The sequence below is a fragment of the Eublepharis macularius genome, chromosome 2 (assembly GCF_028583425.1).
Source record: "Eublepharis macularius isolate TG4126 chromosome 2, MPM_Emac_v1.0, whole genome shotgun sequence".
NCBI classification, from domain to species: domain Eukaryota; kingdom Metazoa; phylum Chordata; class Lepidosauria; order Squamata; family Eublepharidae; genus Eublepharis; species Eublepharis macularius.
In genome coordinates, this window is record NC_072791.1 from 68,817,387 (window position 1) to 68,961,565 (window position 144,179).

Here is a 144,179-nt window from a genome sequence, read left to right on the forward strand (position 1 = left end):
GATGCAAGGGCAGGGGGGGTCAGTATATTATTTCAAGCCTGAAAGCCATCTTCCTTCATTCAGCCTACACAAGGGGTAGGGGAGGGGCTGTAGATTCCCTGCATGTTTGCCATTAGGGCTGCCAGGTCCCCCAGTGGGGGCATGGATCCCCTGTCCCCACCCTCCACCCCCTGCCACCACTCACCTGGCTGGCAGGTTGGAAAGTCAGGGGAACAGGCAACCCAGGCACGCTCCCAGGGCAGCATGATGACATCAGTCCCAGGAGTGACGCCAGCATGCCAACCCAGGGGTGCCCCTGTGCTTCGCAGCACGCAAAAGTTCAGGTGTGCACCTGGGCCCTGCATGGTGACATCATTTCCCAGAAGTGATGTCATTACACTGCTCCCAGGTGTGTGTGTGAGGACATCAAATAGGTAAGTGCCAGGTTCCCTCACTCCCGCTGGGAAGCTAAAGGAATATGGCAACCCATTTGCTCAATTCCTCAAAAGAGGCTATCAGTCCAGTGGCGGGGGGAGGTAGGAGTGACATTGAATGCCATATTTCCTTTCACCCCTATGATTGTATTGTACACAGGACTATCCCCTGGTGGTATCAGCTTCTCTATGGTATCTCTTATCTGGCTTCAGTTTTTTAAAAATGCCTTACCAAATGGAGGCTGTGACAATTGGAACACAGAACATCATGACCTGCAGGAGATTTTCTGGTTCTGGTGGAAAGAATGTGCAACATGGTGGAGGCAGATCTGGCAGAGGAAGAGGTGATTTTGAAAAATTAGCAGCAGCCAGCAGTAGTAGCAGTCTAACTGGCACTGAAAGTCCCCTCAACATGATCAAGCTACTAGAGATGGGCACGATCTGCATTACAAATGAAAAAAACCCACAATAATGGCAATCACGCGATCATGACCCGGCAGATCGTGATCGGCCATGGCCAACAATCCAGTGGTCAGGAGAGGCCTGGATCGGGGCATTTGGGCTCAGTTCAAGGATCCAGACACTCAGGCGCCAGCAATCTATTCCCCTGGCAATGGAGCCAGGGGAATGCCTGAGCTCTGTTTGCCCTCCTTCTGTCGCCCTGGAAACCCGAATGGAAGCCCAGCTTTCCTTGATCAGCAGGGCTTCCTTCCAACCACGGAGCAGCAAAGCAGTCACAAGTTGGGAGAAGACACCCAGGGGAGGGAGGGGGAAGGGGGTGTTCTGTAGCCATGGGCACTCCAATCTCATCCCTGCAAACCCTGATAGGCAGCTCTGACAGCCAAACACAGACCTCCTGTGTTGCTGAATGGGACCCATGCTTATAAATAGCCGTGGTCTCCCAGGCTGGGTTTCACTTTCTGCTAGCAGTGGAGTGGGACAGAGCTCTTGCTTGCCACTTGCTAGCCTTTGGGGAGAGAGACTGAGAGTACAATTGAGCTTGGCATCAGCCACCATTCCTGTATCGCTGGGAACAGCAGGGTGCCCCTCCGCTGTGGCCTCCACGATCCATGATCCACGATCTGGTTCGAGAATGGGAGATGATCGTTGCGGATCGTTTATTCGGGATCGTGGTCTGCACCGAACCATGATCCTCTGGATCAGTAATTTTTTTTGGTTCATGCCCATGTCTACAAGCTACTATTTTTCAAGTGGCTATAGTGCCAATTCCTCAAACTGCTTTACGTGTTACCTATGTTTCCTATCGCTTCCCCCATTGACTTTAATGTTAAACATAGGCTCCTCTCATTGCCTCAAAAAAGGGGACCCCATTAGAGGGGACCCCTCTATGATATTTGGCAGTTTAGAGGCCATAGTGGACTACACACCCAAGAATGGCGGGCAGTTTTCCACTGAAACCAATGGGAAAATATAATGAAATGGAATTATGAAAAAGAAATAATAGTAACAAAATGAATAATAACAATACAAAACAACTCCATAATGAAACAATCCATTTCAGAATTAATAATAAAAACAGAAGAAACAAAACTAACTCCCATGCACAAGTTGACTGTCTACTAAATACTACCCAAGTTTTCCAGCAAATTGAAAAACTGTTTTTTCCAGGATTTATACTTTCAGAAGAAAACCCCGCAAAGGGGGGAGGAGACAGTAACTCTCTGTAGTTTGGGATTGGTTGGGAGTGCTCGGTGCTCCCTCCCTTGCAAGGATCTAATTGGGAAAAAATACCATCATCCAGGAAATTAGTAGCATTAAAGAAAAAAACATGCTCATACTGCATGGCTGGTAAGCACTTTTAAAAAAAAAAAGACTTTTTCAGGAAGGGGGTTTCATAATGACCAATCATCTTGGATTTGCCTTCCCATTCTAGAAAATCAAGATGATTCAGAACAGCAATTTTTATGTGTAGTTCAGCTCAGGAATTTCATTATGCAAGCCCCTATTAGCCACTTCTAGTTCCTGGTTACCTGTTTCTACTCATGAGTAGACCCTTTCTCTCAAGAAAGTGTTTACACCACATGAATTCTTTGCGCCATAGAAAGCTAGTACTACTGGGCCTTCTCTTTTGTCTACTCCCACATTCTTCTAGTAGGCCCAAATGGCTCTGAACTCTGCAAATGGGATACTGCCTTCCTTAGGGCTGTTCCCCTGCTGTATCCCTTCTCCTTCAGGTGTTACCTGAAATGGTCTCCTTGCATTAAAATATGATTTATGAGGGGAAATTAGCTCGCAAGGATGACGGCTATACAAGAGGCAGTAACTGGAATCGAATCACCTGTGTCTACAGGGTCCCAATCCCAATAAGCCAAGCAAGTCTCGTGCTTCAAATCAATCAGTAACTTTTATTAAAGAACAGAACTTCATGCACATACACACCAATTACTGGGGGGAAATATTCAAACACACACACACAGAGTCCTAAGAAATAAAGTCAGAGAGTTGGAATATAGCAAATATAGCTACTGATCTTGGAGAGCAGTTCAGTCCGTAGAAGGGAAGCTTCAAACATCCCGCGTCATCAGCCCAGAGAGAGAGAGAGATGTGAAACAGCGCTTGTGGGTCCCGGAAAGTAAGCAAAGTGAACAAAGAGAGACTTAGAGGAGAGACCCTAAGGAAGCAGCGTCTTGGAGGCTGGCACAATGTGTATGAGGCTGGGGCCTACCTTAATAGGTAAAACGTGCCCTGAGGCAGAGGAGCCTGCCTGGCAGCCAACACAAAGGTTCCAACAGTCAGTTCCTGGGTTAGACAAAAGGCTTGATTGCATTAAGTGCTCTCGGCCAGGGGCATGTGAATAGGAATGCAAAACTGACCAGCTAGCTGGAAGAATACACCGGAGCTAAGTTGATGGTTTTAGGTAGGGAGTACAATATCCCAGGAACGGCTGTATATACTTATGAATGCCATTTGATTAACTACTCAATCACAGACAGGAGATCTCATCACGGGAGGAGGGAAAGGAATGTACTAAGCGGGGATGACTCTGTGGGACCTTTATCGCTCTCGAGCTTCCAGAGCTTGGGAGGATAGCAAGACCAGTTGCATCACAATACCTCTGCATTCCAATGCGGCATTCCTTATATGCCTGGTTCTCCAGGGCGGGATCTGGCAACGGCAAGGGCTCTCTGGTGGCTGTGTTGCAGCCATTTTAAACTCCAGAGGCTTGTACACTTTTAATATCATGAGCAGTCATATAAAAACTGCTATTAAAATGGCGGAGGCTGGGCTCACTGCTTACACATGGATAAAGTGACCAGAGCTGTGATAGACATATTAATGGTTGTTAAAATTGTCATACATCACATAGATTTGTGCATAAATGACAGAGGTCCCAGAACTAAGGCATCTCAGAAGAGGACTGTGACTGGGGTTTGGCTAAGGTTTGCACTGATTTAATCTCTGTGAATTTATGATAAAATGTTTATAAATGTACAATATCAATGCTATCTTACCATTTATCTAACATCTATGCCAACTCTTTATATTAATGTTGGGCATGCCAAATTTTAAATGAATCAGAAATTATTGGTATACAGTTGTAGGACTGATTAGTGAGATGACAGGATGTAAATTGACATGATGCTATGATAATATTGTTATCTGAAAGGACTCATTTCTGAATATGATTTAGAAATAATTTTGTCTACTTACAGCCACAATACTTTATACAGCTGCTAAATGGAAAAAGAGAGAGCCAGAGAGCCAGTTTGGTGTAGTGGTTAAGAGCAGTAGGACTCTAAACTGGAGAACCAGGTTTGATTCTCCACTCCTTCACTTGAAGCCAGCTGGGTGACCTTGAGTCAGTCACAGCTAGAGATGGGCACGATCTGAATTACGATTTCAAAAAAACCCCGATTTTGGCGTTTTCGCCATCGTGACTCAGCTAATTGGTTCTGTCCATGGCAACCGATCCAGCGGTCGGGAGTTTGCGCCGTTTGCCTTTCCCCAGGACAAGGGGCGCGTGGGCAAGCCAGCTGCCCCTTGTCCTGGGGAAAGGCAAAAGGCAAAAGGCAGTGCAGGTGGCTGGGAGGCTGCCTGTGCCGTTCACCTTTCCCCAGGACAAGGGGCATGCAGGCAACCCAGCCGCCCCTTGTCTTGCAGGGCAGGTGAATGGCGCGGACAGCCTCCGAGCCACTTGCGCTGCTGCCAGCTGAGCAGTGCACCGGGACAGCCAGCTTGCTGCGTGGGCGGGGGCGACTCAGGAGTGCACGCGCGTGTGCAAGAGCCTGACTACGGTTGCTCTGGGCGCTGGCCTCCCCGATTCCCGATTGCAGACCGGAAACGAGAGTTGATCATTTAGAATCGGTGGCCTGCGTTCGGCAGCAGCCCAGATCCATGAACGGCTGAATCGGAATTTTTTTTTGGATCGGGCCCATGTCTAGTCACAGCTCTTCCAGAGCTCTCTCAGCCCCACCCACCTCATAGGGTGATTGTTGTAGGGATAAACTTTTGTAGGGACATACTTTTTAAATGCTCTGAGTGGGTGTTAAGTTGTCCTGAAGGTCAGTATATCAATCAAATGTTGTTGTTACAATCACTTTAATTCATGGACTGTTTTTAGACAATTTGGAAGATTGTGTTAATAACAAAATTAATGTATGGTGACATCTAACAATGTTGTATTTGTATCAAACCCAACTCTTTTTAAAATAAATCATCAATATTTATTGTGCTGTATAACAGTAAATTCTTGAATAGAAATCTGCTTTATGTTTCTATTGACTGGATATAATTTTATGGGATGTATGTTTTCTTTATTTTTGTATTGTTGTATATTTAAGAGAGACTGATTATAAAACAAGTATTTTATTGTACAATCATCACTATATCAATGTTCATCAAAATATGCATGACCACAAATGCAACTATCAGATATTAACAGAAGAATTTTGCATAAAGACCTGTTGACAACAATTAACCAATTCCCTGCACTTTCTCATCAGGAAGTACTTGCTGGAAAGCAGCTGAACTGCGCCTCTAGAATGCCCTGGTACTGCTGTACTCTTTTGATGTATTTTCTCTTGTATTTTTCCTTGTAGTGATGATAATATAAGGAAAAGGAAGTGCAATCTGTTCCCCACAAAAGCTCGTACCCTACGACAAATTTTGCTCATCTTATAGGTGCTACTGGACTCTTGCTCTTTTCTACTGCTTCATAATAACATTCATGTTCATGGGCAGAATATCTCTGGATTTTTTGTTGCTGGGAGGTAACAGTAGAAAGAGTCCTTGTCAACCAAGCCTGCTTGTAGGCCTTCTAGGGGCACCTTGTTGGCGACTGCATGAAACAGGATTCTGGCTAGATGGACACTGGTCTGATCCAGCACAGCTGCTCTAAAGTTTTAAGAAAGGAACCCAGGTGAGACTCATAGTATCAACTAAATATCATTGTGCTATAGTGACAATGGAAGCCACATCTCCTGATCTTTTCCCAGCTGTACATCTATTCCTGATATGGCTCGCATTTGGGGTATGATTAGTAATCTTACATATAGCATTTATGACTATAAATTGTTCTAGGTTTTACAGCAATTTACCACAGTCCACTGCTTATTGAGGAGTGATTCACACATTCATCACTGGAGGACATCTCATTGGATGAAGACAATTTCAAGTACTGAAAATCAAATTAGCATATCTAGAAGACATTCAGTTGAGTAACACATCAGTATCACCATTCAGTGGCTCATACATGAACTTCCTCCATTGAAAAGGACTGTGTCTAAGGCCTTATGAATTGCCTGGAAAGCTATGTTTTTTTATTGCTGCTTCACACATGCATATTATCACTTGGTGTTGTCATTAGCAAGCAGTATTCATGCATGTAAAAACAAACTCTGTTTTTTGAGCCAATATAAATCAGGCCTGTACATTTGGCTTTATGGTGTTGGACTTGAAACTAGAAAGACCACATTCTAATCCAAACAATTCTTGAATGACACATATATTTTGCAAGCAGAGGACCCCTGGTTCAAATCCTGGCAGCTCGACTTTAAAATAGATCTCAGATAGCAGGACTAGGAAATATCATTTCCCGAGTCCTCAGAGAGCCACAGCCAGTCAAAGTTAAAACTGACCACATCAAAGGCAGTTTCTTATCAGTTGTGCCATTAGGTGATTTTTGACTCTGGAGTTCCCCCTTTAGATGATAATATATACTATAAATACAAATCCACAGTTTGCTTGCCTATGATCCCCTTTCCCTCCACAGTTTGCTTGCCTATGATCCCCTTGCCCTCCATTGAGCCTGTGAGCTAGAGAAGCTCCTGGTGATTTCCCTTCCAGCTAATGGAAGTGTGCTGGCATAGTGCCAATGGGCAGCATCCTGATATCATGAGGAATGCTCTAGGCATCACCCCAAACTCTATGGATTATCCACAGAATTTTGGCTGATACCAAGAGTGTCCCCTTCAACATCATGACATCACTTTTGGTTTCCAATGGAAGCGACTTGTGAGTCAGTGTGATGTTAGTGCACTTCTCCCTGCACCCCAAATCCTCCCAGTGGGGCACAGGACTTTCACCCAAAACCTAGTCCTTTGTGTGCTGGAGATATGTATACATCACAAATAATAAAAACAATAGCTGTATGAAATACTGGCCAACAGCTAAAATGAACCAGCTCTGGTAACTTCCATAGCCAGGAAACAAGGAAAATACATTCTGAGAGGGTTAAGATGATGAAAATAAAGACTCTCTCTTCTGCCGTTTCTTTCGCTCCACAGCCATACGCAGAGCCTGCAGGATCATATGTTCATTATTGAGGACATTGTAGTTGGTCAAATTCATCAGCTTGTTGAAATTCTCCTCTGAATACTCTATTAAGCCAGTGGCATATGGGGAAAATATTGTGCTGGTGACATCAGCTTGGCCCTCCTCCATCTCAGCAGGACTGCGTTCCACACCTGTGGGAAAAACAACCCCCAAAAGGAAGTAAGCAGCTGTTACTGTTTCAGCATAACTACAGTCTTATCTCATTGGAATTTATCTCATTGTAACACTGAAATTATCCACATCTGTTGTGTTAACATCATAATTTAAACACTTTGGAATCAATCATACTTTGCACAAGCTGTGAGGCTTTATGAGTTTTGTGAACAAGAAGAGTTGTGGGGAGGATGCTTGGACTTTAACTGGTCTGTATGTTGGGGCACACTTCATTTTCTAGTGAGAGATATATGCTGACAGTAGGGAAGCAGCATGAAATTCTCCATCTGCCATATTGATCTTGGTTTGGGTAATGGAAGAAGTCTGAAGAGTATGAGGTGGATGGGAGAGGGTGAAAGGAAATGACGGAGAATAGATTGGGGCAATTAGAGATGGTGAGTGGGACAAATAGAAGGGAAAATGAGATCAAGGTGGGGAGAGACTATTCCAGTGAAATCTAGATTTGGAATCTAAAGATCATTGCTCACAGGGAAAGAACTACACACAGCCATTGCTTCACTTCTCCTTTTGATACAGCAGTTGCCACTAAGAGATAAGCTACTTTTTAAATGGGCTTTTCTCTTTGGTCATGAGAATTATTATTGCCAAAATGGGTTATTGCACAAAATTTTCTCCTTTCTTTGCATATTTCTATTTTCTGTTCTATCAAAAAGTCTTGGAGCCAGAACTAATAATCAGTATTCAGGAAAGCCATGCTACTTAACTTACCAGGTGCTTTGTATTTTTGGAAGGTGTCACATACCAGTGGGAAATACAGCAAGATAGGTGCCTTTGGGCTGTCTGCCTCATGAAAGAGATAGCACTCTTTGAGATGCTTCCGTTCTTCTTCACTCAGCACAGTCTTAGGGTATGGGATACCTTGTTTTGCATAGTACTTCGCAGATTGGTCCAATGGCTACAACATCAAAACATGAGCAAAATCAGGACCCTGAGGGATAAGGAGAAGACTTTGATTTCTCAAAGGCTAGAAGTTTTACTAGAAGGGTGAACAGGCCCCAGTCTAGGGAGGACAAATCTCCCGCTTTGGTGCGAGACATTTCACTCCCTCATTGGTTCTGCCACTACCACTCAGCTGGGCAGGGGAGGGTAAATGGAGGTATGCGATCAGCTTCACACTGACTCTATGACATCACTTCTGGCATGACCCAGAAATGACATCATTACGTTTGGCACACTCTAGCATTTGTCCAAAACTCTTTGGTTAAACCATAGGGTTTAGGACAAATGCTAGAACATTGCCCCTATAGGCTGGCAACCCTACCTGTGTCAAATACATTTTGAGCATAAATATTCTGAGCCAAGAACAAAGACTGTTTCATTCATTCCATACCACTTCCTGTGAATGACTGAGGCTGGATCTTTGAGAAAAGAAAAAAATGATGGGCTCTCGGCACACCACTTATGCTTTCTTTGAATTAAGCCCAAATTGATTTCAGAGTCAATTCACATATTATAAAGACCTTGTGTCCCCTGTGTGGCCAGCTGACAGATGTGGTCTGAGACGAGTTCCATGCTTGGAATTTAATTCCCAAGCATAATGAGCCCAGTTCAGTTTGGAACTGGAATACACTGGGAAGAGGGAGCTAATGCCTTCTTCCTGTGGAATTTTCTTGACCTAAAAAGATCATGAGGACCGGTTGTTTGGCTCATTAGGAAAATACTAGGTTTCCCCAATGGAGCAAACAGTCACTCAGCAGGGCCATTTTAGATTGTGAAAAAAACATGGGTACTCTCCACACATCCAATCTGAAAGAGGCCTAGGGTTGCCAGCCTTGAGGTGGTGGGTGGAGAACTCCCAGAATTACAACTGATCACCAGGCCATAGAGATCAGACAACCTGGAGAAAATGGCCGCTTTGGAAGATGGACAGTATGGCATTCTGCTCAGCTGAGGTCCCTCCCCTCCTCAAAGCTTGCCCTCTACAGGCTCTACCCCCCTCCCCAAATCTCCAGGAATTTCCCAACTTAGAGCTGGCAAGTGGCAACCCTACCAGCATGCACCTGAGAATTAAGTTCCCAGCACAAAGTGCCGCGTGTTCATCTGATCAGCAGAACCATAGGGGCCATTTGGGGGACATGGCGACTATATAACTTGTGAATTGACCCTCAGTGTCACATTTTTTATGTGTGGCTACACCAAATGGCAGTATGAAACAGCTCAAGTTATTTTTCAATGTCTTGGAATCACTGGTTCTTAATATTTAAAAGAAGAAAAATGGAGAAGCAAATAGCAATGAAGAATTTGCCAAAGAATCTTCTCACCAATGTTTGTAATCCTCCACTATAATTTAAATGAAAAATAAGATCCACTTTCCTCTCTGGCCTCAGAAGAGGTGGGCAGCTGGTATTGATGAAGAAAGCTGTATCAACAAGTTCCAAGTGGTCTGCTGCATCACTCAATCGATTGGGAGAAGAATCTAGAACAGTATCTGAAAGGCATTTTTTTCACATTTACCACAATGTAATAGTAGCACATTGACAATAGGAAAAAGCAAGAGAATGCCATTAAACTCTGTATTCTTGACATATTTTAAGCCCCTGCACTGCAGCCTTAATATCACACATTTATAGTATATACCTCTTAACTGCTGTAGAGGTATCTGTGAGTGACAGGCAGGTTCCTTTTATGTTTTCATTTTTCATATTTCAACTGCATTTTTAAAATGAAGTGATTCTTCAGAGCAATGATACATCCAGGAATGGCCCAGCCACTAGCCAGATGGTTGCCTAGGGTGCCATATTTTGAGGGGTTCAACAACGGCAAGGCTTGAAGAAAAACTTGGCACTAACTGGAATCTAGACTCTGCATATCTGTTGACTGTGGTCTTCTATAGCTTTCATGACGGAACATGGAAGGCTTTTGAAGAACTTATCTATTTTTATTTTTATTGTTCATTTTGAATGCCTAGTAAAATGTTCATTCTAGACTTCTCGCTTTTTCTCTATTGAATGGGGGGCACTAAAGTTATAGTTGTTAGAGACGAGTGTGCCAAAAAACTTAGTCCGACCCTGGATATATCTTTCAAGAAATGAGCTGCCTCCAGCCACCCTCAAGAAGTTTGTCTTCCAACTACCTCAGCTGCTCAGATCCAGGTGGAAGAGGAGTGGATAAGCTAAATACAGTACTCCCTCAGTACACTTTTTATTTGCTGGTTTCTAATGGTGCTTATTTGAATGATTTTATGGTTTTTTTAAATTATTTTTGTTTTGTTTTGTTTTACTTATTTTTTTAAAAAAATAAATAAATTGATATAATACCATAACCCCCCCCCCTTTTAGACCAGTCCATGCCTTTCCTGCTCTTTATTCTCTTTCATCATCTTGGTAATTGCAAAAAAAAGATACAATCATGCAGTTTTGGAACCTCAGAACAATTGCTTGCTTGCTTGCTTGCTTGCTTGCTTGCTTGCTTGCCTGCCTGCCTGCCTGCCTGCCTTTGTCACTGAGGCTCAGGGCAGATTACATAGTATAAGTCAATACGATCAATAAAATAATTTATTTGGGGTATAAAATGAGCAGGGACAATTGAGGGAAGAAAATAAATAAAGGTCAGGGTTGGACCTGATGAGTCCTCCTAGTAGGATGAGGATGCCACAGTGGCCGACCCACCCCATGGAGGTCAAAACCCTGGCAGACCCAGAGGTTCCTGGGCCCTCTGACTCCCAATGATCATCCGAGGATGTGCTGCCAGCTATTGATGGTCAGGAAGAAGCCCAGATGGCCCAGCAGCACAAGGCTGAGACTTCTGAGGAACCCATGTAGGAGATTCATCTATTGCCAGAGGCTTGAGATTGAGACTTCTGAGGAACCCATGTAGGAGATTCATCTATTGCCAGAGGCTCCCAGAACCCCAGGAGGGATGAAGGCAGAAGGTGCCGGTGGAAGCTCAGTTCAGACACTCTAGAGCATGGTTGGCTGTCTGGAGCCTCTGCTATCATTAGAAGACCAAGCTTCATTGTGAGGCTTCACAGGATGTTGGACAAGTACCTGCCATAAGTGCCTGCAGCCTCCAGACCACTGTTACAGCTACAGGCACAAACTCCTATAAATAGTCTCAGTTCAGCTCTGTCTCAGATGTGGTATCAACAGCTCTGATAATGTGTTTGCTATGATTGGCTGTCCTGATCAGTGCTTTTGAGAACTTCATCTACCCCTGAGCACAAGCAGGACAAACTGAATTAGAAGACCTCAAGGGCCATGGAAGGAGGAAGAGTAGCCACAAAGGCTCCTTTTATCTCCATCTCCTTGGCTTCTGAGCCTGCTCTAATTATTTATACATTTTCTTTGTACCCATAGTCTTATTTCTTAAAAATGGGAGTAATCCTTTGCAGGTCTATTTAGAAGTAAATCCCATTATATTCCATGGGGTTCATGCCCAGGAAACTGTTCTTAAGGCTACAACACACATGAAGCTGTCTCATACTGAATCGGACCATTGGTCCATCAAGGTCAGTATTGTCTACTCAGACTGGCAGCAGCTCTCTAGAGACTTATGTAGAGGTCATTCACATCACCTCCTACCTGTTCCTTTTAACTGAAGATGCAAGGGATTGAAATTGGGGGCTTTCTGCTTGCCAAGCAGAGGCTCTTCCACCGAGCCCCATGAAACCCTGACCCAAAATCAGGTTTAGCACCAGATTCTCCCATGAATGTGCTGTGTGGGCTATGAGCAACTGATGAGCTGTTCAAGATACCAGAGGCCTGTGTGCATTGTACATGTCCAGCATCATCCTGAAGTCTTCATCTCTGGAGGAAATGAATGATCAGGTTGAAGGGGAAGTGAATGAGAGGGAGGTGGAGGTTATGTGGGGAAGATTTGACTGGGTATGGATGCTTGACTCAGGGTTTTCTCTTAAGTTAGTTGTTAAGCCCCGTACTGCAGAGTGGTAAGCTGCAATACTCCAGCCCAAGCTCTGCTCACAACCTGAGTTTGATCCCGGCAGAAGCTGGGTTCAGGTAACCGGCTCAAGGTAACACAGCCTTCTATCCTTCCGAGGTCGGTAAAATGAGTATCCAGTTTCCTGAGAGTAAAGTGTAAATGACTGGGGAAAGCAATGGCTAACAACTCTGTAACAAAAAGTCTGCCAAGAAAACGTCGTGATGCGACATTCCCCTATGGGTCAGTATAATGACTCAGTGCTTGCACATGACTCAGTGCTTGCACCTTTTCCTTTAAGTTGTTGACATGACCTATTGTTAAACAGCGGAAGTGTTGCATACAATCATAGATAAAGATCATGAGAAACATCCCATTATTTAAAAGAGATCTGGATAAATGAAAGCTTAATGTATTACCTTTCCAGGTACAAAAGTCATCATTCTTTAAGTATTTATTATTCATCTGCAGGCCCTTCATGAAATTATGATATTGTGAAACCACTGGGCGCCACGTTATGACCTCTCTAAGTGCTTTTGTCAGGCTGCCACTAGGGATGAAGAGGCGTGTTGATCGCACATGTGGCCTCTTAGGCAGAGGATGACAAATATCATCATCTGTGTAATAAAAAAGGCACCTTTATTTAATTTCATTAGTTAATATGACTGCTGCAGTGATTAATAACATTGAATAATTACAACAACAATATGTTTTTAAAGCACTCCACCAAATAAAATTTCATATGCAAAAGTTGGAAATGTTAGATGTTCAAAAAATAAAATTCAAATTTTGAAAATAAAAATTACAAACTTTTGAATTTGTGCAAATTTTTTCTTTCCACTGAAGCTTTAGTGTTCCTGCAATCTTAGTGGGCCTTATACAGCCTAACCTACCTCTCAGGGTTGTTGTGAGGCTAATATGGAGGTAAGGAAAATGAAGTAAACCGCTTTGAGTCCTGATTGTAGAGAAAGACAGTATATAAATGAAGTAAATTAGAAATATATAGGTGAAGATAATGTGCAGGTAAGGCTTGAAGGAAAGGACATAGGGAAAGGTGAGCATATGAAAGCTGCCAGGAGGAGAGAAAGAAGAAATAGTGTGGGGAAAAGGGTACAGGGAAAAGTTAAGTACCCAAGCAACTCCTTGCAGGGTCCCCACCATACAACTGAGCTTGGTTCAGCTGATAACATGCAACTGAGCCATAGGGAAGAGGTTGCTACTGTGGGGGGGGGGGAGAAAAGGTGAAGACGAGGCAAACAAAGTATTTTTGAATGAGAGAAGGATGCAGGAAAAGGGAGAGGCTATGGAGAGCAAGGAAGGGAAAGAGGATATGGCAGGGGAGGGGAAAATTAGATGCCCTTCACAAGTCCTAGAGGGTCCCCACTTGTTTATTTCTAACACTAAACATATTACTACTAAACATTTGCTTCCAGCACTAGACTGATTCCTCTACAGACATCAGAAGTCATACACTGCAGACTAGATTAAACAGGGATGGAGATTAGGGAGATGAGGAATAGGCAGTGGGAAGGAAGGTTCCAGCAATAAGAGTGGTAAGCATAGGGTTTATAATTTTTTCGTTTTCTGTTTTTGACAGATTAAATTGAAAACAAATTGCCTCCAAAAGTCTCAGCACATGAGAGTCGTACTTAGATAAAGTCATAAAAGGGAAAGTGATATCCTTAAAGTGACTGACCAATATCTATCACTCTGTCCCTCGTCCACGTATGCCAGAAGTCCTCTGAACAGTCTGATAAATATAAGGCATCCAGCAAACTCTGGGAAAATATATTACTCCATGTGCCTGTGAAGCAGAAATATTTTTTTAATATTATACAGTTGTAGAAGCATTTTAAACAAAGTTTATGTAACAGCCAACCTCATGGTAAATACATTTCTTGTTTTGAAATTAAAACCATAGCAAGAAGAATAAAACAGGAGTTGAGTGGCACCTTGGAGGCAAACAACATTTATTCCAGCATAAACTTTCATAAACCAGAAACTGAGTTCTTATTCACAAACACTAATGCTGGAATAAATGTTAGTAGTCAAATGGAATAAATAAAACATTTATGGAATAAATGCTGGTGGTCAGATGTTGGTGCCATTGGACTACAGTTTTATTTTGCTGCTATAGCTAACAGTGCAATCCTAAAAAAAGTTATACTTTTCTAAGCTTTAAAAAGGCCTTAGAAGGGTATAACTCTGTTTAGGATGGCACTGTAGCACAGCTATCCATCTGGAATTATCATCGTAGCAGGAAGATTACCGTGTCTACTACTGTTAAAATTCATGAAAGTTGGGGTATAACAAAATTCTCCTTACTGTAATATGAAGTTCATTTCAAAATGGATAAAAAATATGCAAGATCTAGTCTTCTATTTTGGATGAGCTACCTTGCAAATAACAGATTCGAGATTCTGGGATCTTCTTTATTAAGTGACCCATGAAGAATTCGCTTCCAAAATCTTCAGCCCGAACGAAAGCACCATACTTCAGGAATCCTACTTCATAGGGTGTGAACTCTAGCCACTCTGCAAACAGCCATATAAAAATTAAAAAATGACCATTCAAACAGTGGCTATAAACCTCATACATAATACAAATATTTTCATTTCTGGTCGTGGCTTAGCATTCCACCTTTGATTTGAATACTTGATCTGACCTAAGGAAATTTATGGGCAAAGGAAAAACTTTCATCTGGCTCTTTTGCCCATACTGCACTTTAGTCTGTTACATGGGAAGATTTTAATGCATTTACTCCACGCTGTTCTATACAACCTCGTGTCCATTTTGTGCAGGGTCAGGTATTTTGAATTAATTAGCTATATTGATGGAGTGCTTTGTATAAATATATACCACTGAGGAAGGCCCTTGGGCCGAAACACATCTAATTCTGGTTCTATACATATGGAGATAAAATTTACTAACATACCTGTATATTTGTGAGTTTATTATGTGTATGTACAAGGGTATGGTACTTATATGTTTGACCACACTGTTGATGTTTTTAATCATACTTTTGCACTTTCATTTGTTGAATTAAATTATATACTGATGTTTTATTTACTTATATTGGGTTAATATTTATATTTAATTCGCTCTTTCTGTTCCAACCTCTTCAGTTAGCCTTCTTCTGTAGGGTTGTATTTTTTTCTTCCTCTTTGTTTTGTTGTCCTAATAAACCTCATACATTCAACCTGCTGGTACTGAGCACAAGTTATATACAGGGCTTTTTTTCAGCTGGAACGCGGTGGAACAGAGTTCTGGCACCTCTTGAAAATGGTCACATGGCCGGTGGCCCTGCCCTGATCTCCAGACAGAGGAGAGTTTAGATCACTCTCTGTGCCACTCAGCCATGTGACCATTTTCGCTGAGGGTGATTTAAACTTTTAAAAAACTCCCCCCTTGTTCCAGCTGACCCAAAGTGATGTCATTGCATGGTCCTGGGAATGTGCGCGCACATTACGCACGTGCATGTGGTACCAGGGGCACCACCTCCCACCAGGAGTTGCCCCCCTGTGCTGGCAACCCACTGAGTTCCACCATCTCTTTTCCCAGAAAAAAAGCCCTAGTTATATACATCCATATTATGAAACTATCCAACTATTCCTTTGCACATCAAGGGCCCCTCATAGAAACCATCTACAATAGTGTCCATGAGATAACTGCTTCATGTGTCAACCATAGTACATTTGCTAACTGTGTGGATCATTCCCATTGAAGGGAATCACTAGCAGTTTTTCTGTAGTTGATCCCATATTGGAAACTGCCTGGGCAATTAGGGTGATTTATGTGGCAAGCCACTATATAAAGCTGTACAGTAATTCTTTTTCTCAGCTTCACATTATCATTGCTTGAAGAAACAGCCATTCATGCAAATTACATGTGAGGGCCATAATATGCAAGCCAAGCCTAAAACAGACATTAGATTATCACAAAACTGATAATTCCAGGGACAGTGCAAAGAAGGCCCTAGAATTGAAACAGAATGTTAGGAAATCAGAAGCCCATGAATTTATGAGGTCAGAAGCTCTACACCAATTATAAAACTATAGCCAATCACAAAAAACAAACTCCTTCTATCCCCATCTGCTCGCTCTCACACTGTCTAAGTGGCACATGATTTCTTACAGCAGCATAAAGAAGTTGTTATAACTACCTTATCTCTCTCTGCTAGTGCTAGAAGAAGGTGGGCATCACTGGAGGCTGAGCTCCAGCAGATCATATTGCTAAAAGATGGCTGAAAATGAAACTGTGAATAGCTGAATCAGTAGTTGCTAAACAGATCATCTGTGTTGTTAAATTGGGTAATGGGATTATGGCTCAATGGTGCATCTGTTTTGCATGCAGAAGGTTCAATCCCTTGTATCTCCGGTTAAAAGGATCACATCACAGAAGACATGAAAGACCTCTCCTTGAGATCTTGGAGAGCCACTCCAAGTCAAGAGTAGGCAATACTGACCTTTAAAATCAAGAGTGCTGTAATTTTCTCGGACGTTAAGAGCAAGGTAGATGGGGAGAGGGTTCTGACCTCGATTCACTGCCTGTCGTTGATCAGAGAGTTTGTGAGGATTTGTCTGTTGAGAGAATAAGCCGTTAATGAAAGAGAGAAAGAAATTTTACAAATAGCTTGGTGTATATGCTGTCATTTGTATTTTACTGTTAAATGGTCCAGATGTAATCAAATCACTATTTTCATTAATACCCTCATTTAATGTATTTATAAATGTCTCATACATGCCCTGCTGTTGGCTGTGCTGCCTCACTCAAGTTCCCCATGACCACTGCTGCAACAAATCTTCCTTGCCCTCTCCTCCTAGCCCTCTTTGAAACAGTGCAACAAGCCAGGGCAATCAAAATAAGCATCAAATTCACACAAGAGGAAGAAATCTTGGGAGAGTTTTAGAAGCCTAATGAGACATGCATGGCTTGCCGCACCAGTTTTAAAGAGTAAGGAGGTTTAGCCGCAGAGGTGGAGGAGGCAGTTATAGAGGAGACAGGTAATTCAGGAGGCTGGTGAGCAGGCAGGATGTTGTCTCCTTAAAATCTGCGACCTGTGGCATCTCAGGTGGCCACATTGCAAAGTAGGGTTGCCAACCTCCAGGTGGGGCCTGGAGAGCTCCCAGAATTACAACTGATCTCCAAACAGCAGAGATCTGTTCCCCTGGAAGAAATGGCTGCTTTAAAGGGTGGACTCTATTGCATTATACCCTACTGAGGTACTTTCAAACCATCCTTCCCCAGGATCCACCCCCAAATCTCCAGGAATTTCCCAATCTGGAGTTGGCAAGCCTATTGCAGAGCCAGTCCTGGCTGTTGGAAAGTACATTGTCATAAGAAGCAAATGAATGGTTCCAGACTAAATCTTTCAGTGGCAGAATGGAACTTTCCTGCCTCTCCTCTCTTACTGCAGCACTCTGATCTCCAAGAAATGTTGGGATACAGGATGCTGAGGACCAATGAGGGGGGTCTGCAATGGGATGGGGGAATAGGTGGAAACTGCCAATTAGTTTGGATCCAACCCTGGGTTAACATGAGTCTGAAATGCCTGTCCAAGCTCCTTCAGAAAGGAATCATAATGTACAATCAAACAAAAGACTGTTGAATTGTATTTTAACCATTACTTGTTTCTGTTCCAGTACTTCATAAGGTAGTATACTATACATTTAAATCACTAAATAGTAACAATGACCATTTCCTCCATCATATCCTTTCCTAAAGGATCAAGACACATTTTTTTTAAAAGTGTTTATAGTACCTCATCACATAACATGGTTTCAAGAAGCAGCCCCCAGAGATCTGAAAAAGTGATCTTATGACCGTCTTGCTCTCTTTTGTCTAATTCCTTTTCATAGTATTTTAACCGTTCTGGACAAAAGCAGCACAATTTAGTTTTCACTGCATGTTTCCGCATATTATTGATGTATCCTTCCAAATCCTTGCTGGACCAGTCTGGGTCTTGATACAAATTTACCATAGTCCTAGGAAAACAATTTTTTAAAGAATATAAATATAGAATATATATTGGGTAGTAAACTTTGGGTGAATAATACAGACAACCATTACCGAGTGGCAAATTGACAGAGGAGGAAACTAGATGTGATTGTGGGAGGTACATGAGCAGATCCCCTGCTATTTCAAAGAACTTTAAATTGAAGCTATGTGGGAAACCATCTGAACTGGGGCTGTGGCACGGGGGGGGGGCAGGTTAATCCCCCCATGTCATTTTCATGATCTGAATTTCCACGCTGGGAGCCTGGGACTGCTATTTGCCCTGCAGGGGGAATATACCAGTATATTTTGGGGATATACAAGAATCCTAATTGATATCAGGATTGTGGAATATACTAGTATTGCTTGTCCCAATTAATCCTGAAAATGTTTGGATTAACTGGGACCAGCATTTTAAAGATTGGAGATTTCCCCCCCCCGTCCCCCCCCACACACACTTAATTCTGGAAGTTTCCCAGGCAAAAAAAAACATGGGGGGAGAAAGGCAACTCACAGAGGAGAATGGCATTACACTTTAGGGAGAGGTCAACTGTTTGTCATATCACAACAATTCTCTCCTGTGGTCTGTGAGAGAATCGACAGGATTGAACAGACAATGTCATTTGCCTCTGAAAGTTGCATTCTCCCCCTTCCCTCCTTTTGTTCAGTAAAGCTGTGTGGAATACCAAAATGTATGGCATTCCCAATAGCTAGATCCAAAAAATACCATTTTTTCCAGTGTACATCCCTAGGGGGGAAATACAAATACCTGTATGGCAACTGTCTTTGGGAAATAATTAAGATGGTGAAGATTATGCGTATTCTATCCCTGCCTGTTCAATAAAGTTGTTGTTACTCACCCTCAAGTGCCATTTCATACAAATAAGAGGGCTCTTGCTTTTCCCTTATCAAATTTCTGGGCTGTGCTAAAAAGCCAAAAATATAACTGCCTAACTGGGTGGGACAAAAATATAACTGTTTATCAGGGTGGGACAATAAAAACTTTACACCATAAACAGACACGCTACTTGAAGCTGCTCAGCTACAGTGAGCAAACTTGGATTTTGGTAGGAAAATCTGCCTCCGAGTGGGGGAGTAAAGAGGGGAGGTCCATCATACCCTGCCTTACAGAAGCATTGTGCTGGGCACTGTGTGAATCAGGATGCTGGACTGTTTGTCCATTTACCTGATCTAACATGGCTGTTCTTGTGATTATTGGTAAAAACAGGGTTTCTCACCTGTAACTGTTGATCGTCGAGTCTCTTCTGTGCAGTCACACATTGGGACTGCGCAGGCGCAGGCCAGCCGCGGAAAAGATTTTTCTAGCTTATAGAGATGTGAAGGGGACGTTCGGATCCACCGCGCATGCGCGCCGGTGTTCCCGCCAATTTTGAATGTATATATATCCAAACGTCCCCGGCATTCCCTCAGTTCCTTTTTCGCCGCCGTCGAAAAGGTTCTTGTTCTAGCGTTACTTGTCTTCTCTCTCTGCGTCTCTTCGGAGTTTATTCATCGTTTCTTGTACTGTACGTTATTTTCCTGTGTCCATCTTGAGGAAAATATCATCCCGAGATGTCTCAGACAGCTTTATTTAAAAAGTGTCTGAAGTGCAGCACGAAGATGACCCACTCGGATGGCCATGAGCTCTGTCTCATCTGCCTGGGCAAGGGGCATGTTGTGGAGCGTTGTGCAGTGTGTATGTCCTTCACCCCGAAAGCGAGGAGCGATCGAAAGGCCAGACTTCGTGCCTTCTTGTGGGATGCCAACCTTCTTCCCCCCAAGCCATCGGGGTCGTCGGGAGATAGGCCATGCTCCGCCGCTCCTTCGCCGGCACTGTCTCGAAAATCGCCGGAGCCGCTCCCCTCGGAACCGACGGGGCAACCCGTTCTGGAGGGCTGATCTGACTCCGGTTCCATGGATCGCTCTTCTAGCCGGAAGGCTAAGAAGCATTCCTCATCAAAGCCATCATCGAAGCCCTCGTCTAAAGCTTCGGCCGCAGAGGCTTCTTCGGAGCCCCCGCCTAAAAAGGCCAAGGCCAAGTCGAAAGCTAAGGGCCGTGCACCATCCCTGGCCCCAACAGTGCGGCCCAGTACGCCATCCAGACCGGTTCTGATTGACGACGATGTGGTGAATCTTCATACCCCGTCACCTCCTTGTACGCCTCCTCCAACAACATCGGAGGATTACATACCATTCCCGCCTCTCTCGGAACCGTATCAGTCGTTTGAGCGTTCCCTGCCATCTGCCCCGGCGCCTTCTGAGGACTCCGTTCCAATGCAGCCTACCCCATCGGTTCCGGCGCCATACCACTGGCCTGCTCAGATGCCCGCTCCTCTACCTCCTTGGCAGCCTGTCCCGGGAATAGGGAACATGACCTCCTGGCAGGATTTTGTGGCTTGGTTCCAGCAGTCCATGCCCTTCCTTCAACATACTTCGGTTCCCCTGTCTTCCGTTCCGGTTCAACCAGTCATGCAACCTGCGCCTGCTCCTCCAGCGGCTCTTCCGTTCCGGTTCAACCAGTCATGCAACCTGCACCTGATCCTCCGGCGGCTCCGGTGCAACTGCATCCCTCGGTTCCCGGGCCTTGTCCATTGGCTCCGGTGGGACATCCGGCTTCGGTTCCGACACAGACCCCGGCGGAATTTTCGGATTCCGAGGATGAAAAGGGCCTGGCTTCTCCATCCAATTACTCCTCGGATGTGGCTTCTGACCCTTCCCCGGATGACACCGTGGGTGAGCTCCGTTCGTCATCCTCAAATGACGACTACAGAATGTTCGCCGAACAGATGGTCAGGATGGCTGCTGCGCTGGAGATAGATGTTGCCTTCACGACCTCCAAGCCTAAAAGCAAGCTGCTGGAGGCATTGTATTCAGGGTCCCCCGCCTTGGTGGCATTCCCTCCTGTGGAGGACTTTGTCGATAATGCTCTTGCGCTCTGGCAGACACCGGCATCCCTGCCGCCAACGGCAAAGAAGGTCGAAAGGTACTATCGCCTGAAACAGGAGGACTGCCCGTACCTTTTCACCTACCCTAAGCCCTCTTCCATCGTGGCGGAGGAAGGTCAGGCTCGGTTCCGATACGGTTCCTCTTCAGCTCCGGCAGACCAGGAAGCAGGAAACTGGATGGCATGGGCAGGAAGCTTTATTTGTCCGCTTCCTTAGGATTCCGTATAGCAAATTTCCAAGCTATAATGGGGTCCTACAATTTATTCTTGTGGAAAAGGCTGTCCTCTTACCTCTCCGACCTCCTGGAGGATCGACGCCACCTGGTTAAGGCCCTTCAAGCCGAGGCCATGAAGCTGTCGAAACAGCAGATGACAGCTGGCAGGGATGCCGCCGACTCTGCAGCGCGGCAATGGCGACTTCGGTGGTCTTGCGTCGGCACGCCTGGCTCCGGTCCACGGCCCTGCCACCAGAGAAGAAGGCGAAGGTGGAGGATTTTCCGTTTGAGGGGCCCCAGCTCTTTTCAGAGAAAACAGATGAATCGCTCTCGCTGATGAAAAAGAACCAGCAAACGGCCAAGTCCCTGGGAGTCGCTTCTTCGGCTCAGCCGTCGGGTCCAAGGTATCGTTACAGTCGGTTCCGATCCTACCCGACCCCTTATCAGCCTTACCAGCAGCGTCAAGGGCGATTCTTCTCGGGCCAGTCCTATGGCCACCGGTCCTACTCGACCCAGCAGTGCCATTCTTCCAGGAGCTCCGGCCGGTCCAAGGGGAGGCAGCAGCCCCCCTCACCTAAACCCTCGACCTCCGTGCAGAAGCCTTCTGTCTTCTGACTAAGCCTGGACGCTCCCCAGTCGGCCTCCAAGGACACTGTCGTTGCTGCCCATTTCTTGGACAGGCTTCGGCCTTTTTTGCCCTGTTGGCAACTTGTTACCTCTGACACTTGGGTCCTCTCTATTGTGGCCCATGGTTACAAATTGTTGTTTTCTGATGCACCTCCCCTTTCTCTCCCTCCCCATTGTTCTCCATGTTGGAATGTTGTATTACACAATAATGTTATGGAGTTGGTGAACAAAGGTGCTGTCCGGGTGGTCAATGTCGCTACTTCCCTTTGGGGATTCTATTCAAGATACTTTCTCGTAGATAAGAAGGATGGTGGGTCTCGACCCATCTTAGACCTTAGGGGCCTGAACAGCTTTTTAAAGGTTGAGAAATTTCGGATGCTGACCCTGACAAGGGTCATAGAGCTCTTGGAAGCAGGCGTCTGGCTAGCTATTCTAGACTTGAAAGACGCTTACTTCCACATCTCCACCTTTGAGGGCCACAGAAAGTATCTGCGGTTTGTCTGTGGGGGTTCTGTATATGAATATACAGTATTGCCCTTTGGGCTGGCCTCGGCACCCAGGGTTTTCACAAAGTGTATGGCCACTGTGGTGGCGTATCTTAGGTCCCTAGGATGCTTTATCTACCCCTACCTGGATGACTGGCTCCTGGTGGGACCCTCAGCTGACTCTCTCCAGGGACATATTGCCCTCACCTTGTCTGTTCTGGCTAAGTTGGGCTTGGTAGTGAATTGGGACAAGTCTGTCTTATCTCCGGGCACAGCCATTAGATTTATAGGGGTCCACTTTGACTCGCCACGGGGCAGGGCATTCTTACCCCCAGATCGGTTGACCAGGCTTTCCTCCCTAGCCCATCATTTCCTGCACAACCGTTTCCAAACTGCCCTCTTGATTCAAACATTACGAGGCCTCCTCCTCCACAGGGGTGGTTTTTTTCGCAAGCCTGCGCATGAGGCCTCTGCAAAACTGGTTCATCCGGAGGTACAACCCCCTCACTATGGGCCAGCATCAAAAGTTTTCCATCCCCAGGGTGATACAGCATTCCTTGGCCTGGTGGGCTGTCCCTGAGAATCTGTCCGAAGGTTGTCCTTTTTGTCCTTTCCTGGCAGAGGTCACCGTCTTTACTGATGCCTCCAACTTGGGATGGGGAGGGCGCTGAGGGCAGCTCTCAGCCCAAGGCATCTGGTCCCCGACGGAGGCAAACATGGACATTAACCTCTTAGAGCTTAGAGCGATCCGTTACTCCCTTGCTTCTTTTGCAGATGCCATTCGGAACAGGAGGGTTCAGGTCCTGTCGGACAATACCACAGCCTGCTATTACCTCAACAAGCAGGGAGGAACGGTCTCACTCAAGCTCTGCAGGGAAGCAATGACTCTCTGGAAATGGGCCATTGTCAATAACGTCCTTCCCAGGGCCGTTCACATTGCCGGGGAGCTCAACACCGCAGCAGACACACTGAGCAGGGTGTTTCTGCCTCAACACGAGTGGTCCCTCAACAGGGCTTACCTCCGCCTAGTCTTCCACACCTGGGGTACACCACTCATCGACCTCTTTGCCACGGCCCACAACAAGCAGGCCCCGCTGTTCTGCTCCTGGGCCGGAATTGGCCGTCACTCGCTAGGGGATGCCTTTCAAATACCCTGGTCCCCAGGGCTCTTTTATGCCTTCCCGCCCTTTCCACTCATGCACAAGGTCCTCTCCAGGGTCAGGGCCTTCAACACCCACTGTATCCTAATTGCCCCTCGGTGGCCTCGCCAAGATTGGTTCCCTCTCTTACTCTCCCTTTCACAGGGGTAATGCCTAGTGCTGCCACCTGCCCCGGACCTATTAATCAGGGACGGGGTCAGACACCACAATGTGGCAGTTCTGAGCCTGGCTGCCTGGCTCCTGTGCGCTCTGGAGTAGGCCTCTCCTCAGAGGTTCTTAAGGTCATTCTGAATGCCCGGAAGCTATCAACCAGGCTATCCTACCAGAGGAAGTGGTCACGTTTTTCCAGGTGGTTGGCCCCCAGGGGGGCTTCTCCCTTTGATTGTCCCTTACCTATCATTCTGGACTACCTCCTGGGCTTGTGCTCGCAGGGTCTTGCCTTCTCGAGCATTAAGGTACACATGGCTGCGATCTCTGCTTTCCATGAGCAGATTAATGGGAAGACCGTTTTTACGCACTGGCTTTCCAAGCAGTTCCTAAAGGGCCTGTTCAAGACCTTCCCTCCTAGGGCCCCGCTGATTCCTCAGTGGAGTCTGTCCCTGGTACTCTCCCAACTGATGCTCCGGCCCTTTGAGCCCCTGTCCACCTGTCCCTTGCCTTTGCTCACACAGAAGGTAGCCTTTCTGGTGGCAGTCATGTCCTCTAGGCGTGTTGGGGAGCTGTCTGCTCTGAGGTGTGACCCTCCCTTCCTGCAGTTTTTCCCTGGTACGGTCATGCTCCACACTAGCATGGAATTTCTGCCCAAATGGTCTCCAAATTTCACCTGCAGCAAAAGGTGGTCCTCCCTTCCTTTTTTCCGACCCCCTCATCCCCAGGGGAACGGGCGCTACACACATTGGATGTGAAACGTGCTTTATTGTTTTATTTACATCGCACAAAATGTTTCAGGAAATCTCCTGCTCTGTTTTTGTGTTACTCTGGCCCTCGCAAGGGCTCACCTGCTTCTGCCCAATCCATCTCTCGCTGGATTGTGTCTACAATTAAACTTTGTTATCAGCAAGCTAGAGTCCAGTGCCCCTTGTTGGTTATTGCTCATTCTACTCAAGCACAAGCTGCTTCTGCTGCCTTCCTGTGAGGAGTGCCGCTCTGGGACGTCTGCCAAGCTGCGACGTGGTCCACTGCAGACACTTTCATCAAACATTATTCTGTGGACGTGAATGCATGGCATGAATCAGCTGTTGGCACGGCTGTCCTGCATTCTTTGTTCAAGTAGACACTCACACCCGCCCCCATTGGTGAGATGCTAGTTATTCTCCCAATGTGGGGCTGCACAGAAGGACGACGACGATAAACAGGGTTTCTCACCTGTAACTGTTGATCGTTGAGTCTCTTCTGTGCAGACACACATTCTCTCCCACCTACCCCGCTGTGAGTGCTTGGTTAACTGAGTTGGTTCTCCGGCGGCTCAGGTGAACTGAGGGAATGCCGGGGACGTTCGGATATATATACATTCAAAATTGGCGGGAACACCGGCGCGCATGCACGGTGGATCCGAATGTCCCCTTCACATCTCTATAAGCTAGAAAAATCTTTTCCGCGGCTGGCCTGCGCCTGCGCAGTCCCAATGTGGGGCTGCACAGAAGGACGACGACGATCAGATGGCAAACAAACAGCCTACGGGTCTATATACACCCTAGCAGTTTTGCTCATGTTCTTCTTACCACGTTGTACCAGATAAACCAGTAATATATGAAATGCAGTCTAGGACATTCAGCTTCTGGAGAGCTCGGACACTACCACACATTGCTGTCATTGATCTCATACCACCGGCTGTTGTCATTGCAGCCACTATTGGAACCTGATCATACAAACAAAAATAGTAATAATCAAGCTCAATTATTCATACTTTGAAAGAAAAGGGATACTTAAAACATACATGACTCTACTCAATTATTACATGCTTATTAAAAAGGACAGCTATTAAAAGGGACCATAAGACAATGTGCTGTACCAAGTAGAAGTTTGGTGAATTTCTACTTTTTATTTCTTAACTGTTTTGGCTCATATACTGTATTTATGTAATTGTGCAAAGTAGAGGATATAAAATAATTTAAAACCGCAGCCCATAAAGGAATGGATATTCAGCTGTTCTGGAGGAGGTTGTACTCTGCACCAAAAATGATCAGGTGCTAAGTCTGAGGGTTCTACTAGACTGTTCTGTCCCTAGATGACAAGTGGTAAAGGGGGACTAGGGATACTTTTTTCCAGGTGTATATCCAGGACCCCAGGGTGGAATCACCCCAGGAGCTACAGGACAAGAAGTCCCCCACACACTGTTCTTCAGGCTATTCTTGGCCCCATTGGCAACACCAACACCACATCTTGCCTCACCAATAACTCCAGGGGCATGGTGCTGCCCCCTTAAATTCACTAACATCAGCCTGTTAGCCTTGGGCCATTTTCACACGCCTGTAACCCTCCAGAAAATTGTGCAAAACTCACAACATGACAGTGTCTTCATAGCACAATTTCCCATCATGATCCCGTTTAATGGTGTGAAGATGTCAGAAATTGCTCCATTAAACAGGATGGAACTCACACTATGAAGACACCATTGTGCCATGAGTTTTGTGTGATTTTCCGGAAGGTTACAGGTGTGTGAAAACTGGCCCAAATTCACAGTGCCTATTCTGACTTTTAAATGGCTTGGTTAGAAATACCTGAAGGACATCCTTCATCTCTACAAACCATGGATTCTACAATTGTCCAGGGGAGTCGTCCTGCAGCAACCTGCTCTTGCAAGAGTTTGACTGGTAGAGACCTTCTCAGCTGCTGCCCCTAGAAAGTGAAACTTCATCCCTTGGGAGGTCCTTTTGTTTGTTTATTCGCAGGCCTTCCAGAAAAATATGAAGACACGGTATTCAAGAAGGCTTCTGACTGTGTTTAAAAATGTTTTCTTTTGCCTTGGGTTTTAAATTAGATTGTATTTTTTACTTTAATGTTATCAATCTTTTAAATTGTTGTATTTTGTTGTGTGTATTGTAAGCCACTTTATGCATCCTAAACAAAAAAGCAGGATATATATAGAATAAAATAAAATGTATAAAAGTACTGATGCACATGGAGGCACAATCAGTAATGGATTAACTTCCCCAGGGAATGGTCCAGGAAATTATGAATGACATTGGAGAACTGGAGGGGGTGGGAACTCTTCATTTCTACTGAACAATCTTTGGGAGTCCTCATGTGCTTCCTCAAGAAGAAATAGGAAAAAAACCTCAAGGGCTTTCATACCAAATGGGCATTCTAAGCAGTCCAAGGTTCCTTTTTTGAGCTTAAAGAATATGAATGTCATCAGCATCTCTAAGCACAATCATTATCATTTAATACAAAACTGCAGAATTCTCCTAAGAGATTTTTAAAAGGTAAAATGGCCTAGAAAGTTTATGGAAACCTATATTCAGAATAACCCGATTTATATAGCAGGATTTTCATCCAGTGGTACCTTAGAGACCAACAAGATTTTCAGAGTGTAAGCTTTTGAGAGTCAGAGTTCCTTTCGTTAGACATGAATAGGAATGAATATCCCTGAGCCTTTATAACCCAAAGGTGGGTGTGGTGTTACAAGAGAGGGCATCAGGATGTAAAGGTACAATATAGCTGATTTCAGCAATTTCACATTGAAATCTCCCCTTGAAATCTGTTTGAGGACAGCCACTTTTAGGTCAGCAATGGAATGGAATTTAGAAATTACTACACTCATAAACCAGTGAGAAAACATTTTAATCTTCCAGGGCATTCCATTGCTGACTTAGCTATCCACCTAACTATCCAATCTATATAGTTGTTGGTTAGGATTTGGTTATGAAATAAGAATATTGGCAAGAATGTATGGTCTGACATCAATACAGCAGAAACTTTTCTCTATGAGGTAAACAAGGCCGAAACCTTAGAAATGAGACACAGGGACGTTTATCAGGCCTATTTTGAGGTTCCCAATATGGTCTGCAGCATACTCACTACACCATGAAAATCTTCAGAGCTACTGCTTAAGTTGGATAGGTCCTTGCATATACGGTTTTGATTGCTGAGTGTTGGGGAGTCAGAGACAGCAAGGCAAATACATCTATGAATAATGCCTTTATTTTAACCTATCCATGCAACACAAGTTTAATACAAACAACACCACAGGGGTGCAGGAAACCTTTCTTTTCAAAATTTCCGTGTCTGATGTAGAACAGCTTGATGTCAAGTAGAAGTGGCGATCAAATTTTTTAAATTAAAAATGTTTGTGGGGCTTCTGAGCATGTCCTGAATGGGGTGACTGACCCTACAACTCATGATGACCTAAGATTATAGCTCTGTACACACATAGTGTACACACATCCATCCATTTGTAAGGAAGAGCCAATGCACATTCACATTAAACATTACTCTGGGGACCAGCATCTAGAGTTTAAACTCAAATGTCATTCATAATTTCCATAAACATGTTGAAAGTAACATAAGAATTAATTAATGCACAAAGAAAAATAATGTGTACATTGTACATGGATTGTACAGCCATACGCTATCCCTGATCACACAATACAGTGAACACATGTATGTTCTGCATGTACATCTGTTTTTAAGAAAGAGTGAATGCATATTCACTTTATGAATGAATCCAGAAATCAGAGCCAGGATAAATGTGGTTTTTAAATCATACATTCAGGTGTAAATGTGTTGAATATGACATGAAATTTACTCAGCACACCCCTATAACAAACAGTTGTACACTGTACCCAGACAGTACATGTGTTCATTGTAAGCTGTGAACAGGGCTACTGTTATGTCCATACACATCTGTGTCCCTGATCAATATAAAACTTTATGGTGGTCTTACATTGTCCTAGATGTCCTACCTCATCATCATGTAGATCTTCTTTAAGATGTAGAAGTTTTTTCAGTGCAGCAGCAACATGTCTCTTCCGCTTACAGATGAAATCCTGCTCCTGTGCACATAGATCATATCCCAAGCGCACATCTAGATTCTTCTGACTGCATGACAAAGACTTTTATCATAAACCTGAACATCTGAATACACGTTGCATCAGCGTTGTGAGTTAAATAATTTCCAAAAAGAGTAAAATATATTGCAAAACAGTTTGCAGATATGAATACATGACAATAATAAAATGTGAGCACATCCACAAAAAGATGCCAGAGTTGTGCAGTGGGTACGGATATTGTTTTTGAATTTAAATGATCTGGGTTAGAGGTCTTTTGCCAAGGATCTATATGTGAATATGGAAATTGGGAATTTTACCAAATCTAGAATATATATAAATATTTGCTTTTGACTGAAGCCAAGTCTGTTTCTCCCCCACTTCCCCTAGTGCTTTGGTACCATATGAGCTTCTGGTCAAGGCCAGGGCTGCAAGAAAAAGGGATGAGAGTGAAAGGTCCTCTCCCGCCTGCAAGAGGAGGAAATGCATCATGCTTGCTAACCATTTGCTATTTTTTAAATCATTGCTAAGAAATACACATTTTCTCAAGCAAAATAAATAGATAAGGTGAAGTTGAGCAGCAAAAACATCAGGATGAGGAAACATCTATAAGGAAAAATGCTTACTAGTTTTCTGGCGTCACAAATATATCATATGCTTTGTCCTTAAAAAAAAAAAAGAATTGTCATGATTATTTATGAAATCCAACCCATATCTAACAGTACATCAATATAAAAGAATTTTGTTTCCTCTCTCCTCTTATTTGTTCAAGAGCTGGTTTACAAGATGCAAATTCCCCACGGCTGCCACAAGTACTTTGTATTAGACAAGTGATGAGTGTTCTGGGCTACATTCAAATTGCAGCTGCGATGTGTGACTAGAAGTGGCTTCAGCCGCCCCCAACGGTGCTTTTTTAGAATCCTGAAACGGCCTCAGGGGACACTATTTGCCCCAGTAGGGAAACTTTCCCCACCAAAGCAAATATCAGTTCCCCAATGTCATTTCAGAACACAAAGACAATGTGCAAGGAGGGGGAAGCTGAAGCTGGTTTTACCTGTGCACTGTGGTCACAATTTGAAATGTACGCTCATGGGCCTTGGAGGCACAGAATGCCCATTGCTTCTCTGATTCAAAATCTGTGAGGCAGTGGAACTACCCCCAGTTTGAGAACAGCTATCGTGAGTTGAATTTTCTCAGAGGGATGATCTGTTTATCAGACTCATATTCCCTCTACTGGGCTTACAAAAAGGAGGCCTGATTTAAAAACTGTGGCATTCAATATCTTAATATAACTGTGCAAGAGACCAGATATCACGTTAATAGCAAATTATTAAGGATAGCTCAACACATAAAGGGTTGGATCTGATCATCCTTCACTGAGGGCGCTTATGGTCACAAATCTTTTCACATTCCCCTCCCTCTACCAGCCACTTCTGATACTGGGGAAGCTGAACTAAGAGCCAGCCACACAGGTTGAAGGGCTGCAGTGAGGAAGGGAAAGGTGCCTTATCAGATTTTGTCTGATGAAGTGAGATTTGACTCACAAAAGCTTATACCTTGAAAAATGGTGTTGACCTCTAAGGTATTACTGGACTCATTTTTTAAAATCAGTTTTCAGAAATTATTTTCATTTACTATTATGGCAATTTCAATTATTTTTAATGCTGTGCATGCTATTTTGAGTGCTGATCTTTGGCAGCAGAAGAGGGGTAGAGAAATACTAAGTATATGGGGGGAGGGGTTGGCATCCACTCACACGTGCAATTTTTACTCTCTGTCCTATGGGTAGTCGATTCAAAGGTACAGTCAGACAGTCCTTTATCCCTTTATTTGAGGAACACTGAAGAAGGAAAAACAAATAGTTACAACAGAACATTTTTTTAAACCGAAGGTAGATTTACTTATATTGAATGCTCATTCACCCTCTCCACAATACTAGTGGGCAGAAATGATTGCCAGCAGCAGAGGTACAGTATACCGCAACCAAATGATGTCATCCTGTGCAAAACTTCCCAATTTGAATCATGTAATATAATTACAGGTAACAGGTCCTCCTGGTCCAGTTAAAGATAGCTGTGATTACAATCTGTTGAAAGCAATGTAATTTAAGTTAGTTCAGACTAATGTTTTCATTCCATTGGTTTCTCCAAGACTGAGACATGATAAGGTGGAGCCTTATCATGAGTTTTACATTGCCTGATAGGTAATCGATGAGTAGCACATAATTCTTTGATGGGACGGGTAGAGTGCATTCTGTGCATCTGTAGGTTTGCTGCCACCACATGGAGTCTCTTAACTACAACGAAACATGCCATTCTGAGAATGCCAGCTTATATTAAAATGAAAGCAAAACCCCACAAACCATTCCAACTATCAAATCCCTACACCTTTGATGGAAAAATGCATTTTATTTCAGGACTGGATTTGGGTTGGACACAATCCCTACGTTCAATGTTTAAAAGTGTTTCTCTTGCCTGGTGAAAGTCAGGCAGGAAGGGGAAGTCAATTACTTCTGAGTATTATCCATGTATTATCCAAGGTTTAGAAATGCTAATGGCCTTCCTGACCAGAGACAATGAAATGGTCAGCTCACATCAGATACCTAGGAGAGAAACAAAGATTTAGGGGTACTATCATTCTGGAAATTTCAGGAAAGAATTATTTGACCCACAAAGAGGTGGGGAAATAGAGGAGATAAAATCTCTTGGCACAGAGAGAGAGAAGGGTCCATTTTGGCATCTCTGTTCTGGCTGAATGCATCAGGAGAAAGGAATCCTCACACCTGAGCTACCATATCCATGTGGAGCAGACAAAGGGCTTGCTGCCTGAACAAAGATACCAAGGTAATGGGAATCTTTTAGAACACTGGAACTACTAAATTAAAGAGCCTGCCTTAGAATAAGGGCCAAGCTACACATGACGAATGACACTTGAACGGCAAGTGTATTTCTCCCTGTTCACTTGCCCTCCACTCAATCCACTTGCCGTTCAAGTGTCATTCGTCATGTGTAGCTTGGCCCTCTGATCAGCTAGGGTATGCCCAGAATGAGGGATGAGAAACTGTGTGTTTGCATCTTACTTTTGTATTCCTTCTTCCATCTGTTGCTGCGCAGAAAGTATGTGTCTGGATATTTACTTCTATTAAATTCTTTACTACATTAAATGCTGGTTCATACTACATAGAGTTCCTCTATTCGAATACACTATTTAAAATGGGCACCAGGAGAAAGGAGGTAATGAGTTGCTAAACTGCTATTTCCCCAGAAGTGTACAAGTACAGTAATCCATCCCCATGGTAACCAGTCACTGAGTACCAGGAAATGTAGGTGCCAGGCAGAACCTTAGAATAGCAATGCAGGGAGGGAGCTGGAAGCACTAGCAGGTAATTTCTAAAACAGCCAGTTAGTAGCAGTGTACCAAAGGAGAAGGAAACCCCTCTGAAATTTGGGAGAGCCAGGATAGCATCACATTGCTGGCAGACTCAGAATGGTTGCTGGGCACCTGGATGCCTTACAAGACCAAATGGAAATGAATCAGCAGACCTTGAGAATGTGTGACCAAAACAGAAAGTTTGCAGCAGAAAGGGCATGGAATGATAAAGGGGAGCTTCAGGGGCTTTCAATCTCCCATGTCCCCTCCCTGCTTTATTGCAGCCCAGCAACCTTCCATCTTTGATCTTCATTGCTTTTTCCATCTTCTGCTTCTCTAGTCCTTATAGAGAAATTCCAAATTCCTTGGAAACCTGAATATTGGAGCAGAAATAGTTCTCCCAAACAAACAATTGGTCTCCTAAGAAAGCACATGGCCTGGAATATGGGTGACAAGATACTCACGCAGGAAGAAATACTATTCTTTGGCAGCTGAACTTCCATTTGGGGATGACAGTACTTGGCATAGTGGAACACAGTGGAAACTGGGGATCGTGAATCTAGTACAACCATCCGAGTGTCTTCTCTAGACCCTTTCACTTTAAATGTGAAGCTTCGCTCTGAGTACATAAAAAAACATAAATAGGTCTTTAATATTGATCTCTCCCAAAGTGGATCTATGTATACTTGTCATTCAAAGAAAGTTTAAAGATATATTAGTATATAAATGTAGTATATGTTATGTTATCCCTTTCCATTATCACAAAAATCCTGTGAGGTAGGTTTGGCCAAAAAAAGAGAGCTACTTGCCCAAGGCCACCCCATGTGCTTCAGGTTCGAGTGAGAATTTGAACCTAGATATTGGCAATCCAGCTCTGCCCAACTCTATCCACTAGGCCACATTAGCTGATTATACTCTAAGCCAAAGAAGACAAACAGACAATGACCATGGAAGTGATATTGTTGAAGTTTAAAATAATGAACGTAAGAACTTTCCTAGCTCATAATATTCAATTGTACTATGAGCTGAGTTCCTTTGTTCTGAAATTCTTCCTTCATTCATAATTAAATATTGAGATACATTGGGAGAATATGTGCCTATTTTGCACAGTTAGCATTGCATGCTCAGAAGCTAATTATTTGGCTGGAAATTTGGTGATCAATTCAGCAGGAAATTTTTAAGTTGAAAAAATCTAACTTGGGCAAGTCATGTATAAAGTGGCATAATGTATTTTCTAAAATTGTGCCCTCATTTAGAAAAAGCATCCTAACACACCAGAGTGAATAACTCTTCTGAGAGATATCTGCTACAATCTATCAGTCGCATTATACAGTTACTCAACTAAGGTTCCTTTAATGTGCCCAAATTATTGGCTTAGGCCCTGAGTCTTCTTTTCACTTGCACTCCTTGAAGGCAGTCATCTACCGAGGACCACATTCCTGTAATGTTAGGCACTGTTCAGCTCCTTGGAAGATACTGGTTTCCATGAGTGGAAGTGCCTAGCACTGGAGAAGCAAGCTCCACACTGAATGACCATGGCAATGGAAAACTATCACATCTGTACTTCATCTTTCCTCCAAGGAACTCAGTGTGCAGTTTGTTATGTTATCTCCTTATATCCTCATAAAGCCATATAAAGTGGGTCAGGCTGGAAGATGGAGGCTTGACCAGAGGCAACCCAATGAGCTTCAGGAATGAACTGGGATGTGAATTGAGATTTTTCCAGGTAAAATATTCTTTAAACAATACTTCCCTAAGTGGGTGTGAGTTCATACGAACTATGTACTCACACATTAACTCAAAAATAATATTGTGACATCACAAAAAGACCAGGAGCAGGTAAGAGTCATTTTATACCACATGCTGGCAGCATCTGAATCTTGATAAAAGATAACCCGGTCAAGAATTTTAAAAAATGCAGGGGGGGATTAGGATGCACCCACTGGCCCCGCCTCTGACCTCATGGTGCTGTCTGTTTAGAGGCTAATGCACATACATGTGAATGCATAAAGGTTTCCTGTGTATGATCCATAACTTTCATTTTTTGGCAGGTATGGATTATGCATGGGCACTATGGAAAAGTTCGCTCCTCAAAGGGTTTGTTCATTTCCTTTTCAAATCCTTAAAGTCTCTGTCAATTTCCCCTCAGCTTAGGGGAGATGAAGCAAAAATAAACAAACCCTCTGAGGAGCGAGCTTTGCTGTGCCAGCTCTAGAGAGGTGAAAATGACAGAGCCTTCAAATCTGTCTTTTTTCACTATGATTCCCAGCTAACAGTGCGTCCCCCTTCACTTGAGCATCCTCGAGTAATGTGTCTCATTTAGAGAGACTCTTGAAAGTTTACACTCTGAAAATCTTGTTGGTCTCTAAGGTGCCACTGGACTCAAATCATGCCATCTTGAGCACATTGATGAAGAAAAGGGAAGAAGCCCCCAACACAAGAAAAAAGGTAATTAAATTATTTCTAGATTCTGCGGCTCCAAGAAAGAGGAGCCTATCCTAAATTTACCATCATTAAGGTCTTTAAATAAAAAGTAATCTTACTTCGGCTTGTTTTCCACCTTTGTCTTCCATATACTTCTACTTTTAAGCAGCAAATTTCCCGAGACTGCAAAAACAAGCAAACAAAAAAACCCCTGAGTGCCCTCCAGCTTTTCACAGAGGAAAATAGGTTACATTTGTGTGCCTGAAACTAAGCTACATCTCTATTCTCACACAAGGTTCTCCAGCATTAACAAACTGCTGAGAGCATTTCTCTAAGAACACAATCTATTTATTTAGTTTTCAACAGCAAGTTCTGCAGTGATATAAAAGCATAGTTTATTCATTTGGATAAAAAATACCAGAAAAAGCATAGTTGTCCTCAACTCCAAAAGTTCAAAATAAACTTTTCCAGTGAAGTGGCAGACTCTGTGATACATGGTGCATTAGGGTCAAGCTAAAGATGCCAGTTTTTAAAGAGTTGGTCCAGGTTCCCTAAACCCAACTCAAGTTCCATGCAGTCACATAGCAGCTTTGGGGAATAGCTATTAAAAAATAAAGGAGAGCCCAAACGGCTGTAGTGTGCCTCTGTGGAGGGAGAAGGGGCTCGTCTATCTCCTCCTCAAGCCATTTCCTCATGCCACAAGAGCACAAGTGGATTCCCCTGTTTTTACTGTTCCACCTGTACAGAATACTACATCTGGAGCAGCAAAAACATGGGAAAAGCCTCCCTCCGTGGTATTTTGACACAGGGAAACAGCTTGAGGGGGGAAGGAGGATCCCCCTTCAACTACTACAGAGGCATTCTGAGGCCATTTGGGCTCTTTTATTTTTTAACAGCTATTCTATAACTTCTATTCAAAGATTTAACCTGGCGATGGAGCTAAAGGCTCCCTAGCACCTCTAGCAATTCAGACTAGTACAAAAATTTAAAGTGCCAGAAAATATTAGTGGCAGTCACCAGTAAATAAGGACCATTGGAGCATCTGCAACTGATAACAGTAATAGATTGGGAGGCCCAATGCAATCCAATCGCATTCTACCACGTTTTTTCCACTGCTACAAGAAACAACAAAATGTCATTGCAAATAATACAGAAATCACAGGTAAGGGTAAAGAACCAAAAAACACATACCACCACTACTCCATTTGTAGCAAGGCATTCAAGAATATTTGGCCTGTGGATAAATAAATAGAAAATACAACTATTGTAACTTGTATGTAGGTTTTGCTTAATTCATATTTTTCAAAATATTTTGAACCATTTCATAAGACATGTTACAGTTTTCCATTGCACACAGACCCATAAATACAGTAGAAAACTTCTAATCCTAAAAATACTGTGTAATCTTAAATGGATGTACTCAGAGATAAGCCCCTCCCCTTTGTCCGAGATATCAATGGACTGTACTTCTATATAACAGTGTTGAGAGAGATAGCTGCCTTACTTAGAGAATTCATATTGAAACAATTGGACTTAATTCTCAGTAAGCTTAGTTAGCATTGGGCTATAAATGAGAAAATTCAGATGATGACAGTTTACTCCTCTGCCATCCTACAACTGTCAGTTATTTTGGAACAACCCCTTAACAAATTTTAGGGAATAAAGGAGTTAGCAAATTCCTCCTAGACAGTGGTGAAAGAGACCCAAGTTTTATACGAAGAAACATTGGCTTGTAAACTAAAAAAAGATTTGTCTTTCTGTGTCCAGGATGTAAAAAACTCCAAAGTGAATAATTTTCTAGCAGCTGGAAAATTTTGAAATACATGTTTTTACCCGAAAAGACCTTCTACCATACTGAACTGAGGCTAAATCAGATGGGCATCTAAATATGAGCAGTTAGCACAGCAAAAAAGGGGAATGCAGTCTTGGAGTATATCAATCAAGGCATAACATCCAAATCACAGGAAATCATTGTCGCACTATATACTGCATTGGTCAGGCCCCACCTAGAGTACTGTGTGCAGTTCTTTAGGCCTCACTTCAAAAAGAATGTGGACAAATTGGAACAGATGCAGAGGAGAATAACCAGGATGATCAGGGGCCTGGAGAACAAGCCCTAGAAGGAAAGACTGAGGGACCTGGGAATGTTCAGTTTGGAGAAGAGGAGATTGAAGGGGGATATGATTGCTCTCTTTAAGTATTAAAAAAGCTGTCAGAGGAAGGATAGGACTCACAATAATGGGTTTAAACTACAAGAGGGAAGGTACCAGCTGGTTATTAGGAAAAACTTCTTCACATTAAGAGTAAACAACAGAATCAGCTGTGTAGGGAGGTGGTGGGTTCTCCCTCAACGGTAGTCTTTAAGGAGCAGCTGGGCAAATACTTGTTGGGGATGCTTTAGGCTGTTTGTGCATTGGCAGGAGGTTGAAGTAGATGGTCTGTAAAGCCCTTTCCAATGCTATGATTCTATGAATTAAACCATAACTCAAGTCCCTACTCTAGCCTGTGTGACCGCTGGAATTTTACTCACATGTATTCCATGGTGAACTCCACTTCTAGCTGCTCATCTTTCTGAAATTGAAAAATTAGATAAACATAAAATGAAATATGCAAATTTTTTATCTGGCAAAGTGAGTTTTGACTCACAAAAGCTTATACACTGAAAAATTTTGTTGGTCTTTAAGGTGCTATTGGACTCAAATTTTGTTCTATCATGACAGACTAACAAACTAACCCACCACAAAATAATCAGTAACTGTAAAAATACGCTTCTTAATTTGTGTGATGCCACTGAGAGCCAGTTTGGTGTAGTGGTTTAGAGTGCAGGACTCTAATCTGGAGAGCCGGGTTTGATTCCCCACTCCACTTGAAGCCAGCTGGGTGACCTTGGGCTAGTCACGGCTCTCTAGAGCTCTCTCAGCCCCACCCACCTCACAGGGTATTTTGTTGTGGGGATAATAATGGCATACTTTGTAAACCACTCTGAGTGGGCATTAAGTTGTCCTGAAGGGTGGTATATAAATCAAATATTATTATTATTTTCTCATTGCTGTTCCACAGATAATTATTTCCTATCCTGTATCTCTTTCAGGCAGGAAAACTACATTGGCTGTCACTGGTTCTTCCAGGTCTCAGGTAGGGATCGTTCACATCACCTTGTACTAGACTCTTTTAACTAAAGATGCCAGGGACCTTCTGCAGGCAAAATAGATGCTCTATCACTAAGCTGTTATGGAACTATAAATTTATTTTTGCTGCAACAGACTAACATGTCTACTGCTCTGAAACTTACCAGGCAAAAACAGGTAAAATATTCTTATTTTGGAGATACAACTCCTTTATATACATCACCAAAAGGAGATAAAACTTGTGTTTAATTGTTGGGAAAAAACCTGATAAAGAGCATTGAAACATATTTGGATATGATATTGATGATATCGCTGTTCCTGCCATTACTGCTGCTGTTGTGCTTTGTTTTTGGCTTTGCCTTCAGCATTTTTCTGAGCGTGCTAGAAACATCTCTTATGGCCACATCTTGAGGTGTTGTAAGGTTTCAACTGGCACTGGCATGCAGGTGATAGAAGCCTCCTTATGGAAAGTTTCACAGCATAGGGGCCGTCACAGCAAAAGCTCTGCTCCATGTTCTAAGTAATTTTGCACCAAGAACAAAGCGTCCTCCTGAGACATATCCCAGGAGACCAGGGGGTAGGGACATTACTCAGATCAGAGAGAAGTATTATAGGGAGGGGGTCTCAAATGCTTCAGTAATGAATTAGGGACCATAGACTTCACCCAATACGTTGTCTTGCAGATTATATGTTTCTCAAATATGTACTCTTATACTATCTGTACTTCATGTTTATCTAATGTCAGTCCTAGAATTGATTGTGTTCTGTTTCAGCAATTCTTCAACTCTGTATTGGATCCTTACTAATGCTATGTCTTTGTAAAATCCTATGACATTGCTGTGGAAATGTCCCGATACTGATTGTACTAATTTCACGCTCTGTAATCCACCTTGAGTCCCAGTGAGAAAGGCGGACTATAAACAAATAAACAAAAGGGGGCAGGCATCAGCATCAGCGTGACATCACTTTCAGGAAACCCCCAGAACTGATGTCATGTTTGTCTAGAAATCACTAGAAAATCTGTGGTATAAACCATGTTTCCCCCATAAGTGATGTTACAGCATAGCTCCAATGGCCTTTCTTTTTTCTCCTGCCACCTCTCTGAGCAGCAACAGGGAAAAGGAGCTGGGGGTAGTGCATCCCTTACCCCCAGCAGGGAGACTTGCAATGCTAAATAGTAAGCTTTAGCAGAAGTAAAAAGTATCTGTTTGTGACACACCTGGGGTCCCACTCCATTCCTACAAACTTATAAAACTATTCTTAGGTGCCCTAGGTGGCTCTCTTACTTAATTAATAGAAAAAGTCACAAAAAGTTCTAAATTTGTTCCATAATTATGATAACAAATGAATTTACTAATCACCTAAGACTGGAAATTTGCAATATGTAAGAGTGTTTTTACTATTATCATAAAAAGTTGTATGTCATGGTCTGATTACATGTGTGCTAAACATGGGGTGGGTTGGGGAAGCCCCACTCAACTTGCATTTCACATGTGACCACAGTCACCTGCAAAACGGTGGGGGTATGGGCTTGTGAATGCCTGCAGAAGCAGGAGCAGCCTCATCAGTCCCTGCTTTCCACGCAACATGCCTTTGTAGATAGAAGGGGCTGTGGGGAGTAGGCCCTCTTGTATCTGCAAAAGCATGCTAGGTGGAAAGCAAGGACCAACAATGCCATTCCTGGCTCTATGCATGCTTGCAAGCCCCATCCCCTCTGCACACACACTATTTTGAAGGTGAGTATGGACATACATTAAACCTGACTTGGGGTTGTGTTTCCCCGAACCCACTTTACGTTTACTGCATGTGTAATCCAACCCCTGTGTGAAGTTCTGAATATGGATCTGACCAGCCAACTGGTTAGGACTGCAGATGTTTATTATTTGCAAATTGGTGATCATTGTCCTACCTTGGGTTGCTGCCAAAATTTCAAGCCAAGCTTTTAAATGACTCAACAATGAGGACAAAGCCACTAAAACACTCTGAGACAATACTTCCTACTATTTAAACACTACATACTGACTCTGTCAAGTACCACTATATGAGTCACAGAGGTGAACAGTCTTACAGAGTTTTCTGACTCCATGAATTTCTTTCTGTAAGTGAACTATACTTCTAAATACCTGTTTCCAAAGACACATCAGTTTGGACCAGCCAGCATATGCAATTGATCTTGTATATTAGAACCTGTACAATCTCCAGCAAACCAGGCTGTTTATTTTGTCACGTGCATTTCTATTCACTTTGTACAATGAAATAGAGTTACTGATATGATGGGATCAGAAGTCAACGGAAATTTATCTCATCTCCTCAAGGCTGGCTATAAGTGATATGTTTAAGAATGGCAAGTAAAATCAAACAGTATCTCTTAGAATTTTAAATATCTTTCCACCTTTGAGTTAGGAAATGCAATAAATAAATGTGGATACATGGTTATGTATGATAATGGGGAGGAGCGATGGAAAAGATCTGTACAAGCCTGTCCACCCATTGTGAACATGTACGCATAGAGAGAAACTCACAGTGCCATCCTATGCAGGAATGCTTAGAATTCGACTCAGGGTACATTCAATGAGGCATAATCCCAAGCAAATGTTTTTAGAATTGCACTGTTATACACATGCTCTCACATATTAACACAAACATATTCCACACACAAGTAACCACATACACACATGCTTGTCTACCATTCATTTTTCACAAACACAATGGCTGATAAAAAGGAAGGAGCTAGAGTGTAGTAAGCCCTCTTTTTGTAACCTATCACATACACATTTCCATAGAGAGAGAGATGTGTATATAACACGTACTAAGGCAGCCCTAAATTTTTTCCATTTGCTTTTAGCAGTATCCAAAGAAGCAGATTTAGCAGAAATGCTTCATGTTCCAGTTACCTGCTTGAAGGAGTGCAATAAATCACCAAGGACACACTTGCATGGGTGAGCAGGTCTAACTGAAGCCAATTACTATTCAGACTTCTAAAAGCTTGAAGAAGAATGAAGATCAGTATTTTTCTCTTAGCCCCATATCTGAAATAGGGAACATTATTTGGAACGTTCATGTCATGGACATTATGAATTGTTTACCACTCCATTCTGTGTGGATCACAGGACCTCTTCCTGTGTTGCACCTCCTTCATAACTTCTGAGACTCAAAGATGGCTACATCTGGGTCACAGATGAAGCAATGTGAAAATAATTAATACACTCCTCAGAAATTTGTTTTTGGCAACTACTGTACCATACCATGTATGGTTTTAGGTTAACTGGACATAAAGAATTTGTACTCTATTCTCTAATTGGTTGTTGCATTTTTAGGACATTTTAGTGCTGAACATAGTCATGAAAGTACAAAACTGTATGTCAAAACTATTAGTTTGCTGACAGCAAGCAAACTGAAATTTCTACCACATAAAAAATACATTGTGAAGCAGCATGTTCTCTTTTGCCACACTGGAATTTAGGGCTAAAACTGCTGTTATTATATATATATATATATATATATATATATATATATATATATATATATATATATATATATATATATTCTGTATGATACTGTAAGAGAAAACTTGCTACATTTTACTTTTCAGCTTCTGTGAGATGAAGCAAATATCTAACTTGCAAAATGATGAAAAGTTCTAGAACTACAGAGAAAGTGTGATTTGTAGCCCTATTCACATGAATACTTATGAAATACCATTTATGGCATCATTTAACATGTTATGTTTAATACTTATGCCTTGCTTCATATTTCTGCTATCCTAGTCCTATTACATTGTTTTATTAGATGTGTCCTCACCCTATTGATTGTACTGAAATTATAACTCGACTTTGAGTCCTAGGCCATTTCCAGACAGCTTACCTGCCTCTGGAATGTCGTGCCATCTTGCGGGGAAAACGCGAAATATCGCGTTTTCTCGTGCGAGTTTTGCACGACGTCGCACGGCGTCGTGCAAAACTTGCGCGAGAAAACGCGATATTTCGCGTTTTCCCCGCAAGATGGCGCGACATTCCAGAGGCAGGTAAGCCATCTGGAAACGGCCCTAGTGAGAAAGGTGGACTATAAATAAATAACATACATACATACATACATACATACATACATACATACATACATACATACATCTAATGGGAGGTGATTTCTGGAGAGGTTCTGTGAGGGGTTGCCAGGCAACAGAAAAGAAAGGGCTGTTTATCTAGAGTAGGATGGACAGAAAAGAATGTCTTTTTATGTGTTTGTTGTTACAAGTTCTGAGTTCAATTTTTCTGAGTATCTATGCAGCCTCAGTCACAGATCAAATCATTAAAATACTAACATACATACACTACTTTAAAAAACAGTGGAAAATAGAAATTTAGATGCCAGCATCTGTGTTTTAAGCAAGGGTCCCCATCTTTGTTGTATCCTTCAACGTTTTTGCCCACCACTGTTCCAAGTAACACCAGGAGAATAATTTTTTAAAACTATAGACATTGCCTGCATCATGACGTAACTTCCTGGGAAAACTTGAAAGTCATGTTCTGTATTTTTAAGGTGGAGGAGTTTGCTGCCCTGCACTTTAAGATATTCCTTTGACGCCTATATTTACTTTCATTTTCAGTCAAGGTTTCTCTGTGGCTTCTCTACTGCTTCTTTTCTGCTTCCCTTTCTCCCCTGATATCTTTCTCAGCCAGAAAGAGACTGGTGGTGGAAAGAGACAAAAAGAGAGCACACAACACCACTATAAGCAGCACCCTATTTTCACCTTGCTTTTATGCTTTTATGCTATATGACTGGTTAGGCTAGAAAGTTGGTTTTTTTAAAAAGATCTTTTTTAAAGATTTTTTTAAAAGAACTGAAAGCAGATATGAGAATAACTGCTGCTAAAAAGCATTTCTAAAACCAATGACCGGGGTGCTTCAGTAATGTTCAGTCTGATAAGTCCAACTGGGTTTAATGAGGCTTACTCACAAGCCTTGAAGATATACTAGGTCAGAACATTGATCTGTCTCGACAACCACTGTCTCCTCTGACTGACAGTGGACTTCAGGGTGTTGCAACAGATCACTCTCAGCCTGCAACCAGAGATCTATATTTCTGGAAATGGCAAGGTCTGAATTTCAGAAGCTTCTACCATTAAATTATTCCCCTCCCAAACTGGAAAAATTGTATCTGAAAAAGTAGAGTTTACTCTATGAACTCTTGCCATAAAAACTTTTAATCTTTAGGTTGCCACGAAACTCCTTGTTCTTGGAAAACTAATCAGAACTAGAGATGGGCATGAACAGCAATACGAATTTTTAAAAAGACGTAAACAGCCAAATCTGCTGTTCATGAACAAGCTGTTCGTGAGGCCCCATTCGTTGCTATAATGATTTTAAGTAAATGTGTGCATGTGTCTTTAAATGCTTGGTGTGCTATAGGTGAAGAGTCAAGAGAAAGCAGGCAAGCTGTATGCAGCCTGAGTAAATTTAAGCAGTTCTGAGAGAAATATTGAATGAGGAAAAGAGAGGCTAGCTGTGTGCTGCCATAGCAAGTTTAAGTATTACTGAGAGAAATATAACCTATGTGGAAACCTGATCTGAGTATGTTTGTGAAAGAACATTCAGTCAGGGAAAAGCAGGCAAACTGTGTGTGAAGCCTTAGAAGAGATCTGTGTGAATGAGTTTAAGTGAAGTAACTTTAAAAATTTAGAACTACTCTTATGAAACCGATACACTTCTTGAAAAAAATAAAAGTTTATTTTGTTTTTGTTATATCCCGGAGTATCTGTCATTGCTATATCCCATTCCTATCCTCAGGGCCACATAGAACCATGAAGGAGCCTGACGCTTGGGCACGTTACTAAAGGGGAAATTTAAATAAAGTATCTTGGACTATAGTATTCCTGGTGGCAGCAATCTACCCAGAGGATGTAAGGGAAAGATTAAAGGCAAAATCTACCCAAGAGAAAGAAGGGGTCGTAACAGTTGCTGTTCGTCAAGCCAGACAGTCAGGCACCTGCAATCAATTCCCTTGGCAACTTAGGCAGGGATTGTCTGAACTATGTCTGAACTCCTGCCCTTGCCCTGGAAACCCCAATTGAAGCCCAATTTAGCTTGATAGGCAGGTCTTCCTTTCAAGTGTGGAGCTCCAAATTTGTTACAAGGGAACAAAGACCAGGGGGGAGGAGGGCTCCCAGCTCTGGTTTTAGAGACGGAGAGACAGCTGCTGTTGACATTTTTATAGAGAGAGTGCACTGGAGCTTGAATTTCCTGTGTGTGTGGTGGGATAGGGATCTACCCCTTCAAGTTCCACGGCTGCTGCAGGCTCTGGGCCAAGCTATTATTTATTATTGGTAACTTTCCTGCTGCCTGCTCAGGTCAGGTTTCTGGGAGCGGTGCAGTAGGGATCTTGACTTGGATAATGGCTGGAGGAGAGCCTGCTGGCCCCCACAAACAGCCAACCACGAACATGTTCGTGAACAGGGCCATGTTCGTGGTTGTTCATGAGTCCCTGTTCATGGATGTCAATGAACAATGAACATCATGTTTGTTTGTTTGTTTTGTTCGTGCCCATCTCTAATCAGAACTCTACATTCCTGTAACACACTATTTTGGACAGTGATTTAAACTAAGCATTGTATTATCCTTTTCAACAGCAAATGCAAATACTATACATCATGTACATTTTATGAAACACACTATGATATGGATTTCATCAAATGTGTTCAGGCTTTGTGAAAGAGATCTTCTTCACCAGAAAATGTGCATCTTGTACTCTGAGCTTCTCATAAATCCTCTGTATTTGCTGAACAAGAAATTATAATTTTTAAAAGGCAAAATAGTAAAAAATATACAAAATGAATCTTAAAAATATTAATTCCAGATGGGTAGCTGTATTAAAGAACAGAATCCTACTCAAATCTATTAAACAGGGCTTATTCCCAGGAAAGTGTTCTTAGGATGGCACTGTTAGTCTATTCTAGCAAAAACAAACATCTGTCTTGCTGATCCTGGACTTCTTGCTGGCTTCTGATACCATTCATGGTATCCTTCTGGACCGCCTTTCAAGGCTGGGACTGGCAGGCACTATTCTGTGGCAGTTTCAGTCCTACCTCAAAGATAAGTTTCAGAGCGTGATGCAGGGGGAGCCTATAGTGATCCACAAGGTTCCATCTTATCCCCCATTGCTTTTTAACATCTACATAAAGCTGCTGGGAGAGGTCAACCAGAAATTTGTGCTGAGTTGTCTCCAACTAAGCAACTAAGAGCCAAGCTACTAGTGGCAAATTACACTTGCCCGGCAAGTGAACAGACTCACGTGTATTACTCCCTGTTCACTTGCCATTCACTTGCTCTCCATTTGATCAAGTGGAGCGCAAGTGAATGGCAAGTGTATACACGTGAGTCTGTTCACTTGCCGGGCAAGTGTAATTCGCCACTTGTAGCTTGGCTCTAAGCAGACAATGCTCAGTTCTATCTTGCACTTCCAGCAGATCCCAGGCAATTACGGAAATTGTGAATGATTGCCTCGAGGCAGTTTGGGGGTGGATGAGAGATAATAAGCTGAAACTTAGTCCTGGCAACCCAAGGAATATCCTTCTCGGTTATAGCACTGTCACTTTTGAACTCCATCCCCAGGTAAATTCATCTGCCTCCCTCTATCATTGTCTTCTGCCAGCAAGTGAAGACTTTCTTTAATTTGGTATACCCCCATTAACAGCTATTGGGCCCCCTCCCTGGTTGTGTTGTTATATATATTTGTGTGTTGTTTTAATAGCTTGATGTTTTAATGTCAAACTTCGTCACCCTTGGAGACCCTATTTGGGTGGAAAGGTGGTAAAGAAATGTTTTAAATAAATAAATAAAATATTAGTTTAAGTTCTTCAAGCTGCAATGTTATTCCTCACCTTTTCATTCAATTCAAAATTGTAGCAAAATGTTTTTCCAGGCCGGAGGTAAGATGTATCAAAAAGAACTGTGCAAAGATGGTCATCACTGAAAGGAATGTCTTCATCATATACTTTTAGTTCAATGATGTTCTGGAGGAAAGGGGAGAGTTAAAAGTTATATTGATAAATCTGTGATGGAGAAAGGATGGATGCCATTTGAAGGCGGTGTTTGTATGCATGGATTCAAACCAACATTTGGCACAGGCATTGATGTGTTCTCAAAACAATACTGATTTCTGGGCACCAACATCATTGTTTCATTGTTAGTTTCTCCCACCTCATTTATTAGTGCAAAGTGGGACATGACACTGTACATTAATTGGCTCTTCAGGTGAAAAGGACAAACATAATGTGTTCCATGTTAGGAATGAGAGGAGTATTCAGCGGCAAAAGGACTCACAAAAATATACAAAACCTACTCAAGTGTCACAAAGTTATACTGAAGATTCATTGTGTTCCCATGTAAGAGGAATCTTCCCATAGCTCTAGTATACCCAAAGGAAAATATAAGACATTATTAGCCTGGGTATCTTTTGCATCTTCTATGTTAACTGGATAGAATCCCAGAAAAATAACAACAAAGAAGACAGAATTATCCACATTTCACATCAAAGCATGTGTGAAAAATCCATGAGAAAAAGTCATCTACCAGAGCAATTATATATTATACAAGATCACCTATCATTCCATTTCTCGAGGTCTTTCCATCATTATATTTGTGCAATGTCAGCACGTTTGTTTTGACTAAATACACTGTGGTCATGTCCAAGCTGAATACTCATTTATATTCCATAAAGATATTTAAGCTGTTCCTGTTATATTTCATGAACACTAAAAAAAAGGGGGTTCCAGATTTATCAGAAGCTTCCATAAAATTATGCCTAGGGTAGAGAAAGTGGAAAGAGTGGGCTTTTTCTCCCTCTCCTGTAAAACTAGAACTCAGGGACACCTAATAAAGTTGATGCTCAATAGATATAGAGCAGACAAAGGGAAATACTTTTTTACTCAGTGACATCTTCGAGACAGGCTTACTGCTGTCATTTGAGTTCCCTTCCTAACTACTTTTTTCAGAGTTTCCTCACAACCTCATTTCATATCCTTTGCTATCCTGGCTGTTTCTGAAACCTGCTTTGCTCTGATGTTTTCCTCTAAAACACCCTGTGTTTTTCTGCCTATCTGTAATGTCTGCCCTTTTTCTCATGGCTCTGCTGCACACTTTCCCATATTTTGTTGTGCATGGTGTGTGACAAGCACAATTTTTTTTAAAAAAATTGCATGCTACTGATACACCAAAACAGTGATCTTACATGCAGGTGCTAATAATTCCTTGGAATGGCTGATCAGCAAGACTGGGAACAAGCAACCAATCATCGCTGCCCCTGGGAACATTTCTTCTGGAAGAGCACACCTGTATACCATGCCTAGGCATCATTTTCAAGTTCTGGGTGTACTGCATGCTAGTAGTTTCCTTTTCGACATGCAATTGGAAGGCAAACCTGTGGGAATAAGTCGGGTTTCCTGCAGAGAACAAGAGACCCTTCACTTGCTGTTGATCTGGGATGAGGTGAAGGTTCAGGAATATCACAGAATCAGCTACACACCCATAACAAAAAACAATGCAAATTGTAAAGTATATAAGGAAGACAGGAAGACACACACACATGGAAGGTCTGCATAAAAATGTGCCATGTGGATTCACCATTTCCAATCCATAGCAATGGGAGCCACCTCAGCTGCAAGTAAAAAATTGAGCACCGATGAGGTCTGGAACATGTCGATGAGTAATTAAATTGTGGAATTCATTTCCAGTGGAAGTAGTGATGGCCCACAAGCATAGATGGCTTTAAAAGGGGATTAGACAGTTTCACAGAACACAAGTCCATTGTTGTGAGCAAAGGGAACCTCCATATTCATAGACAGTAAACCTCTGAAAACCAGTGCTAGGAGGCACTGGGAAAGACCTTGGCCTTTATGGCCTATTTGTTGGTTCTCCAGAGCAACTGGCTGGCTGCTGCATGAAACAGGATGCTGGACTAGATGGACCAATGTTAGATCTAACCAAGTTGTTCTTATGTTCTGTCTTGTCATAAGTAGCATCTATAACTGCTCACTGTTTCAGTCATTTCTGTTTGTTTTCATTACTTCCTTACCACAGCAGTGACTTCAACCCACTTCTCACAGTCTTCTCAGGTACATTTAGCTGAGCTACATGAGCTACATTTAGACTGCTTGTGAGCAAGCAGTCTAAATGTAGCTCAAAACAACACACACACAAAGCCCAAGATGCAGCTCCTCAACAAACCAAATTGACATAACATATAACTAGACCTTAGAGACCTGATTAAGCTCTTGCAGCCAAAATTTAGAATCCTGATTCATGAAAGATTAAGGACCACTGAGAGGACTTATTTAAATCTATGGTTTTTGGGAGCAAAGAGTTCTATACAATGTAGGGAGCTGTTTCTATGAGATGTAATCATATGCCTCAAGAAAAGATGTGTGAATATCATGATCACATGCAGAGCCAACCACGTGAGATTTGCCCTCTTGATTAGCACTTTTTATACTTAGCAGAAAAGAACTATGTGATTGGCTCCACCCACAGAGTCATGCTACTCCTTTGAGCTCCCCTGCATCATGAGGTGGCAAATTAAGGGAGCTATTAACACACTCTTTAGCAGCCACCATAGATGAGCTTTTTTGCTGTAGCATAGTAAGTGAGATCTAGATCACAGCAGACAGATGACCAAACATTGAAAATAAGCCTTAACAGGATCTTAGCAGAGCACTAAGGCTGACATCAGAAAAAGATAGCTCCTCACCTTAACTACATCCTGAATCCTAAAGAAGAAAGTTTCATTCCAGACCGGATTTCTGCAATTTGAGAAAGTTTTGGTCCGGGCATCATTCAAAGAAGCTGTTGGTAGCCGCACTGTCACATAACTATCACTTTGGCTCACTGTATTAATTTAATTAGAAAAAGCAGATATCATTTAATTAGAAAAGGCAGATATCATTTTTTAAAAATTATTTTAGATACTACCCATAGAACGATACAAGATAAGGTCTATTAATGGAAGGGTGTTGCTTTATTACCATACATTTTGTTATTCCCTGTTGCACTATCTGACTACTGTAGCCATGATACTAAGAGCAAGATTTCATATAGGTCACTTCTCCCTCTTTTCTACAATTCAATCATGTCAAATAATATTTTGCCCTCATCACAAAATATTAAATAATTATGGCATCTTTTTTAAAGCAATCCTATAAGTATAGATAATGTGGATAATGAATGTTTGGGCTGGCTACCTACAAGACATGGGCGCGATTCAAAATACAAATCAAATTTCATGACAAATCGGGCTAATTCATATATCACGAAAACATGTTTTATGGAGCCGCATTTTTCATGAAATCCACGACTTTTGGGGCCAATTCGTTCGATTCCTGAATGCTTCGTGATGCCAGATAGACTGGTGCTGATCCATTGATTCCCTAAGCAACATAGGCCAGGAATGTCTGCAGACCTTTTGTTGCCGTGGAAACATCAATCTTAGCCCACATAACCTTGATAGGCAGCTCTCCCTGCCAACCTGAGATCTCCCATTCTCTTCTATGAGAGCAACAAGCGGGGGGGGGGGAGAGATGGGCCGCCTGTAGCCATGGGAACACCAATCTCATCCCTCCAAACCCTGTTAGGCAGGTCTGTCTGCCAACCAGAGAGCTCCTGTTCTGCTCTATGTGAGCATTTCTTATATAAGACACAGCTCTGTGCCTCTTGCTTTTAGTTCCAGTAGACAAAGGGAGAGGGAAGAGCTGTTGCTGGGATTTGGAGTGAGAGAGAGTGGATTTGGGAGTTTTGGGCTGGATTTGCTGCTGCTTCAAAAGAGACTGAAAAGACTCATTTCCTGCTCTTGTCTTTGCTGGGAAGGTTGTTGGGTGAGGGTGCCTCTGAAGTCTCCCTGCAAGTTTGGTATCTCTGGGTACGAAGGAGGCCGTTGTAGGGCCCCAAGATCTGACGAATCGTGAACCTAACAAATAGTTTCGCAGAACGGGACAATTTCTTGAAAGTTTGTGGTTCATGTAACGTGACAAACCACGAAACTCAGGGTTCATTTTTTTCCATTTTGTGCCCATCTCTACTACCTACACATTTTTTAGGGCACTGAGACTGAGCAAGACCTGTTTATGGGATCATTTCTTTCTTAAGTTGCATAGTTTATGTAACACTTGTTCTGTCCCCTACTCCTGCTCTGCCACATGCATGAGTTGACTTCAGGCTACTTGTGTATTACAGTAAAATGCAATAAAATTTTAAAAATCCAATGAAAATAGATTTTTAAATGGCAAATGAACAAGAAGTGGAAACCAACACATGTTCCACCTGAAACATTTTTTAAAAATATATCTTTCGATATTTTCAGTGCTGATAAAAAATTAAGGTAGTCTGTACATTTAGTAAAATGGCATAGTAGAATCCCAGGGTAATAGACAGGCCTACAGGATAGGGTTGCCAGATTCCCCTAGACAACCGCCAAGAGGCTGGGAGGGCAGGGGCGCTGGGGTGCAGAAACTTACCTTACCCCTGTCTCTCTCGTACACCATGCAATGACATCACTTCTGGTTACTCCAGAAGTGTTTGGGGCCAATTCTTAAATAATTGGCCTTTGCAAGATGCCATTGTTACCGGTGTAATTTGAAGCAACATCATCAAACAGCATGCTGGATCACTCACATGCAGCCATTTTCTTGGGCTGCCTGTTGATGGCAGGCAATTTCCAGGTAGGTTGCCTCTTCCCAGTGATCACCAGTGATCAGTAAGCAGACGGGCAAATCACCAGGGCTTTGCCTGCCACCTGCAGGCACCTGGTAAGCCTACCTCAGGTATATGATGCCAATATTTAATGCTTCTCCACCGTGCTGTAAATTTAAAACATCCTAATATATCAAATTCTGCCCACTTTGATGTTAATAGTTTCTGAAGGGTATCATTAACAATGGCATTATCTCATTTGCAATCTCAATTGATAAAGTTCATACCAGTTTTCAAACCTAGGCAATCATCTAGGTCACCATAGCTGAAGGGGGAGCCAAAAGATTCAGAGGACCACAGGCATTCCAGGGGTGCAGGACAGAAAGGGAGCCAAAAGAGCATTCCCCTTACGCATGTTACCCATGTCTACTCAGAAGTGAGTCCCTCTATGTTAAATGGAAAAGAGCAAGAGTCCAGTAGCACCTATAAGACTAACAAAATTAGTGGTCGGGTAAGAGCTCATACCTTACCACTAATTTTGTTAGTAGGTGCTACTGGACTCTTGCTCTTTTCCACTGCTACAGATAGACGAACATGTCTACCCATTTTGATCTATGTTAAATGTGATTTACTCCCAGGTAAGCATGCTTAGGATTGCAGCCCTTGGGATGAGCCGGTTGATATTTCATTATGTTTGTATATGTATGTTGAATGCAGGGTGCAGGGGGAGCCAAAATCTTAGTTTGCCTAGGGTGCCAAAAAACTTAAAGAATCAGCAGGAAAACCCATTCTCACATACATTACTGCCTGTCAGTTTTCTTGTTTTCTTTAGTCTTGCACATACAACACATGGGATAGTTGCTTCTGGATTTCATTAAAATTTCTTTGCGCTTTCATTAACATTTCTTAACAAAGCATGCCCACGTACAAATTATTTCGCCCATGCAAACAGAATATACAGGCTCTGTGCTGAACTTCTGATGAATGCATAACAGTCCGGGTAGGACTAGCAGTTGCAATCACGACTCCCCCTCCACATGTTCATTCTATATGCTATGTTTCTGCGAATAGGGTTTCTGTTATTCTCTTTCCCACGAGTACCCTGAGAGCATAGCTACTGAGAGTGGACATTTATGCGTCAACGCAGCCTATAAATGAAAATATCTGGCATGGTTATAATTTAAACAATAACATAACAATTAAAACAACATTAAACAACTTTATCTAGCTTTTTGGGAACTAGGAGAGTGCTGTAGGGTTAGATACTCACACTCATCAGCTGTTCGGAGGTTTCTCATTCTTATAACTCGCACCGTGAGCAAATTGAAGTAAGGAATCTGCACCTGAGGAACAATATAAGGAAATGAAATAGACATCAGTCTTTATCTATCCTGTACCTTCATAATGCTCATGGCAATTCAATATAAATTCCAATGCAATCCAGAGCAAAGAGCACTTGTGGCAAAATCTCCCAGAGCACATCAAAACAAGTATATAAAATACAATCTTTTTTCTTTTTTTTAAATGACCTGGATGGCCCAGGCTAGCCCAATCTCATCAGATCTTGGAAGCCCAGCAGGGTCAGCCTTGGTTAGTAACTGGATGGGAGACTATCATGGAAGTCCAGGGTTTCTATGCAGAGTCAGGCAATGGAAAACTACCTCTGTTCATCTCTTGCCTTGAAAACCCCTTGCTGGGGTTGCCATAAGGTGGCTGTGAATTGATGTCACATTATGAACACACGTCAATAAAAATACCAGCAGTGAGGAAGGATTATTTTTGTTCCAAAGAAGGACCCTCCTGAGAAGAGACTGCTTAGAAGGGTATACATAAATAATGTGTGCCATAATATTTGATCCAGACAACAAGAGGAACAAGACAGAGCAAGAGAATATTTTATTTACTTCATCTATACTGCACCTTTCTCCCCCATGGGGACCCAAAGTTGCTTGCATAATACGTTTCTCCTCCATCTTATCCCCATAACAATCCTATGGGGCAGGTTAGGCTGAGAGTGTGATGGGGCAAGGTCACCCAGCCGCTTTTCCATGTTAGCGCGGGGATTTGAACTTTGTTCTCCCAGACCCTTGTCCAACACTCTAGTCACTGCACCACACTGGTTTAAAAATAGTAGGATACACATTAAAATTCTGTGAGAGAACATTCCTTTCTCTCCAAGAGCTTCAGCATTTAGATTTACTATGATAATTTTAAAATGCAGTCCCTTGATCTGTCTTTTCGATTAAACAAAAAGAAATCTTTGCTGTTTACATATTGTGTCACATAGAAGAAAAATCATGTAGCAATTTAGCAATTGCACTTATAGAGGCTTGGGTACAAGATTTCTTGTTTATGAAAATCAATTTTAAATCTGGAAACCAAATCATAAGTTTCTTCTAATATTTTAGGAGGAGATGATCCAGGATTTACAACGTGTAGCTACATGGTATACAAAAAGGCTACTTGTGTCATAGATCTCTATCCTCCACTCCCTGTGTATCAGAATTCTTGGCAGCATGGGTGACAATGGATACTCCTGCTTGGGCTCCTTTCTATGGGAAATATGCCAGCCAGTCTATGCAAATCTGCGTTGCTGTCAGAAAATTCCATAGAATCTCTGTATCTATACAGATATTTTGTATAGGGTTGCCAACTCTGGGTTGGGAAATACCTGGAGATTTGAGGAGGTAAAGCTCGGGGACTGCTGGGTTTGTAGACAGGAGGAACCTCAGCAGGGTATAATGCCACCCTCCAAAGCAGCCATTTTTTCCCAGGGGAATTGATCTCTGTTGTCTGGAGATGAGTTGTAAAATTCTGGGGGATCCTCAGGCCCCACCTAGAGCTGAACCTGACTTTACCCTGTGCAGTACCCAGCAACTCAACAACAGCTCCACTGCACTTCAGGTAGCCAAAATGTGGCTGTTCATAGCCCTGCTAATGTGTCAGCATGTCACCTGCCATACTCTGCAAGGCCCTGTGTACTATTTGACTATGATGATAGTGGCTGAAGCTGTTCTCTGACTGGAATGTGAAAGTCTGCAAGGAAGGGAGCTACTCTGTGGTTATCTGTGTGTTTTCTCTTTAGCCTGGGATGCCAGAGAAGCGGTGCCTCACTGCCTTGAAGTTTCCAACACATCAGCTCTGCTTTATCCTGCTGATCATCTCTTGAATTTAGCTAACTGTTTCCTGAAGGGGGTGGGGACTCTGGGGATTAGGCTGTGCTTCGAATCCTATATATGTTATGCGCTTGTAGGGAAACGCCATTCCTGGTAAGCAATGCAGTAGGGGTATGATTCTAGTAGCTTATCAATAAAGTGCTTTAACTCATGCAGTTCCTAGACTCATGCAATGAAGTCTTTTGAGAGTTACTTGGCATCCTCACATAATGGTGCTGCTAGCATGAATTTGTTTGTTTGTTTACATTATTTATTTTCTCAATGAGATTCAAAGTAGATTACACAGTGTAAAATCAATACAATCAACAGCAGGGACATTCAGGAAACAATGCAATTGGGTATGCAAACAAGTAGAAATCCAATACAGAGCTGAAACAAAGTATAAGAAATATGGCATCTCAAACAGCGCAGAAACCACCTGCCAGGAGCATAAAACAACAGACAATTGTACGCAGTAGAATAATCTACAATCCCTATCCCTTACCAGATCATATTTCTGAACCATTTCCTTACAGTATAGCCCTCACCTATGTAAAAAAAAGCCTTCCTGAATAATTCAGTTTTGCCAGTTTGGGCTCTCCTAACTGCATTAGTCAGGGGGGACCACAACAGGGAATGCCTCTGTTTGGGCAGTTGTTGATTTTGCCCATTTAGTTACCAATGGTGCTGGTATCAGCTAAATCCAGCCAAAAGCCAAAATCATGCTCGAACAGACACATGTGTGTCCTGCATCCTTCCCAACTCACCACAAGGCCTGTATTGCATGTAAGAGCCAGGAAGCCAACAGGGCCTGCGTGGCTTGCTGTGCTGGGCTCATAAGGGGACAGATGGCAGGCCAGCGCAGAGAATGTTTTGAGTTGCCAACCTCCAGTTTGCCCTGTATTACTACTGATCTCCACACTACCAAGATCACTTCTCCTGGAGAAAATGGCTACTTTGGAGGGTGGACTCAGCAGGGCATTATACCCTGCTGAGGTCTCTCCCCTTCCCAAACTCCACCTACTCAGACTCCACCACCAAATCTCTAGGAATTTCCCAGCCTAGAGTTGGTAACCTTAAGGATGTCCCAAACATTCCCCAAGCTGCAGCACAAAGGCCTGGTAGAATAGAAGCAGGGGTCATTTCGTAGAAAAAGAACGGCAGGAACTAATTAGCATAACTCATTAACATATGTCACACCCCTTGAATCCTGTCCAAAATGGCCAGGATTCAGCTGCTGCCAGACAGGGGAGTGTTCCCCCACCTGGCAGTGGCCTGATTAGGGCTGTTTTGCCCCAATCCAGACCAAAAGGCCCCAAATGGCTCAAAATGGCCATTTTGGGCACGTTTTGGCCTGGATCAGGCCCAAAATGGCCCAGATTGGGTTGGTGCTGGGCAGGTCAGGGGTCCCCCACCAGGCACCAACCCAATCCTGGTGGTTTGGGGCCTGATCCCAGCTGGAAAGGGCCCCAAATGGCCAAAAATGACTATTTGGGCCCCGTTTGGACCTGGATCATGACTGAAACAGCCTAGACCAGATCAGTGCTGAGCAGGAGAGGGTTGCCCCACCTGGCACTGACCAGATCCTGGCACTTCTGGCCTGGATCCCAGCAGAAAATGGCCCAAATGGCCGAAAGTGGCCATTTGGGGCGTTTTCTGCCAGGATCGGTGCCGAAAGGATTGAATCTGGTCAGAGCCAAGTGGGGGAACCCTCCCCTGCCCAGGAATGACCCGGTCAACACTGTTTTGGCCCTGATCCAGGCCCAAAAGGGCCCCAAAGTGCCAAAAACGGCCATTTTGGGCCCATTTGAGCTTGAATAGGGGCCTAAAAGGCTGGGACTGGGATGGTGTTCAGTGGGGGACACTTCTCCTGCTCAGTACGGACCCAATCCAGGCCCCTTAGGCCCCAATCCGGGCCAAAACGGGCCCAAAATGGTCATTTTCGGCCCATTTCAGCCAGGATGGGGGCCGAAATGGCTGGAATCATGTCTGCGCTAGGTAGGGGAGCCTTCCCCCACCCAGCACCGACCTGATCTGGGCCATTTCAGCCCCAATCCGGGCCAAAACGGGCCCAATCCAGGCCAAAACGACCCAAAATGGCCGACAATGGCCCCAATAGATTGGGGCCGAAATGGCTGGGACCACATCAGCTGGGCGGTCACTCCAAGGGTGGGCAATGGTGCAGCTGGGTTTCTCTTTCAAGGTTGTGCAGCTGGGAGCCTGGCCAAGTGGCCTTGAGTTCTCAAGCCTGAATACCCAAGCCCCAAAAGCGGGGGAGGGGGGACTAGATATATCTGAAGTATATGTGTGACTGGTTTTTGCATGTGCCTTATTCCTGACACTAGGGCTTACAATAAAGCTTCAAAAAACCAACCAGTGGAGTCTTTTGTAATTCCTTAGCAGGATCCTTACAAGTGACAGCTCCGCACAGCCATGGGAGTCTGGGCAGCTGGGCTGGGTGATGGGGGAGAGGGAGGGGCCAGGTCAGGTGTCTGGTATTTAGAGAACAGTTTCCTCAGACCATCTCCCAAAATACTGGACTCTCAGAGTGAAAACGAGACACCAGGCACCCTAACCACATTATATAATTCCCATAGTGACAGTATAATCCTAAACAGAGTTACACCCTTCTAGATCCAGTGAAGTCAATGGCCTTAGAATGGAGTGACCTTGTTTAGGAATGCACCATGAATACTTAAGTCAGATAACAAAAATTAAAATAGAACATACATTATTCACTTTACACAATTCTCTTTTTCATATTCCTAATTTGGATAACAAAGAGAAGAGTATCATGTTTTCATAAAACAACTTTTCTCAACAGAACATATGAATATACCCAGCATAAAAATAATATTTTTTCTAAATTTTCATATGGTTAAATCTGGTTCCACTCCAAAGATACCCATAAATAGCCATTCTGCTACTAGTGTGTGAAATACTCCTTGATATTTATGAACAGTCTGTTCTGGGAGCACTGATAGTTGTGGATCAGGGGACAGATAAATGGATCTGAATTCAGCTGCCCAGCTCTCTCCAGGTTCGTGCCAGTTGTCTGTTTGCATGAGTCCGTTTTTGCTGACAGAAATGGCCACAGGGGGTCCTCTCTGCCCCTTGCTCAGACTTCACATGTCCTACTTTCTGCTGCTTTTCCCCCTGCGGAACTCCAGCTGTCTGTTTATTCTCACAAATATTTAGTTGGAACCAGGGGGAGCAATTAAGAGCTGAGAATAGGTTTGCCAACTCATGCTAGGGAAATTGCTGGAGATTTGGGGGCAATATCTGTGTAGGACAGAATTTGGGGAGGAGAGAGAACTAAGAATGTGACAGCCTAGAGTCCACACTCCAAAGCTGCCATTTCCTCCAGTGGAATTGATCTCTGTAGTCTGGAGTAGACATGGGCATGAACCAAAAAAAAAAATACTGAACCAGAGGATCGTGGTTTGGTGCAGACCACGATCCCAAATTCCCGAACAGCAACGAACATCTCCCGTTCCTGAACCCGAACCTTGGATCGTGGAGGCCACAAAGGAGGGGCGCCCTGCTGTTCCCAGCGATACAGGAACGGTGGGTGATGCCGGCGGCATCTGTGTTTGTGTTTGGCCATCTGTGTTTGGCCATCAGAGCTGCCTATCAGGGTTTGCAGGGATGAGATTGGAGTGCCCATGGCTACAGAACACCCCCTTCCCCCTCCCTCCCCTGTGTGTCTTCTCCCAACTTGTGACTGCTTTGCTGCTCCGTGGTTGGAAGGAAGCCCTGCTGATCAAGGAAAGCTGGGCTTCCATTCGGGTTTCCAGGGCGACAGAAGGAGGGCAAACAGAGCTCATCTATTCCTCTGGCTCCGTCACCAGGGGAATAGATTGCTGGCGCCTGAGTGTCTGGATTCCCGAACCGAGCCCGAATGCCACGATCCAGGCCTCTCCCGACTGCTGGATCGTTGGCCGTGGACGATCATGATCCGCCGGGTCACAATCGCGTGATCGCCATTTTCGTGGGGGTTTTACGTTCATAATGCAGATCGTGCCCATCTCCAGTCTGGAGATTAGTTATAATTCTGCGATATCTCCAGGCCCCAACTGAAAATTGGCAAACCTAGAGAAGCATTAGGGCAGGAAAAGGTTAAGCACTTCTCCCCCATTTCTATGCTCAAAACAATCTTCTTCCTTTCTCTAGAAGCTTTTGTCACAAGCCCAATGTTTGAAATACATAATTCTACCCTTACACTCCTTTTCCCTTTTTCAGTTTTGATTGAAACATCTTCAACATGGGTGACCCAAACTGGTCTCAGAGTTCCAAATAAGCTTCACTGTGCTTGTACAGAATTACGTCCTATTTTAATTCAAACAGAAAAGCTGAATTTAACACATAGAGAATTGTACTGACCTTCTTTGCAGTTGCATTACAATAGTGGTTCATGGTCATGTGATATTCAGCTAAGATACTTCGGTATCTTTCTTCTTCCATTATTTCCACCTGAAGAGTCTCCACTTGAAGATTACCCATGACAAAAAATATTATTTGTTTCCAAATACAAGGCACTGTGCGTTGTATAATTAATTTCATTCATTTGTATTTAGGGTTGCCAGCCCCCTGCTCAGGGATGAGGATCTCCTGCCCTCACCTGCCGCCCGCCCCATTCACTTGGCCAGCGGGAGAGAGATTTTCAGGAGGCGGGCTAGAGCCCCGAAGTATGCAAAATCATGGCATGTGCATGCTCCGGAAGCCTCCACTGATGCCACTTCCTGTTTAAAACAGAAATGATAGGGGCATTAGTGGAGTCAAATCAGTAAAATGGTTACGTTTGGGGTTGATATGGCCCCACTGAACTCCTGTCACTTCTGTTTTAAACTAGAAGTGACATCTGTGGAGACCTCCAGAGTGCCACATGCTCAGAAGAAGAAAAGACACCCCCCCACAAACCCAGCTGGCACCCTCTCCCTCCCGCTTTGACAGTAAGGGGGGTGGCAACCCCACTTGTATTACTTCAGCTCATGAGGTCACTCAGTTTGTCCTGTCTAACTTTGCACTCATTTTTTTTGTTAACTTAGTTAGATAACAATTTCATCACTAGTTCCCAAAGTCATGAATGAACAAATGACTAGGGCTTCAAAAGCTGCAGCTCTCAGTTAGAGTTGCCAAGGCGGTGGCAGGAGGAGTTGGGGCAGGATCATAAGGGACTGGCATCACTGGTGTCATAAATGTGATGATGTCACTTCCAGAGTGAAAATAAAAGCAATGGAGGTATCTCTAGGAATCGCTGGAACTCTATGGTTTTATCTTGAAGAACATTGTGCTCCCAACTTCTAATGGGGTTCAGTTGTTCCTTGCTGACTCAGTTAAGAGCCTAAGGGTTATACTGGATCCAGCATTGCTGCTAGAGAAGCAAGTAAATGCAGCTGCAACAGATGCTTTCTATAAATTCAGTCTAGCCTGGAAGATGGCCCCCTACCTTGATACAGCCAATCTGGCCACCTGGATCCACACCATGGTAACACTGAGACTAGTCTACTGTAATGTAGCCTACGTGGGTCTCCCCTCAAAGTCAACCCGGAAATTCCAGATGTTATAGAATGCTGCTGTTCAATTAGTATTAGGAGGTAGGTGTAAGGATGCCAGGTAACTTTCAAGAGACTTCACTTCATGAGTAAAAGTTCTTTATTGATAAGAAGCCGGTATCATATACTTACACCATCTTTGCTAGGACTGGCTACTACAAACAAGTATCATGCAGATATAGGTTCCCCAAGGCTATTCCTAATTCTCCACACACACCCCTTTCTCCTAACAATTATCAAACTCTGCATTCAGGAAAACAGGCTGTGTGATTCATGGACTGCTCAAGGTCAAGCAGGCTCCCAGGCTTGGGAGAGATTAGAACAGGAACAAACACCTACCATTCCCAGTTTCCCACCCCGGGTCCAAATAACAGAGAAACCCCAGAAACACCCCAACAGCATTAGTTTCAGCTACGGGGGGTTTGAATGTGACAAGTGAGGTGATCCTCAGCACCTGACAGTAGGTGGAGCATGCATATTAATCCTATTCTGCAGTTACTCCATCAGCTATCCATCAGTTATTGGGATTGATTCAAGGTCTTGGCTATCGCATATGAAGAAGCCCTTTGTGGTCTTGGCCCCTCATATCTGCAGGCCCACCTCTCTTCCTATACACCACTACAGCAGCTTCACTTATCTAAACAAAGCATTCTACAGATACCATTCTGCAAACTGGGCAAGATCAACAGCTACTTGTACATGCTCATTCTCTGTGGTGACCCCCCCCCCACCTTGTGGAATGGCCTACCTGAAGAGGTCAGGAAAGCTCACACTCTCTTGGTTTTCAGCAAACCGTGCAAAACTGAGTTATTCAGCAGGGCTTTTTACCCAAGTAAAAGGGCTGTGCTGTAGGAAATGGATTAAGAAAGGAACAGGGACTGTAGACTATACTATGGTATATTGTCTGTCAGTGTAGATATGCCCCTACTGAGAGTTTCTGTGTGATATATGTCATGTCAAATTACTTATATTTTCTTTCAGCAATGTTTCATCTCTGTATTTGATTTCTACTTGTTTTTAAATTTCTGCAATCTATATCCTATTGCATTGTTTATTGATTGTTCCAGCCATCAATCATAGACTTACATTGTGTCATCTGCAGTGAGTCTCAATGAGAAAAGTAGACTATATATAACATAAAAAACTGAAATCATGCTTGCAATGACGTCCCCACCATGTCCTCCCACAGTTTGTTATGATCACTTAATTACAAGTGATCTCCAGAATACAATGGTCTGTCCTCCTGGAGGAAATGGCTGCTTTGGAGGGTGGGCTCTATGTTGTTATACCCTGCTGAGGTCCCACCTTTTCCCAAATTCCAGCCCTCCCCAGGCTCCACCATCACCCCAGAAATCTCCAGGAATTTCCCAACCTGGAGCTAGCGGCAACCCTCTGTTGGAAGGGGTAAGTTAGATCATGGCAGTGAAGGTGTATTACTAAATTTTGTTAACACAGTTCTGATTTGAAAATTCCAGTTCCTGACACTGGCATACTTTCATCAGGATGCCCATCCCCATGGAATTGTATAACATTGCTTTCTAGGGATCCTGCAAGGCTCCAGAGTGGGAAAATTGCCCCATGTCACCCAGCAAGCTTCCATTGCAGAGTGGAGCTTCAAAGCTATGAGGAAATTTTATCATATCTGTTAGATGCTGCCAGATTGAACATTTGAAAGTTTCTCATTTTCAAAAACGCTAGGGTGGTCTTTGACTAAGACCACTTGACAATAAGTATGACTTAAAATGTGTCCAAATATATATTAGCTATAATATTTTGAGAATAGCTATAAGCTTGGATCCTACACTTTAATTTCGTGTGTGCTTGGCCGAATCCACACTTGCTTTTTGTTTCCACGCCTTTTTCGCAACCACAGCGCTGTTCAAGCAGATACTCACACGCTTTCCCATTCTGCGTGTTCCCCGCCATCACCCCGCCACAATTGCGCCTCCTTTCCGTACCATGTGATAATGGCGGAAAACTGTTTTTGCCCGCCCCCCCTTTTTTTTAAGGGCTTTCATAGCGCATTTGCACAATAAAGAAAAATCGGTATACCGGAAAACCTACTTTGTGAGCAACAGGGTTTCCGAAGAATGTTTTAATGTGACAAATTATTTCAAATTTGCCCGCCATAATAACCAGCCAATTGTTAGAACGTGGTCTGTGACGAGTAAAAAATGGGCCAATCAAAGTTGAGGGGGAGGGGACCTTGCCATTTCTTAAAAGTCAGAATACCAGTATAGCACAAAATTAACTTTTTTTAAAAAAAGTGAAGTGATATGCGCCATCAACGCTGATGACAGAGGAGGGAACCGCCCACAATAAAGCTTTACTCAGTGGCGTGGGGAGAACTGATTGCACCACGAAGATGCACTGGGAGGGTGAATGTGATGATGCACAGCATGGTAGCGGAATGAACCCAACTGCCATGACTGCGCAAGATAAGCGGATGGTGAGTGCGTGTGGATTTGGCCCTTGTTGCAGAGATGGTTCTACGCTCTTGTGCTACGCACTTTTGGCTCCTTGGAAAGCATTCATCTTGAACAAGTGCTAGAGGAAATGTGCTCATTGGAGGTCAGCCTCTGCAATGACCAAAGAGAAGTGCAAGCAGAATGAAGGGACAGGATTCAAATGGTATTTGTAATAGATTTCATTAGAGAAGAAATATAGAACTCTGTTATCTTCTTGATGGTACAAGGTTTACCTCTACTATCTAAAATTTCTGATAGATTAAGAGACATTCAAGATTCCATAATTAAAGTTGATTGAGAGCCAGTTTGGTGTAGTGGTTAAGAGCGTGGGACTCTAATCTGGAGAGCTGGGTTTGATTCCCCACTCCTCCACTTGAAGCCAGCTGGGTGACCGTGGGCTAGTCACAGTTCTCTGGAGCTCTCTCAGCCCCACCCACCTCACAGGGTGTTTTGTTGTGGGGATAATAATAACATACTTTGAAAACCACTCTGAGTGGGCGTTAAGTTGTCCTGAAGGGCGGTATATAAAACAAATATTATTTGTTATTTAAATTCTTGTGTTTAACCAATTGTTTCTGCTGAAGTTATTATACATAAGTAAGTAAGCCGTTTGAGACTTCTTTTATTTTGGTGTGCAGTAGTAACTTTTCTTTAAATATATCTTCACTTGATTCCATTCTGGCGTTTCTCTGTGTGCTATTCAATATCACCTAGATGGGAGCATTTTACAACCTATATATGTTTTTCAGTAAAGTGGTGTGAAGGGTTTTGTGTGTTTGTGTGTATGGCTTTAGGATAGTATGTTACTCTCACTCAGGACAGAGACTTGCAGGTTTATGAAACAGGCTGGTGAGGTCCATGAGTTAGAGACTGTAACTTATTGAATGTAGTCAAGGGAGGCTTCAGCTTCGGCTCAAATAATATTTTAGCCTCTACTGTGATCTTAATTTTAGTCTGGAAAATACATCTTTGTGTGATGCATTTATGAGATGAATAGTTTATTCCATTTCCTGATTATGTTGGCTACTGGTATCCAAGAGATGAAAGTTGGGAATTGACATGGAGGTATTTGCTGTGAGTGGTGGACAGGAAACTAGCAAGATCGGAACATATTGATTTTCTGCCTGGACAGTTACTATACACTAGGTAATAGGAAAGCACCATATGTATGTCTGTATTAGTTTCAGTTAGGTAGCCATGTGGGTCTGACTCTGCAGTAGGACAGCAGGATTTGAATCCAGTGGCACTGAGAGACCAACAGGATTTTCAGGGTATAAGCCCAGTTTCCCAGCCTGTCAAGATCGTCTTAACTCTTGATTCTGTCTTCTACTATATTTGCAACTCTTCCCAATTTAATATCACTGGAGTGCATTCTTGATTAATGAGTTGGAAGTAGGTTGTGTTTTTTCTACCAAGTATTACACTAGTAGCCAAAATTGTGGAATCCTCTTGGGAAAAGTGTATTTTTGAGGTTTGATGGCTCATAACACCACTTTTTTTTTTTGGAGTAATACCATAAAAGCATATATCAAAGGAAAGATAATTCAATCAAGAATGTAATTTTATGACAGAATTTTTTTTAGAACAGAAGTTATAAAGAAGAAAATTGAAACACACATTAAAAATGAGTTATACAACAATTCTCACCATGTCAGTTAATACTTAGTTGGGTAACTCTTTGCTTTAATTACGGCCTTACAACGCCTTCCCATGGAGTGAACCAAGTTTTTTAGTTCTGCAGCTGTTATAATGTGAAACCACGATTGAGTTATTGCTTCTATTAATTGCGTTTTATTGCTGGGTTGCTTCTCACTAACCAGTTTCTTTAGTCGGCTCCATAGATTTTCGATGGGGTTAAGGTCTGGGCTATTCCCAGGCCATTGCAACAGTGGAATATGATTATCTTGAAACCACTTTTTGCACACAGCAGCAACATGACATGGAGCTGAATCTTGTTGAAATATAAATGCTTCATTATCTTGGAAAAGATCACGTGTGGAAGTATTCCGTTTGGGCTCAAGTATTTCATTTATGGTTTTTTGGGCATTTATATTGCCATTTATCACGCAAATTCTGCCCACACCTTTTGATGTCATACAACCCCATATCATAACACTAACTGGGTGTTTCACAGTAGGTGTAATGCAATCAGGATGCAAATCTTCTCCGATTCTTTTTCTCACGTATTTTATGCCATCACTGCCAAACAGGGAGATTTTGGTCTCATCACTCCAAATAACACTGTCCCATTGTTCCACTGTCCCGTTAACATGGGTTTTAGCCCAGTTTAATCTTTTCAACCTTTGTTTGAGAGATAACAATGGGTTTTTTTGTGGAATTCTAGCATTAAGACCAAATTCCTCCAGTCTGCACCGAACAGTCCTTGCACTCAACTTCACATTGAATTGCGCCATTTCATTCTGTATACACCCCAATGATCTTCTTCTGTCATCTAGGCTCAGTCTCTCAATTCTTCTATCATCCCTTGCTTGTGTGCACCTTTTCCTGCCTTTACCAGTCTGGTTTTGTAGTGACTGAGTTGCCTTATACCTCTTCAAAAAATTAGAAATGCCACCTTTTGTTAAGTTTCCACCCATTTTTCTTCTAATTTCTTCATAACTGTAGCGTTGTTCACTTAATAGTACTATTTTACATCACTTTCTGGGTGACCAGTCAACTCTTTGTGCCATTTCTTTAATTGTATTACATTGAATGGCTACATTCAAATGAAGGAAAGCTACTTCATATCAACCTAAGCAAATATTCCTTATTATACAGATCATTGTATATTTTTCCAAAAGCAAATTTCTATGATTTCTTTTGACTGTTAACATGCTATAAACATACATAATACCAACAATGATTTATATTTAGCCAGTCTTTTAACCTTTTTACTCTGTTAAATCTACTTTAACCATTTAACTTGTAAATATTTTATTCAGATGTTTATTGATTGAGTTATAATACTAATTATATACTTCCTAAACCACTTACCCACCTCCTCCCTAACCCTCCCCTCCCCTCCCTAACCCATCCAACCCCTTTGCATAAAATTAAACTTTGCATCTTGGTTGATAATTGAATTATATGATCTTAATATATATTGATATCTATTAGCTTTAAGTATAGCTCTACTGAATTAGTGTGACATTACACACACCAATTCTGGGTACCCTACTTAAACCACCCCCCCCAAACAGGTAGAGCTATAAAACAAGGGGAGCTATGCTGAGAGGACTGTAACCTCCCTTCCCCCAAACCTTTATTTGTTTTAAGGCATTCAATGGGTAATACAATGAACTGCATATGTATATAAAAGTATGCTTAAATTCCTTCCTAAAGTTCTTGCAAACATAGAGAGAAACATCAAATAAGTCTGATAGGAATCTTGCTTCCTTTCTGTGGTGAAAGCAGGTCTACTGGTTTCCTTTTCTGATTGGATTTATTCATTTCTCTTTCCATAGGAATTTCCAGCTTAATAGAATTCAAAAGGTTCATTCCAGTGTCTATGTCTGTAGCAACATAATGTTTTCCATGATATATCACCAGAAGCTTAGTGTAATTTAGCCATCGGTAGTGAATATTGGACTTCCGTAGCACTTCAGTTATAGGCTTTAGTTCTTTTCTTTTAATAAGAGCTTCTTTTGGGAGATCCACGTATACATAGATTGGCACGCCTTCATATGGAATTGATCCTTTTAATCTTGCTTCTTCCAATATCTTCCTTCTTATGCTTTGATTTGGAATTTCAATAATGACGTCTTTTGGAGTCATTTTATTTTTAGTTTGTGATACTCTGCCGACTTGGTAAGCGTTAGTTATGAACGGGGCTGTTTCATTTTCCAACTTAAAATATTTTACTAGCCACTTTGAAAGAAGCATTATGAGATCCTCATTATGGGTACTTGATATATTAAGTCCCTTTAGCTTGAGGCAGTTTTTCTTGGCTGCAACCTCGAGCCGAAGAATCCTATCTTTTTGAATTTCAATTACTTTTTGCATAACAATTACCTCCTTCTGAGACTGCAAACTAGAGTCTAAAGCTTTCTCAGCTTTTTGGTTGACAGTCTGCAAGTCAAGCTTTATTTCGGCAAGCTGTTTTGACAGCAGGTTGATTAAATTAGTCATATGCAAAATAATGTCCTGACACAATTTTGCTAGCTGCGGGTTTAAAGCTATTCCGTCTTGATTTACCTTTTCTGTGGCGTCGTTAAAAAGATCGTCAGCCATTTTGGGTGTTTCTCCCCCGCTGCCGTCTGCTAGCACCAGCTCTTTAACTGTCGAAAAGAACGTCTGTAGGTTCCTTGCCACTTTGAAGTTACTTTTCCTCTTCTTTTGTGATGGCTTATGCATAGTTTTTGTAGATTTTGTTTCGCTGTATGCTGTTAATGAAGGTTTAGGAGTCGGGAGGAACGGAGCTCTCTCAGCACGCGTCTGGCCCCGAAGGTGCCCTCGCCACGCCCCCTGTTGCATTACTTTCTTGATTAAATTATCTTTCCATTGATATACAATTTTATGATATTACTCCAAAAAAAAGTGGTGTTATGAGCCATCAAACCTCAAAAATGCACTTTTTCCAAAAAGTTTCCACAATTTTGGCCACTAGTGTGCATGTGTAACTTCTATGCAAATGCTTGCTATGCACACATAGACAAGTACAGTCTGCTCCATGCATTCAGATGAGTGCCTGAATGGGTCTAACATAACTGAGTGCTGGGAAAATGTGATCTGGTTGAAACCGTGGTGTTACCTACAGGAATCATTCCTAGATCCTACAAAACACATGGGACTAATTGTACTGTATATTAATTGCACTGTAAAAAAGATGCTGTAAAGTTCCACAGAGAAAGAACTTCATTGACCAAAAATATTTAGGTTACAAATGCTTATTAAAAATCCTAAAGAAAATTCCAAGTGAAATATAATGAAAAACTTGTCTGCTACATACCTAATAGTCCCCTCCCACATTCATCCCCCTTATACGTGCCTTGTCTACTACCTGCCGTTTTGTCCTGTATGGATTTGCATGGCATCTCCTATTTTCATCTCTTGTTTGACAGATATTTGTTACAGTGATTGGGACCTAGAAGGAAGAAAGACAGAAGCTTAATAGATCTTGTTTCTAAACAAATTATTTGGGAGTTTTTTAAACTTCAGTTATATTGCATTTCACTAGGCAGGAACAAAATTAAAAGGAATATAACAGCTAGAATGCTACAGTGGATTCTGAAGTAGGATACCAATTACCATTCTCATTTGTGTACTGAAGGCTCTAGTACGTCTGGATAAGAATACACTGCAAAAGTACAAATACAGAATCCATATGTACATTACTCCTCTCAACAAAATGCAGAAGACAGAGGAATAAATTGTTAGCTGCCCTTCTTGTTTAGTTCACAGACTGTCATCCAGCACAGACTCACCCATCACAACACACTCCACAATGCATTTTCCCTTACATGCCACTTGGTACTGAGGACTTACCTGATACAAGTAGGCTGAAGAACCCATACAAATGTCTGTTTCATACACACCAGCTGCTGCAAGTGTTGCTTTAATATCAGAGTCCCAAACTGACAATGATCCTTGAAACTAGTTAGGATTCTTTGAACCAGTTTAAGAGGACAAACAGGTGTCAACTCAGAGCTCCACCCCTCTCTGATTTGGAAATTACGGTAAATAACCTGTCATATCCTCTCCAGGCAAATCTACCAGGTAGTTGAAATGTGGGGCATTTCTCTTCTATGCTTTTTGAAGCATCAGGGAACAAGGAGACTGAACATGCTTCAACAAATGTAAAATGCTTATAAGCAGTCAAAGAGAGTGGGCAGCTGTGCTAATTGAAGAAAAACTTCAATACGAAGCAAATGGGCAGAGCCCACTGTAAAGGTGGTATCCACAGGGATAAGACACAAGGAAATTCCAAGGACCATTTTACATCGGGCAAAGGTTTTCTTTCTCAGTTATACAGCTTGGCAAATAATATGTTGTGAATAAAAGTGGCAGCCCAGTCGCAGCCCCACACTCTATGTCCTATCACACAAGCTTCTTGAAACCTTCATTCAAAGGCTGCATGTTTTCTCCTCCTTTTGTAGCAAATGTGTTCTTGTATCTTTAACAATTGCTTAATACTCAAAAATTCAGTAAGAGAATTACCCCTGCATTTTTCTATGATTAAGAAATGAAACTGTGGGCAAGCATGTTGTAATTCATGTTATGCCAGAGTTTTGCTGATACAACTTTAAGCCTGTGTGTCCTATGGGGGACAGAGCAGGTGTGATCCCTTAGGATATAGTACAAAGCACTTCCAGTAGCTCCACTTGTCATTTCAAAAATTGCTTACCTGGCACTCTTGAAGTGGGCTGCACCAGTTCCAAGGACAGAAGCAAGAAGATGAGATTTGTCCTTAGGCTAGTGCCATGTAATTGGCACCCCATCCAATACATAATTGTACAACACAGTATTGTCTCATTCCAGAACTATAACCACAACACTCTCTAGCAGGAATGCTTTCTCTTTCCCCCTTTAAAGAATGCTTGGAACACTCCTTTATTGCCACCAACACAGCTGATGACTAAAGGAATTACTAGGAGATCAGTCATGTAGATTATCTAATGATCAATGTCAGAATATCAGCATATTTTTCTCTATCTTGCAACAGATAACAATTATTCAAAAATTCACAATCAGGCAGCATTTGATTCTACACAGGGTGTGATTAACAGTGCGATCCTAACCCCTCAGGCTGCGCCATCACTCATGCGCTGGTGTAAATGGGGCAGCGCTGGACGGCACCCTAATGACTTTCACAGGATAGTCCCGCCAGCGCCCGAGCGTGGCAATGCAAAATGCAGTGGCCCCCTGGGAGGTCCCACCCACTGTTCCCCTGACAACCCCACTCACACCAGCCAATGGCCACACCCCTCCCCTCACATCCAGGCAAGAGAACACCAGCGGCACAGCCAATGGAGAGGCCGCGATCCCCACCACCACCACTGCCGCCGCTGCCAATAGGCCCCCATCAGAGGGCAGGCATCCCTGCCAGGGAGGGGGCAGAGGTGACAGCGAAGGTCCAGATCGAACACCCCCCCTTGCCAATCCAGCCCCCATTTCTGATGAGGGCCAGGCCAGTAGCCGCAGCTCAGTGCGCCTGCACATACCCACTTCCACTGCCACCACCAAAAGAAAAAGGTTTCCCCCCCCCCCTGAAAAGTAGGGCCAGACAGTAGGGAGCTGATCTCTGTTGCCTGGAGAGCAGTTGTACTTCTGGGAGATCTCCAGCTACCACCTGGAGACCGGCAACCCTAATCAGTCCCCAGGTTTCCGAGAAGCAGGTGAGGGGGAAGCGGGGCCACCAATGAGTGACAGGAACGCCCATTGGGAACCACATGGGAGGCTGGGAGGCCATTTGGAAACGAGGGGACTGATACGCGTGCTCAGACTTGCAGCCGCGCAACGGGAACACATCATTGCATCTCTACAAAGCGAGAGCGGGGGCTGGACCTTGTCAGCCATGTCCCAGTACTGGGGAGATGCCCCCTCAGAGTGAACTGAGAGACCCTCCCCATGCCAAGCCCATCCCTGCCTCTGCAAACACCCACCCCCACCCCCTGGCAGCAGCTTTCCACCTGCACCCCGTCTTCCTGGGTTATCAGATGCCAGCCGCTCAGCCTATCAGAGAATAAGAACATAAGAACATAAGCAAAGCCATGTTGGATCAGGCCAGTGGCCCATCCTGTCCAACATTCTGTCACACACAGTGGCTAGAAATCCAGTGCCATCTAAAGGACTGTCAGTGAGGCCAGGACACCAGAAGCCCTCCCACTGCCTTCCTTCCAGCACCAAGACAACAGAGCACCACCTCCCCACAAAGAGAATACCATCTATCTCCTGTGACTAATAGCCACTGATGGACCTCTGCTCCATATATTTGTCCAGTCCCCTCTTGAAGTTGGCAATGCTTGTAGCTGCCACCACCTCCTGTGGCAACGAATTCCATGTGTTTATCACCCTTTGTGTAAAGTAGTATTTTCTTCTATCTGTTCTAACCCGACTGCTCAATAATTTCATAGAGTGCCCACGAGTTCTTGTATTGTGAGAAAGGGAGAAAAACACATCTTTCTCTACCTTCTCTAACCCGTGCATTTAGAGAATGAAAGTCCTCAGTGCCTCCCCCCTCCCTGCAAACATTTATGGGCCACGGTTCAGTTCCCACCCCTCTGCCTGATGTTACATTGGGGGAGGAAGGGGGCGGGGAGGCTGAACGGGGTCTGCTTGATACATTTGTGGGGATGTGCGAGTGGAAATGTGTGATGGGGGTGTTGGGGCAGGGGCTAAGGACAAAGTCAGGCATGCAAACACAGAAGTTTGTTGTTTTTCAACTCGTTTTATTAAACTGGAAAAAGCTCCCTTGTTTCTAGGCTGGATGTCAGAACTGTGGCTAAATAATAATTGTAATCCAGACTACTTTCTGCAATCAGACAAGAGTCCGTTGTTTTCAAAAGATTTACTGAAAAAAGCAATCATTATAGTCCACTGGCCCAGATGCAATATCTGGGCTGGTACACGTGTATTGTTACGAATGATAGGCAAAGAACAAGGTACAGAGTATCAAACCCCAGCAGGCCCAACCTCCCCCCATAGTTCTCAGAACAAGCCGCTTGAAGCTGAGAAAGTGAAAGTTTCCCAAGGCTGGAAAAGCTGTAGTCAAAACATTCCTCTTCTGTGAGATAGCTGCTAGGGAACGTCTTGGCACCTGTGAAGAAAGCACTCAGAACACTAGAAGAATTAAAATGGAGTCTCTTTGGTTATAACATAAAGGAAAGCTTTCTGAACCTGACACTGGAAAGGGAGCCAAGGCGTTTCGCACAGCCCTCCTTCTTGCTCCCAGGGGCAAGGCTGAGATGCGGACTGTGGTGAGATATTGCTTCCTGGGCTGGATCTGCATGTCACTCGCAGAGGATTGGGGGGGGGGCGGGGAGGAGTGTACATGCTCGGGACATGCCTGCAAGAAAAAGACACACACGTGGGCTTTGCCTCGGTCCACAACCGAGGCAAACCCCACACTCCAACGTCTGAGAAGATGCACATAGTAGAGAGCGGCAGTGGCAGCAACCAGCTGATGCAAGACTGTCTGGAGAGGATGCACTCTGCCTTGGGGTGCTTTTACCTTTAAGGGAGGAAATGAGCTGGTAGTTACAAACACCTGGTCAAGAGTAGTTTTCGGGGCAACTGCCTCTGGGGTGGGCAGGGGCGGCCACCATCGCCCCCTCCCCTGCCGAGCCTCACCTGAAGAGGCTAGTGGTCAGATGGGTTCAGGGGATGGGGCGGTTAACACTAATCAGCGGGATGGGTTCGCCGTTGCCCCATCTCCTCCTTACCTGTCAGCACTCCCTTGCTCCTTACCAAGCTGGAACTTCAGAGTCAGGACACCTGCAAGGAAACAGGAGTGGCTGTTTTTAGTTAGCCAGACATTCTGGACTTTGCCCTTCTTCCCATCAGTGAGTGCAAAGTTCTCCCACTTTTCTCACAAAGTCCCCAAAGTGCACTCAGTGCCTGCCACCATGAGCACCCTCTCCCTCCCCCCTCGTGTTCAAAGTGGCCACGGCACACAGCAAATGTGCAGAGCTTCCCGCCATGTGCTCACTTACCTGAAGAGTGTGGATGGCGCTGGCCGGATGTTTTATAGGATGCTTTTGCAGGTGATTGGGTGCGAGGAGGAGGGCTCGTCCATGCCAGGGGCGCATGCTGATTGGTCCCCAGGATAGTTCCCATCCTATGCTCCTTTGGGCCATGGGGGCAGGGCGGGGTGCTCGGAGAGGGGGCCGAGTTTTCACCGTTCAATGGGTGCCTTTCATGGCATAGCTCTTTTGCACCGCTGTGGGCATTCCTGCTTCTGGAAGGGCTTAGGGAGTGAACTAACTCCAGCCCTGCCCTCCTCCCTGCCCCCTCCTGTAACGACATGGGGCTCTACGCTGCTTCTCCGCCTCCGCCCGGCCGCCTCTTGCTTGCGATGGTGCCAGCCCGCCAGTGGTGCAGCGCCTCATGCCACCGACGACAGAAGGCTACTTACGTGCATGTAAGAGCCAGTTGCGTCGTCACAAGCCTTAGTCTGGTTCCTATTCACTTTCCCCTCCCCCGTTAGGATTGCACTGTAAGTCTGGTAATTTCTGAATGAGTAGCTACTCTTGGAGAGTGAGTTCCTATATGTACACTAGTGGCCAAAATTGTGGAAACCTTTTGGAAAAAGTGCATTTTTGAGGTATGATGGCTCATAACACCACTTTTTTTTTGGAGTAATACCATACAATTATATATCAATGGAAAGATAATTTAATCAAGAATGTAATGCAACAAAGTTTGTTCAATTATCTGTATTCTATCAAATGTTACAGCCAAATAAACAGGAAAAGGAAGTACAACTTGCTTAGGTTGATATGAAGTAGCTTTCCTTCATTTGAATTTAGCCAATGAGCATGAGTCTTTAGAGAGCCAATCAGGTGTCATCTTGTTTTGGCAATGAGCCGATCAGGTCACAGTAGGATTCAGCTATTGATGTCATGTATTGGAGCTGAGAGGACGTCATTTGTCAGTGTGTTATGTGATTGCTATCAAGTTGGTTGGTTTGTTTTGTATTCTTTCATTTAGTGATCTTGTAAAACGTAATAAAATTAAAGAAATGGCACAAAGAGTTGACTGGTCACCCGGAAAGCGATGTAAAATAGTACTATTAAGTGAACAACGCTACAGTTATGAAGAAATTAGAAGAAAAATTGGTGGAAACTTAATGAAAGGTAGCATTTCAAAATTTTTGAAGAGGTATAAGGCAACTCAGTCACTACAAAACCAGACTGCTAAAGGCAGGAAAAGGTGCACAAAAGCAAGGGATGATAGAAGAATTGAGAGACTGAGCCTAGGTGACAGAAGAAAATCATACAGAACTAAATGGTGCAATCATACAGAACGAAAATCATACAGAACGAAATGGCACAATTCAATGTGAAGTTGAGTGCAAGGACTGTTCCGTGCAGACTGGAGGAATTTGGTCTTAATGCTAGAATTCCACAAAAAAAACCATTGTTATCTCTCAAACAAAGGTTGAAAAGATTAAACTGGGCTAAAACCCATGTTAACGGGACAGTGGAACAATGGGACAGTGTTATTTGGAGTGATGAGACCAAAATCTCCCTGTTTGGTAGTGATGGCATAAAATACGTGGGAAAAAGAATCGGAGAAGATTTGCATCCTGATTGCATTACACCTACTGTGAAACACCCAGTTAGTGTTATGATATGGGGTTGTATGACATCAAAAGGTGTGGGCAGAATTTGTGTGATAAATGGCAATATAAATGCCCAAAAATACATACATGAAATACTTGCGCTCAAACTGAAGCCTTCCACACGTGATCTTTTCCAAGATAATGAAGCATTTACAGGGGTCATTTCCTGCCAGAACGTGCCGGAACAGCATTCCAGTAGAGCTACAAATAGATCATGTGACTGTGGCCCCACCCCCTCATTCTCTTTGAAATGAGTGCCCGCCCATGGATTTTTTATTAAGTAAACGTTAATAAAATTAAAATAAAATATTTAAATGGCGGCAGGCTGAGCAGTGATGGGCCGAGTGGTGTCTCCTCCACTCCCAGCTAGAGGCCTCCGTGCCGGGGGGTGGGCGGCAGCAATCACCGCCACTGCCACCACCGCTGCCATTTCTGATTTTTCAGTGTTTTCCTTGTTTATTGATTGTTATGAATTGCTTTGCAACTTCCAGATTTATAATATCTTAATGCAATCTTTAATTGTATGGTTATTGCATTATTTTGAGTTGAAATCCCTCTTGGGTTTATGAAATGACTTCTAAATCATTCCACTAGCTGGCCAAGCCTGGTTTGGGTAATTCCTGGCGATCTAGATCAGAGCCTGGGGGATGTGGAATTTGGGGAGGAAATTTAGTGGGGATGCAATTCCATAGAGTCCACCCCCTAAAACAGCCATTTTCTCCACTGGGACTGATTTCTGTGGCCTGGAAGTCAGTTGTGATTCTGGGAGATCTCCAGTCACCACCTGGAGGCTGACAACTAGAGTTTAGAATCCTGAATTTTGCCTTTAGTAGAGAACAAATAGTACATACAATTTTTTAAAAAGCAAAGGAAAATCAATCCACAGATCTTGAATACAAAGATCCACAGATCTTGAATTCATTTCATCTGACGCTCAGCTCTACTGCTTTAGTTATCTGCCTAGCGTGCCATTTTACTTCTTGATTTCTCTTGATTTTATAATAAAACCATTTAACATCTTGACTATATTCTTTGTGCCTTTGAAGTAATTTTTCTCCAGGTAGGCTTGCCAACTCTGAGTTGGGAAATACCTGGAGATTTTTGGGATGGATCCTGAGGGGTGGGTGCTGCCTTCTGACACACTTCCGGCGATGCCAGGGGGCGTGGCATATGCAAATCAGTTATGCCAATGACACACTTCTGGTGATGTCAAGGGGTGTGGCATATGCTAATGAGTTATGCTAATGAGTTCCTGCAGCTCTTTTTCTACGAAATGACCCCTGAGCATTTATAATTCAACAAGATTCAGCTCCATGTCATGTTGCTGCTGTGTGCAAAAAGTGGTTTCAAGATAATCATATTCCACTGTTGCAATGGCCTGGGAATAGCCCAGACCCTAACCCCATCGAAAATCTATGGAGTCTACTAAAGAAACTGGTTAGTGAGAAGCAACCCAGCAATAAAACGCAATTAATAGAAGCAATAACTCAATCGTGGTTTCACATTATAACAGCTGCAGAACTAAAAAACTTGGTTCACTCCATGGGAAGGCGTTGTAAGGCCGTAATTAAAGCAAAAGGTTACCCAACTAAGTATTAACTGACATGGTGAGAATTGTTGTACAACTCATTTTTTCTGTGTGTTTCAATTTTCTTCTTTATAACTTCTGTTCTAAAAAAAATTCCGTCATAAAATTACATTCTTGATTGAATTATCTTTCCTTTGATATATGCTTTTATGGTATTACTCCAAAAAAAAAAGTGGTGTTATGAGCCATCAAACCTCAAAAATACACTTTTCCCAAAAGGATTCCACAATTTTGGCCACTAGTGTAATACTTGGTAGAAAAAACACAACCTACTTCCAACTCATTAATCAAGAATGCACTCCAGTGATATTAAATTGGGAAGAGTTGCAAATATAGTAGAAGACAGAATCAAGAGTTAAGACGATCTTGACAGGCTGGGAAACTGGGCTTATACCCTGAAAATCCTGTTGGTCTCTCAGTGCCACTGGATTCAAATCCTGCTGTCCTACTGCAGAGTCAGACCCACATGGCTACCTAACTGAAACTAATACAGACATACATATGGTGCTTTCCTATTACCTAGTGTATAGTAACTGTCCAGGCAGAAAATCAATCTGTTCCGATCTTGCTAGTTTCCTGTCCACCACTCACAGCAAATACCTCCATGTCAATTCCCAACTTTCATCTCTTGGATACCAGTAGCCAACATAATCAGGAAATGGAATAAACTATTCATCTCATAAATGCATCACACAAAGATGTATTTTCCAGACTAAAATTAAGATCACAGTAGAGGCTAAAATATTATTTGAGCCGAAGCTGAAGCCTCCCTTGACTACATTCAATAAGTTACAGTCTCAAACTCATGGACCTCACCAGCCTGTTTCATAAACCTGCAAGTCTCTGTCCTGAGTGAGAGTAACATACTATCCTAAAGCCATACACACAAACACACAAAACCCTTCACACCACTTTACTGAAAAACATATATAGGTTGTAAAATGCTCCCATCTAGGTGATATTGAATAGCACACAGAGAAACACCAGAATGGAATCAAGTGAAGATATATTTAAAGAAAAGTTACTACTGCACACCAAAATAAAAGAAGTCTCAAACGGCTTACTTACTTATGTATAATAACTTCAGCAGAAACAATTGGTTAAACACAAGAATTTAAATAACAAATAATATTTGTTTTATATACCGCCCTTCAGGACAACTTAACGCCCACTCAGAGTGGTTTTCAAAGTATGTTATTATTATCCCCACAACAAAACACCCTGTGAGGTGGGTGGGGCTGAGAGAGCTCCAGAGAACTGTGACTAGCCCACGGTCACCCAGCTGGCTTCTAGTGGAGGAGTGGGGAATCAAACCCAGCTCTCCAGATTAGAGTCCCACGCTCTTAACCACTACACCAAACTGGCTCTCAATCAACTTTAATTATGGAATCTTGAATGTCTCTTAATCTATCAGAAATTTTAGATAGTAGAGGTAAACCTTGTACCATCAAGCAGATGGAATCTATTACAAATACCATTTGAATCCTGTCCCTTCATTCTGCTTGCACTTCTCTTTGGCCATTGCAGAGGCTGACCTCCAATGAGCACATTTCCTCTAGCACTTGTTCAAGATGAATGCTTTCCAAGGAGCCAAAAGTGCATAGCACAAGAGCGTAGAACCATCTCTGCAACAAGGGCCAAATCCACACGCACTCACCATCCGCTTATCTTGCGCAGTCATGGCAGTGGGTTCATTCCACTACCATGCTGTGCATGATCACATTCACCCTCCCAGTGCATCTTCGTGGTGCAATCAGTTCTCCCCATGCCACTGAGTGAAGCTTTATTGTGGGCGGTTCCCTCCTTTGTCATCAGCGTTGATGGCGCATATCACTTCACTTTTTTTTTTTAAAGTTAATTTTGCGCTATACTGATATTCTGACTTTTAAGAAATGGCAAGGTCCCCTCCCCCTCAGTTATTATCTGATTGCACCCCTCATCTTCGTGGTGCAATCAGTTCTCCACATGCCACTGAGTAAAGATTTATTGTGAGCGGTTCCCTCCTCCATCGTCAGCGTTGATGGCGCACATCACTTCCCTTTTTTTTAAAAAAAAAGTTAGTTTTCCACTATACTGATATTCCGACTTTTAAGAAATGGCAAGGTCCCCTCCCCCTCAACTTTGATTGGCCCATTTTTTGCTCATCACAGACCACTTTCTAACAATTGGCTGATTGTTATGGCAGGCAAATTTGAAAATAATTTGTCACATTAAAACATTCTCCGGAAACCCTGTTGCTCACAAAGTAGGTTTTCCGGTATACCGATTTTTCTTTATTGTGCAAATGCGCTATGAAAGCCCTTTTTAAAAAAGGGGGGGTGGGCAAAAACAGATTTTTGCCATTATCACGTGGTACGGAACGGAGGCGCAATTGTGGCAGGGTGATGGCGGGAACACACGGAATGGGAAAGTGTGTGAGTATCTGCTTGAACAGCGCCACTGTTGCGAAAAAGGCGTGGAAACAAAAACCAAGTGTGGATTCGGCCAAGCACACACAAAATTAAAGTGTAAGATCCAGGCTTATAGCTATTCTCAAAATATTATAGCTAATATATGTTTGGACACATTTAAGTCATACTTATTGTCAAGTGGTCTCAGTCAAAGACCACCCTAGCGTTTTTGAAAATGAGAAACTTTCAAATGTTCAATCTGGAAGCATCTAACAGATATGATAAAATTTCCTCATAGCTTTGAAGCCCCACTCTGCCATGGAAGCTTGCTGGGTGACATGGGGCAATTTTCACACTCTCAGCCTAACCTATTTCACAGGATTCTTTTGAGGAGAAAATGGAAGAGAGGGAAATGATGTAAATTGTTTTGGATCCCATCAAGGAAAAAGGTAGTGTATAATGAAGTAAATGTCTTGTATCTAATTAAGAGAACTTGATTCTTGAAAGCTTATACAGTGGAAATCTTGTTGGTCTTCAAGGTACTACTGAACGTGAATTGCTCTCTTCTACTGCAGACCAACACAGCTAATGATCTGTAAACAAATAAATAAGCATTATCTGTGTCAGGGCTTGCCGCAGCTGCCGCTGGGCGTGGCACTGGGCGGTCTGCTCCTGACATCACAGGGGGGCCAGGGACTCTGCAGGACCCTGCTCTGTGGAAGGAGGGGTGGTATACCTCACCCAGACTCCCTCTCAGTCCACTCGCTGGCCTGCTCAACCTGGCCTGCTTACCCTCTGTGTCCTCCATCTCCTCCTTCCAGAACTCTCCTCCAAGCCTCCACCCTTGCATCCTACTGCTCTCACTCCACATCATCACTCCTCACTCACACCCACCACCGCAGAGCTCTTCCCAGCCACCCTTTATAGGGTTTCCTTTCTCCACCCCGCCCTCCTTCCAGGCTTGTCCCCTCTCCTGACTGGGCCCAGCTGTGCATTCCTCCAGGTGTTTCCCTCCAACCACTAATCCCTCCTGGGCCCTTTTGCAATGCTGGCAGGGTGGGGTTGAGTGCGAGCCATCCCCAGCTGAGGGCTCCTTGGCCTTGCTCACGAGGAGCTGCCCCAGCCAGCCCTTGTGCTATTGAGCTTGCCTGGCCTTGCTCACGAGGAGCTGCCCCGGCCAGCCTCTGTGCTATCGGGCTTGCCTGGCCTTGCTCCCGAGGAGCTGCCCCAGCCAGCCTCTGAGCTACTGAGCTTGCCTGGCCCTGCTCACGAGGAGCTGCCCCAGCCAGCCCTTGTGCTATTGAGCTTGCCTGGCCTTGCTCACGAGGAGCTGCCTTAGCCAGCTTCTGCGCTGCCTGCTCAGCAATGCTGGGCGGGGTTACCCATCTCCTCCCCCAGAATGCCTGTGGCAGCCCCCCCTGGAGAGGCTTGGCTTCTAGCAACTCCTGAGCCAGGCTGCTGTCTTCTAGCCATGGTGTGGCTCTGGGCTGCAGCGGCGGCGTCCTCTCCCTGCCAGGTAAGGGCTCTGCTTGGGTTGCTGCTGCTGCTGCTGGACCCACCTTCTCCCTGCTGTGTCCCTTTCCCTCCGGCCTGCTTAGCCCCCTCTCTTCCCCCTGGAGGGTGGGGCTGGCTGGTTTCTCCTTGCCCCCTCCACCCCTCTGAGGTACTGGCCTTTTGCCCCTTCCCCATGGAGTAGGTAGGTTCTGGCCCTGGTTGCCGGCTTGGGGGGTGGAGTTGCTGCCACCCTTTTGTCCCCTGCTGTTCCCTCTTGTCAAGTCTGGGGGCTGGGGCTCAGACCCCGGACAATCTGCACTGCAGGTAGCATCCATTTTTTCTAGTGTTACTTGGACTCCTATTACTCAGAGTGTAAATGCAGTCATTGCCACAGTGGCAATGTATCAATAATCATGTTCTTATTGAGAAATAAAGAGGTTGTCAGTACTGAGAAAGTTTTGACATGACATTAAGAGGCAGTCCATTAATTGAGACGTATCCAGTTTTCTCCCATTTTTCATCTGGATTTCTTATAACATTCTAGAGAAGGTTCTAATTGCCCTCCCCTAATAAATAATGCTCTTCATTTCTTAGACAGCAACTCTGCCATTATTATGCTATGTTGGACATGCATACAAGTTTCAAGATTAAAATTGGGTTCCCAGATCAGGATGTGGCGTAATGGATCTCAAGTGGCAGCACTTCTCCATAACTGGTCTTCAGTTATGTTTTCCCTCACATCTTTGTTATTATTTGGAGAAGGGAAATCAGCTCCCTGCTATTAAATCCCTGAAAATATATATTGTTCAAAACCTCCAACACCAAAATGAAAAGTAGCAGTGACGATGGACATCCTTAACATGTTCCTTTTTGAATCTCACTAAAATTAACCCATTTTATAAAATTATCTCACAAATTCATCTTTTCAAATAGGAAGATCCAGTTCAAATTGTCAAAGGCCTTCTCAGCATTCAAGAAAATTAGAGCTGCGTGTTTTTCATTGTGTTTATCCAAATATTCCACTATATCCAATACAGTTCTTTTTTTTTTATAAAAATTTTATTGGATTAGAATATATAATCATTCAATACAAACATTCCCCCTTTGTAAATATCTACTTCTAACCCCCTCCCTTTCCTCCCCCCTTTTGTTTGACTTCCAACAGTTTTCCAACCCTTTGTCTATCTTATTACTTACTTACTTATTACCTCATATAATCTATTAAACATACATTTAGACTCTCTTCTAAGCTTGTTATTTTTTTATAACACAGAGTTACCTTTAACCCCTCCTTTACTAAATCCTATATTCTAAATAACACATTGCTAGCATGTATTACTAATCTTTATATTATCAGTATAACATTTTATCCATTTTCTATTCCCTTACTTAATCTCTTTATTCTCCCCCATATAAGTTAATCAATTTAACTTATATTCTGTATATTTCTTTAAACATTTCTTATTCTCAATCAGTTTTAATTATATGAAATATCTGTTATACTAAAAACTTAACTATATTAAAAATACCTGGCTAGCATGCTCATATATATTCATAATATATATTCATAATAATACATCTATTATTTAATACTGTGAATAATAAAACAAGATTTTCATCTTAACCCTAATAATAGCTTAGAATTTAATAATTAAATCCCCCTTTCCCGATAAAGCCGCTTCTCTCTTCTTTTATAGAGTCTCAGTAATTCTCGAACTGCCACAGTTTCCCTTCCACATCCCATTTTTTCTCCAAATATTGCTTCAGTTTCCCCCAATCCATATTAAACTGTCCTGGATCAAGGTCTCTCAGCTTCCTTGTCATTTTGTCCATCTCAGCCATGTACAGCAATTTGTAAATCCAATCTTCAATAGTTGGTACTTCTTGCAATTTCCACTTCTGCGCGTATAAAAGTCTAGCCGCTGTTGTCATATAGAATAACAATGTTCTATGTTGTGCTGGAATATCTTCCATTCCCAAGTTCAGTAGCAGCAATTCTGGGTTTCTATTAACTTGAAACTGTAAAATTTCATTAAACACTTCTATTATTCCTCCCCAGTATTGCTTAGCTACCTCGCAAGTCCACCACATATGATACAAAGATCCTTCATGCTTTTTACATTTCCAGCATTTATTTGACATATTATATATCCAATACAGTTCTGACATTGTCTTTCAACTATCTTTTGGGCAAGAAACCACTTCGATCTTCATGAATAAAGTCTTTGAGAATATACTTAAGTCTTTCTTCAATATCTCCACCTTCCCAACCAGCCTCACTTCTGCTTCATCTTAGTTCAATTTGTATGCTTTCAGCCAATTGACCACTGCTGTCAGGCAGCAATTTAAGACCTTTACTGCATTATCAGGAGACTTGGATAGTGAGGTATAGAGCTGGGTGTCATCTGCGTATTGATGACATCCAATTTCTTATCTATAAATTATTTCTCCCAAACGCTTTATATAGAGATGATATAGAGAGCTTACAGCCCTCCCAGCCAGCAGTTTCCACTGATAGGGCTGGGATCCGCTCTTTGCCCCCCTGGAAGGAGGAGGCGACAGAGCATCTCCATGGTATCTGGGTCTCAGGCCGGGGGGCAGAGACAGGAGCCTTATGAGGCAGCTCTGCCCAGCCGGCTGGCAGTTGCTTTGCGTGCTCGGCCTGAACATAGCACATCTCAAGCTCTCTCAGCCAAGCTCCTCTGAGGCTGTTTTACCAAAGGCCCTCAGTTATGCAGTGATAGCTGCCTTGGAGAAGCTGTGATATTCCCCTGCTTGCTACCTTCAAACCCCAGGAGGAGAGCCAGGGCCCAGTGCCAAGCTCAGTGGTTTGGCAGAGATTTTTTCTTATTTACATTTGGGACCTGTTGTCTACCTGAGCCTGCTAGTTGGGGAGGGCAGAATAGAAATCAAAAGTAAATAAATAAATAATCAGTCAGGAGGGCTAAAGCAGGATTATATCCCGCCCTTGCAGGCCTCTGACCTACCTAGGCTCTTCTCCCCTCCTCCTCACATTTTACTTTGTTACTTCAAGAGTACTTGAAGTACTCTTGAAGTACTTTGTCACTTCAAGAGTACTTGAAGTGGCAGCAACAGCAGCAATAGGCTTGGCTGTAGGCTACAGGGGTGAGTTGCAGCCATCTGAGGGGTGGATTAATTAATACTTTATTGCTACTGGCCTAGCAGGGTGGATGCTGATAGCCCCCCTCCCTGCCCCCCCCCCCCGTCTAGGCTTTTCCCTCCTCTGCCGTTTACACTTACTTGGGAGGGAGTATTTCCATCAGCAATAGCTTGGCCTAAGGCCTTCAGGCAGCAGCGGCCCAATGGCTTCTAGGTTTACTGCAGGGGCAGTGGTGGGCTGAGCAGTGGCCCATTGACCAGTCTCTACAGGAGTCTTACTATAAACCATATATGATTGGATTTTTCCAATCCTCGAGGCAGTTGGATTGTGGAGGAGGGAACTAGATAACCCCTCAGCCCACTTCATGTGGACAATTAGGCAGTGGTGCCCATACCTAACCCTCTTCCATCCAAGTGGCATAGGATTTTGAGGAGGGTTCTGGAGACTGGTCCTGGCATTCATGTTTTAAGGCAGCACCCGGTCTTGCCCGCAGATGGGAAGGTGCAGCTTGTCGCTCAGATTTCCTCTGAGCTATGCCTCCAGGGAGGACTATTGTTTCTTGGCAACCTGGTGGCATCACCCCCAGCATGCAGTGAACCTATGACCAAGTGGCTGGCAGTCTCTAGGCTGGGGTACCAGTTGGTTTGTAGGAATTCTGGCTGAGCTGGTGGATCTCTCCCAGTTATGGGGGAGTGGACTGTTAAGGGGCTTTCCTCATATCCAGTGGCAGCCATCAGGCAGCTTAGGCACATTTAGTTTCACCAGTAAACCTCCCAGTTTGATGTAAGCCCAGGCAGTTTCCAGAGTCGCACAACATTAATGGTGGGAATGAGAGTTAGATCCGAGTGTTAGTGCAGTGATGACCCAAGCCCTTAAGGAAGGGTCTGGTTGACTCCGCATTAGCCATGGGGAAAGTGATGGCTGAGCTGCTACTTCTGTTTGATGGGATGTGGGGTCCTTTGCCTCACTCCTGGTCATTCACTTGGTGGTAATGAGCTGGGCTTCCCAGGGCACGGCCCTTCCATTACCGGCCCCACAGATGTACAAGCATAGACAAGGTGGCCCAGCATGCTCAAGGGGAGGAGCAGTCCTCCGCCTCATGTACTAGTCATTCACTTGGGCAGTAATGACCTTGGCTGTGGGGCATGGACATTCCAGTACAGGCTTACGCAGATTTACACACATAAGCATGGTGATCGTGAGCTGGAGGGGAAGAGTGGCCTCCATTTCACATTTGGGTCATTCACTTGGGTGGTCTGACCTTGTCTCACAGGGCATGGCCCTTTCCTTACAGTCTCACACAGGCTTGCAGCACCCAGGCAAGTAGTGGCCTGATGGTTTGAGGGAAGGTGCCGACCTCTGCCTCACGTCCTGGTCATTTGCTGCATGGTGTTTACCTTGTCTCACAGGGCATAGCCCTTCCCTTACAGGCTCACACAGGCTTGCAGCGCCCAGGCAAGTAGTGGCCTGATGGTTTGAGGGGAGGTGCGGTCCTCCACCTCACGTTCTGGTCATTCGCCGCGTGGTGTTGACTTTGTCTCACAGGGCATGGCCCTTTCCTTACAGGCTCACACAGGCTTGCAGCACCCAGGCAAGTAGTGACCCGATGGTTTGAGGGGAGCTGTGGACCTCTGCCTCACATCCTGGTCATTTGCCACGTGGTGTTGACCTTGTCTCACAGGGTATGGTCCATTCCTTACAGGCTCACACAGGCTTGCAGCACCTAGGCAAGTAGTGGCCTGACCATTAAGGGGAGGTGCGGTCCTCTGCCTCACATCTTGGTCATTCACTGCGTGGTGTTGACCTTGTCTCACAGGGCATGGCCCTTTCCTTACAGGCTCACACAGGCTTGCAGCGCCCAGACAAGTAGTGGCCTGATGGTTTGAGGGGAGGTGCGGTCCTCCACCTCACGTTCTGGTCATTCACCGCATGGTAATGACCTTGGCTCACTGGGCATGACCTTGGCTGCAGGGCATGGCCCCCTTTCGTTGCAGGCTCACACAGACTTGCAGTGCATAGGCAAGTAGTGGCCTGGTGATGATTGGTCTGCAATGCTTCTGTGTCAGTGCAGCAGGAAGCTTGGGACTCATTAGCCCCTGAGAGAGCTAGGTAAGAGGCTAATAGAGCCATAGAGAAAGCTCTGGGGAGGGTCTGGTCATTTATTTACCACACCCCTACATACTAGGCTGAATTTGCCAACCTCTACCGAGGTAATGGGGGTTCACCTGGCCACTAAAGGCAAAGACATCTTCCTCAATGACCTATGGCAAGGGCTGAGGTTGGCACTAGGCCTCCTGTAGGGCACTAGGGCCTAAGCAGAGGCTTGGCCCTGGCGGTGGCAGGATAGAGTTTAGGGATAGGGAGCAAGCCAGTGAGCACCCTTGGCATTTCCCCATTGGTGGGGAAATGGGGGTCTGCCAGGAGTGGCTGGTACTGCTTGTGATGGCTGCCAGCTGCATAGGTGGACTGCCCTGGGGAACCACGCATGCAAGTCCTTCCCTCACTGCTGTACAGCTGAGGCATTAGGAACTTGAAAGGGGGACTCAGATTTGCCTGGCCGGCCGGGTCCCAGCCATACACATGGATGGCTCGCACTCGGGGCTTTGGGGCTCGCCCAGACAGGTCAAGGAGGAGGTCCAGGGGTGGCCCCATGGCTTGACCTGTACCGCTAGTTGGCCCTTGCCGTATTAATGGTTGATGTTATGTGTAATAAAGTGGCCCTTTAGTTCCAAGCCTTGTGTCTCATTATTCTGACTAGGGTGGCAAATATGCTTCATATAGAGATTAAATAACATGGAGAATAAGATTGCACCCTATGGAACCCCAAAAGATAATTCCCACACTGCAGATAGCTGGTCTCCAATAGCAACCCTTTGAGTCCATTCCATGAGGAACAATTTAAACCAGTCCAAACCACATCTTCTTCTGCTTCCAAACTTCTCAAGAGGATGGCATGGTCTACTGTATCAAAGGTTTCAGGTAAGTCCAGGAAGAGCAACAAAGAAGCATTGCCCTTGTCCATATTCAGACTGAGGTCATCAACTAAAGCTACCAGAGCTCTCTCTATTCCATAACCCAGCCTGAACTCAGACTGAAAAAGGTCCAGAGCACCAAAGTTACCCAAGAAGATCTGGAGCTGGTCTGCTACTGCTGCCTCAATCACTTTGCCTAGAAACACCAGATTACAGACAGGGAGATAATTGGCTGCATCATTTTTTATCTAGGGATTTTTTTAAAAAGTAGAGCTTACTTTGACATTTTTCTGATATGAATGAGAAGCAAGATCAGAAAATTGTCAAAGCACTCTCCAATTGAAAATTCCATCCTTTGGGCTTCCGTGTAGCTCCTTGAACACCACCATCTTGCAGAGAAGCCAGGAAGGTGTGACATCCTGTTTAACAGGTAGCCATTCTACAAGTTATAAATGTATGCAATAAATATATAAACTACTGTGAATCCAGTATTATATAAAGATCATACATACTACGGGAATACCTACAGCTAAATTTCAGTTCATAGTGATCTGACATCAAAGTATGTTCTCATAGTGAGAAAAAATTAATTAAAGTTAAAAACAGTTCTTACATAGTAGCAACTACTACTTAGGGCATAATCCTTTGGAAACTGATGGTTATTATACCCTACTGAGATTAACAGCTGCCATGCAAAAGCTCAGCACAGTTCCTATGGGTTTCAGCAATATTTGCCTAGTAAGCCTTCCCAGTGACTTGTGCCTCTAATTTTGTTTGCTTTCTACAGTTGCTGCTAATACCGTATTCCAGATAAGATGTTTAGATTTTTCCGTACAGACGCTCCCATCTATATAAATCTGGTTCTCTGCACAAGTAACTACTTGGAGGCAGTGCAATGGAGAGCTACCAAGAACACGCCATACTCCCATGATACTGACAACGTTGTCCTTTGGTTGCACATGAGGCTGTCATCCCTGCCTTCTGCTATCCTCCACCACCTTTGTATCTTGCTTGGTGTGACAAAGTACCTCGTACCAGTCCTGAATGCGTAGTTCTATCAACTCAGCAAAACATGCAGATTTCACTAAACAAAGGAGGGAAAGAGCAGAGGACTGGTCCCACACAACAGGGGAAGGTGAGACAGGAAGGCTCCATGAGTACATCTGTGGATGAAGATCCCTTCCTCAAATGCAAGCCAGGTTGCCTGCCTATGCAACCGGTTGTTGCATTTGTGATGCAGTCAATCCAAATCTGTTTCTGCACATGTCATCCTTCATTGGAACTCTAGCAACAAAACTTCAGTGGATGGAATTCTTCTACAGTAAGACAGGTATGCTTGGAAAACAGTATCTAGCCCAATTCTCTGTGTCAGGTTAAGCTGCAGCAACATACGTGGTGTGTTGCTCTGTAACAGAAGCAGTGCTATTCCACTACTCTATTCCTTCCTTTGTTATCTGAAACAATCATCCAGTTTTGCACCTGCCTCCAAAGCCCTCATGGATACTTTGACCCAGTATTCACAGGTTATGGTGTAAGAGCACCTTCCCAAGCCCTTAATCAAAACAGGGCCACAACCAGTGTTTGATTATAGGGTTCCTACCTCTTGTGATGGTCCCTTGGCTGCTGTCTTAGAAGGCTTCGAGGGAGGCATGATTTGCCCTACCATCTCTATCTAAGAACCACCTGCCTGGATCTCTTAATCACGTTTGTTTGCGACTATGCTGAGATGGGCAGTCTGGACTCTAGCTCTATGTATTTTTGTTTACCATGTCTCAATTGGGGCGGGGAGCTATCGCAGGAGACCTCACAAAAATTTCCACTCTTCCCTACTGACATTTCCAAATGACAAAATGATGTTGCATGTGGTCACAGTACCAGCACATCTGTTCCCATCCCCTATCTTCCCTATTCTCAATCCACCAATGTTATGACCCCCCAGGTAGGACCTCTTTTAGGAAACAAGGTTCCTGACTAGCCTTCTCCTACTACATACTGTTGGATTAGTCAGATATTCCCTCCTGTCAATCAAAGAATCTTGCCTCTCCCCAAGATTCCCAGGTGCCTCACAGCAACCCCAGTAGGCATGATTCAAACACAATGATGGTGAGACAAAACATTTACCCATGAGACTTTTGACATGCACAGCATCTCCTTTAAACTGTGCTGATGTCCATGCAAAGAAGCTGCACTAGGATAATATCAGGAACCAAAAGAACACTGGTCATCCCCAGCGTGAGTAGTGCACATTGTTGAACTCCATCAATGAAAGAAACAATCCACTGTGCTTCACTGCCATCCCATAATATCTACCCTATATCTCCAATAACTTTTCCCTGGAAGAGTCTCTATCAGGTAAGTCTATCACTGGGTAATAAGTATTACTCTTTCTGGACCCCACCTACAGTGAGAATAAGGAGGACATGGATTCCTGCAAGACTGGGGAGTTCATTTTTTGTTTTGGTGACAGGAATTCAAAAACTACTCTCAAGACAATGAACTTAAGTTTTTTTCATTTTAATGCAGTTTAGCAGGTCTAAGTGATAGTGATATTGGCATGTTTTGTAGTGTGAACTAAAAGGGAGATAAGATTCCCTAAACACTTTTTTGAATTTTTCACATATATCATCATAAATCGGGCTCACAATTATCCCACAGTGCTATAAATAATTTGCACAACACTTATGGGAACACAGCTGTTATAAGGAGCGCTAGCAACAATTCTTGTATAGGGTGGCTGAGCTGTACCAAATTGAAAGTGAGGACCATTGTATAATAGCAGCAGTTGTCCTACTCATCAGAAAAGATCCAGTTTAGAGCACTTAAAATGTAAGAATTGCCTTACAGACACAGACAATCCCTGGAAATCATGTGAGGACGCTGTTATCGTGCGAGAAGACGCAATAACAGCGTCTTCACGCAAGATTTCGCTGTTTTCCAGAACAAGGTAAGCCATGTGGAAACGGCCTTTGTTCCATCCCTTTTCTAGAAGCAGCAGCCAGGCAGATCTCTCTGTTAGCTCTCAAGAAGGGCATGACAATGATGGCTGTCTCCAGTTACTTATGCTCAGCATCTGATACTCAGAGGTACATTGAAAGGGTCTCTGTAGTGTTTGCCACTGCAGCTCTTTTTGCAGCACAGTGCTACCAGAAGAACATTATAATAGAGAGAGAACCCTGAGCTATTAGATAAATAATCTGAATCCCCCTCAGGCAAATGATCCATGTTTTCCACACAGGGACATGCTTGTGTAGTTTCCCTGTTGCTGCTGCAACTGCTAATACAGTAAAAGGTTTCCACAAAGCAAGTTTCCCCAGAATTTTTTAAACTGGAATTTGAATACCATATCAATATGCTATTATACCAATATATGTATCAGGTTCTCTGAATCAGCAGCTTTTTAAAAAAGTAAGCATCTCCCTTCTTTATTTGTGGAAATGATTTTTTTTCTTTATACCTCCACCACAAAGGGACTTACCTTTTTTTTAATGAAAGCTGAGAGTTCATGGAATATGATACACATAATGGTATCACGATAAAACAATACAATGCTGTTCCACTGACAATTTTTTTAAAAAAGAAAAAAGGCCTCAGTAATATAGAGACGAAATGGCTGCTGCTTGGGAAACGATGTGTAGAAGAAAATCTGAGCTTTCCCACCCACATGCAGCCATCCAGATTTTGCTGCAATCTTTCCAGAAACTTCAGAGAAAAGCTGGGGAAACCCCAGGAGGTCCACAAACACACCAGAATGTTGTGCGGGGGGCGGGGGGAGTTTGTAACAGCTTCAGACTCAGGGCAAATAACCAATGTGGCAACTGTGAGGGAGATATATATAAATATCCCTGTCAATCCTCATTATAGGGCAATATCCCTTCACTCACCAGGTACAGGATATTCCACCTTCTTTGTGGGGAGGGGGGGCAGAGTCAATAGTTGAATCCAGTGAGAAGTAATATTATTCTGCAGATGTATTTGTTCAGATAATATTGAATTTCATTTAATAACTATATACAGTAAAGCAAACAGCAAACTATGAGAGACATGTTCATGACTTGTACATAAGAGAGACAGTTACAGTAACAGACCTTTTTTTAACTGACACAAAAAGGAATGTTCATTCGCAGCAGGGAAGGGCCAGCTCAAAAGCAACAGATAAACAGACACTATACAAAGTATCAAGCCCCCTTTCCATCTGCAAGTACTCTTCATTCTTTCTATTCAAATTAAGCTACAGTGATTTATTCCGACAACAACTTCCAATTTATTTATTTACTTGATTTGGAGCCCACATTCCTCCCCAGTAGGGACCCAAAGTGGCTTACATTGTTTTCCTCTTCTCCATTGTATTCCCTGTGAGGTAGGTTAGGCTGATAACATGTGAGACAGCCCAGGTCACCCAGCAAGCTTCCATGGCAGAGTGGGGATTCAAACCTGGGTCTCCCAAATCCTAGTCCGACACTCTAACCATTATGCAACACTGGCTTACACCAATGAAAACAGCAAAGCCAGGCCACCAACAAATAAGGTAGAAGTCTGTGCATACCTAGGGGTGAGGGGACCTCTGCCCCCCCCCCAGGTATGCAGGAAAATATGACTGTAAATAAACCAGGGGGGGTTAAAAAGTAGTATGATGAGAACTGTGAATGTCCCTGCAGGAAAGAACGTTAAATGCTGCAAAATCGGGTCAAGGGGGAAGAAGAAAAGAAAGCATACTGCTGAAATCGCTGACAGCCAGGGCTCATTTGGGGGCGGGAACGTGCCAGAACGGCATCCTGGGAGATTGAAAAAGAGATCACGTGGGTGGTTGCCATGCCCTCGTGATTCCGCTTCTTCCCCGCTGCCTCCCTGCTGCCCGTGTCTTTAGCAGCAGGTGGCAGTGGAAGCAGAAGCAGCAGGTAGGAAGCCGGGGGGGCATGGGGGGCCGCATGGGAGGACCTCTGGAGCCGGCACTGCAGTCAGTCGGCGCCGCTGCAGCCTGTGCTGCCCAGCCTCCCAGCCTACAGGCCAGTTGAGGCAGCCCATGGCCCGCGGCAGCCTTCAGAGCCAGTGCAGCGGTTAGCCGGCGCCACCTGTCCTCCCAGCCTGCAGGCCAGTCGAGGCAGCGCACAGCCTGCAGCGGCCTCCAGAGCCCATCCTCCTGGCAAGTGGTGAGTATACCTTCCTTCCCTCCCTCCCCCTCCCTGTGTATTTTGCTGGCTTTGTTGTCTGTGTGGAGCTGCTCTAATCTGTCTCGAAATGCATAGAAACACACTGTTCTTGAATGTTGCTGTATGTCCCCCCTCCCCAGATGTGCAGTGTGCACTGGAATTTTTTATTTAAAAATCTGAGCTCTACTGGCTTTGTTGTCTGTGGAGCTACTCTGGTGATGTCAAGGGGCGTGGCATATGCTAATGAGTTATGCTAATATGTTATGCTAATGACTTCCTGCAGCTCTTTTTCTACGAAATGAACCCTGCTGAGAACTAAACAGATGAGATGGTATCTATTCTGGAAGGGGAGATGGAGGGAGGGGATCCCAAGTTGTTCCCCTCGTTTCTGGCAATTCTTCAGAAATAGTAAGAAATTTTGATTTTATATAATGAACAGGTTGGTGTCTAGATGCATTTAGCATGCAGCCCAGTAGTAAAAATCCGGTAATTAAGACTGTGAAATTTTCCTAATTGAAAGACTACTTATGTTGCTTTTCAATTAAAGAAACACACAATATTTATATATAAACACAAAGAGATAAATTAAGGCACAAATACTTGATTGTTCTTTGACATCATGCTTTCTTGTCTATTAGTAATATACAATAGGTGAGGTACCCTTTTGACAAATTCTTGCTTCAAAATTCCTGCATCTTGCAAAAGCATCCAAATGTACGAAGTTCAATGTCACCTTAAATCTCAGAACCATGGATAAGAGGGGGAGAAAATGCCATAGGTCACTCAAGCCAACCCAGTTTGTGAAGCAGGATTCACAATACTGAAACTGCTCTAAGTAGATCAATATCTAGCTTCTTTTAAAATTCCCCAACTTTCATGAACAACATGTTCTGTCACAAAATAGTAAAAAGTCTAGTAGCACCTTTAAGATTAACCAACTTTATTGGGACATAAGCTTTTGAAAATCACAGCTCTCATGCATGCATCTGACAAAGAGAGCTGTGATTCTCGAAAGCTTAGCCTCAATAAAGTTGGTTAGTCTTAAAGGTGCTACTGGACTTTGCACTATTTTGCAACTACAAGCTAACACGGCTAACTCCCCTGGATCTATCACAAAATAGTTTAGGTAATTTCCTTGAATGTAGCATCTTTAAATCCGTTCTGCTTGCAGTTCTGATCAACAGCAACAAATGTCTGTCTTAAATGTCCCAGCCCTTAATCATCTTTGTTCCAGTCTCATTGCTTTCATTCCTTTTGTCCTTTCATCATATGTCTGGAATTTATCTTGTTTTCTACTTGGCCAAACAACCATTTTCTTTGTCAATATCCTTCTTAAATAACCACAACAGTCTAATCCTAACTGATGAGTTCATAATTCTGTGCAGATTTCCTAGTGCCACAATGCATGAATTCATCAAGTTGCTTATGATGAAAACTGGTTTATGGAAGGGTCAGTTCTCATGAGGTTTTTTACATGTGGTGGCTGTGACTTTTAGAAAGGCTAGCACATACTGACCTGACTGAATACTACTGTCACAAGTATAAGCCACTGCAGATCAACTTCATACTGTTCTTTGCATGCACTAAGTGCCAAACTAGATGCGACAACAGCAGACTTGTAATGTGGGTCTGCCAGAGTTATATACCAATTGGGATGGATTTAAAGCTCATAAGAGGCACACAGACGGGATGGTGCTACCCTTCCTATGGCTTATCTCTCCCTAGCATTTTTATCCCAATCATGTGTGTCAAGGTAGACCAGAAAAGAAGCAAATGTTTACACACTTCCCATCCACATGCCTCTTGGATGCTTAAAATTGGATTCCCAATGTCTACTTTATTTGTGACAATGGCAAATTCAGAGTTGTGTAATGGCCACAATGTTGAATAATAGAATCTGGGAGGCCCCGTTTCAAATCCCCACTCTACCACGAAAGCTTGCTGGGTAATCATGGGCCAGTCACAAATTCTCAGCCTAACCTACCTCACAGACAGATGTCTGGATAAAAAGCTGCTCTGGGTCCCCATTGTGGAGAAAGGCAGGATATAAATGAATAAATACATAAATATAGAGAGATGGGTTTGCCTTTATCATATCTAAGGAGTGCAGTCACCCTTCACAAAAAGTATTATGAGAATCTGCCTTGACTTACCAAGGGAAGCTCTTATGCAGAGGGGGCAGTGGGTGGTAGTATACATTTGAGCTATATAGTTGCAAATTCTCCTCAAGCATATGTTCCTGTTATATAATGATCACAAGAGTTTTACTGAATTTATCATACAAAGTAGCGATACAAAGTTCTAGCAACATACTTGACTTTAATATTTGAGTGTATCTTTGATTCGGTTTCGTTTTCTCGGCCATGTCGGACGCTCCTCTCCGCAGGTCCGGGAGGAAGCGCCCAAGCACCCTGACCGGGCGGCTGATCTGCGAAGATTAGCCCCCAGGACTCCCAGTGAGGGAGGCAGGGTCCGGGACGCTGCGGGAAGAGCCCCCCGAAAATCAATGCGGGGGGTAAATTGCCTGTTTGTCCCTATGGAGGCCGGCAGACGTGCGCGGCGCCTCGAGTGCTGCCGGGCCATGGAAAACGGCAAAGAGCAGAACTAGGCGGAAGCCTGTAAGTAAACGAATCCCTTCTGTTATTACAAGCGCACGTGAAGGAGCGGTGGGATCTGAAGCTAAGAAGGCTAGTTCTTCCCCCTCGCTGAGTTTCAGAATCCGGTTGGCGGTCCCCCCCCCCTAAAATGGCAGCAAAAAAACAGAGTCCCGCTCTGGGCAAGTCAATTTCGGCTGCCCTGCAGGGGAAAGGAGAGTCGCTCGAGGAATTGGTGCGGAGGGTGGTTATCGAAGCCATAAAACCCTTTATTGACAAGCTGAACGAAACAGATCAAAGGGTGGGCTTAATTGAGAGCGAAGTGAAAACCATTAAGGAAGCAGCGGGGGGGGCAGAGAAGTCTGCTCGGGAAAGTGCGTCACTCGTGAAGGCTACAAATAAAGAGTTAAAGCTGGTGGAGAACCAGCTAATCGGGCTACAAGTGGAACGAACACAGACAATTTTGCACCTCCAGAACGTGAAAGAGGAGGAAAATGAGGATTTATGGGGTCTGGTCTCGGAACTATTGGCGACACCCACGAAGGCAACTAAAGAAGAGGTTAAAAGCGCCATTTTGGAAGTCCGTCGGGCTTCTTCAAAATATGCAACGAAGCGTCAGCTGCCTCGCGAGATCATCATCGATTTTTCATCTAAAAGGATCCGAGACACTATCCTATACAACTCATATAACACGGATCTGGACTTTTTGGGTAACAAAGTCAAGATACTGAAAGACGTCCCATTTTTAGTTCGGAAAAGACGATTTAAGTATAAAAAGCTCGCAGCTCTTCTGAGGGAACGTGGAATAAAGTACAAATGGCTATTCCCAGAAGGTATCTGGTTCAGTTACAAAGATCAAGCTTACAAGATATTATCAGAAGATCAACTAAGGGATTTTGAGGACTAAAATCCGGAATTTCAGCGAGACACCAAGCAAGAAGAAAAGGAGAAGTCTGAGGGGGAGGGGAGGAAACGAGCACTGCGGCTGCAGTTGCTCAGAGAGAATTGCGTCCGGGACCCAGGAGGGGGAGGAAAACTTAATTTGAATTTGAATTGTAATTTGCATTTTGTAAGGTCAACCACTCCATCAATATTATACAAAGCTTTAATTTTTTAATAATGGTAGTATGAAGGGAAAGCATTCTGTGTAGTGTAGTTGTTATATGTTGTTGTTGGGTTTTTTTTCTTTCCTTCCCTTGTTCCCCTTCCTTTCCTTTGTATTGTTAGTTAATGTAGTTAATAAAAAGAATAAAAAATCTTTAAAAAAAAAATTGAGTGTATCTTTTAATTCTTTTGCTTATTCTCCAAACTGTTTTAAGTGCCTGCAAAAGGCATTGTGTTGTCAGTTCATTGTGGCAAAAAAATGCATTAAGCCAAAGAACAAATGATGGGAAGGAGCATTTCTTATAGTATAAATGCTAAGCATGAGCTGTGTTCACACGTCTTGGCATAGCACTAAACTCATGAAACAAGGATGTCTTCATGGCATGATTTCTGATGTCATCGCACCATGAAAATGCAATCATGGCGTGATGTCAGAAATTGTGCCATGAAGATGCCCTCGTTCCATGAGCTTAGCACTATGCCAAGATGTGTGAAAATGGTCAAGGTTACTCAGAAGTGATTCTGAGTAGTCATGCAACAAGTGCTCTAGTTAGCATGCTTTGGGTTGCAGTTTTCAGCTTTTTTTTAGGGCTCATTGCATAGGCCTGTTACCCTCCTGTATGACCATCAGTGGCAAAACCAGGGTCTTGCTGGTATACCAAGACAGAGGAGGTCAACAAAGTGCCTATGAACAGTCAAGTGGATGGACTTTGCTGCCTGCCATATTTTTTCTGTTCTATGGCCATGCAGAAAGCCTGAAGAATCCAATCTCCGCTATTCAGCACATTGTACTCAGTCAACTTGAGGAGTCTGTCAAAGTCCTTCTTAGTATAGGTGAAATTCATCAAGCGGTATGGTGAGTGACAACCAGCAAGTGGGACTGTACCTTCTTCCATCTCTACTTTGCTACGTTCCACTCCTGTGAAAAAAGAAATAATTTCTGTAAGTTCATTTTAGAAGATACACATCTGGGGGAACATATGTTATTCATGGTTCCTTCAGGGCCCTAATTACTAGATGGACTTCTTCTGTTATAGCCATTTGGAACAGGTGACTAGTCAAGTGAGTGGCCACCCAGGCTGGCAACCTGTCTTTGGATCAAAAAAACAAATAGTTAGGCCTGGTTACTTACTTAGGATACTTATATGCTGCCCTTTCAAAACCTAGAGAGTTCAATTCTCAGAAAATAAACATAATACTATAATGATGACAGTAAGGCAGTTTGGAATGGTTCCTGGATCCTGCCTGCTGCTTTTGAATTAGGCAGCAGAGATAGCTGGAGTACCATTCTCCAGCTTAGGCAGGTTTACACATTTCAACAGTTCTTGAAAACAACAGACCTGGTGCTGTGGTTACTCATGCCTTAATAACAAAAAAAAAGTAGACTACTGTAACATACTAGCTTTGAAGACAGTTCAAAACTACAACTGGTACAGAATGCCACTGCCAGCATTTGCAACATAGCTGCTCAGCCTCACCCTCCCCTGTGCATGAGGCACTTTCTCTGCCCAGTGAAAGGACTGAGATCTATTGCATGTGAGATAATTTTATTTCTGTTCTATCATAACACATTGTCTGTTGGGTGTGATTCTCATTGTAAACCAACTTGAGTCCTGTTCAGCAGGAGAAACAGAAGCATTTTTAAATAAATTCCTAGGAATCACTACAAGCTCTACATCTCTCCAATATTAGAGCAATTATATTGGCTCCCAGATGGTTTCTGGACACAATTCAAAATGGTGATGTTACCCTTTAAAGCTCTAAGAGGCCTTGGACAAGAGTATTTGACTAAAAGTACCTTCACTCACAAGAACCTTCCTGTAACTTGTGATCCTCAGGAGGGAACCTCCTCCACATGCCAATTCCATATGAGATGAAATTGGTTGACTTTTGCAGCTTTCTCTGTTGTGACCTCTAAGCTCCAGAACATCTTCTGAAGACTTGATTGGACTCTTCATTATTGGCCTTCTGGGTATCAGAAAAGCAGTTCTTTTCTGGAGGGCCTTTGTGAGGGGCTCTGCCTCTCCCTACAATTAGGCAAGTTTTAAACTGCAATTTATTCGGCTTTGGTTTAAGGCTCAAGCTAGACACGTTTTTCATGAGTCACATCAGGGCCATTTAGAGTGAGGAAAATGGTATGGTGGAGAGGGCTAGAGCCCCTCCTCCCCCTGCATGACAGTCTCCATTAGAACTGGGCCCCTGCAGTGCTCAAGCAATCCGTTCCCTGCAGCCAGAATGACAGTCAGGCCGGTGAATCCTGACCCAATGCATTTTAAAATGTCACCTCTAGTTTGAGCCATAGTGATACTGGTTTCTTTTATTATTGTTGGTATTTTAAAAATCTTTAATCTTGCGGGACATTACCATACTTGTTGGGTTGTGGCTATTGTTGATGGTATTTGTTGCTAGTTGTTTTAGTTTTATATTGTTGATTTTATTGTTTTATATGTTTATTGTTTTAAACTTTCTGTTTTAAGCACTTGAGTGCTTTTAACAGGGCAGAACATAAAATTGATAAATAAATGATCTTGCTCTGGTTTTAATTTTTCCTTTTAGGATTGTGAAGAACTTCTTAAAGCAAAAATAATTATACAGGCATCACACCTGTCTCCTTTTGGTTTGGGTTTGTTAAACATTAACTCTTCGGCTAAGATTCTAGAGATCTTTTGACTGGTTGAAATGTGAGTTTGACAACACAAACAACCATCTTTTAGCATGTAGGTATAAATAAGCATTTCTATTTCTCAGCATGTAATTTGCTGTTTAGATTTAATTTACTTTAATCTAAAATATCTTTAAAATGATACCACAGAAAAACAAAAGATATCCACAAACACATTAGAAGTATCTGATGTCACGTATGTACAATCAAATATTTAACCCAATATATTAAATGTGTGCAATTGAACTATGCATGCTAACAGTCATGCTATTGTTTTCCAAATGGCACAAGATGCATAATGTGTTGCTCACACCTACCAACAACTATGCTACATAGATGTGATAATTACAAGACTGAACTGTGTAGGTCTGAAAGTGTAATTTACCAGGTTCTTTGAAGTTCTGGAAACTATCATTCACAAGTGGGAAATGAAGCACTACGGGAGCTCTTTTATTCTCATCATCAACAAACAGATAACATTCTCTTGGATTCTCCTTGTCTTCTTCACTCAGTGAAATCCTGGGGAAAGGGATTCCATGCTCCATGCAGTATTTTTCTGTTTGCTCTATAGACTATAGTATAAAACAGAAGATAATTGTTTGTAAATTGAGAAAAAAAGAATGCTGCTCCTTGCCACTTCAGTGCTATTACGGCTAGGTTCTGGCGAATGATACACAGATACCTCTGTATGGTTGGAATGGCCACAACTTTATTGATTACAGCAGATTGGAGCATTGGCCAGGCATATGGGCACGGATCCTCGGTTGGCATCAACAGGCCCACATGCTGTTCGATGCATAACACTCCTGGCCATGCTGGCTGGAAGCAGAAAGGCAGAAAGTAGGCATTATGCATGTGGAGGCTCCATTGTTATGGAGAAAGAAATTTCTTTTTCTGAAATTCACTTTTTTAGATATAGCCACTGATTCCTCTTATTCTCTTTTTTGTTTTTAAAAAGAGGGATCTCTCTTTCTTATTTCTCTTTGTAGGGTAATCAATATATCCATGTGTAACTTCAGCTTTTGCAAGGAGGTACTATAGCAGGAAGAGAGGAATGTTTGGGAGGACATTGCCTGCCACTGTGCATCTACAGAGTGAAATTCTGAAGAATCTCCCTTTCCCCAAGGGACATTTTGTATTCAATTTTCAATTATCATTTCTGCTGGATGTTTCTATTGTTGAGATGATTTGGCAGCCAATTTGGGCTGACATCCCTAAATGAATCCCTAAATGAGTCTCCTATAACTTCAAAATGCAGTATGGAAATTTGTCAAAAGAACATTTTGCTGGCAGAAGTCTCCCACCCCATCTTATTTTCCTTTGAACTACTTAGATATTCTGCGTGGACGGCAGCTTTTATTTTTTAAAAAATTGTTATAATGGGAAGTCTTGGATGGAAGGTAAATTTAGAAGCACTCTTAGAATCGTGGGACTGTAACATTTCTTTTAAGCCCCTTCCCCTAAAAGACCAGCCAGCTTTCTCTCAAAGTTTAACCCCAGGAAACCCAGACCATAGTAACTGCAAGAGAGTGCCAGTGCTCTGTAAAAAAGTGCCTGAAGGTAGCTCAAGAGGACTTGAAGAAGAATGTTAAGTCAGGGTGAAATATGGAGATGCTTCTGCAGCTCTGTGTCTATGCTCACTTTTCATTGTAATGTCTAATACAAATAACAATATGACAATATATTATGAGCTTCCTAAACCCCACACTTCATATTGTTGGCTGATGGGGGGGGGGGGCTAGTCTGAAATTCCTTCATAACAAGGAATTCAAGCAAAATTGCCACAAGCCCAATATGGGTTAACAATAATCTGCTATAAAGACATGGATGGCAAAGTTGTGGTCACTTGAGGAACAATGCGAATTGATGTGTCAAAATTGAACATAATCAACATTACCAATGATGTGACCACAACTTTACTTACCTTCACCTACTGAGTGAAGTTTTTAGAGAAAACCCTAAATTCCTCTCTAGATCTACAAACGTGGAGACCTGCATGCTTAAAATTGAGAACCTGAGGAATTTACATCAGTTTTTCCACAGCATTTTACTGCAACTATCTAAAAGATTACTGCACCTAGATTAGAAATGAAGACTTAAAAGTTTCATAGTAAAATGAAATTTGTAAGAAAAGAGATGTGGCTTGCAGAAAAAACTAACCTGGAAAGGGGCGTCGAGGGAGTAATCAAATGATAGGATGACATCCACTTTCCTCTCTTTCCTCAAGAGTGGGGGACAACTTGTATTGATGAAATATGCAGCATCGACCAATGATATATCATCTTCAGATGGAGTAAGTCTGTTAGGGAACTGGTCTAGTTGACAGTCTGAAATGCAAAATGTTTGTTATTCCTGCACAATTCAGCAGTCCATCTGATTTCTATAATGCATGGGGGTTTTCTTCAAAACTGTTTCAAGGGAATTCTAAGAAAAAGCAAGAAAATAGCAAATAGTTATGTATACAAAGAAAGGAAGAGGACATGGTATAGTCTGATCTTGTTGGATCGCAGAAGCTAAGCTGGGTCAATACTTGGATGGGAGACCACCAAGGAAGACTCTGCAGAGGAAAGTAATGGCAAATCACTTCCTCTTCTCCCTGGCCTTGAAAGCCCCTTGCTGAGATTGCCACTGTACACATGCACACAAAGAAATGAAGATCTTCATTTCATAGGAGCTTTGAAAGGAAGTGAGAGATGACACTATCATGTGCCACATTACCATGCTTACAATCCCCATCTGCTACATAACTGCAAAAGGAGCATGGCAACTACAAGGTCTGTTTAAAAGAATATACCTCTCAGCTGAAAGTATAGATAAGATGGAGCAAGGGGGAAAGGACCACAATCACCCCTGCTGGCTGCTGAGGCTATGTGAACCAATACAAGGTCTAGAGACAAATCACAGATCTCCCAGATAATGTATTGTTTGGACCAGAAAGAGCTGAGAAGTGTAGCGTATACAGAGACAAAGACATAATTGAACTATTAAATCTCTCAAGCAGAAAGTAAAGTCACACTTGAGAAAAAAATTATGCATAAAAGCGCTTGTTTTCAGTTGCCTAACTGGAGAATTCTGTCAAAGCCTTCTGATGTGTTCTTCCAGTGCATTCTCCTGCTTAAAGGAACACAACCTCTTATAAAAGTATACTTGCATTGTATGAATATTTAAGGTGCAGAAGAGGCAAACAAAATTATTTCAGATAAAAGCTTCTAACAAAAAGGCCAATTGGAGGCCAATAATCTGCCAATAGGAGTCATGAAGACTCCCATATTGTCACTCGCATTCTCTTATATGCAAGAAGAACACATCTGATTGACTGGGACACATCAGAAAGCTTTGACAGAATTCCAGAACTGAGAGATGTGAAAACTACCACATGGAAACACTTTTATATACATTGTCTTTCTAAGTGTTGAGCATAAAAGAGACAGAAATAAAAGGAAAAAGGCTACATTTTTGGCTTGGAATTCCTGACTGCATTTGAATGCTAAATGATCCAAATGCAGCTAAATTCAAAGTCACAATTTTCCTAATCATCTCATGTGCAATATCCCCAATCCAGAGTAAAACCTCAAGCTATATCTGGAAAGAGAAACCCCTTTCTGTGCATTCTTGTAGGCTCAACGAGAGAACTGTAGCCTGAACAGTCCTCAGACATAAATAAAGATTTGTAATGGCTGAACAATATAGAAGGTTGTTCTTCAGAAATATATCCCTGAATTGAACCTACAATAGCAGTCTCACCATTAAAGGGATACCAGGATTTTAGGAAAGGAAAGGAAAGCTGTGTCAACAGTCAGTGAGAGAGTACCTGCTGGAAAGATGACAAAGACTGCAATTACCTTTCCATAAAGAGAATTGGCTATCTTGGTAGTAATCTCTATGCAGATGCAAACCCCTGAGGAAATTATGGACATGAGGATGCAAAGGACGATCAATTAAAATATCCCTTATAATCTTAGAGAGCATCCCATCAGGGCACATCCAAGAGGTCTCCAAGTAGGTGGAGTTCTGCGGTGGAACATGGTCTTTCTCTGTAAAATGGAAAAAGGCACTCCTTGTTGCTACATTATGATAAAATAAATATGTCACTTATGCAAAGTAAAAAGAGCCTGCTTCAGCCAGGGTCAAAGACCTGATGCTTAGCCCCACCCTTCCATGTGCCTGAACCACTATATGAATTTCTGCCCATGAGACTCTGTTGGTGCTTCCCAGGAGGGCTTCCAGCCAAGACAGTGGGACCAAATGCTCCACTTCAATCTCCACAGCATCTGACTCAGGATCTCACCACAAGAGACAAAATACACTCGAATTACACGGGTAATTCAAGTGTATTTTGTAATTCGAGTATATTTGAGTGTAATTCGAGTGTAATTCAAATGTATTTTTTGTCTCGTGCAGTTTGACCCTCGTAGTAAGAATCTGTGACTGAGGAAAGGAATGAGACTTGTCTTGCCTGTTATATGTAAGAATTCCATTGTTTTTATCATACTATCATGTACATTCAGCTGTGGATTTTATTGAAAGCTGCCTTGTATTCTGCTTGCTGGGAGAAAGGTGTGGTAGATGTATTTTAAAAAAATATATAGAATTACAACACTAATGTAAGGTAGATGGAAAAGTGGGTTAGGTATATTTCAGTGGATAAACCAACATTGGATCTTATGATATTGTGCTCACATGAACACAAACAACCAATCCTGGGTAAATCATGGACAACTCCTGCTTTCCTGGATGAATTTAACTATCTAAATTCTTTTGAATCTGGCTTTGGGCCTGATTATTGGACTAAAACATCTTGGTGAACGACTTGCACCAGGAGATGACTGGGGAAGTCTGACCCTATTGATTCTCCTGGATCTCTGAGCAGTTTTCAGTACCATCAGCCATGATATCCTTCTGGATTGCCTTTCTGAGTTGGAACTGGGAGGCACCATTTTGCAGTAGTTTCAGTCCTACCTGGAAGATAGGTTTCATAAGATGGTGTTGCGGGCACTGCTTGGCCCTTGGCTTACGGATTCCCAAAGAGTTCCATTTTGTCCCCCATGTTCTTTAGTATCTACAAGAAACTCCTGAGTGAGATCATCCAGAGATTTTAGGTGGGCTGTCACTAACATGCAAATTATATCCAGTTCCATCTCACGCTTCCAACAGAACCCAGGGAGGCTGTAAAACCCTTAACTGGCACCTGGAGGCAGTTTTGGAGTGGGTGTAGGCTAATAAATGCAAGCTTAATCCTGACAGAATAGAAGTGTGACTGGTGAGTGGTAGGGCTGATCCAGGATTGAAGGTGTCTCCTATGCATTCCTGCTGAAGGAGCAGATACATAGCTTCAGGAGTAATGCTAATGTGACTGAGACCAGTCCTAGAGTGGCCTGCCCACGTATTCCCAAGCATTCCAACCTCAAGGTGAGGTTGATTGGCATTCACAGGTACAGCAATGACTAGCTAGGGCATGCCTCTAGGTTAGAGGCATAAGGAAGAGGGTGGAAGCAGTCAGGGACAAGGCCTGTGTCCTGGGTGTGCTTTAAGAGCCACTTGGAAAAGCTGCTGGGAGTGGCTAGGAGTGGAGCAGGTGAAGTGAGCCACACAGCAGGACAGTGAAGGAACTGGCTCTGACTCTGTACTCAATAAACAAATTGTTTCTGGTAAACATCTGCAGTATGCTTGTTTGCTGGAGGGGCGGGATGGATAGAAGACCCCTCCCCAACTTGCTCTGGATGCTGACCTTGCTAGTGGCCAGGAGCCCCTCAAAGCCAGTGGTGACCCCCAATCCCAGGCACAACAGCTAGATATGGGCCTACTGCTGGATAAGCAAGTGGAGGCTGTAGGAGAAGTGTCTTTTACTGATCTTTGATTAGGCAACCAGCTGCAGCTTTTCCTAACTAGAAAAGTTCAGGCCCCTGTGGTGCATATCTTGGTTACATCTAGATTATTGTAATGTGCTCTGTGTGGGGTTGCTCTTCAAAAGTATTTGGGAACTTCAGTTGGTGCAGAATGCTACAGCCAGGATGCTGATTGTCATAAGGACCATATCACTCTAGTTTTCATCCATCTGCACCCTGGGTCCCCAACTATTTTGGACCTGCAGGCACCTTTGGAATTCTGACACATGGTGGTAAGTGCAATTACAAAACGGTTTCCACAAGAAGTGGAGCCAACCACAAAATGAGTGCTACAAGACAACCACAAACTGTTCACGAGTGAGGTCATGCATAGCTCTAACAGAACCCCTTCAAAATTTCAGGCAGCTCAATTTAACAGGATGACTTCTTAAATGAACATTTTGTTTAAAAATATTTCCTTGCATGTACACAGCTTACCTTTAGTCACTCAGTGAGGATCCTTGTGTTGAGGCATTAGCTGCTGCCAAAGCAATTTTTAAAAATACATTTAGCCAATTTCCCATCTGGCCTCAACAATTTCTTAAAACAGTTGGCAGGCCCCATGGGGTTCAAACTGGAGGATGGGGGGTTGTGGTGCATGATTCAGAATCTGTGTTGGGGACAGATTTTGATCAAATTGGCCCCTGGTGCGACCTCGCATGTCAGTGTCACTCCGGGAATGATGTCTTTCCTGGCATGACATGGAAGCATTCCAGAGCATGCAGAAACATGGTTTGCAGGGGTTCCAGACCAAGGGAATGGGATTCCTATGGTCATGGCACTAAAACTGTGGAACTCCCTCCCCAGGAATTGTCCCTTCTGTCACTGTCTTCTTCCAGTGAGTTTTATCCTTCTTCCTTTTTGTTTTATCTGGTGTGTCCCTCAATGATCTCTCCTTCCTGCCATATGTTCCAATTGGTTTTTAAGATTTATAATGGCCTGCTTTTCATTGTTAGCAGCCTTGGTGGCCCTGACTGAGCAGAAAGGTAGGGTATAAAATGTGTAAATAAAGAATAAATAAAATAAATAAACCTTACTTTCTTCCACAGTAGTTATTCACAAGAGTATGTTCACTAGGTTTTTAAGCAAAGGAATCTCTACCTATGTTCCTTATTTTGCTTTGGATAAGTTTCTGCCAATATTCATCTGTACTGCTCAGTTTATTCCAGACATCAAGCAGATTCACAGCAAGAGTATTGCTCCATAATGCTACAAACCAAACATATTTAAAGAAATATTAGTTCTTATTTATACCATAGAGCTCTATGACACGAAATGCAATGTTATCTGCAAATGTCTTTAAAAAAATAATAGTGCTTTCTGTACCACTAATAGTTGTGCAGTTGTCATACATCCATGTCCATTTATTCATATATATTAACTTACCATATTTAGCAATAGCTGAAGCACAAATAAGAAAGTTCAATTCATATGAACATTTTAAGAACTATAATATGGACACGATTTCATATTTCTTGTCTACTTAATATGAAAAACTGACCTGCTAGAATCTCTTGCTGTATATTTCATTTCCTTAAAATTCTGATCATTAACACATACCCCTGATGAATGATCTTAGTACTGTCTACTATTGTGCACAGCTTATGGACTAACTATATGTGACATGTGAAACAACTTAGGTCAGGGCTCCCCCAGGCCAACGTACATCAGAGGACTCACCTTAAAAACCACTCCCTTGCAAATTCAGCTCAAAGTGCTGCAAGAGGGGAGGAAGGGATTCTATCTTCACCCCACGCCATTTTCCCTAGCTGAAATCACCATGGGGGGGGGGGCTGTATACCTCTTCTATGTGTTCTTGATTACATGATCCCATGATACATGAGGTACAAGGACGAGGCAAGCAGGTTCTCCCACATACACACCCCATGGATGTTTCTGCTAGGGCAAACAGAGCAGCAGTGAAGGCAGAAGCCCCTCCAACCACGTCACACCCCCAATGCTCTGGACTGTACTGAATGATGGAATAGTTTTTAAAGTTAATCCTCCCAATATATGTGTGATTGTGAGTCAGGTTGAGGAAGCCCCAACATGTCCCATGTCATGTATAGTTGGACCCTTACAATCCTGAGTTGCCTCATTCTAAGGCCATTAATTTCACTTAGCTTAGAAAAGAGTAACTCTGCATAGGATTGCCCAATCGGCTTTTAAGAAAATGTCCTACTTAAGAAGACCATTACCTTCTAAATAACAAATCCGAGACTCTGGGTTTTTCTTCATTAGCCGTCCCATGAAGAATTCACTTCCAAAATCTTCTGAGTGAACAAATGCTCCATATTTTGGAAAACCAATTTCATAAGGGGAAAATTCACACCATTCTGCGAACAAGTAACAAACCCACTTGCTATCAACAAGCAAGGCAACATAGTAATCATAATCCTGTATTTAGAACCATGCAGGAAAATATCCTGGCTTGAGCAGAGCAGAGCTTGCAGAACAAGACTTTCTTGCCTGTCCCTCCTACTACAGCCCAAAGCAACCCTTGAAACCATGGGCTGGGCATGGGGTAGTGACCTGCATTGGGAGGGGGAGGGGGTACAGTCCCCCTCCACTGAAGGAAGTGTCCTTCTGATGGTAGAAAACAGTCGTTGGATACAAGCCATTATTTTACATTTGTACTGTATTTATCATACATCCACCCTTCCTTTGGGGAATCTGTAGTGGCATCTGTGGTTTAATCCCAACACGCAACTGTAATGTAGGCCAACCTCAGAAAATGTCTAACCCTGATGCTGGAGATAGCTGCAGCAGTGGAATGTAAAAACAACCCTCCAGCTGTGCATACATACACACTTCCCTTACTCACACAGGCTCCTTTGGATACCAGCCCCAGACTCTGGCTATGGAACCACACAAGCTCATTGAAAATCAGCTAATCTAGAGTTTCGATTATCTCCAAACTACACAGTGGCTAATATCATATGGTCTGTTTCGGACAATAAATGGTCTCTCTATCAATGAAGAAGAAAAGAATAAAGTGCTATCAAGTCACAGCTGACCCATGGCAACCCCAACCATGGAGTTTTCAAAGCAAGAGGTAGTTTGCCATTGCCATCCTCCAACCCTAGTCTTCCTCGGTGGTCTCCTATCTAACTACTAACTGCAGCAAACCTTGTTTAGCTCCCAAGCCCTGATGAGTTGGGGGAGGGGCAATTTTCACCAATTCCCCCTTTCCACAGCAGATTTTTCCTTTCCCCCATCCCAAATAATGTTTATGAGGGTCCTCTAAACCTCAGTCACATAATTTCAGGAGAATTGCAATTAGAGGGGAAAATGAGAAAATGCAACTGCTCATGAATCTCAAAATATACAAGCCAATATTTTCCTTACTATGGCTCAGGGCTTTTTTTCAGGGGGAATGCGGGGGAATGGAGTTCTGGCACTTCTTGAAAATACTCGGCAATAGTGCTTGAAAATAATATGATTTCAAAGAATCCCGTGTATTTCTTCCTCATTTCCTTCTTGAGAGTTCCGCCACCACTTTTCCCAGAAAAAAACCCCTGCTATGGCTCATATTCAAGATGAATGCCCTACATATGAGGAAACCTTTTAAGGTTATTTTCAAATCTCATGTATAGAGCTTACTAAAAACTGTCTCTCCAAACTGCCGGACGTAAAATAATTCAAGAGAATAGTTTTGAAAAATGCTCTGTTCTCTGCAGCAATGACATTGTTCAATGCATTTATAAGCATTACCTTTAAAATCAAAAGCAGAAATATGGTTTTCTTTCACATTAAGGGCTAAATAGATGGGCAGAGGATTCTGCCCTTCATTCACAGCCTGCTGCTGATCAGAGAGTTTAAAATCATCCACCTAAAGAGGAACAACAAATCAGTGATCTGAAGAAAACAAGAAGGAAAAAAATTTGGATTTCAGCATGGTTTGTTTTTCATCTCCAGGTAATGACTGGACTGGAATGGTGGAGAGGCTAGGCCTTGGTAGCAGAGAATGCTTTCATTAGCATTTATCCATTTATCACACCAACCAAAGTAGCCTTGAAGTCTCCATGTGAAGCCATCTTTATTCATCTCCATTACCGAACAGCCAAATAAAAATGTCCAAGGAATTGTGTACCTTATCATGCAAGATATTCTCAAGTGCGACTGCCCACAGATCATTGAAAGAAGTAGAGATGCCCTGTTCAGCCCTATGACCCAGCTCTGCTTTATAATAAATCAGATTCTCCAGAGAAAAAGTGCTAATCTTGTTTTTGGTCAGGTGCTTCTTGGCCTCACGAATTGGCTGTGCCAGATCCTTCTGGGACCAATTAGAGTCTTCATACAAATTGGACATGGTCCTAAACAAAGCATCAGAATAAAACATGTTAGAGAAAATATACTCTGTTTCTCTGTCACTATTATCTTTCACACATACACAGCTTTCATTCGTCTCAGTTTGTCAAGAGCTGGTTTAGATGAGGCACAGATGAGTCATTCTTCTGCCTTCCATGCTGTTGCTGTTATGTGTGAAGTGAGACTTGTGGTTCTTACCCAGAAGGCCCAGATAATTATTCACAGAGATAATACCAGAAACAGAGAAAGCAAAACTACATGTTTCTCCTTTCTCTGTTTCTGTGTTATGGTTGAATTGCATCTGTGGGGAACAAAATACTGTACATTAAGATATTGATATAGAATATTACTCTAGCACAGAGGCTAGAGTAATAATATAGAAGATTACTTTTAAATGTATTTGAATGGAAAATTTTTATGGTGCTTCTGAAGATTTTCTCAGGAAATGTGGATTACATGGGCTTAATATTCATATACTTTTCCTATGCACTTATTTTGAATTCTTTTTCTTATTTTCCCCTATAAACTCTGAGATTCCCTCTTCCACTTTCGTTATCTCACCAAGATGAGCCAGAGGTGCCGCTGATATACGTTATACAGTCCAGAATATTAAGCTTCTGTAGTCCTGAGAGTTGTCCATAAAGAGACGCCATGGATCTGCACCCTCCTCCAGTTGTCATGACTGCCACTACTGGAACCTGTTTGAAATATATGTGTGCATGTGTGAAGTATACGTATAAACTTTTTATCAAGGACATTTCAGCTAGAACAACCATTGTCTGTGATTGGGCTAATACAAGCATGTGGGTTAACCCAGGAAGTAGTCTCTGTGCTGGAGAGAAGCGGACCAGCTCTCTGCCTGGCACAACCCAACTAAGTCAGACAGGAGCAGCTTTACTAACACTGCTATTCTTTCAGGACATCTTCCAGGGATACAACGATGTTCACTGAAGTACAGCTGAGATAAGAACCTAGCACATAAATACAGTGGATATAAAGGTATGCACACAGGAGCTTTTTCTAAGGACCCTAGATGGCTCCAAACCTGGTGCTTGTAGGGATGTGTGCTTGAAAAAGAATTGGTATTTTTCAGATTTGAGTTTTGCGAACAATTTCCATATTGGTATTCCAGAATATTTGGGTCCTCAATACCGTTTCGATATTTGAATTTGAGGGTAATATCGTTGGTTCGCTTGTTTGTTTTTGGAATTTCAACATTTTTCAGAGGTGACTAGGGCAATTCACCCTTTCTAGGTGACTAGGGCAATTGCTTTTCAAGCAAATGACACCAAAATTGCAAAAACCTAGTCCTGCCTGTTTCAAGTCTATACTATGTATATACTACGTGTATACTATGCTATACGTAGGTTGTACGTTAAGACCCATCAAGGTACGCATTTTAGAACACATATCGCGTATACGTAACAACATCCAGGAGGCACCCCTGACTCAGCATTTTAGGGAGCAGGGACATGCAGAAAATTACTTTAAGGTGACGATTGTGGAGGTTATGCATAGGAAAGATCGTGAATCTGCACAAACAGCACTACTTCAAAGAGAAGCATTCTGGATTTTTAGATTGGGATCAGTTAAACTTAAAGGGCTGAATAATGAATTGTCTTTGAGCTGCTATTTGTAATAGGGTGGAGGAAACCGTATGGCTGTAATGTGACAGTATATCTTTAAGAGACAGATGAAGTTTGTTTATTTAAGAGAACCGCCCTTTTTGTTAGGCGCACGTGAAGAAACATCGCCGCCTTGTCCAGGTTGAATCAAAAAGAGTCCAGTAGCACCTTTAAGACTAACCAATTTTATTATAGCATAAGCTTTCGAGAATCAAGTTCTCTTCATCAGATGCCTGATCAGGTTTTGATCAGGCATCTGATGAAGAGAACTTGATTCTCGAAAGCTTATGCTATAATAAAATTGGTTAGTCTTAAAGGTGCTACTGGACTCTTTTTGATTTTGCTACTACAGACTAACACGGCTAACTCCTCTGGATCTTTGTCCAGGTTGAGTGATTTAAGTGCTTAGGGGTGTTCCCCATGGGGGCTTTGTGAGTATAAATGCACCTTAAAGAAAATATTTTGAAGAATTTTTGTTAAATCCATTTGATTGGTAAACTGATGGGACTTATGTTCTATTTAGGAAATAGACTCCTGAAGAAGCAAGCGCGAAATCTGCTTGCAGCCGGCCACAGATTGAGGGTTATGCAGGAATGAGGTTTACTGCTGCTTTTACAACTGACCTCATTATTGTTATACAGGAGAAGGTTACGCAGAAATGAGATTTACTGCTGCCTTTACAACTCACCCCACGAGAGTTTTGCAGGGGTGAGGTTGACTGCGGTTTTTATAACTCACCTCATGGCAGGAAAGCCTTTCTACTTTATATTTATGAATGTATAAGAAAGAAGATCTGGAAAGAAAGTAAAAAACTGTTTCATCAAGGATTTACCCGGAAGTTATGGACTATTTGGAGAATGCTCATATATGAAATGTTGCCTGGGCTCAGGAGCACATGGAGCACATGGTCTGCAGCTGCTAGAGGAGGTAAGGGCTTTTTGCCTTTCTTGGCTGTGGTGGGTTAAGCTGAGAAGCTAAGGGTGGTCCTCTCTAGCTTTGGGGCTTTTTGTGTGTAGTTTTGTGTTGATTTGAGTGTAGTTTTGAGGCTAAGTGTGTTTGGGCTTGATTGTGTTTGAGGGTGAGTGTGTTTGTAAGGTTGCTGGGGGTTGCTGGAGTACAAGCCACACACCCCCTTTGTGCTCACCTCCTGTGCTTAGCAGGAAGTGACCTTTTGCATTGAAAAGGCAACTGCTGGGCAGGGGCAGGGCAGAGCAGAGTCACCTGGGCTCAGGAGCACATGGTCTGCAGCTGCTAGAGGAGGTAAGGGCTTTTTGCCTTTCTTGGCTGTGGTGGGTTAAGCTGAGAAGCTAAGGGTGGTCCTCTCTAGCTTTGGGGCTTTTTGTGTGTAGTTTTGTGTTGATTTGAGTGTAGTTTTGAGGCTAAGTGTGTTTGGGCTTGATTGTGTTTGAGGGTGAGTGTGTTTGTAAGGTTGCTGGGGGTTGCTGGAGTACAAGCCACACACCCCCTTTGTGCTCACCTCCTGTGCTTAGCAGGAAGTGACCTTTTGCATTGAAAAGGCAACTGCTGGGCAGGGGCAGGGCAGAGCAGAGTCACCTGGGCTCAGGAGCACATGGTCTGCAGCTGCTAGAGGAGGTAAGGGCTTTTTGCCTTTCTTGGCTGTGGTGGGTTAAGCTGAGAAGCTAAGGGTGGTCCTCTCTAGCTTTGGGGCTTTTTGTGTGTAGTTTTGTGTTGATTTGAGTGTAGTTTTGAGGCTAAGTGTGTTTGGGCTTGATTGTGTTTGAGGGTGAGTGTGTTTGTAAGGTTGCTGGGGGTTGCTGGAGTACAAGCCACACCCCCCCCTTTGTGCTCACCTCCTGTGCTTAGCAGGAAGTGACCTTTTGCATTGAAAAGGCAACTGCTGGGCAGGGGCGCGAGCCTTTGGCGCGAGCCGAAGGGCGAGAGCTAAAGGGCTCTTGGCCTGTGGCTCTTAGCCGGGGGATCATAGCCGTTTTCTTTCCTCTTAGTGTGTTGTTCCTAAAACAGAATAATGAAGTCAGAATGCCAGCAGGGGGTTGGGGGCTTTCCAGTGTATTGCACTGAGTGTCACATGTATGACTATCTGCCTTCTGGTCAGAAGTCCTGGATGTGTGCTCGCTGCAAGGAGCTCCTGGTTCTCAGGGAACGAGTACGTACCCTTGAGGCCAAGGTGGCTGACCTGGAGAAGCGGAGACAGTTAGATAGGCACGAGGACAAGATTCTCAGGGACAGGATAGATGTGTCCCACTCTAAAAATGGCAGCGTTCTTGTTGTCAAGGAGAATGAGGATCTTGTGGAATCAGGGCACCGTACTGAGGATAAGGGGAACATGCCCTCAGAAGGGACCTCTTCTTCAGTTGGTGAGCAGGTTTCCTTTCGCATCAAGGAACCATCCCTGGGTGGGGCGGGAGGGAGGCTCTTGGTAGTTGGTGATTCGATCCTTAGACAAGTAGATAGCTGGGTGGCACAACCGCGTTCTGACCGTATGGTGACTTGCCTGCCTGGTGCGAAGGTAGCGGACATTACGCGTGTTATAGATAGGTTGGTAGATAGTGCTGGGGAAGAGTCAGCGGTCGTGGTCCATGTTGGAACCAACGATGTTGGGAAATGCAGTCGTGAGGTCTTGGAACAAAAATTTAGGCTGTTAGGCAGGAGACTCAAGGCCAGGACCTCCAAGGTAGCCTTCTCAGAAGTGCTACCTGTTCCACGCGCAGGGCCAGAGAGACAAACGCAGATCAGGAGTCTCAATGCGTGGATGAGACGATGGTGTAGGGAGGAAGGGTTCAAGTTTGTTAGGCACTGGGATTCTTTTTGGGACAAGCGGGAGCTGTACAAGAGAGACGGTCTCCACTTGTCCCGAGAAGGAACCCGGCTGCTGGCACTTAAAATCAAAAAGGTGGCAGAGCAGTTTTTAAACTAAATGCTAGGGGAAAGCCGACAAGAGATAAAGTGTCTCTGGTTCAGGATGGTTCATCTCAGAGAGATGAAGGGCTAGGTATAACACTTCTACAGGGAGATAGATTAGAGTTGTCAACTGAGATGGAGACAAACAGTGCAGATGACCTAACTACGTCTCGAGGCAAAGTGTGCCGGGGAAGTTACAGGTGTTTATATACAAATGCTAGAAGTGTCCGAGGTAAAATTGGGGAGCTGGAATGTTTAGTGTTGGGCGAATCCATAGACATTGTGGGCATATCAGAAACTTGGTGGGATGAGGAAAATCAGTGGGACACGGTGATTCCTGGATATAAATTATATCGGAAGGATAGGGAGGGAAGGGTTGGTGGTGGGGTGGCTCTATATGTCAGAGAAGGTATACATTCCAGTAAGATTGAGAAGGTAACTGAATTAGATTCGCTTCTGGAAATGCTATGGGTTGAAATTACGGGCCCAAATGGAAACTTAACTGTGGGAGTTTGTTATCGCCCTCCAGATCAGAAAATAGAGGAGGATTATAAAATGATGACAGGATTAAAGATGGCTGCTAAACAAAAAAACTGTGTTGTAATGGGTGATTTTAACTACCCACACATTGACTGGGCCAATGGGTGTTCGAATCGGGGGAGAGAAAGTGAGTTTCTAGACTGTCTCAATGACTGTGCTATGGAACAGATGGTTACAGAACCTACTAGGGGAGAGGTGATCCTGGATTTGGTCCTCAGTAATGCTGAAGACCTGGTGAGAGATGTAAATGTGATTGCACCACTTGGGAACAGTGACCATAATGTTATTGAGTACAACATATGTATAAATAGGAAATTGCCAAATAAGACCAACACAGCCATGTTTAACTTCAAAAGGGGTAACTTTTCTGAGATGAGGGGGTACGTGAAGAAGAAACTGAAAGGGAAAGTAAAAAAGGTCAAAACACTTGGGGAATCTTGGAGACTATTTAAAACTACAATCCTGGAAGCTCAAATTAAATATATACCGCTGGTTAGGAAAGGCACAAATAGGTTTAGGAAAAGGCCAGCATGGTTAACAAGCAATGTAATAGAAGCTGTAAAAGGTAAAAAGGATTCTTTTAGGCAGTGGAAAACTAGTCGGAGTGAGGTTGATAAAAAGGAGCATAAGCTGTGGCAAAAAAAGTGCAAGTCTGTGATCAGACAGGCAAAAAGGGAATATGAGGAGCATATTGCAAAGAACATAAAGAAAAACAATAAACAATTCTTTAAATATATTAGAAGTAGGAAACCAGCTAGGGAGGCAGTGGGGCCCTTGGATGACCAAGGCGTAAAAGGATTACTAAAGGGTGATAGGGAAATGGCCGAGAAGCTGAATGCGTTCTTTGCTTCTGTCTTCACTGTGGAAGATAAGAAGTGCATGCCCACTCCGGAAGCACTGACTTTGGGAGGGGATTTGAAAGACCTGAGTCACATTGAGGTGACGAGAGAGGAGGTTATGCGACTGCTAGATAATTTAAAAACTGATAAATCACCGGGCCCAGATGGCATACATCCAAGAGTTCTGAAAGAACTCAAGTGTGAACTTGTAGATCTCCTCACAAAAATATGTAATCTGTCATTAAACTCTGCATCTGTTCCTGAGGACTGGAAGGTAGCTAATGTTGTCCCCATCTTTAAAAAAGGTTCCAGGGGAGATCCGGGAAATTACAGGCCAGTCAGCCTGACGTCAATACCGGGTAAGTTGGTGGAAACTATTATCAAAAATAAAATTAGTGGGCACATTGATGACCAAAAGCTGATGAGGAAAACTCAGCATGGGTTCTGTAAGGGAAGATCTTGTCTCACCAATCTGTTAGAGTTCTTTGAGGGAGTGAACAAACAAGTGGACAAGGGAGACCCGATAGATATTGTTTATCTTGACTTCCAGAAAGCTTTTGACAAAGTTCCTCATCAAAGGCTCCTAAGTAAGCTCAGTAGCTATGGGATAAAGGGCCAAGTCCTCTTGTGGATCGAAAACTGGCTAATTAATAGGAAACAGAGAGTGAGTATAAACGGGCACTTCTCACAGTGGAGGGTGGTGAGCAGTGGGGTGCCACAGGGGTCGGTATTGGGTCCAATGCTTTTTAACTTGTTTATTAATGATTTGGAATTGGGATTAAGCAGTGAAGTGGCTAAATTTGCAGATGACACGAAATTGTTCAGGGTGGTGAAAGCCAGAGAGGATTGTGAGGCACTCCAAAGGGATCTGTCGAGGCTAGAAGAGTGGGCATCCATGTGGCAAATGAGGTTCAATGTAGCCAAGTGCAAAGTAATGCACATTGGAACCAAAAATCCAAAATATAAATACAAGTTGATGGGGTCTGAACTGGCGGAGACTGACCAAGAGAGAGATCTTGGAGTCATGATAGATAACTCACTAAAAACGTCAGCACAGTGTGCGACTGCCATAAAAAAAGCTAATGCTATGCTAGGGGTTATTAGGAAAGGGATTGAAAACAAATCAGCCGGTATCATAATGCCTCTGTATAAATCGATGGTGAGGCCTCATTTGGAGTACTGTGTACAGTTCTGGTCGCCACACCTTAAAAAAGATATCATAGCACTGGAAAAAGTACAGAGAAGGGCAACTAAAATGATTAAAGGGTTGGAACACTTTCCCTATGAGGAAAGATTGAGGCGCTTGGGGCTCTTTAGCCTGGAGAAAAGACGACTGAGGGGAGACATGATAGAGGTTTACAAGATAATGCACGGGTTAGAGAAGGTAGAGAAAGATGTGTTTTTCTCCCTTTCTCACAATACAAGAACTCGTGGGCACTCTATGAAATTATTGAGCAGTCGGGTTAGAACAGATAGAAGAAAATACTACTTTACACAAAGGGTGATAAACACATGGAATTCGTTGCCACAGGAGGTGGTGGCAGCTACAAGCATTGCCAGCTTCAAGAGGGGACTGGACAAATATATGGAGCAGAGGTCCATCAGTGGCTATTAGCCACAGGAGATAGATGGTATTCTCTTTGTGGGGAGGTGGTGCTCTGTTGTCTTGGTGCTGGAAGGAAGGCAGTGGGAGGGCATCTGGTGTCCTGGCCTCACTGACAGTCCTTTAGATGGCACTGGATTTCTAGCCACTGTGTGTGACAGAATGTTGGACTGGATGGGCCACTGGCCTGATCCAACATGGCTTTGCTTATGTTCTTATGTTCTTATGTTGCCTTGTATGGACTTGTATGGACATTTGTGAATGGATATTTATGAATTTGTTATATTGTGGGAATATTTATGAATTGTCAGCACTTTGCACTTTCAATTGCACTTATAAATTGACTCATTGTATTATAAATGGCATGAAATTGATTCTTTTGTTCCCTGTGGGATTCACCTCCCTCCTTTTTGCATCATGTTTCAAGTCTCAGCAGAAAGAAGCGCAAGCACCGTGAAAAAACTTACTACAAAGTATATCAATATATATGCAGTGAAACAGTATATCCAAAAGTATCAATAAACATTCCAAAACAACAGGCTTGTAGTACGATCATTTACAAATCACATATGTATCATACGGCTGTGCAAAAAAACTCAGAGGCAATCTCATACATGTGTATCATATAGGTCACATAACATTTAAGAACGTCTTATAATACAATGAGCTCAATAACAGTAAACATAGACATGAAGTGACCAGTGCTTCCAATACAAAGTGCCAGTGCCACAAGAAAGACAAGTCAATATAAGACAAACGACTTCGTGTATGAGATTGCCTCTGAGTTTTTTTGTGCAGCCATATGATACATATGTGATTGAAAATGATCGTACTACAAGCCTGTTGTTTTGGAATGTTTATTGATACTTTTGGATATACTATTTCACTGCATATATACTGATATACTTTGTAGTAAGTTTTTCACGGTGCTTGTGCTTCTTTCTGCTGGTCTTTCTGTGATTCTCTCTTGTTTCAAGTTTCAAGCAAATTGGATCACGGGGTCCAAGTATACAGGCCCCTGCACAAGGTGCTGCCAGCAATCTCACATCTCCATTGTTTCCTATGGGGGAAACAATTCCAGTGCTTTCTCCAGTGCAGAGAGGCCCAAAGCCAAACACTTGAAAACAACCACTTGCCAAAAGCCTCCAAATGCAAATGGAACCAACAAGCCAGACAAAACCAACATCAAACCAGAGAATCCCAGCAGAACAACAGACCAATACAGCAAACCCAATACAATCATTGGCACATCCGAGAATCCAAGCCAAACCAACCCAGCAAACTGGTACCAAAGCAGCCAGCCAGACCTGCCAACACACTCACACACACACTGTCACTTCCCTAAGGCAGGACTCAGAAAGCGAGAGAGGGGGCAGTTTTGGGCACCCAAGTTCTCTTCTCTCTGCAGTCTGCAGCCTATACTGTCACTGGCTCACAGAACCACCCCCAGAAGCTATATCTGCCCTTCATAGCTAGCATTCTTTGTTTCCTCCTACCCCTGTGATGGAGAAATGCAACACCAATACATCATGAACGAGCTTCATGTTCGGTATTTTTGTGGGTTCTACTTGTTTTAATTGAGATACTCGTCTACTTTGCTATCATCTCTTGTTCCAATGATGTGTATAGGAGGGTTTCTTTATTAAAGTGGCAAGAACAACATTTTGAAATTGTATTTATTTATTTTCTAGTCAGAATTGTGCTAATAGGTGCTGAGCTCCATCAACACCCTGCCCCCATGCCTCACAGTAACTAGGGTTCTGTTGAGGGGTTGCTGTTTTTTAGTCTATAATTTGGAATGTGGGTTTTATATGGTGCCAATCAAATCAGATGAGTTCCCTGATGTTTCTTTCTACTGCTGAGTTTTACGTTTGAGGGGAAATGCTTTTCCCAGACTTTCCAATACAGACTGAGGGAATGCAGGTTTAAGTATGTGCTCATTTCATTTGCTGTCAAAGCCCAAGGTGGGGTAATCTGAGAAAGACTCAACCATTTCTCATTGCTGAGAGGTCTCTCCCCATGCACAATGGCAGCCTCCAAGGCTGCTTTGCCCAGGATGCTCTTCTGTTCCACCAGAAGCTCAAGTATGGTGCCTGTGGGATTCCAGGGAGTGCCAACAGTGCTGATTAGGCAGTGCTCTGGCACACCCATCAGCCCCTGCTTCTAACACAGCAGATGAGTGGCCTACACACTGCACAAAAAGTGATTCATGAGATTCCAGCAGGTCTGGACAGCAGACCCTGCAATTTAAGTGTCACAGCATCTAATCTGGGATTATCTGCACAACCTAAACCCAGGGCATCCCTCGCTTCCAGGTAAAGGAAGTAAGTCATGCAGTAAATGTTCTTCAAGCCCAAAGCTTCTGCTGCTGTCCTAATGTTTGTGCCTTTGCCTATCACTATGGAGCTCATGGATACATCCCTGCCTACTCATGCCACTAACTGCTTCTTGATGGTAGCAGAGATGTTGGCCAGCATGTGCATCCCTTCCAGTATTTTAATGAGGAGCAAAGTCTGGCAACAGCTGGTCCAATGTTCACTCGCACCCTGCCTATCACTGGCTGCCCACTCCCATACGGAACATACTCAGGTTGGCACCACTGCAGTCAGGAAGAGGTACACATACTGCAGTGAAAGGCAGGACCAAATGGTGGATATGAAGTGCATGACTCTCCCCAAAGCGTAGGACAACTGTGCCATCATATGGTCCCTGGCAACCCTAAACAGGGAGGGAACCACAGTCCTGCTCAGCATGGTGTGATCGAAGTTCATGTACAGGGATAGGCATCTCAGGCAGCTTGCAGAATCCGGCATCCACAACAATAGAAAAGGGCTGACCATCTATAACAATCATCTAATTATTGAGAGTTATGAGTCCCTCTGCCCTACGCACTTCTGCCTACCCTATCACATGCTAATGCCAGCACACCAAACATCTCAGGAGAGCCAGTTTGGTGTAGTGGTTAAGAGCACGGGACTAATCTGGAGAATCGGGTTTGATTCCCCACTCCTCCACTTGAAGCCAGCTGGGTGACCTTGGGTCAGTCACAGAGCCAAGCTGCAAGTGACGAATGACACTTGCCTGGCAAGTGAACAGACTCACGTGTATTCCACTTGATCAAGTGGAGCGCAAGTGAATGGCAAGTGAGCAGGGAGGAATACACGTGTCTGTTCACTTGCCAGGCAAGTGTCATTCGTCACTTGTAGCTTGGCTCACAGTTTCTAGGAGCTCTCTCAGCCCCACCCACCTCACAGGGTGTTTGTTGTTGTGGGTATAATAATGACATACTTTGTAAACTGCTCTGAGTGGGTGTTAAGTCGTCCTGAAGGGCGGTATATAACTACTGTGGTGGTGGTGGTGGTGGTGCTTGCTGCAGCAGGTGGTGGTGGTGGTGGTGGTAGTGGTGGTGCTTGCTGCAGCAGGTGGTGGTGGTGCTTGCTGCAGCAGGTGGTGGTGGTGGTGGTGGTGGTGGTGGTGCTTGCTGCAGCAGGTGGTGGTGGTGGTGGTGGTGGTGGTGGTGCTTGCTGCAGCAGGTGGTGGTGGTGGTGGTGGTGCTTGCTGCAGCAGCAAGCACCAACATCACTACAAAAAACTAGCCTTAAAACTTAGTCAAGCTGGTGGTGCTTGCTGCAGCAGGTGGTGCTTGCTGCAGGGGTGGTGGTGGTGCTTGCTGCTGCAGGTGGTGGTGGTGGTGGTGCTTGCTGCAGCAGCAAGCACCAACAGCACTACAAAAAAACTAGCCTTAAAACTGAGTCAAGCTGCAGGTCTGCTTTCTGTCCTCTTTGCCCATGCTCAGAGAGTCATGGAGGGCTGTAAGAGAATTAGCATCATTGGGCAGACAATTCTAGTGCTCCCCCTAACATCTTATCCTGCTGGCTAAGAGAGTTGCCTCCTCCCTACCCCATCCTGTTGTCTTCAAAACCTGTAAAATAGAAGAAAACACATCCAGAAACATTAAAATACAAGCCCCAAATATTCCCTAAAATATTTGGGATCCAACTACTGGTATTTCAAGATACCCGAATATATCCAAAAATATCAATAAGGTTTTTTCCAGATATGTATTCGAAACAGAAATATCCAGTTACATGCCCTTTGGTGCTTGATAGAGGCAAGGGGAGTATTTTGACCAGGAAGAGCCTAAATGCCTTGGGCTCTACATTATTTTATTCTACATCCGCCACAGTCTTTAATATCAACCAAAACACACAAAAAATCTTGGTACATTAAGGCAGAGTTTTAGCTGTATGATCTCATCATAGTGGATGGGAAGAAAGAACTAGAAAGAATTAATTAGATGAGAAAGTAATGATTTAGAGAGATCCTGTATCATCAATATCACCATTATTATTAAGAAGATTTTTACACTGCTTTTCTGCCCCAGCAAGGCCACCAAGGCAGCTAACAAATTAAAAATACAGATTAAAATAATCTAAACACCATTAAAACCAGCACACAAATACATCACTAAAACAATTTAAAACCAGAGCTTAAAATAAATACAAAAGATAAAAACATATGGGAGAGAGGAGGGAATCACTGAGGGAATGCCAAGTGAAACAATAAAGTTTTCATCCACTGGCAGAGGACAGCAATAGAAGGGGACAGGCAAATCTCCCTGGGGAGAGAGTTCTAACATTTGGTGCCACAGCTGAGAAGGCCCTCTCCTCAGTTGCCACTTGCCTGACCTCAGATCAGGCACCTGAGGTAGGGCATCCAAAGATGACCACAGTGGTCAGGTAGGTCACCAGTATATATTGTCCCCAGTATACATCTTTTTTTCCCTATTTTTCTCCTCATAGCTTCCTATGTGCATTCAACATATTGCTATCACAGCTCCATGGAAATCAGCAACTTTGCATGCAACACCAAACCATCCTCACCCCTGACATGAATCGTATATGTACCCTTGTTTTCTTTTGGACATAACAGCATCATTTTCCTCTCTGCTCCAGATCCCACACTCTGCCCCTCATACCTCATGATCCAACAGATCAACTTCTAGCTGGAGTGTGCTTTTCAGAGCAGCAGCCACCACTTGTTTCCGTTTGAACAGAAAAGACTTTTCCTCTTCACATAGATCAAATCCCAAACGCATATCAAGGTGTTCTGAGCTACAACGTATGTAAGAAAATAGATAGTACATCTTTCAGTGACTACAGGATCAATATACCACATTTACAAATATCAAGTCCCTTATGTACAAGTGACCATTCACATGTAGAGTGAAATGGAATTACCCGAGAACTGGAAAACTACTGTGACCCAACAACTTGTGCTTTGGGGTAGAAATATACAGAGAACTGTTTTAATAATTCTCTGGTAGCACAGAGGATTGAAGCGCTTTGGAAGATCAATAAATGAGTGATTTTACAAGAGTTGTGATTGCCAAGACTTTTATTTTGTTGTGATATATGTCTATATTTGAGTTGGAATGAAAAATTTTGCTTGACTCTCTCAATGTGTTGCCATAGCACAAAAGCAATGGCAACCAAGGTTAATGCTAGAATCTAAGCTATATATCTTTTTGGATTGCAAACAGTATGAGTACCACAGTGTTTTGTATTAACCTGTGTCCTCTGAGCACATCAAAAAGTCATTCTTTGGGTTTTTGCAAAGTGTGTAGATTTTTTAAGGAAACACTGGAATGCTGCTGAATGTCATGAGTTTACTACTGTCCATAAGGGTGGGACAGTGGCCTTGAATCAAGGAATGCCTGTTGCCTTATCACATGGCATTGCTATGGTGAAGCCCATGTATAGAAATAGAGAAATATTTTGGTTATACATAATTAAACATTTTGCATTTTTTTATTTCCTATAATAATAACAACATTCTATTTATATACCACCCTTCAGGACAACTTAATGCCCACTCAGAGTGATTTACAAAGTATGTCATTATTATCCTCACAACAATAATCACCCTGCGAGGTGTGTGAGGCTGAGAGAGCTTCTAGAAGCTGTGACTGACCCAAGGTCACCCAGCAGGCTTCAAGTGGAGGAGTAGGGAATCTTGTTAAACCTGTGTACGTTTTGTAGGAGGCAGCCTTTATAGATAGTGATGTGACTAGCTGCATAATCCCTAGGCAGGGGGTAGTTGTGGTCTTGGCATCTGATCATTGAGAATCAGTCTGCCTTAAATAGTAACTTATTTTAGAAATATAGATATCTCCTCAAAGGGTCTCAATTGTTACGAAATTGGTTGCTCAAGCAACATGTTGGGGGTTGGAGCCTGCTCAGATGAAAGGAGTGTGTCTGTGGCCATTTTCACACGCGCCCTGGGAGATCGCGCAAACTCACAGCATGAAGCGTATTCCTTGCACGATCTCCCGACACGATCCCCTTTAATGGCCCGATGACGTCAGAAAAAGGGCCATTAAATGGGATCGTGCTGAGAAATTGCACTAGGAAGATGCTTTTATGGCGTGAGTTTCGCCCAATCTTCTGGGCGCCTGGCCGTGTGAAAAGGAAGTATAATTTGGATTCTAGAAGGGACAAAGAAAGGGGCAGATAAATTCTGCTGAACAGCAGAGTCTGGGGGAGCATGATCTCTCTGTCCATCAAGCTAGACATGCAGATTTTTAAAGAGTTCTCTAGACCCAACTCGGGTTCCCGACAGCTACACAGCCACTGTGGAGAATAGCTATTTAAAAATAAATGAAACCCAAACGGTCTCAGAACGCCGCTGAGGGGGGAGAAAGGGCTCCTTCCTTCGCCTTCAAGCTGTTTTCCAAAACAGCGAGTGTGGGGGGGTGTCTCTGCTTTTGCTGCTCCACCTGGATTATTCGATACATGTGGAGCAGTAAAAACAAGGGAATACCCTCCCCCCTGTGCTATTTTGACACAGGAAACAGCTTGGGGGGGAGACAGGAGCCCCCTTCCTTCCCCTGCAGTAGCATTCTGAGGCTGTTTGGGCTCTCCTTTATTTTTTGACAGCCATTCCCCACAGATGCTGCGCTCTTTAAAAACCTACACACCTAGCTTGACCCTGAGGATCTGATGTGAGGTAGTGTGGGATTAGCAAATTTATATTAGTAAAGACTATGGATTAATCATATAGCAATAATATTAAGCTAGCAAGAAGCATAAGATGGATTCTTTATGTTTTAAAGTAACTGGTCTCTGCCTTTAGCCACCCCCCACCCCTCTTCTCCCTAGCTGTACATGGAAAGAGAGAACGTCTATCCTTGAAGATAGATAACTGGACATTCCTGCCAGTATATGAACAGGGCAGAGCCAGAAACAAAGGGAGAATTATAAGTTCCACCCCCTTCCCCCTTTTAGAGAAGAGAGTTTGTGTAGAAAAGTAACCAGATATGGAATGAAGGAAGATGCTGCTATGGAAACCAAGAAAGGATGACAAATGATGTTGTCCGAGACTGAAAGGTGGACAATAGTCCAATCTAAAGGTGTAAAAGAGATCAGGTGCCTTATATGTTGAATGTGACTTTCGTTTCTCCAAAATGATGTCACAAGCCCTTAAAAGTAACATGTGCTCCTTTGTTCTGGGGTACATTCTGAGCTCATCTTGTAGCCTGTACCTATATTTGCAAATATACTTTTTTTCACAACAGCCCTTATCTGTCTCACCTCTTCTGTCCAGTGAATTGGAGGAGCAAAAGGGGAAGCACTTTTTGTGTTACAGATTCTGGCACCCCAGATGGGACATCTCCAGTGCATCCTAGCTTCAGTTGCGGAGTAAGAACTCAGCTGACATCCTGAGAAATGTGCGCACTTTCCCTTTGTTGCCCTGTAGAAGTGCCTCTGTGCCTTCATCTCTGCAGTACCCATAATTAAAGAAAATACTACAAAACACCAAAAGCCCCCAATACTCTACCCTCCAAAGGGAACCAACACTGACAATCACTAAGCTCTGAAACATCTCACTGCTCAGACTAAAGCAATCTCTCACCTATAGTAAGAATTACAACTGCAGTTTAGCAAAGCTTTGCCACTGGATACTATTCAGTATATAAATTGGCCTTCAGATGGATTGTATCCTTTAATGTTACATCATTCCAGACTTTCAATTTGCCTCTAACTTTGAATACACATATAGCATAACATTTCATTATAATGTAAAGACTTCTTTTCATGTGGGGAGAGTGTGGGGAGAATTTTAGGGGCAAAAGACAGAGGACAAAGAACATGGTCTGTAAAATCCTTTGCAGTTATGTTCACATTTTTTAAAAAAAACTTCTGGCAATATGCATGTAATCCCATATCCTTTTAGTAAATATATTGAATGACATAAAAATAAGGAATACCACCCCAATCATCAGTAATAGCTGCACTTGGAAAGCTTCCATTGTCCCACTGATTCTAGAAAAAGGAGACTGTGTCTATCTAAAGTCAACTTAACCCATTTCAACAAACTCATGAGATGGTTGTTCCCTTTATATAAATCCCTTTCATCCATGGGCTGCATTTCGGTATCCATCAACCCCACTGGATATACTGGATGAGATCAAAGAGATCAGCATGGAGCCCTATGCACCAGAATGCCATGCAATGGTGATGACCCCCTGCTATGCCCTGTCTTGGCACTTGTCTGGGCTGCCGGTGTATCCTCCAAGTCTCGAAAGGAAATATGGCAGCCAGACCAGGGTCTTCTTAACACAAAGGTTCAAGGTTTTGGTGTTAACCTACAAAGCCCTACGCGGACTGGGACCGACGTATCTGAGGGACCGTCTCTCACCATATGAGCCCCGGAGGACTCTCCGCTCTGGCGGAAAACATCTTTTAAGTGTCCCTGGCCCTAGGGAGGCCCGCCTGGCGTCGACCAGGGCCAGGGCCTTTTCAGTCCTGGCCCCGACCTGGTGGAATGCTCTGTCTTGCGAGACAAGGGCCCGGCAAGATTTGCTTGCATTTAGCCGGGCCTGTAAGACAGAGCTATTCCGCCAGGCATATGGCTAACGCCGGGCAGTGCCCGCCCCCCCCCCGTGAAGGGGGGGTTAAACCATCACCCCTATGCAAACACAGAGGCATGTATGAACCACTGGGCAGCATGAATTGTTATATTTAATGTTTTTAAATGTTTTTAAATGTATTATTTAATGTTTTTAAATGTTTTTAAACATGTTTGTATTTGTTATCCGCCCTGAGCCTGCGAAAGCAGGGAGGGCGGAATATAAATATAATAAATTAAATTAAATTAAATTAACTTTAGTAAATGATAACCATGTTGCCTTTTGTACTGCAATGAGGACACTCCAGAAAAACAACAGAGCCTTGGCAGCATACATATACATTCAAGGAGCCTTTTTTTCCAGGAAAGCAATACTTTACCAAGCCTTTGTGTGCATCTTCAGTTCCAGAGCAGAATCCTGAAAATGAAGAATTTCAACAAATCAATACTTAAGGCACTTAAAAATTACAGGATTCACTTTCTTTAGGATAAGTTACCAGATAGGTTCTTCTTAACCAAAAATGCCACAATATGAAATACCCTTGTTGTTCTTCTTGGTTTTTACAAACACACCCTAGATGGTGAAACAGATCAATAGCCTTACAAAATCCTTCTTCAGAAAACTGTCAATGCCTTTCCATTCAACATTGACAGACCGGTAGGACAGAGGAATGACTAGGCTACCTGAAAATTCAGTGCCATTTGGATTAACAAAGGCATCCCAGATGCCTGGATTGACTCCACCATAGGAAATAACGGACCCAAAAATTTCAGATTTTTTTTTTTTTTTAAACAGATTTCCAGAATGGCAGTGGCCCTTCTTGAAAATGTGAGTATATGAAATTGGTGTGTTCCCCAAAATCTGGATCTAAAATCATGATTTTTTAATCAGTATGTATTAGCCATATTTATGGATAATAATGGTTTTTTTTAAAAGAGCACACCTCTAGCTTGTTTTGAAGCAACTTTGCTTGTTTTGTACTGGCCCTTTAATATTAGTTTCTGTTCACTCTGGCCATGACATTACTGAATTGGCCTGCATTTAGTTGTTTTCTCTTCTTTCCCAACAGTCCCTTTAATTGGTCATTTGTTCTTTGAAATTGCTTATCCATCAAGCAATGATAAAAATTAAATATATTCAAAGTTTATGATTGCAGAAACCTGCTTAATTATTCCAACACCTTGTGTAAAAGAAAAATGCTATGTATTAATTTGTGTACACAGCCATTTTCGGAGGCTTTGGTTCAGAGGCTTTTCTGCCTTTTGCTGGGAGGGTTTTTTTTTTGCTTTTTCCCTTCCTTGCTTTCCCCCTTGAGAGGCCTCTTTATTTCTCTCTGTTAATTGTTGTGGGAAAATTTTGGAGTTTGGCTCTGAAAGACCCAGGCCCAAGCAGCATTCCATCTAGAAATTACAAGCAGCAGTTTAAAACTCCCCAAAGCGGAGGGTTTTTTTTTCTCTACTCCTCTTCAACCCCCTCCCTTTCTCTTTCCTTAACTTTCGGTTTTCCCTTATCTCCTTTTACAAAGCAGCCTGCTAAGGAATGTGGTACATTTGGCACACTATAAAGGATAGGGGGAAAAAAGCAAGGTCGTAGGCCTGAACTAAAAAGTCACACACAGGGCCGGCGCCAGAGGTTTTAGCGCCTGCGGCGGCGGGCGCACACGCGCCCCACGGGAGGCGTGATGATGTCATCGCAGATGTCATCACGCACCACAGGGGGGCTGGGCTGCGCGTGGACCGCCAAGCGCAGAAGCTGTGGGCTGCTGCTGGAGCAGCGCGTGGAGGCTGCCCCGTGCGCCGCCCCAGCAGCAGCTCACAGCTTCTGCGCTCGGCTGGGGCGGAGGAGCGCGCAGCTGAGCTGGCGTGGCTGGCTACAGCTGCTGCTGCAGCCAGCCAGCCAGCCAGCTCCGTGCTGCTGCCGCCGCGCGCCCCAGCTGGGCGCAGAAGCCGCGAGCCGCTGCTCGAGCGGCGCACAGAGACTGCACCCGGCTGAGGTGTGTGGCGGCGGCGGCGGCAGCAAGGGGCTGGCTGGCTGGCTGCAGCAGTAGCTACAGGCGGCCCGGTCATGCCAGCTTCGCTGCGCGCGCCTCTGCCCCCAACGCCCCCTCCAGCGCCCCTCCAGTGCCCGCACGCCCGAGGCCACCGCCTACCTGGCCTCCATGGGCGCGCCGGCCCTGGTCACACATGCGCACAAGCCATTACGTTTCACTGCACATTTCTGCTGACTTCAGCAACGAATTCCTAAGACTATCTTGCAGAGAAGGCTATAAGGTAAACAAGTCTTTTTGGTTGCCCTGGATCAGGTCCATTAGCCAATGGGATCACTCCAGTAGTGACAACACACAGCCCATTGGACCACTATATAAGAGGGTTACAAGCCACTGTAAAGGAGAGAGGGCTCTGGACTCGGAACCTGGGAGTCTAGAGGCGCTACCTGCCCACGTGGAGCCTGGACGGCTGAGGACCAGAACATCAGAGTGTCCCAGCCAAGTAGCCAGGGGGGCTCTCCCTTTTAGGGAGCCTCGCTGCTGCACTTCAGCTCCAGCCCAAGGAATGCCCAGGTTTTTCTATAGTTGTCTTAGATTTAAGTGTTAGAATATAAATTGCCTGTATTCATCTAGTGTTTTAAGTGTTAAGTGATTCTTAGGATTTTAGAAGTTAAGTTGTAAGCTGTAAAGTTGAGTTGTATTCCATTTGTAGCAAACTGCTTTGTGTTTCATTTTACCCTGCTTCAATAAACCCTTCTGCTTTAGCATTATATTGTGTAAGTGTTAAGTACCCTTAAAGGTGGGAGACAAAAGGCTTACCCCAAAACCAGGACGACTGGCTATGGAAAACCATAAGAACGAACCCCAAAAAGAAAGAGCTAACTGGCAGGCTCCGGTCAGGGAGGGAGTAGGAGTCACAGGGGAAAGGGCTGCTGGCAGGTCCCTGGGATCCCCCTGGCACTAGTTTCTCTCTCCCCATAAAAATTCCCACCATATTAATAAAGTTACTTTTGGTTTTGCAGCCTCTGTCCTTGAAGATAAGACAGTCTAGCTGGTACTTAGTCGAGCCTCCATAGCTGAGTCCTCCTGAGCTAATTGGCTAACAATTTGCACCTGCAGGACTGGGGTCTATGCCAAGGACTGCAGCCATGTCACATAACCTCTTCTGCACATAGACATCTACTTTCAGATGATGTCAGCAGTTGTGACCTGATTGGCGGTTCTGGGCCTGCATCACTCTGGTCTCAAATGGCAGAAATTTGGTTACTGAAACATGGAGTCTGAGCTTGTGGTGGATTCAGTAACAACAACTGACTCTCTCCCTGCTTCATGTCTGGCTCAACCTAGAGTGATGCGGAGGCACCCATCTTTGACTTGCTGTGCTGCTTGACTAGTTTGACTCTTGTGACTAAAGCTGTGGCTTTTACACCTGAGATACCAACTTGTTTTGCCTTTGATTAACTACTGTGGTAGGTATTAGATAAGTGCTTATTGCTTTAGGCTTTTTTGTTTTATTCTCTCACATTCTCTCTTGTGAGTTTAAATAACCTTGTACCTTAATAAAACAATTAAACTTTCTTTTTGTGTGGGTTTTGTGATTCTGAAGCCTCAAAGCTATAAAATCATTTGTTGAACTCACCCTGTGAATGCTCGAGAACTACCTACCTAGAATAATATTTTGTTTTGTGAACTCTGCTTGCAAATCGCTCTTGCAAGGCAGACTTCTATTTGTTAATCCCCTTATAGATTCTGGAGCTTTGCCCCTTTTCTCCTTTGCCTTGGGGTAGTAAAAAGGAGCTGGTGGCAGCCTACCTGGGCAATTGTGAGATTTTCTCCTTTTGCCCATTTGTAATCCCATGTGATACTGGTTTACTGGGCAGCCTGTGCCTCCTCCACTTAGTTGGGTTGAGACACAGGGGCCCCGTATGACACCTTGGTTCAGAAGACACGGTGTCCTCAGAAGAAGATCAGTTTTATATTTCGATTAACACTTTCTAGGATGTTAATTATGACAACTTGTCAATGAACTGTCTTCATATATTACTGTGAAGCACATCATATTTTAACAGTCACATGCAATGATGCTGAAACCAAAGCTTTCTGAGATTATTCGTTTACAGCACTAAATTGGCTCTTTTGAGATCCATCCCACTGGATATAACTGGGACAGTTAAATACCATTAAGGAGTCTGTGACTGAAGCACTTACCGCTGACACAGGAAGAACTACTTTCACTTCTTGTCCTGGAGAAAGAAATTTCAGAGGCATAGTCAAGGATGCAGAGTTCTGTTTATCTTGTTCCCCATTACTTGAGCAATGCTAAAAAGTGATTAGATGTTCATTATTTAGAAAATACATATGCTCATGGCAGCTCATAAAATAAAACAATACAATAAAATAATATTTTTAAAAACCATAAGTACACTATTCATCAGCATAAAAAACACTTTTAAAAGATGGAACTCCTATAAAATAATAGTTTGTCCTGGTGCCTAAAGAACAGTAAGATAGGTGTCAGACGAGCCTTGTGGAAACAGGCATTCCCATGCCAGTTTCTGGTCCTCATCTGCCTCATCTCTGCCCAATAAGGGCTTTGGTCTTATCTGATGGGCTTGACAGCATAGGAGGATTATATAGGCCGTTTTCACACTGCTTACCAGCCACAGAACATTGTGCAAAGCTCCTGGAACAGCAGCATCTTCCTGGCACAATTTCCCAGCATAACTCCAGTTCTCGCGCGAAATCGCACCAGGAAGACACTGTTGTTCCAGGAGCTTTGTGTGATCTTCTGCAGCCAGTAAGCAGTGTGAAAACGGCCATAGTCATAAAACATAAGCATAGAGTTTTTTAAAATATAGCAATCCTAAGAAAAAAATCTCAGTATTGCAGCTTTGAGATCCAAACCTGACTCAGCTGTAAGATAAACAATCTAAATAAAAACTTGAAATTTTTGCATATAGAATATCATCAACTAATGGAAGTTTATTTATACACTGTTGAGATACACTTGCAGTTGATTTTACTAGGATTTTTAGATGAAAAAAACTTCGGGGCAAAAGTAATGTACTCAGCATTACCAAATTCTAAAATAGACCGAACCCTCTTAGCCTCCCTCTATAATATCAGATTGTTTGGACAAAGGAATGGGGAAACAGTCTGGATATAAGGTCCCAGGTGTTTTGAACTAGAACTCCCAGTAACATAGATGCCACATGCCAAGCTAAAAGCACTACCAAAGGTCTATGTAGTCCAGCATCCTATTTCCTACACTAGCAAACCAGATGGACTGAAAGGTCCACAGACAAGGTATGGAGACAAGCATTCTCCCCAGCTTTTGCTCATCTAGCAACCAGTATTCAGCTGCACATAGCTTCTGAACATGGAGGTTCCATTTAATCATTGTGGCTAATATTGATTGATAAACCTATCGTCCATGAATCTGTCTATTCTGCTACCTAGTTTAGCACTGTAACTACATTCCACAAGTTAATTGTACATTATGTGTCTGTCCTGAATCTACTGCACTGGGTGCACCTACATTCGAAGAACTAAATGGTCTTTATGTCCACTTACTCCACCACATGAACTTCTATCATGTCCACCATGCCACCACCAGTTATCTTTTCTATAATTCAAAAAGCCTCAAATGTACTAGCCTTTTCCAGTAAAAGAAATGCTCTAGCTCCTTTGTTGCCCTTTCCTTCCTTTCCTTAATCATGTTTGATGTTCTACAGTATCTTCTTTAGCTGAAGCCATCAGAACTGTACAGAGTACATCACTATCTGTAAACAGCTGTATAATGCTCTATAAGGGCATTATAAAATGGGCATCACACAGAAGGGTTGATTGTACAATGAACCAAAACAACCTTACACACACCTGTACATGGAAATGAGGATGGAATGGACAATTAAAAGAATATGATGAGACAAAGATAAGAACATGATGGGACAAAGAAGGGTAATGATCCCCTTCTTAAAGAAAATAATTGGATGAACAGGAAGAGCAGGAAAAGTTTGTCACTTCTCCTAAGAATGGGAGGGGATGCCTTTGATCAGTGAGAAAATGGTGTAAAAGACAAAAGCAGCACATACACTAAGCAAATTTTCCCAGCTTATGTTCTCAAATTTTATTACATCTTCTTCCAAGTCCTACCCTTCATCTCCCCCTCCTTTTTTTTCCATTCCTGATATTTGAATTGCTTTGCTTCTTTCATTCCCCTCTTTCAAATTATTTTTATTGCTTTACTGCTTTGGGGATATTTTTGGAGGCTTCTCTTCTAGAAAGATTTCATCTAAGAACTCTAGCGGAAAGAAAAGTAACTATGCAAACAACATTAGAGGAATATAGAGTAATTTATAGGTGACAGAGTTCCATCCATTCAAGTCAATGGCTTAGAACAGTATAACTCTCTTTAGTGTTGCACTTTTAGAAGGCTTCGTTTACACCTTTTGGTTAAATGGGTTGGAGGTAATTAGGAAGGTAGGCTATTATACAGCTTATTACTATGCATTTGTTATATGCTTTTATAATTTCTTTGTACTATCCATGTGTCATATTTGTTTGTGTGCCTGTGTGTGTGCACACGTGCACACGTGTGTGTGCATGCAGATATGTTTTATTTGGATGTTTCTTCTGTTTATTTCATGGTTTTGTTTATCTATGGTTTTTAGGTGCTCTCCTTGAAATCCATTAGAAGTTTGTTCCTTTATCCATTGGCCATGCACTATTTATTGTGTGTGTGTTTTCTTTTCATGAGAGCTTTTTTGATATTATGTTATTTATTTTCAAGTTTGTACTTTGTACTCAATAAACCATTTCCCTTTATTTTAGTCCAATGACTGAAACTGTGTGTGTATCATACTGATCAGTGCTTGCCCACTGGAACAAGTTAGTAAGATCTCTAAGCTACTTTTTTGCAGTTGACTGTTAGGAGATGGTTTCACGTGGGTAGCGATGTTGGTCTGTAGAAGAAGAGCAAGATTCAGGTCTAGTAGTACCTTAAAGAACAACTAGATTTCCAGGGTATGAGTTTTCAAGAGTCAATGATGAAGGAAGCTCTGACTCTGAAAAGCTCATATCCTGAAAATCTAGTTGGTCTTTAAGGTGCTACGAGACCCAAATCTTGTTAGAAGATTGGAAGAGAAGAAGCACATCCAGCTGCCACAGTGGCTTGTACCACTACGAGTAGAGGAAAGTACACTTTTGTACATTTTTGCTTTCAGACTTTTTTTCAAGGTGCAAATTTTCTCGATCACAGTTGTTACCTGCATATGAGCATTTAATTCTGTTTCCCAGTATGTCGGGTAATGGAAGTGAAAGGACTCTATCAATCCAGACTCCAAAGCCATTTTCCATGTATCTTCATATGATCCTTTCACTCTCAGTTCAAGATTATTTTCTTCTACAAAGAGAATCCCAAAGAAGCTCACATAACTCTGCTATTATCTAGAAACCAGCCTTTATATTGCCCATCCAAATGAGTGTCAAAACAAAACAAGCCAGCCTAGCACATCAAACTTTATAATCAGAAGCAAGGAAATTTATCGTTGCTGTTCCAAACAGCAGTTTAATATTAAATAATTTTATGTTCAGTATGCTACAGAAGATGGACCCAATGATCTCAGTGTTCCTACATGTGGACAGTGGTCTTCTTCTGTTGATTGTCTTTAAAAAAAAGAGGAAAAGGTTGTTCTCTTCCAAATGCCCGACTGCCTTTGCTTACCTGTCTGAAAGTAATCAGATTAAACAGCACAGTCTATCTATGAATCACTGCCTTCATTGTGGGGCACCCAAGTCCTTTCACCTCACACTGATTTCTCAACTAATCATTCACTAGAGGCTCTGCTGTGATTGGAATTGCTTCAAAATACATACACTTTAAGATAAAAATTCTTTTTCTACAAAATAAAATAGAACTGGTAGTTACTGTGGAAACCTCCTGCCCACTCCCAAAAGGAAGGGAAAGGGTTCTATCTATACAGAATTTTTGATTCTAAGAAAAGTGAGTACTGCTCTATTGAGAGAATAATCTGTATATGAACTTACCTTTTAAACACTTCAAACTTTTCTCCTTGACCACACAAACATTTAAACAGGAAAGTGGATGACACTGTTGAGAAATGAGCCAGAAACCAAATTATGAAAAATTCAAGTTACCAGAACTGTCAATCATGCAGTAAAAGCTGCCTTTGAAAGCTTTTCTTTGACATTCAGTTCCCAAAGCGTTCCCTTTCACTGCCCTCCAATTTCTTTCATCTGCATATAATTATAAATTCACCTTAAACTATGTTTCAAAAGCAGGGGTCCCCAACCTCTTTGAGTGAGCAGGACCTTTGGAATTTTATGGGGTGGACCAAAATGGTTTCCACAGGAGGCACAGCCAAACCCAAAATGGTTGCCTGAGGAGGCAACGCCAAATATAACACCTCCTTCCTTGCTTTGCAAAAGAATCCCACAAGAGGAACAAGAAGAAATGAAGGAAAACCCAAAGGGGGGTGTAGGGGAATAAAAATAAAGGAAATCCCAAGGGGCTAGTGGGGTGGAAGAAAGAGATGAGGGATTAAAAATAAATGAAGGGAAATACAAGGGGAACAGAACTGCATAGGAATGCTTACTAATCTTCCTGATCCTTCAGTAGCTACAGCCAGCTATGGCTGCTATTGCCATTGATATGAAGGCAGCCCATAACAAGGCCCAGCTATCAATGGTGCCTCCATTTTTTTGAAAAGCTTGGCACCAAGCAAATTACTAGTGGGTGCCTTTGCACCCACAGTTGCCATATTGAGGAAAACTATTTCAAATAAATGAAAAAAATCAGTCAGAAAAGTAAAAAACATTACCACCAGGACATCATTCGTAATTAGGCTTTCAAGATGATCCAGACTACAAAGAAAGGAGGAAAGCAGTTTTCACAGTTGTATTAAATACATATATCTTGACCAAAACCAGATGACACACAGGAAGTTCTATATATAGTGCCCCCAGAGTTTATTCTCTTTTAATAGTCAGAGATTTAGATAAGGACCACATCACGGGAGGAAAGGATTATATTTTCCCCACCCTACATATTGGCAAAACAACAACTGCGCATATACATGCATTGTCTGTAGTGGCCCTCACCCCATGGATTGGCCTGCCAGATTAGGTCAGGAAGGATTCCACACTTTTGGCTTTACACAAGATGTCACTTCTGGCACATATTTGTACCTGTGTCAGCTGAGGCCATTTTTAATTTGCAATAGAAAGATGGTGACCTGGCTGGCAAGTCCATGCAATCCACCACAGTCTCCTTCCTGCTCTCACAGCCAGGCAGAGGGCTGAGGGGCAATCTCTCTCTCCCTTAACCTGGCACGCTGGGGCAAGAAAGCAAGGACAACCTCCAGGCAAGGTGGCTGGCCAGCAAGTCTGCTCTCTAGGGCTGCCTCATTCCATGCCTGTACTGGATGGGGCCGTGTAGCTCTGTGTTAGAAAACTACAAATCAATTAAAAATGGCCTCAGCTGATACAAGTACAAACACATGCCAGAAGAAACATCTAGACAGGCTCTACATGTCAGGTGGGTAGCCATGTTGATCTGCAGTAGATGAGCAAGGTTCAAGTCCAGTAGCACCTTAAAGGCCAACAAGTTTTCCAGAGTATAAGCTTTCAAGGGCCAGACTTGGTATTTGGTATCTGACTCTCAAAAGCTTATACTCTGGAAGTCTTGTTGGTATTTAAGGTGCTAATGGACTTGAATCTTGCAAACATGTAAAACATACCACTGTTTCTTGTTTAATTTGTCATGTTTAGTACTGGCTGGTTTCAGATTTCTGCAACCCTAGTCCTATTACATTGTTTAATAGATTTCTCCTCATCCTATTGATTTTACTGATTTACATTATGTAAGCTATTTTGAGACTCAGTGAAAAAAGGTAGATTCTATATAACATAAATTACTGATTAAATATTTTTTCCTGCTTGAATGATTGCAAGTGGCCCCGGGCCAAACAAACAGGTCCTGATTAGAGATGGGCACAAACAGGGGGGAAAACTAACATGATGTTCATTGTTCGTTGCCATCCACGAACAGGGACTCACGAACAACCACGAACATGGCCCTGTTCACAAACATGTTCATGGTTGGCTGTTCGTGGGGCCCAGCAGGCTCTCCTCCAGCCATCATCCAAGTCAAGATCCCTACTGCACCACTTCCAGAAACCTAATATGAGCAGGCACCAGGAAAGGTACCAATAATAAATAATAGCTTGGCTCCAGAGCCTGGCAGCAGCCCTGCAACTTGAAGGGGTAGATCCCTACCGCACCACTCCCAGAAACCTTACCTGAGCAGGCAGCAGGAAGGGTACCAGTAATAAATAATAGCTTGGTCCAGAGCCTGGCAGCAGCTCTGCAACTTGAAGGGGTAAATCCCTATCCCACCACTCACAAAGAAAATTCAAGCTCCAATGCACTCTTTCTATCAAAATGCCAACAGCAGCTGTCTCTCCCTCTCCAAAGCCAGAGCTGGGAGCCCCCCTCTCCCCTGGTCTTTGTTCCCTTGTAACAAATTTGGAGATCCACACATGAAAGGAAGACCTGCCTATCAAGCTAAATTGGGCTTCGAGTGGGGTTTCCAGGGCAAGAGCAGGAGTTCAGACAGAGTTCAGACAATCCCTGCCTAAGTTGCCAAGGGAATTGATTGCAGGTGCCAGACTGTCTGGCTTGATGAAGAGCAACGAACGAGGCTTGCAACGACCACCTGTTCATTTAGAATGGGGCCTCATGAACAGCTTGTTCGCGAACAGCAGATTAGGCTGTTCGTGGCTTTTTTTTGTTCATATTGCTGTTCATGCCCATCTCTAGTCCTGATACAGACCTATATGTTTGGTCTGTTGGGGCATATAGCTGACTCACACTGTCATTTGGGGTTGAGAAAATTATTTGGACAAGGCAGAAGGTTTACCTGCTCCCCATGGCCCTAATACTAATTGAGACCCTGTGTGATGGTCATTTAAAAAAACACAAAGAACTCCAAACACATGAATCCCCCTTGTCTTACCTTGTTTGGCCCATAGGAATATGGTGAATGTAAACTAGATATGGCAGGGGTGGGTGGGCAGAGGGGCATGAACCACAAGTAGCAACAGGAAGGAATGCCACATTTAAACATTTTCAAACTGAAAACTATTAAGAGTGGGCAGAATTCAGACAAAGATAATTATTTAAAAGTTACTTTCATTTTAATGGAGATGTAAGAATATGCTCTCACCAATTTAACTAGGGCCTCTAAACAGTGCCTAATGTTAATTGTGGTGTATCTCTGCCATCTGCTGGATGCATTCGAATTTGCATTATGTCTGAATTAAAGCATTGCTAGCTGGTCTATTAGAAAGTATTTGTATAATAGCACTTTTAAAGAGGGTGGAACAGAAAACGGGAACATCAACATAATTGCCAGACTTCTAACTTAATTATCATATTAACTGGCCACTGTGTTAAATGCTGCACAGCAGTATATTAAGAATCAGTTAACATTTGCATTTTTGTAAATGTTACAAACATTTTTACCAGAATTACTGCATTTTTTAAAAAATGGAATTTATGAACATCCATACTTAGAGACAAATGAATTTTTAATTTGAATTTTCCTGTTCCTTTTCCTTGTTCCCTTCAATAAGCAGAGGATTGATGGCCTTGGGGTCAGGTAGCAATTTCTTCCAAAGCAGCTTGGCTAAGGATCCCAATTATGTTTTGCCATCTTCTGGGCATAGATTAAGGGTCACTGGGTGTGCGGGGGGAAGTATTTGTGAATTTCCTGCATTGTGAAGGGGGTTGGACTGGATGACCCTAGAGGTACCTTCCAACCCTATGATTGTATGATTCTATAACGAACATGGTATTTTTGCTACATCTTAAATATACAGCATACATAAAATCATATTAAAGTTCACGTACATGAAAGTCTAGTAGGACAGTAGAACAGGGCCTCTTCCCTAGAGAACAAAACTGGCTTGAGTAAAGTGACCCTAATCAAACTGCCTCAAGTAGAATTTACATTAAACCTCTATAACTAGAGCCATTATCAGGAATTTGCATAGGGAGGCATCTGCCAAGGCCCATATATTGGCAGTATACCACTGACTGGAGCCATATACTGGATGCCACCATTTTGTCTCGCTTGTGTGTATGGTCTAACACGCATAAAAAGCTAACTTCCTTAGATGTCTTGGAAAGAGAAGCAGCAGTCCCTGTCACCATAAAACACACCATAACATAAACTAGGTGAAGAAAAGGGACAGCCATTATCTGACAGGCCACGGGAAATCTACGCTGTTAAAACAACCCTAGATAAGCTTAGAAGAAAGTGAAAGTTAATGTTTGACAGATATAATAAATTTGAAATGAGTAAGGGATAAGGGACAAGGGGTTGGAAAACTGTTGGAAGTCAACAAAAGGGGGGGAAAGGGAGGGGGTTAGAACTGGGGAAATTAAAGGAAATTGACTGTAATGTACAATTCAATGATTTCTAATCCAATAAAAATTAAAAAAAAAAAACAACCCTAGAGCAAACTGATCCAAGCAGCCCCTGCAGTGCAGTGCTGCCACCACACTGCCACTATGGCCCAGGTCTGAAACAAGCAGCCCGTGTGGCACCACTAGCACCAGAAAAACTATCTGGCATACTTTGTTCCTGGTTACTAAAGGCCCTCCAGGGCCCTGCAGTCCACTAGGAACTGTGAAGAAAAGGTTCATTTAAGAGACGGGTGGGAAGGAACAATCAAAAAGAGCCTAAGAGAATTTATAGTTATCAGGCAGAAGAGATTCAAGCAGAAAGCCTGTCTTCAAATGGAGTCCTCTGGTTAACAATGTTAATAAAATATTGTTCATTATAGAATAAAGATGCCTACAAAATGTGCCAGTCAGAGAACACTACATGGTACCAGGAGTAGGGTGCATATTTACAAAGCAGGATACAACAGCTTAGAATCCCAAATATGCTGGATCGATGGTTCCCTGCCCCCAGCCACTGCTCCCCACCACCCACTGCTGCTTACCAGATCAGTGGGGGAAAAGAGAGGGGAAATGCAGGGAGGCAGGCTAGCTCCCCTCCTCCCGCCAGGAGAGCAACCCTATGTCATCAGCAGGGGAACAAGCATACAAGCATAGGTAAGTACTTTATTCTCCCCCAGCCCATGCATCCCCTCCCTCCATTTTAGGTTGAGGGGACCTGACAACCCTGGCTAGATCTCTCAAATCATGCTGCAGACCACTGCAGAAAATTTAAACACCAGTTTGTGTTGTTCATGGAAACCAGTGGAGCTGTGGGAAAGCCAGATAAGAAGGAGATAACCTATTTTTGAACCTTGCAGAGCCTCAAGCTGTTGATTTGTTTTATACTTTTTCATTGACTGCCAATGAGAAGTCTAAATATAAAACTGTGATAATCAAGTTTGAGGAGCATTGTTGAAAATGGTTTGTGTATTACTGTACTTGATGAGTCACCTCTATTAGGCTTTAAAACATGTGAAGCACTTGGTCTAATCAAAATAATGTCTGCCATTCAGGAGCTAACAGGTGGCAAAATCAAGAACCATTACTCTCATGATTTGGGGGGAATTGGTATGCTAAATATGGAATACAGTACAGAATTACGCACTTCAAACAGAGTACTGCCACAGGATCTCCCAGGAAAGTTAAAAAGCCAGTCTGCCTTGGGTGGGGATGGGATAACAGCTCCAACTAGGGATCCCCTCCCATCAGCCGGACCTTCTTGTCCCATTTAGCTGAATGACAGGAGAAAAATAAGGGTGGAATGGGAGGGTGATGGGCAGCATCCCACATGCTGATGTCACTCCCCCCATGACCAGAAGTGGCATCAGCACATCACGAGGGTCAATCTAGCATTTCAGTTTTGCCCAAATGCTACAGTGTCCCTGGTGACGCATTGACATCACTTCCTGTCATGCAGGGACTGATGTCAAAAAATTGCTGGTGGCATTATTATATCACTGGTGAACACCCCCATACAACTGATGGGTCTCCCCCTGGTTTCCAGCCTTGTGTTGTCAACCCTGATGGATGAGTGCAAATAACGCAGCGGAATTACGCTGTGCTGATTAGAGAGGCAAAAAGTTTTATTTGAGGAAGTTACATACTTGATAGTAAAGAGGAGAGAGAGAGTCCTTGCTATCTGACTACATCTTGCAGAGAGAGAGAAGAAGTATGGCAGGAGAGAGAAGAAGCGGGATATTGCCCTGTTTAGCCCAATAGGAGACAAGACAAGGAAATGACCCCCAGGAAACAAGAGAGGTGCTACTCTCACTGTCCTAACTAAGTGATCCTTGCTGCCCCCTGCATGGTAGGCTCTTCTTCCTTCTTGCTGCTGTTGTACACCAGACATTGTTATTTCCAACAAACCCTAGCTCCAGCTGAGATAGACACTGCACTGTCAGTTCTCTTCCTTTTCACTGAATCTCTCTCCCTCTCTCTCAGTTCACTCAAAATCCACAGTAAGGAGGAAAAGTAGTCCACACTGTTGTTTTTGGTTTGTGCAGGTGGCTTTGACTATGGAGGCCACTGACCCACTAGGTCTCAAGGGCCCACAGAGATATGAAACCAACTGCAGCTACAATCATAGGTATACTTACCTAGGAGTAAACACTATGAAACACAAGATAATCACACTGCCTATGTATGCCATTATGAATCAGAGAATAATGTGCATCATATGTTATGATGGGGCATTCCCTGAAAAGCCTAATTTAAAGAAGAGCTTTATTTAATGAAATCTAGCCAAAAGATGAGCCAGTGGCCTGTCAGACTGAGGCTTGAATAAAAGTTGCAATCCAGACTACCCCATGCAATGAGAAAAGAGTTCATTGATTCCAAAAGGCTTTTACTGAAAATAACTAATAAGTCCACATTCCCAGATCCAAGGATCAGGGCTGAGCTTAGAAATTGTTACGAATGACAGGCAAAAGCAAAGGTACAGAATAGCAGTTCCCTGTGGGCCCCATCCTCCCCCTTAGTTCTCAAAACAATCGGCCCAAGGGTGAGAAAGCAAAAGTTTCCCAAGGGCGTTGGAAAGACAGATATCTGTAGACATAACATTCCTCTTCTCCCTGTGAGCTTCCAGTGGAAGTCTTGCCACCTGCAAAGAAAACACTTAATATACAGACAGGATCAAAATGGAGTTTCTTTGGTTTGAACACAGTCAGAACCTGACATGGCCAAGAGCTATAGGTGAAAGGTAATTAAAAGAGGAACAGAAGAAGAAACCTTTCTATAAATAACTTGCTTTACTAACGAACATTAAAGTCATGCCTAGACAAGAAAAGTAGGAACATTGGCTCATAATAACCAGAGAATTTTCAACTTCCACAGTTCTCAAACTGACAGCAGAGAGCGCGTGTATGTTGCTTTTTCTTAGGGCTTTTGCTGACTTCTGCTAATCTATCTATATGTTACAAACAAACATCTGTAAATTTTTCTGTTTCTCACAAGAAATTCATAATACTTGCCAATTATTATTACTTACTGTTCCTGCACTACAAACTCCACATCCAGTTCTTCTTTTTTCTAAGGAAAAAAAGAGGATGGGCATCAGGAGAATGAAACATATTAAACTTAAAAGGCAAGTAGAAACTTTAACAAGACACCTTAAATAACTATTAAAATGATACATTTAAAAAGACAAACTCCTTCTTCATACATAATTGTGAGTAGATTTTGCTAATACAAGCAGTGATGGCCTGTATTAGCAGGCAGGCAGTGATGCCCTCCTCCTCCACTGAAATATAAAGCAAGAAATAAGCAAAAATGTGGGCAAGGTCAGGGTTGGCATCAGCATACCCAGAGGTGGGGCAGCTGTTGAGGTCCAGGACTTCCAGCAGGGCCCACTGTGGTGTCCCCTCCTGCCCACATGCCTGCCCTGCTGCTGACCCATGTACCTCCCTCACCCACATGCTCATTTATGAGCCCTCCCACCACCCAGGCTACCAGTCAAACATGCTGCCCAACACCACTGGGGAAGGGTGACATTCACATCGTGAGAGGCCTCACAAATGTGTGGGCAGAGAAAGGACATATGGGTGAATAGTGAGGGAAGGGCACATGAGTGAGTGAGAAAGGTGTTGAAAATGGGGCATGGAATATGAGGGGCCCTCAATTATTGTCTGTCCTGTGCCCCCCAAAACTCAGAACTGGTCGTGAGTAAGGCACTTCATGCTCTACCTCTGAATTCAGAATGAAGTTTGCCAGTATTCTCTCTCCAGGACAGACTTCCTCTACATCAAACAGAATAGTAAAGAGGAGGTCATCACTGGACAGTAGGTGTTCATCATAAATCCTCAGTTCCAAGACATTCTGAAAATTAAGAATATTTTTTTTAAAAAAAATAAGTCATCCTAACAGACACCTGACATTGATTTGGATAGAAGAAGGTGATTCTTGAAAGTTAAAAATTCATTTCCCTGACTGGAGTCTTAACCCAGAGTCTTGCCCACAACAATCCACTTGAAGAACTCTTCAGCAGATAATCTCAGAAAAGGAAAGACAATAGATGCTGTTTCTGTACCTTGACTTGACTCTGGATCATAAAGTAGAAAGTTTCATTCCATACAGGTGCAGTAGAATTCAAGACAGTTCGAGTCCTTGTTTCCTCCTTTGAAGCTGTTGGCAGCCAAAGCATTATATAGCAATCTGCTCCATTACCTAGATCAGAGAGGAAAACTGCAGATCTCAACCAAGTATCATTCTCAGGGAACATTTCCTTTATCCTATTCCATTAAATTTGGCATCTGCTCAAATTAAGAGATTAGATAGATTTGGGGGCAATGCCACTAGCGGTCTGTTTACCTTCCACCCCAAAGATATGCACCTGTGCTTCCTCCCTAGCATGTGTGTGTACCCCCACACACACTCAATGGACTGACCTCCACTCACAGTAAAGGAAGTATTTACTGTGTGTCAGTGTTATCTGAAACATGGCCTTCTTCATGTATAGCCTACCTATATATGTTCTTCATGTTTAGCCTACCTGCATCTGACGAAGAGAACTGTGGTTCTCAAAAGCTTATACTACAGTAAAGTTGGTTGGTCTTAAAGGTGCTACTGGACTCTTTGCCATACAGACTAACACAGCTAACTCCTCTGAGCCTGCCTATAATAACTGTAAGCATTGCATTTGACATGGTAGCTGCTTTCTCTTGGTGATTGCCTACTTCCCCCATTGCGATGTGCTTTATTTCCATGTGGTAATGTGCTTCTCACATGCATAACAAAAACTTCACATGTAACTCAGGGCTAGTTTAAAACTTGAAATCCTAGCCAATTCCTAAACAAGCTGAAAAGTTGAAACATGACACATGCTAAGAAGCAAGGGGATCATTGCTATATGAGCAGGTACACTCATAATCTGCCTTTCACAGGCTCCTGGCAGAAAAGAAGCCTCTCTTTATTACTCCTGTTCTTAAAGTTGCAGCTTCCTGAAATTGGCTTTATTTGTTTGTTTAATGTCATGTGAAAAATAAACATGACTGTGCATTGTGTTTGATTTTTTTCACCTTAATCCCAAGGGTTTTTTTATACATGTTAAATAATTGCCAGAACTGTGGTCTCTCCCTGAATCTGCAAAAGCATATCAGCATTTATCAAGCTCTTAAAATTTGGATTTCTTACCATATTTTTAAAGTATTTTGATCCTTTCATTTTCAGGTATCACTAGTCTCAATTTTAGTGAATGGGTCTACTGGGAGAAAAAAAAATCTGTAGGTAATAAAGTACTCACGTCTGTCTGTTTTCCTTATATTTCTAGCTTGCAAGATTTTCACGGATAGCAGCCAAGTGGGAAAGGCCTGAACCTGTAAAGTAAAGGCAAGACCTGGCATGAAGTAGAGGGAGTTACACACTATAAAGACGACATTATCCTGCAGAAGGGAACAGATCAGGTCACCTCAGTGTCATGGAATGATAAACCTGGGGCACTTTTGAGGGCCAGTCCAACTGTCCCCAACCTCTAAAGCAAGGTCCTTCATGATTAATGTTACAAATAAATTACATCATGTCATTGCAGTATGATGCCCATAAACAGAGAGGAAGGACAAAGATGTTATCATTCTTGGTGTAACAGTAGAACAAAGCAAATTCTACTTCCAGAAGTGGGTGTTTCTGTGGTAAGCACACAGCGTAAAGCACTAAGCAAATTTCCTTTTTTGATCAATTAATAGGAACTCGTTCTTTTGAACCCTTTCAACATATTATATCTATTATAAAATAGTAGTATCAACATATTTCACGGAAGCTAAAATTATATGTAAAGAATTATTGCTTGGGTGTAACCCTCAATATTTTATTTTTTAAACAAGTTTTAAAAAACTAAGACCTGAGTAGAAAAAGGAAAAACTAAGACCTGAGCAGAAAGAGGAAAATCCTTCATCAGAAAGAGCACCATTCAGTGTACTTCAAGTCAGTTTTAAATTCCTAGCTAAATTATTCTAAATGTGGGCAAAAAGACAGATAAATCCTGCAGATTAGGATAAGAGAAGTTAAATAAAAGTTTCTATACTTGGGGGGCCTGACCTGGGTAGCCTAGGTTAGCCTAATCCCATTAAAACTCAGAAGCTAAGCAAGATCAGCCTTGGTTAGTATTTGGATGGGAGCCCACCAAAGAACACCAGGGTTGCTACATGGGGGCAGGCAATGGAAAACCATGTTGACTGCAACTTGACAGCACTTTACACACATGATCACATTTTGAACCATTCCACACTAGTACTTTTGCACCCTTGTCCTGCCTCCCAATTCCATTCATTAGAGTTTGTTAGCAAGAAATGCACCCCCCCCCCATGTCAAAAAAGACATGAGGGTGGTATCACATCATAGACTCCATCTTAGAGTCCTTGCGAAAGCAAAAGTGCAACTTAAGTAGACCAGGAGTGCACAACATTACATAGACAAAAGAGCTATGAAATCCTTTCCATTGGCTTGGCTTGTGACCTACTGAAATCACCCTCAGAAACAAACAATCAAAACCCAATATTCAAGAGAAAATGAATCCTGTCAGTCAATTTTTTTTCCCCAAATTAAGTAACAAAAAAGTAATAACACAAATGCGAAAAGTGAGCCTTGGTGGAGCAACTCTCATGTAACCAAAAAGCTGATGAACATACAGTTTAAACGGGCATTAGATGCCCCAAATCAGGCACCAAAAAGCTGATGAACATACAGTTTAAACGGGCATTAGATGCCCCAAATCAGGCACCAAAAAGCTGATGAACATACATTTTAAAAGGGCATTAGATGCCCCAGATCAGGTCAGTTTTCTCAAAAAGGACTGAATCCACCACTGCTATCACCACAACCACAACTAGACCTGAGCTCAAGACAATTTTTGTGTGCTAAGACCCTAGGGATGCCAGAAGGGTTGTAGGGGGGAAGTGCTGGGGTACTTAGATTGAGGGTCAGTTTTTATCAAATCAGCCCATCACATGACCCATCACTTCCACATTGCAGGAGTGCTCCAGATTGTGTGGGAGCACACTGCAGGGTTTCTAGGCCTGTTCCCGCACCTTTCCTCACCACCAGCCAGGTGACAGGTGGCGGGGTGAAGGCTGGTATCAGAGAATCTCTCCTATGGAGGATGGTCTAATAACCCTATAAGACCCCCACTGTGAACATCAGCAAAGGCTCTTGCCAGGTTCTGCCAAGGGCACTACCCTGTGAGATGCTGGCCTGCCTGACTTCAGCCTTAAAGGACCTTCAGAGAATATACAGGATCCCACTCTGTGGAAGGAAGGGGGTATACCTCACCCTCACACCCTCTCAGTCCACTCACAGGTCCCTTCAACCTGACCTTGTCCCAGCTACCTTCCATGACAGCTGTCCCCATCCAGCTGCCGCCCTCGCCCTCCTATACAACATCCCACCACCTCTGTGGGTGGACTTCCCTTTTATCCCTTCACCCATTCCCTGATCCACCTGTCAGCCACACCCGCTTCCTGCACTCTATCCACAGCCCCGGCTGGATCAGGCAGTCGCACCTGGGTTTGCTCTGTTGGCTGCCCTGAGCCGTCACACCTGTGCCTCCTTGGCTGGCTGCCAAGCTCTCTCTACTAAGGGCCTCAGGCAGCCCCACCTGTGGCTGCTTTGCTTTCAGCCCTACCTGGTTCTGGCTGATTCCTTCTAGCCTGCCTGCAGGCTGGGGCATGGCCCTGTGCTGCCCTTCCTCTACTGCAGGTAAGGTTGCTGGCTGTCTTGCTGCTAGCTGGCTGTCCCTGCTTCCTCCCTCTGGTCTGATCCCCTCCTGGTTGCCCCCACTCTCCCTGCTTGGGCTCTTAGCCTCCCACCGGAGGGTGGGGCTAGCCAGCTTCTACCTGCCCCGTCTAAACTTCTGAGGTTTGGGTGCTTCTTTCCCTCCTTCTGGTGCCAGTGGGCTCTGGCCCTGGGTGTCTGTTGGGGTGGCTGGGAACCTCTCTCCTGGCTGCCTCCCATCCCCTCCTCCCGGCAAGGGGGCTGAGCCTCAGACCCCAGACAGCTCTGATAGAGTTCTTATACAGCATCAATTCCCACAGTCAAACCAAGACACAGTTTTTGTTATTGTTCATGCTGTAAGAAAGTGTGATAGAGTCCTTTGTTTGTGAGTGGACTTGTATAGGAGCAAGACAGTTAATAGACCCAACATCATTGGCTCTTCAGCCCTCATTAAATTCAAAATACAACCCCTGTTTAATAAATAAGTTTCAAACAGGGATCTAAGGTGTTAAAATACGATGTGCAAAATTTCCTTCTGCTGTTGTTTTATGTACATCATAAGCAATCTGTATACATTAAATAATTCTTCCTTCAAGACATCATAAAGCATTATTATTACCATCAAGGCAAAGACTAATCCACAGCAGAACATCAAGATGGCACTTGTAGAGATGCAAGTCTTTCCTTCTTTATTTAGTATATTTTTATTTTATCTCACCCTTCCTCCACGGAGCTCAAGGTTGTCTCCCTCTTCCATTTTATCGGCACAACACCCTTTGAGGCAGGACAGGCTAAGAGAGAACAACTGACCCCAGATCATTTAGTAAGTTTCACAACCCAGTGTAGATTTGAATCTGGGTCTTTGCAGGTGTTCACTCTAACCACTACACAGCATGCCCAAATTATATCAGACCACATCTAACTGTCTGAATTGCTCTGATACTTTTCTTCAGCCCTTTGTTAGAAGAAGAGCAAGCAGCACCTTCAACTGTGTAGCTGAATACCAAGACGCATACACATATTGTCTCTGTGCCTGCAATATTTGCTCATTGGTTTAAAGCTACAGTTTCTAAAACCATAGCACGGTTATTTTCCATTACAAAAACTCTAACCCTTCACATCCAGTTTTCAGATGCCAGTAGGGCTGCCAACTTCCAGGTGGGGCCAGGAGATCGCCCAGCATTACAGCTGCTCTCCAGATGACAATGGTCAGTTCCCCTGGAGAAAATGGCTGCTTTAGAAGGTAGACTCTGTGGCAGTATATTCCACGGACGTCCGTCCCATCCCCAAACCCCACCATTCCAAGGCTCAACCTCCAAATCACCAGGAATTTCCCAACCCAGAATTGGCTACCCTAGATGCCAGATGGGGTTACCGGGCTGCAACCCAGAGAAGGTCCTTGTCCTTGGAAAAAAAATATTTACTACCTGTGGAAGTAGACACTGCATATTCATCAGCAACTGAGTAGTGATGACTGCAGCATGAAACCACCAGGTACACCTTCACTAGTAGTGACTGCAATTGTTCAAGGGAGAGGAGCCAGGCACTTTCCTCTCGGTAGGCCTCGCCTCTCCTGC

At 43.2% G+C, this 144,179-nt stretch overlaps 2 protein-coding genes across 2 annotated transcripts in view; both read right to left on the reverse strand.

Moving 5' to 3' along the window:
* Positions 1–7,106: 7,106 nt before the first annotated feature.
* Positions 7,107–51,638, reverse strand: LOC129323403 (cytosolic phospholipase A2 epsilon-like). The gene is made up of 19 exons (XM_054969936.1): positions 51,533–51,638; positions 48,329–48,465; positions 45,465–45,596; positions 36,994–37,034; positions 35,655–35,697; positions 34,583–34,646; positions 32,504–32,658; positions 30,427–30,510; positions 29,297–29,334; positions 28,587–28,722; positions 25,404–25,540; positions 18,019–18,241; positions 16,723–16,837; positions 14,654–14,791; positions 13,954–14,061; positions 12,677–12,874; positions 9,644–9,810; positions 8,091–8,277; positions 7,107–7,339 (listed from the first exon to the last, which is right to left on the reverse strand). The coding sequence occupies exons 1-19, from the start codon at positions 51,636–51,638 to the stop codon at positions 7,107–7,109; spliced, it is 2,442 nt and encodes an 813-aa protein (XP_054825911.1).
* A 42,188-nt stretch (positions 51,639–93,826) lies between these two features.
* Positions 93,827–144,179, reverse strand: part of PLA2G4D (phospholipase A2 group IVD) — a 50,940-nt gene continuing 587 nt past the window's right edge. Inside the window, exons 2-20 of the mRNA XM_054969937.1 lie at positions 140,141–140,213; positions 138,929–139,065; positions 138,586–138,717; positions 137,891–137,931; positions 131,217–131,259; positions 130,423–130,486; positions 129,642–129,778; positions 126,583–126,693; positions 122,767–122,804; positions 118,455–118,590; positions 106,551–106,687; positions 105,772–105,994; positions 105,393–105,510; positions 103,877–104,014; positions 102,780–102,887; positions 99,636–99,827; positions 97,954–98,120; positions 96,179–96,365; positions 93,827–94,050 (exon numbers count right to left, since the gene is read on the reverse strand). Of these exons, the coding sequence (XP_054825912.1) occupies positions 93,827–94,050; positions 96,179–96,365; positions 97,954–98,120; positions 99,636–99,827; positions 102,780–102,887; positions 103,877–104,014; positions 105,393–105,510; positions 105,772–105,994; positions 106,551–106,687; positions 118,455–118,590; positions 122,767–122,804; positions 126,583–126,693; positions 129,642–129,778; positions 130,423–130,486; positions 131,217–131,259; positions 137,891–137,931; positions 138,586–138,717; positions 138,929–139,065; positions 140,141–140,213 (2,406 nt within the window). The remainder of the gene's footprint in view (positions 94,051–96,178; positions 96,366–97,953; positions 98,121–99,635; positions 99,828–102,779; positions 102,888–103,876; positions 104,015–105,392; positions 105,511–105,771; positions 105,995–106,550; positions 106,688–118,454; positions 118,591–122,766; positions 122,805–126,582; positions 126,694–129,641; positions 129,779–130,422; positions 130,487–131,216; positions 131,260–137,890; positions 137,932–138,585; positions 138,718–138,928; positions 139,066–140,140; positions 140,214–144,179) is intronic.

What these genes read in the sequence shown, in the direction of transcription:
- LOC129323403 (XM_054969936.1), bottom strand. Translation starts at nt 51,638, where the DNA reads ATGTCTATTTCATTTCCTTATATTGTTCCTCAGGTGCAGATTCCTTAC. An exon ending in CCTCCGAACAGCTGATGAGT is followed by an intron (nt 48,466 to 51,532) that starts GTGAGTATCTAA and finishes AAATTAATACAG; the next exon opens with TGAGCCAAAGTGATAGTTAT. An exon ending in AAGATCTACATGATGATGAG is followed by an intron (nt 25,541 to 28,586) that starts GTAGGACATCTA and finishes TTGTATGATCAG; the next exon opens with GTTCCAATAGTGGCTGCAAT.